This window comes from Arachis hypogaea, chromosome 10 (genome assembly GCF_003086295.3).
Source record: "Arachis hypogaea cultivar Tifrunner chromosome 10, arahy.Tifrunner.gnm2.J5K5, whole genome shotgun sequence".
Taxonomy (NCBI): Eukaryota; Viridiplantae; Streptophyta; class Magnoliopsida; order Fabales; family Fabaceae; genus Arachis; species Arachis hypogaea.
The window spans coordinates 538746-679255 of NC_092045.1; the positions used below are offsets into that span (position 1 = coordinate 538746).

Sequence of the window (140510 nt, forward strand, 5' to 3'; positions counted from 1 at the left end):
GATAATCCTCGAAAGCCTTGCCAAAATGATATACAAGCAGTCCATCAAGTTCGATTTCCCAGTCTCAAACAATCAGACAGAATATGAGGCCCTTATTGGAGGTCTGCTCTTATCAAAGGAAGTCGGGGCATCCAAAGTGGAGGTGAACAGCAACTCCCAAGTCGTCACCCCTTAGATCAATGGGACCTACCAAGCGAGGGATTCTTTGTTACAGAAATACTTGGAATGGGTAAAAAATTTGAGTGAATAATTCGACGAGGTAGTGGTGCAGCACGTTCTGAGAGAAAGGAACACCCGAGCCGACCTCCTGTCAAAGCTGGCAAGCACAAAACCAGGGTCAGGAAACCGATCCATGATCCAAGGATTAGTAAAGGAACCAACGGTCACTTTGCACATAACCCAAGCAGCCGACATCCCCTCATGGATGGACCCAATTACCGAGTTCTTGGAGAAAGGGAAGCTCCCTAAGGATGAAAAGGTTGCGAAGGTGGTAAAGAGGGAAGCGGCCAAGTACGTGATAGTACAGGGTCAACTGTTCGAAAGAGGACTGAACCAATCCCCTCTAAAGTGCCTACACCCCGATCAAACGGACTACGTCTTGAGCGAGGTCCACGAGGGATGTTGCGGCCACCACATTGGTAGAAGGGCCCTAGCCCGGAAGCTAGTTAGGGCCGGTTACTATCGGGCCTCGATGATGGCGGACTCCCAAGAATTTGTGAAAAGATGCAGAAAGTGTCAAGAAAATGCCAACTTCTATAGGACCCCGACAGCAGAATTGAGTTTGCTTTTGGCCCCCCGATCTTTCAGCCAGTGGGGGGTTGACCTTCTGGGACCCTTCCCGGTAGGCCCGAGCAGGTCAAATACTTGATCGTGGCCATTGACTACTACACCAAGTGGGTCGAGGCGCAGGCGTTGGCCGGCATATCGTTAGCAAATTGCCAAAAATTCATGTGAAGGAAAGTGATCTCCAGACTTGGAATCCCAGAGGTCGTGATATCGAATAATGGGACACAATTTGCTGGCAAGAATTTGGTGAGTTCCTTACCGGCCTAGGAATAAATCAAAGGTTCTCATCAGTAGAGCACCCATAGGCCAATGGCCAAGTGGAAGCGGCAAATAAAGTCATCCTCCAAGGCCTTAAGAAATGACTTGACCAGAAGAAGGGAGCATGGGCAAACGAACGCGCATCAGTTTTATGGTCCTACAGGACAACACTGCAATCCTCCATCAGGGAGACACCTTTCCGACTTACCTATGGGGTTGATGCAGTGATTCCTGTGGAAGTGGGAGAACCGAACCCGCGGTTACTCCTCGGTGGAGTCGAGGAAGCTGTGGAGAAAGATCTAATCGAAGGGACTAGGGAAATGACTCACTTGTCAGAAAAGGCATTAAAACAGAGGATAGCCCTGCGGTACAACGCCAGAGTACTAAAGAGGAATTTTGAACCAAACGATCTGGTTTTGCGACACAACGACGTGGGTCTACCGACCCCCGGAGAAGGGAAACTAACAGCTAACTGGGAAGGCCTATACAACATAAAAGAAGTGTTCGGCAGTGGGGCGTACAAGTTGGAAGGACTGAACGGAAGAGAGGTGCCTAGAACGTGGAGTGTGGCAAACTTAAAAAGGTTCTACCCTTAGAAACCTAAACGAACCCGGTGACCAGCCTATCCACCGATCTAGTAATGCCCGCTCCATCCCATGTTTACTTGTTCCTATTTACTTACCCATTTTGTTTATATCGTCACTTAACATGATTTAGTCGCATGTCTAATCTTATGATGGTACCTCTTATTTCTGATCTACCGTGTCTAATGCGTTATTTAGTTGTAAATTGACTAATTTTGACATTACGGCACCTCGGGATTGATCACCCCGGGAGCCATGAAAATCGTGAACACAATCTTAGCGACTAAGAAAATGAAGGCCACAATTCGAACGTTCAAACATAAAATTCTCAAGTCGGCTTGGCTAAGTTTTCACTTGTTGAAAGAAACGGTAAATATTTTACACAAATAACCAAAATACCCAAAGCAATACATTACACAAGGCCAGAACGGCCCAAAAAAGTACAAGGAAATACATCTCACTTCTTCGGAAGATCGACAATCTTACCATCTTTGATGGTCTTGAAGGCGCTGACGGCTGAGACATCAAAGTCGGGAGCCAGCAACTTCACCTACGCTTTAGGGCCATCAAAATGGGCTAAGTCCATCGGGCTCGCCCGTTTACCTATTTAAATGAGCAGGCTTTTGCCTCTAATCCAAGCCCATATAAATTTTGGGCTAAACGGGTTAAGCCCAATTAACCCGAAAAAACTGTGGGTTAAACGGGCTAGCCCGCGGGCTAAATGGGGTCCGCATAAAATTTGTTTTTTTTTTTAACAAAATTTCAGATTTTGGCCAAGCATCATTAGAAAAAAACCGACCTGACCCGTACAAAAAAAACCATATTTAGAAAATAAAAAAATTATTAAGCCAATAAATCATGAATTATAAGCCCAATTAACCAAATACCAATAGTCTAATACTATGCAAGATAAAAAACCCAGCCCAAAAGATAACCCAACTCATATACAATATAAGAGTACAAAAATAAAGAAACTCTCTCTAACACTCACTAAAAATTCAAACGTACAAACTACAAAGGAAAAAGAAATAGCCATAACCCATACGCCCATCAGCCCTTATGCCATAAATGCTAAATCCTTAATTCTTCATTTCTTCTACACAGCAAATATTCAAAGGAAAAAGAGAAAGCACTCTGAAGTAGCATAAATCCCTAATTCTTTGTCGGTGTCATCGATGAACATCCCACCATTAGAGCCTTGCGAGGCTCTCATCACCGTTAGCCCTTTAGTTATCGTTACTTCATCCATTCTTCAGTTTTCACTCAGATTCTACTCTTCTTCAATTTTCGTAACCTTCGCTCATCACACTCATCAATTTTCAGCCAACTATTGTAAGATTAATTTCTTATCTTAATAACAAAATATGCATATTATTTCTTTTCTCATAAATCTTAGGTTCTCAACATTTAGATGAATAGTATGACACTAACATCAATTATTTATCTATTCTGTTTTGTTCAGGGTTATTTTGGGTTATAGTAAGGATTAATCTGATTTTGTGTTTTTATTTTTTGTTAGTGATTTAATTTGGAGTTATGGATGACTATGCAAGAGATATTGTTGATCCAAATGCTGAGGTAGAACAAATTTTCTCGGACTCAGACTCTGATGATGACTTTGATGATCTTGTTGACGACAAAGTCTTGCCAGAAGTAACTCAAGCGACACCTCTTGTAAGTATTCCACCTACTGTTATTGATGGGTCAAATTCTAAAAAAAGAAAACCGTTAACTACATCTAATGTCTGGGATAGCTTTATAAAAATAGTTGGGGAAGATGGAAAAACAAGGTGCAAATGTAAAGGGTGTGAAAAAGAATACAAAGGTGGGGATAGTACTCATGGTACCTCTACATTGAGGCTCATATCCTTGTGTGTCGTGAACTCCCCAAATTTCGTGATTTGGGAAAAATGACGCTTGATAAAGCTGGGAGGTTAAGGGCTAGACAAGTTGATCCTATGATTTTTCGTGAATTAATTGCAATAGCAATCATAGAACATGATTTGCCTTTCTCATTTGTTGAGTATAGAAGAATTAGGGATATTTTTAAGTACTTGAATCCTGATGCTAAGATGTTTTCTCGAAACACTACTATAGCTGATATTTTCAAATTTTATATTGCTGAAAAAGAAAAGTTAAAATTTCAGTTAGGGAAACTTCGAAGTAGGATATGTTTAACTACTGATCTTTGGACTTCATGCACAAAAAGGGTTATATGACTTTGACTGCCCATTATGTTGATTCTAGATGGAAATCAAATTCTAAGATACTCATATTTTCTCACATGTCCCCTCCACATACGAGATATCAATTAGCAAATAAAGTGCTTGAGTTGTTATCTGAATGGGGAATAGAGAAGAAAATATTTTCAATAACCTTAGACAATACTTCATCTAATGATAGCATGCAAACTTTACTCAAGCGAAACCTCCTTTTAAGTGATGGGTAATTGTGTAATGTAGACTTTTTCCACGTGAGGTGTTGTGCTCACATCATAAACTTGATAGTTCAAGATGGGTTGAAAGTTGCTAGTTCTACTTTTTATAATATCAGAGAGAGCATCAAGTATGTGAGAGCATCAGAGGCACGAGCTATCCAATTTAGAGATGTTCTTAAGTCACTTGAAATTCCTGACATTAGAGTGAACTTAGATGTGCCTACTAGATGGAATTCTACTTTCTTGATGTTGGAGAGTGCTTTGAGATGTGAGCGTGGTTTTGTTAGACTCTCTTTGAAAGATAACAATTTCAAAGATTGTCTGTCGGAAGAAGAGTGGAAAAGAGGAAGAGAAATCTGTAAATTTCTGAATCCATTTTATAAAATTACTACCTTGATGTCTGGTCAATCTTATCCTACTTCAAATTTATATTTTATGCAAATTTGGAGGATTGAGTGTTTGCTGAAAGAATACTCCATTAGTGAGGATGAGGTCATAAGAAAAATGGTGCAGCCAATGAAAGCCAAATTTGATAAGTATTGGAGCGATTATTCCATAATTCTCTCTCTAGGAGTTATTATCGATCCTCGAATAAAATTTCATGTTTTGGAATATTGTTTGAATAAAGTGGATCCATGTACTGCTAATGAGAAATTGACCACCATCAAGAAAAAGCTATATTTGTTGTTTGAAGCATATTCAGAAACTTTGTCACATAATGCCTCTTCTAATGCTTCTGGTAGGGATGTGCATGGGCCGGGTGAAACCGGGTTTGATGTGACCCAGAACCGGCCCAAAATATATACCGGGTCTATTTATTAGACTCGAACCCAACCCTAGACCCGATAAAACCTATACACTTTCAGGCCACAATTATACCGGGTAAAAACCGGGTGAAAATCGGATCGTTAACATTACATTACCTTGATACCTTCTTATAAGCTAGCATGTGAAAATATCCAAATTTCTAAGACTCCAACCATTATTTGACATGGTAGCATAACCATAATCAATACTAATATTGTCTAATAACACCAAATATTTAAATCAATACAAATAACACAATATTATGTATTAATTAGTCTAAAATCTTATATATTTTAAACATAAAATATTAACTTATAGTCTTATAATAACTAATAACATAAAATATTAAGGTTTACAATACTTAAATTCCACATAAAAATAGCCATCATCCATCACTAATAATACAAAATATTAATTGTGTATGATGATCGGGCCACCAGGCCAGTTTCGGGTGACCCGAGGCATAGCCTGGACCCGACCCGAAATAATGACCGGGTCTATTTTTGAGACTCTTACCCGACCCTAGATCCGGTGAAATCACACCAAATTAGCCCCTAAAGTGTTCAGGGCCGGGCCGGGCCATGCACACCCCTAGCTTCTGGTGGTCAAATAAGAATTCCAACTTTTAAAGAAGATGATTCACTTTCATTTGATGTGCCTGATGTAAGTTTTATTTCTGTTGTGTATTATGTTAATATAATTTTCTTTTATATGTTTCTGTCAATATGTTACTTTCTTAATTGTTTTGTTATTTTTTTTAATATTGTAGGAGTTGAGAAATATAATTCTTCAAACTAATGCTTCTCAAAGAAAGTCTTCTTTAAAGATCTATTTGGAAGAGTCAACTCTTGATATGAACTCTAAAATAGATGTCTTGCAATATTGGAGGTCTCAAGCCCATCGCTTTTCTGATTTAGCTTCCATGGCTTGTGATGTGCTTAGTATTCCAATAACTACAGTAGCTTCAGAATCGGCCTTTTTCATTGGTGCACATGTCCTAAATACGTATAGAAATTCTATTTTGGATAATAATGTACAAGCTCTTATTTATGCTCGTAATTGGATATATGGATTTGAAGACAATGGTAATTCACTTTTTAAATTTATTTTTTTAACTTCTATTGACAATAAATAATGAATGACTTGCATATTGTATTTATTTAGTTTTCTACTAACTAACTTTAAACTGTAGATGCTAAATTTGAGTGTCAAAATGAAAGTGATAAAGAACATTATAAAGATAAAGTGGATTCAATTAGTATGATGCCTGGTATTTTATTAGTATTGTGTAATTGTTTCAAACCATACATTTTTTAATTCAATTCTATTGAAATTCTTTTTCTGCCACTAAGTCACTAACTTTTATTTGATAATTTATTTTCCTTTCTATTGCAGGTGTTGACTAATTTGGTGGATTGGATAAAAAATTTTGGGAATTACATTGCTTGCTGCTTTTATAAAATATTTGCATGTCATGTAATTTGTTAAATACTTTCTTTTTACTTTTGTGTGGTTTTTTGGTAGAATTATGATGTTGCTATGTTAGTTTATAATACTCTGTTAACTATATGAGGAATTTTCCTTTAATTAGAAATATTAGAATTAGAAATATGGAATCACTAATTGGATGTGAATGTGGTTCTGTTTTGAGTTAAAAGAATAAATTTAGAGCATAATTGTTACTCAAATCAAATGTATTTAGTTGTTTACTAGAACTTTAATTTTACTTGTGCCAAACAGGATTTTTTGGTCCAAATATATACACCAGTTTTTCTCCACAAAATTGGACTTTTTTAGTTTTTTTTTTTTAAAATTAAAAAAAAATTCCAACAAATAAAGGGGCTAGCCCATTTAACCCGTTGAGTAGGGCATAAACGGTTCGGGCTATAAAATTTAGGCCCGCGAACAAAGTGGACTTAAATGGACTAGCCCGTATAACCTGTGGGCTAATCAATCTGGGCTTAAATGGGCTGGGCTGGCCCATTTGATAGCCCTATGCGCTTTGATTGCCTCCTAGGTAGCCCGAATGGCGTTCCGAGCATTCTTCACAGTCTCTTTATTTTTCTTCTTCAGCTCGGCGGCCTCAGCCTTGGCAGCATTTGCCGACGAAACGGCATCGTCACGCTCTTTTTCCAACTCCTTCACCCAACCTTGAGCAACGTTAAGCTAACCCTCTAGAGTAAGCTCTCGCTCAGTAAGCCGGGCGACCGTCGCGTCGGAAGTCTTTACTTTCTCTTCAGAAGTAGCCAGCTGCGTCTGCAGTGACTTCACTTCCAGTTTTAACTTCTCCTCGGAATTGACAACCGATTGAAGCTTACCCTTCAGAGTCCGAGCCCCAGCCAAGACGGGTTCTGCTTTTCTTGCTATGGCGAGAGCCCAGAGCAAAGTGCGATACACCCGCTTGGCTTGGGAGGCCAGATCCCCACCAAGAAAGAAGTCCTCCGTGCCGGATAGCAGTTGTGAATTGATAAAGGTCCTGGCATCGAAGTTCTTCTCCATCACGATGAGAACTCCCTTAGGGCTCGAGGTCGATTTCCTTTTCCTCGGATTATCGACGATGGTAACCTCGGGCACCACCTCCTTTTCCTCAACCTTTGGTCGGGGGGTCGGACCAATGCTTGTACCGATCACCTCCCCTTGAGGAGGTTGGGACTGTCAAGAGAATGCGGTGCCTCGTTGGCATGGGTGGCAGAGCTATCATCGCTGTTCCCTGGAAGGAACATCGAAAACAAGGTATCCAATCCAACTTGTTTGCCATAAGAACTTGTTAAACAAGGAAACACATAAGAACTCGTTAAGCAAGATACTGAATAAATAAATAAGTTGAGCATTAGAAATCAAGAAACTACGACCAGCCGACTACTCACCTATGTAACCCATACCCATCTCACAGTCACCCATAAGAAGGTGAGGGTTTACGTTATTTTTGCCAAAAATAGCCAACAGCACATCGGCAACCTTTTTATTCGGTTGGGTCAGGCCTTTGTAAGTCACTTTTGTGAATACATTGGACTCAGCCCCAAAGCTCCAGTAGGTTGGGAAGCGGCGTTCTCCCTCCAAAGTTAACCAGAAGGGATGCAGACCTTCGGCAGGCTGCACTTTAAAGTACTTATTTTTGAAACCATGAAAAGAGTCTTCGAACAACCTGAAGATTCGTCTACTCTGGGCCGCCAAGAAAGACATGCACCCCTTCTTGGCTTTCCCTTCCTTGGAGGGTTCGTCAAGACAAAAAACCACAAGAAAACCTCCACTGAAACCAACAGTTCGAGATATTCGCAGACCATCTCGAAGCATCGGATAGAGTCCCAACTGTTCGGGTGCAGTTGCGACGGCGCCACGTCACATCGATTCAGTAGCGCCATTTGGAAGGGGGTGAAGGGGATGCAAACCCCAGGCAAGTAAACATCGCCTTGTACACCCAAATCCAATCAGCAACCCGGGGGGTGTTTAGGTTAAGGTGACATATTCGTTCTCGGTCCATGGGAACGAACACGTCGTAGCGATCCTTATCGAGACCTCCCTCGCACAGCTGGTCATTTTGATAGAACTCCATGAGCTCATCTAGAGTTATTTGTGAAGGGGTATCCTTCACATATGATGTCACCCAGGCGTACCAGTCTACAGGAGTTCTCACAACGGGAAGTTGTGCCATATCTATAGTGGGTGCACCACTTAGTTAATGAGTTTGGTAGGTCAGAAAATCGAGAAATCCGGAACTAGCACTATGCGTCACAGTAAGCCTATCAACAGTTAAGCAAAGGATAAAAAACCAAAAACTAGAAATCTAGTGGTAACCCTCCTAAAAAAGCCGAACTAAATAGCAGCGTAATCCAAGTGAAAGAGCATACACAACCTATGAACTACAAAGACGAAGCAGTAGCAATAGTGACAACAGCATCATTCATCCATTTAGGATAAAGAAAGAGATGCTTACCAGGAAGATTGTTGCCATGGAATATTGGAAAAATTCTAAGGGACGCAGTTGAATTGGAAGCGGACCAAGGCAATGAAATCCAGAGAGTTTGATAGGAAAAATGAGAAGGAGCAGCATAGGAGTGACTCAGAAATGGGAAGATGGAATGCAAAAGTATGAGAAAGAAATTGACGAATAACTGCCACAACTCGGAAGCGCGAAAGTCAGGGTTAAAACAGACTTTTTTCCCTAACTTTTCAAATTAGTCATAATGGTATTAAATGTCAGGCGCGAGGAACGAGGCGACGATTGACGTTCCTTTGAAATGGACGAAGCCCACTCGCGCGTAGGGGGCATGCCCCTATCACGAGCGGCCGACTCCACGGGAACCTAACCAGAGAAAGAGTGAAGGAAACGCGCCAACAACAGCGTTCACGACCATAGCTGGCGCGTTGGGGGCACTGTTCCGGCCCAGCCCAGTTGGCCCACTGCTCAAACCCGACGTACCGGCTGACCCGACGGGACAACACGACCCGAACCAAGAGGCGACTCGGATGCCACCTCCCCTCTCGCGAGGTACCTGACAGCTGGGGAGGAAGCTTCCTCGAAGGCGGGCCTGCTCCTGTGGGACCCGCCCTAGTGTAGACTATATAAGGGAAAGGCCATACCCCTCTCCATAGGTACGTCACCTAACCTTTACCCTAACTACCGCCTTTGTACAGACACTGACTAGAGCGACGGAGTCCCTTTGCAAGTGGCATCCCCCCTCTTCACTCCACGTCGTCAATCCGGGAGGATCTCGAGCTTCGACCTTCTCCTCTACACCCTGGTCCTGGAGATCCAGACGCACGAAGGTGATCCGAACCCAATTTCTCCATCATTCCTGGGCATTTAGCACATCCGACCCGTTCGATATCCAAGCAACCGAACAATACCCGAATGTAAAAAAGATAATTAGTGAGAAATTCATGAAAAAGCTAGTTCTTTGCAAATTGAGTTTTGTAGCTAAAAGAAGAACAAGACCAAATTTTTTCCTAATTTAATTGTCATAATTACTTAGTGAGTAACATTTTTTTAGCAAATCGGTCACTTAAGAATTCAATTGAATAAAAATATAGTAGTGACAGATATTGTAATCACTGTTCCGTCACAAGTGTTTGACATAAAATTAGTGAGAAGTTTGTTCCTAATTCATTCTTAGCCAAAATTTAACCTTATTTTGTGACCTACCATTTACTCACTAATAATTTGTTGCTAAATTAATTTAGTGTGAAAAAATATATTAGCAAAGAACAATGTTCCTAGCTAATTTATCATGAAGATTTGAAATGTTCTTTGCGATGAATAATTATCTAGTTAATTTATCACAAAAAATTTATTCTTAACAGCAACTAATTTTTTTTATTTATCGCATAATATTGTAAAAATTGAAGTTAGATTAGTGACGATTTGTCGCAATAAATAATCATTCAACTAGAAAAATGTTTCTTATTAAATAATTGCTAAAGTGAAAATTCGAATATTAAATGACTAAGACCTCACTAGCGAAAAATTTGTGACCCTTAACATTGACAAACAAAGTAAGTAACTACTATACTAATGAGTTTGATTTGTAATTTTTTTGGTTTTGGTAAATGAGATCTAATGGTGGATATCATGGTTGTCTGCTAGCTTATGATATTGTCTACCATCCACAGAATATGGTTAGGGATTATTATCACCAAATTCAATTATTGGTTCCACCTCCTACTCTCATTCTCATACAGTTAGGCACTTTCCTCATGCCACCTATTTTGAGCCTTCTGTTTTTCATCCAATAAATTTTAAATCAATCGAGTAACCTAATATTTTTTTCCATCCAATAAACATGTTTATTTTAAAATTAGCTGGGTAGACGTAAAAAATCAATCTTACAAATGCTTAAAAATGCCAATGTTTTTATAAAATTTTCTAAGTTGTTAATTTCGATCCTACAATATTATGTGTTTGAAGAACATATATTAAGAATACTATTCTTAATAAAAATTTTAAGAGTTCGTTTTTGTTCTTAACGTTTGGGGTAAATTCTATTTGTGTCCCTAATGTTTAAAAATTTGTATTCCTAACGTTTGTAAAAGTTATTCAATGTTATCCTACCGTCAATTACACATTATGAACGCTTTAGTTTGAGTTTTAAAAATCTCTTTTTCAAGTTAGAATACAAATGTATGGGATAGAATCGATGATCCGCTCCGAAAAATAGCTCATCAAAAGTTAAAACTAGATCCTAAAACATTTACATAATTCACTTATCTAGGGACATAATTGAATTTAAATACAAATAGTGGGTATAATATTAAAATCGAACACACCCAAGTGAGACCTAATTGAGAATAAATACATCCAAGTGAAAATAATTGAACAATATAATCTGATTTGTTAGTATAATTGATAGTAGGATAACATTGAATCACTTTTATAAACGTTAGGGATACAAATAGGACGACTTAAACATTAGGGACATAAATAGGACTTACTCCAAACGTTGGGGACAAAAACGATACTTTACTATTTTTATTTTAATAAATATATAACAAATATATTGATGAAAACTTAAATTTTATATATTTATTATAAAAACTTTTTAAATTGATAATATTAACATGTGCATATGTACCTAATAATAATAATATATTTTTTTTGGTACTATAATAATAGTAATCTTATCTCTTTGTGTTTAAGTAATTTTGTTTAAACATGCAAGAAAAGTTGGAAGTAATTAATTGAGGTTGTGCATGGGTGTCTGGTCACGTGTGTAAATAGTAAAAGTTTGGTTCACTTGATAAAAAATAAAAAATGCAAGGTGGTTCAAATATTTGTCATGGACCTCACAAACAAACAAAAGACTCATCAATTTTTCAGTGTTTGGGTTCCCTTTTGTACAAAACCTCATGGCCCCATAGCACCAACAATTCCACTTGGTGCACTTTTTGCTGCTCTTTACCAAAACACCATTCCCCACTCAAAACTATAATGGGTCCCTTCAATTTAGAGTGTGATGTGTGATAGTCTATATATTATTCTAATATGATATTTTTAAACTCTTATTTTTCTTTGATTATTATTTTAAGCTTAGTATTTTGATGATTTTAGCTAATATATGTCCTTTATTTAAAACAGACATATAGTGTCTAAGTTTTTAATATATTTATTTTATATTTATTAAAATAAAAAATTTAAAATTTATATCAATATTAATGTTAACAATTATCTTAAAAATACATATTAATTAAACCCTATTTATAGATTATCAAGTTTGGTTATAACCGGCACCTTTGTTTGTACTAACTTGGTGACCTTAATGTTGAATCAATGAAGAAAAAAATTAGTGAATAAATAAAATGATGGGTCCGAAGGGTGTACATCAATTTCTTCTCAATCTATTTCCAAGAAAAGGATGAGGGTCATGTGTGTCAAATAATTCAAAAATCATGTAGCCTCGTTAGAGAATGGTTGTTTTCCATTGGGGCCCAATCAATTTCTCATCAAGTTATTTTTGGACCCCACATCCCTCTTCTCCAACACTTGTGCTTCCAATTACCATAACATGTCATGCGTGCATTGTTTTTGTTTCGGCCATGTGGATATTTAGTATCAATCTAATCCGTTCCTTTCCATAAACTAAATCGAAATCCAAATATTTAATTTAATCGACATCAGCTTAATTGTCATTTGTTTGTACTCCCAACAACTTGCATCAATGCCATTACAACTCAAATCATTTAATTAATAACTAACTAAGATTACTTCTTTGTTCCATAAATTCTTATTATGAATTCATCTAATTACTTAATTGTCTTCTACTTTAATAATTGATAAGACCTATTGCAAAACAAAAACATCGTTGTTCGCTTGTTACAAGTATGCCCCCTAATTATTAAAGCTACCTAATTCTTCAAGTTTTTGGTAAATCTTAATGTATAATAATGTATTATCATGTTTGTTTTGACTTCTGAACAAAATCACATGTATTTGCCTATCAAATGCAATATTGTTTAAGCCAAATAGAACAGAAAAGCTTCTGCTTTAGTATTTTATTATATTTATTTCTATAACTGTGTATCTATATGTATCCAAGATTTAAAATAAAAAACTTATGGTTATTAATCTAGTACTATAATCTCCTGCTATTGAGCTATACATGCATGTTAATTATATATTGTCTTTAATTTTGTTTTGACATGTATCTTATTATCCTAGTCATTTTTATGTACTAATTATATTCACTACCTAATTAGGGAATTGTTGATTTCGGGCTAATTAAATAGTAAAATTTACTTTTCTACTAAAATAAATTATGAACATATTGAGATACAACAAAAAAATCATTTCGTTAGTACAAGAGATAATTTCAGTAGTAAAACGGCCACGGGATAATAAAACTTAAAGATAATTTCGGAGTACTTAATAACTAAAAAAAGTTTTTAACTATATTAGTATATTAGTGTTTCAATAAATTTTAATTATTGATTTTAATTATATATAGTATATATATTTTTTATAATTAAAATTAACAATTAAAAATTATTAAAATATCAGTGTGTTAGTATATTTAAAAAAAATTTTAATAATTATTTGTTACTTATATCATCCCTAAAAAAGAATTAAAAAAAAAAGAAAATACACAGGACCACAAAATTATTACACACAACTTTTTTCTTTTCAGTGCATTTGTCTAATCCTCCATGAAACATATTTCAGCTACCACAAACTCTCCCATGTTTCTATATGTATGTACATATATAGCTACCTTATTGATTCCTTTTATCTAATGATAGCATATAATGAATGTATGCACTAATAAATGATTGCTAGCTATAAAAACATTGACGCATAAAGGAGGGAAAGAAACCCCCAAGTCCCAAAATAAATTATCAAATTATTTACTTTTCAATATGATAATGGGAAAACATAGAAGGTAACTTTTATGTAGTCAATATTAACTATTTTTTATATACTAAAAATTTTTATTGTTGGATGATTTAAAATTTAAAATTAAAAATTTATGCCTAGAATTTAAGATAATTAAAATATTTTTAAAAAAATTGATTAATATTAATTAAAAAAAATAAAAGGAATTTAAAATTTAATATAAAAATTTTAAATTTATAATTTAAAATTTAATATTTAATATTGAATATTTAAAACTAATAAAAAATTAATTAAAAAATTGATTCTCAATTAAATTATTTATTATATTATCTTTTTTCTTTTGAGAATCCGTTGCAATATTGACTTCCATGGAACACAAGCATGGTTTTTTAAGCATCTTATTGTATTAATATATACATATTTTCAAATGAACTTTTGTATTAATATATACATATTTTCAAATGAACTTTTTAAGTCTTTTAATTATTATACCTGATATGTCTCAATAATGATTTAAATCACATATGATAAGGTATATATGCATATGTTAGTTACATATTTACTCCACACAAATTGCATATTCTCTATTAATCGTTTGCCGACATTGACAATGATAATAAGTTAGACCCAAAATGAATAGTGGAAACATGTAAAAATGGATTCCGATACCTTGCTCTTCCTTTCCACAGATAACACTATTACTATCTCAAAAGAGACAACTAAATAACTTGTTTCGCTTTAAATTATTTATTACATATGTGAAATGTTGAATATATATCTTTTGAAGAAAAGAAAAAGCTTATCTTATATAACTATTTCCTCTGATAATTAAAATTTAAGAGAGTAATATAACAAATCAGTTCCTATAAATTTTAAATTGAATTTTTTTTATTTTTTACAGTATTTTTCAATTTCATAGGTTAAAAATTTATTTATTGCAGATTAGAGTTTTATTTAAAAGTTTGTAGTTGGTCAATAAATTACTGTATATACAAAATAATGTTCGAATCGTCTAACGCTTATTGAAAATTTAAATAGACTAATGAATTAATCAATAGATCAATCCAAATTAAATTTTAAGTAGGATAATTTAATTTTATTATAATCACAAAAAAATCTAATTTAAAAATTAATTGATTTAATAATTAAATTTTGTTAAAAATTAAATTCTCTAACTCAAAATTTGTCAAAAACTAATTTAATATATTGCTAAATTTAAAATTTTTGAATGTCAATGTTCTTTAGCTAAAGTTATCCAAATAATGATTAAGGTAACGTTTCTTTCTAATATATATGTTTTTCTTTAATTAAGTCCATTTTAATTATAAAAAAATATTAAGTCTAAAATAATAATATTTTCACACAATAGAGTACACAGTCTTAGAAATCACAATTATTGGCAGTACTGCTTATATTGTATTACCTAAGAGAAAGATGTCCACATTATTTTTAGTTTTAACATGTGAATTATAATTAAATTAAATTAATATGACGAAATGAGGTGAGGCTTACGAACAATTAAGGCCATGTTTGTTTGTAGGAGCCCGTGAGAAGAGTGCAAACGTGTGTGAGCATCGTGCAAAGTAGAAAATGATTGCTCATTTGGAAATCAATGCATTCTTATTTTTGAAGCAAGTGTGATTCTGCTTTCACTGTACATTTATATAATTAACTTTTAACTAAACTCAATCCTCAGCTCAAATAAATCAATCAATAATAATACTTTAAGCTTTCAACATAAATCATATATCATCGGAGGTTATGTCAACGTTTTCTCATGGTTTGCCATCATCAATTATATGTAATATATAGTAAGGCATATGATGATTAAAAAATATTTATAATTTTTTTATTAAACATTTATGTTTATCTATTTTTTAGGAGACCCACATGGTGTCTTCCACACATGTTCAAAATCAATGTATTCACGTATGAAAGCTATGGATTTTGGTTACGTTGAAACTAAAGAGCTAAACAAAATTTTCCTCAAAGTTTTCTATCTTTTTAAAAAAATTTCATTAATACTATGAAATTGATTAGTTCAAGGGTTTAATTACTAATTTAAGTAACAAAATTATAATTGTTATTATCAACAATCACATAAATTTATATTCTTATCATTTTTCTAAATTCCATCTAATTATATAAAAACTATTTATACTTAATACGAAGATAAATATTCAGTCTCCAAATTCCTAGTAAAATAAAATTAATAAGATTAATTGTATTCTTTCTAATAATATAGTATGGGAGTTTGAGCGTGAATATATGTGTATATATAATAAGATTCCCATGCAGAGGCAATAAGTTGGAAAAGGTTAAAAGTGTCTTGTGAAAGGTCAGGTCACCACTTACGTCGGGGCCTATTACCGTACCATAAAATTGGACCTACGATTGATCTCAATGTTTTCTTATAGGAAATTATTATTATATGGTTACTAATTGGTTAGTACATACATGAGCCCAAAACACAACCTCCACATTTTGCTCCAAGTGGAATATTATATTAAGATGGATAATAAATGTGCAATAACATTATCACTCACTAGTCACTGTTGTCTCTGCATCCAAAGGCATTACATACACTCACTCTCTCTTCCCCTCTCCTTTCATTTTGACATGACCATGGGCGGCCTTGAGCTATCTTGATTCCACACACACAAATTGTGGTTCTTGTTCATCAAATTATTATACTTGCTGTTCATATTCTTTGTATTTTCTGCCTCCCTCTTCGCAAAAATCTCTCATGACACCTTCAATAGGATCTAAATAATTGTTACAAAATATTTTACATACACCACAAACATGTATTGAGACTACAATAATTTTCTATTTGGTTGACGTGCGCAACAAATCACCACTACATAGCGCGTACTTTCCAAGTTTGCTAAAAATGATTATATAACCGTTTGAAAGAAAATTAGCAAGTACAAAGGTTGCCATGAACATGTCAATCTTCATGTGGGGATCTACCATTTTATATATTACATACATCAAACTCTCTTCATGAACCAGAAAATGACTTCTAATATCTTTCATCTTTTTAGATGACATAATAATATTTTCTTTTCAAATTTAGACTACAGATAGGTATGTCATCAAAATATATTACCGTATCAGAAAAGGAATTAATCAATTGCAGGTCTTAGAAAAAATAATTAGACTATTTCATTTTTTTCAATTTTTTAAGATCAAAATTATGCTAACACTCAAGGATAGATTTAAAAATTTTGATATGCGAGACCAAATTTTATATAAATTGTTAATTTTTTTATTATTTATTATATAAAAATAATCTATACATGATATGTAATTAGTGAATTACTCTTTTTTAAAGATTTTATCAATATATACAAAATAAATATGGAATTTTTTTTCAATAATCTTATTTTTTATCCAAGAATTACGTAGTACTCTACAGTACTCTATAAAATTATAAGATATCAATACTTTTATGGTATATTTAGTTAAGAATTTGTTACATCTCTTTATAATTAAGATTCGTTCTTTTAAAAGTTTCAAAAATTTAGAAATAATTTATAGATTATTAATTATTTTAAAGGTATTAGTATTCAGTCACAAAAAAAGTATTAGTATTCTTATAGAATATAAAATACAATTCTCAAAATAAAACTATAGTTAAAATAAGTTATTATGAAAAAATAAGATAAAAATTTTCTTTTAAACAATATAAATTTAAAAGAAAATTAGTAATTTTTTATAAGAAAAAAATGTTTAAAATAGGCAATATATATAATTATTAAAATAAAATAATGTAAATAACTATATTCATAGAAATAAGTATATAAAAATTAATTTAAAAAAATATAAAAATTTGAGTGTATAATATAAAATTAATTAAGTAAAAATATTAATAAAAAAAATTAAAACTTAAACCTATCGCACTAAATATTTTTTATTTTAACAATCACATTTTATATATTATACTTTTTCAAAAAACTTGGGGAGGTCAAAATCACTACTTATCCTTGTATCCGTCTCTACTAGCATTGACTCTCCTCTCTCTTAAAATTCAACACAAAATAATTGATAAAAAACGTAAAAGAAAAGAAAAAATAAAAAATGAACAAAGCTTGCTGATTGTTTTGTTTTTTGTTTTCCTTTTGTTTCCCAATGAACAAATGCTTCACATGGATACATGATGTATGTTCACCGTTACTCTTATATGTAATTCCATGTAGCTTTTCTTATTCTTAAAGTTTTGTATTAAAAGTTGTATTATGCAAAAAAAAAAAATTAAACTATAAAAATAATAAAAAAATACTATTTGTACATTAAAATTTTAATTTATTTTCAATATATAATTATATTTTAATATATATTTTATACTACTAACTGATTTTGATGGCTGATTTTAATTTAGACGTAGCATAACTCAAATAATAATGATGGTGATATCCATAAATTGTGTTTGGTAAAATGGTGAGACAGCAACAAACTTAACCAGTGCAGGTTTTACAGAAATTTTCACACCCCTAATCAGTAAAAGGGTAAAAAAGGCCAAGTGCACAAGCAAAAAGCCTTTTTCACAGTTTCACACAAATTGAACCCTCTTTCTCTCTCTCACTGGCCCAGCCCTCTAAATGAATCCTCTGCTACGCGGCAAACCACTTCGTCATCATCCTTCAAAGTAACCAACGACTAACCAGGACTAAACTAAAGTAATGCAACAACTAGCCTCCGCACGTGCCTAAACCCCTCTCTCACGTGCCCTTTTATTATCCCTTCCGTACTCCTTAACCATAAATACCACACAACTACCCCCTCATCCTTCCACAAACACAACCCACTCTCTTCCACAACGCATTCAAATTCCAAATTAAAATCAAAGCTCTGTCCTACTCTCTCTTCACTCTTCTCTTTTTTTTTTATGATCGATTCATCCCTAACACCCCCATGGTAGATAGTGGTTTTGGTGGTAGTCGTGATTCTGGGATGAGCTTGGAGACTGTGAATTCTGCACAGAGAACGTCCATGAGCAGTGACAGCATCTGTAGCACCAGCTTCAGCCGTCTCTCTTTCGACCTCCTACCTACCTCGCCGGAGAGCCTCTCCATCAAGCCACACCGCTCCTCTGACTTTGCATACTCCGCCATCCGCTCCGCCACTTTCCGCCGCAAGTCTGGTCTCACCTTCCGCGACTTTCACCTCCTCCGCCGTATAGGCGCCGGTGACATCGGCACCGTCTACCTCTGCCGCCTCCGTGACTCAGCCGCCGCCTCCGATGAGTTCCCCTCCGGTGAGTACGACAACTCCAACAGCAACGGCGACGATGAACCCGCCGGGTGCTTCTACGCGATGAAGGTGGTGGACAAAGAGGCGGTGGCGATGAAGAACAAGTCGCAGAGGGCCGAAATGGAGAGGAAGATCCTAAAGATGTTGGACCATCCGTTCCTTCCTACCCTATATGCGGAGTTTGAAGCGTCTCATTTTTCTTGCATTGTGATGGAGTTTTGTCCCGGCGGCGACCTCCACTCCCTCCGCTACAAGCAACCACAAAAACGGTTCCCTCTCTCCTCCGCAAGGTGCTTTAAGTGAAAACATTCCAATATTACTAAATGAGGTTTGTGTGAGAAAATTAGGTGTAACTAATTATTTACTATTCCTCGTTGTTCTTGTTACAGGTTTTACGCTGCGGAGGTACTGGTTGCTTTGGAATACCTGCACATGCTTGGAATCATCTACAGGGATCTAAAGCCCGAAAACGTGTTGGTCAGATCAGACGGTCACATCATGCTCTCCGATTTCGATCTCTCCCTTTGTTCCGATGCAATCCCAGCTGTTGAATCCTCTGACTATTCCCCTGACTCAGAAAATACATTCCCCCTACCATACACAAACACACGCACTTACTCAGCAACGCCACTATTCTCCTGTCTCTCTAACCGCGTCTTCCGATCCAGGAAAGTTCAGACGCTCAACCCCAAGCGCCTCTTCGTGGCAGAGCCCGTCGGAGCACGCTCCTGCTCCTTCGTCGGAACTCACGAGTACGTGTCGCCAGAGGTTGCCTCCGGGAATTCCCACGGAAATGCCGTTGACTGGTGGTCTTTCGGGATATTCGTATACGAGCTCGTGTATGGTCGCACGCCGTTTGCTGGTCCATCCAACGATGTGACACTCCGCAACATCATAAAGAAGCCGTTGACATTTCCCACAGCCACGCCCTGTAGCACGCTTGAGCACCACGCCCGGGACCTCATAAGTAGCTTGCTCCACAAGGACCCCACTCGAAGACTCGGGTCCAGGCGGGGCGCTGCTGACGTCAAAAAACACCCCTTCTTCAGCGGGATCAACCTGGCGCTCATCAGGATGCTCACTCCGCCGGATATTCCCTATCTCAGGAGGCAAAAAACGATGTCGTCTTCGTTGCTCTCTACTACTACTAAAGGTCACAACACCATAATGAGTAATAAGCAGCTGCAAACAACGGCGTCGTTTGATTGCTTTTGAAAGAGGAAAGTGAGAGAAAATATTCCGACGATGGCCGAGTTTTGCGCCACGTGTTAAGTCGGTGACCCCTCAGGTTTTATAGCTGGCGGGGGTGACCTATGTGTATATTCAAGCTGTCTTTCTTTTTTTTTTCCTTTTTGTATCTTGCCTTTATATATATATATATATATATATATATATATAAAAGATAGAATTTATATTTGAAATACTTATTTACCTTATTCTGTTTATGATTTGATCGTATGTACATGCGTAAATATGGATAGCGTGGACGACAAGTAAGCAGTAGGGACGATGTAAAAATTTTGATATATAGGAATCAAATTTTCTATAAATTTTTTTATTATATAAAAATAATTTATTTATCATATATAATTAGTGAATTGTCCTTTTTCAAAAATTTTATTAATATATATAGAAAAAAATATAAATTTTTTTTAATAATTTTATTTTTGATATAAGAATTATATAGTACTCTCTACTACTCTATAAAATCATAAAATACTAATACTTTTATGGTATGTTTATTAGTTAAAAATTTGTTATCTTATTTTTTAATTAAAATTTGTTCTTTTAAAGTTTCAAAAATTTAAAAATAATTTATAAATTATTAATTATCTTAAAATTATTGGTACTCTTACAAAATATAAAATACAACTCTTAAAATAAAACAATAATTGAAATAAGTTATCGTAAAAAAATAAAATAAAAGTTTCTTTTAACAACATAATTTAAAAAAAATTAGTATTTTTTACAAGAAAAGAATATCTAAAATAGATAGATTATTAAAATAAAATAATATAAATAATTATATTTATAGAAATAAATATATAAAAATAATTTTAAAAAATATAAAGATTTGAGTGTATAATATTAAATTGATTAAATAAAAATATCAATAAAAATAATTAAAACTTAAATTTATCACATTATTTAAAATAAGTAAATATAAATCACTAGATATTTTTTTTATTAATCACATATTTTATATATATACTTCTTTAAAAAATGGGAAGCCAAGTCATTACTTGTCCTCTTTGAATATGTTCCTGCGATGAAAAAGTAAAATAACTAAATAAAAATAGGGTTGTTATCACATATTTGTGCCTTTCCTTTCCTGTTATGGAATGCATTCATGGGGAGAGCACAGATTCAATCAAAATATGTCTATATATTTCTAGAAATGATACACAGTGCTAATTGTTAGTTGCACTACTTTGAAACAATGACATTAGAAGAGTGCAAGACTATTAAGTAAATTTGTAATTAATTGAAAAAAAAAACAACTTGTTAAACCTAAATGTCATGGAGCATGCTAGTATATATGCTTCATTTGTTATTCAATTCATAAATTACTGATACTCATGACTCATGAGCTATATATAAGGTGCGAAATGATAATCTTTTTCTTAAGTTAATTATTGATAATGAGTTCTTCCTCTCTTGTTTAATTATATGATTCTTAATCTTAATTTAAAAAAAAAACACCTATGATTCTCAATCTTCAAAATTTGACAAAAATTGTGTACAACTTAATTAAATATAATTTTATTATTACCTTCTTTTACTAGCTTTTGCCTTTTCTTCCAAGAAAGAAGGCAAAATGAAAATTTAAAAGAGAAAAACAGGATGCTGATTTTTTCGCCCTTTACAATTTAATTTAAAAGGTCTACCATGGCAGTAAGCTACAAAGAAGGTTGGATATTTGTCACCAAATACTCCAATTTTAGTTATTGAAGTTGATTATAATTATTGTTACATATATTACATAAATAAAAAATTAATATTTAATTTATTTTTAATATGTATTTTATATTTTAATATATATTTTATATTAATATTTAATTTAATAATTAATTTTAGGTGGTAGATTTTACATTCCTTATAGATATTATGCACAATTACACATTTACACATAACGAATCCTCTTATTGCTGTTTAAACATTGGGCATATTTTCTAGTGAATAATGAACATACATGATCAGGATGCATGGAAGAATAATAAAGTTGCTCTTCTCGTACCATTATATACAAATGAGAAATTTGTTTTTTTCACATACTTAGTACTTGTTTAAACATATTTACAACTTTTTTCTAATTTTATATAGTTTTTAATGTTAGAAAGGTAAAAAAAAAAAGAATAAAAAAATATTTGTATGTATTCGAGTCATATCCAATGATACAATATAAAAGAATATTTATAGATACTAATAGAATCGAAATAACAAAAACGTAATATTCTATAATAAACATTTAAATATGTTAAATAATGCTAATTGATCCTAATTATACTCTAACATCTCTCTTCAAATTCAAGTGACAACTTAAGTTTGAAATTTATTTAAAACAAAAAATATATAAACTGGTAGAACGAGTGCAAACGGAACTGCCGGAGCAGACGCAACTATCGAAAAGAAGCGCAGACGAAATTCTCACAAACAAATGCAGACGAAATTGCTACGAGGAAACGCAAAAAGAACTACCACAAGGAAATACAAATGGAACTGTCACAAGAAAAACGCAGGCGGAATTATGCAGACAGAATTGACGAAAAAATGCAAACAGAATTGTTACAAGAAAATGCAGACGGAATTGCCATAAAAAAAGCAAACGAAAATGGCACAAGGAAATACAGACAAAACTGCCACAAGAAAAGCATAGACGAAATTGCCGCAAGAGTGGCTAACTGCCGAAAAGATGACAAACAATTGGAAAACTGCTGAAAAGTGACGAAGTCCGAAGAGATGGTAAAATGTCGGGAGGATGGCGAACTGTCAAAAGGTGACGACTGGTTTCTCTATGAAAATAGATAAGCAGCAAATGAGAATGATGTTTGATTCATTAAACTCGGAAAAATACAAGACAAGAAAAAATGACATAGAGAACAAGTGTGAAAAATATGGTGATTTCACAAGAAGAAAAACAATCGATCATTTTCAAGGAGAATACCATTACTTTAATACCATTTTAGGAAGGTAAAAGAGAAGAATAGAGAAAAGGTTCTTATGTATTTAAGTTATGTGCAATGATACAATATAAAAAGATATTTATAGGTGTTAAGAGAATTAAAATAATAAAAATATAATATTCTATGATAAATATTGAGATATACTAAATAATGCTAATTGATCTAACTAATCCTAATTATACTCTAACAATTAAAATTATAAATAGAAATAAGTGACTACAAATATTTGTAGATCATATTGAGCATGCAAATATGCTACTAATACATGTTATGATGATTTCCACAACACACTATATTATTGCATAATCGATCTATTTCTTTCACGCTTGATATATATATACACATGCTTGTCACATGTTATCATTCTTAACCATTTAAGCATTGTTGTTGGTATCATTACTTTCATGGTCAATAACCTCTGTATCTATATATACATATATAGATGATTTTCTTTAATAAGCTACTAAGTTATATCAATACCAAGAATGTCGAAAGCAATAAAAATGTGCGTCTCACGTAAAGAATTGCATGTCTTGAATGGGATATGTTTTGACATGTCACAGCATGTAATATAATGTATAAAATATTATATTGTAATAAAACATATATACGAATCATATATATGTATGTTACCTTTTACTACAACTTGTGCTGATGCTTTACGGAAAAAATATAAACAGTATATAATAAGAATCGATACCCCAATCAATTCTAGTTCTATGTATTCTGCTTTGAAACACCACTTTCACCCTTTCATCAGATAAATAGATAGATATGTTCATTGTTCTCATAAAATATACTGTCTCATATAACATATCTCATCTTCATCTATCGATAATGCTTCTAGTGTTTTAATTCCTTCTCTTTTTTTCCCTTTTCCTCTTTGCCTACGCTTTAGAATGTTCCCTACTGTTTTTATCTGCTTTTGTATCAAACTTGTTCTCCATTATTTAACGATCATGTTCCTACAAAGTTTAGGGTAGGGTGGACTTCTCATTAGGCAGGAATCCACTTTTAGCTTCGAATCCGATCGATCTTTCATTTTAAGGGAAATTAGTAGCCTATGTAAGCCTTAATTATAGTTATTCTTCAACATATATACATGCCACTTTGTCTCATGATGATGTGAGTAGTCAATTAACAATACTATTTTCTTTTTTATGAAGGGAATAAATTTATTATTGAATAAATAGTCCTTTTTTTATCATAAGAAATTTGGACGTTGAAAAAAATGACTATAATAAATTAAAAATAAATTTTGTTCGATAAAAATAACCCGTTATTAAAATTTTCAATCAAAATAGAGAATATTTTTTATTAATATTTATGTTTTAAAATTAATAAATAATAAATAAATAATTAATATGTGTATATATTATATCAATTATAAATTAAATCAATTTGATTCGATTTATTACTGTATTATAATATATACACAGTTAATTGAAGTAATTTGATTCGGTTTACATCTAATTAGCATAAGGAAGTCACTCATATAAAGAAGTTTAAAACGTCTGTTTTTAAAGACGCTTTTTAATAATTAAAATTTAACCTATATAATCGATCAAATTGTGTTACTTTTGTCAAATTAGATCAAACAAACTAATTTGACCGAAAAATCGATAAATCAAATTTTGAACTGATCTAAATTAATATTCTTTCTTTATAGAAAATGACTATAATACTCTTATTATAAAAAATGACTAAAATATTTTTATTATAGATATTAATTTTAAAAATCTTAAATTCTAATTCTATAATGACATAGAGAGAAGAAAAAATTTAGAATTTAGAGTTTTAAAATATATAGTAAAAATATTTTAAGTCATTTTCTATAATAGCGGTATTATAGTCATTTTTATAAAAAAATATTAATTTAAATCGATTCAAAATTTGGTTTATCAATTTTTCGGTCAAACTGATTTATTTTATTTAATTTTGACAAAAATAATACAATTTAATCGATTATATAAATTGAATATTAAATATTAAAAAATATATTTAAAAAAATATTTTAAACATCTTTACCTGAGTGATCTTTACCGTACACCATATATATAATATATACATGTATTGTAATTCAGTATAGTGTAATTGGTAGCTCATTTCAATGTAATCTACCAAATGTGGAATATAGTTAGTTCGTTGGTCAAGTAAAGAATTATTATATCTCTACAAATAATTGATACCGTAGAAACGAAAACTCTGAATGATACAGGTGTCTGATAACCAACTGGTTTAACCTTTTCAGAATATATTAATCAACAAATTCAAAGGTTACAGCGTTAAATTAGAATATGAAGTGTAGGTGTTGACCTTCTAATTAAGCACACTTTTGTGTTGGCACAAAAATTTAAGAGAAAAAATCCATTATTATATCCCGTGCTGTCTATGCTAAAATTCGAATAACTCCAAAGTTAATATGCGCCGCGTAGTAGCGAATCATTTGGGAGTTGTGAGGCACGCGCAAAGTGGTGTAAGTGTGGAATGTAATGGAAATTGGTGGAATTGCAATCCCAATCCCCAGAGGGGTGTGAAAAGGAAAAGAGAGAAGAGAGAGAAGAGAAATACAAAGACATGTGATGGGAAATGGCAATGTCCATGTGATTCCCTGCCAACCAGGCAGCCCAGGCCTGCCCACCTCTCTTTAATATCACTGTCCCCCCTATCCTATCTTTCTCTGGGCTCTTTTTTTTTTTATATGGATCAAATGTATGTACTACTTTGTTATTGAAAATTTGAGTGTTTTTTTATATATATACATTTTTTTTAATTGATATTAATTAAATAAGATCATTCATTATCGCAAGTTGAGACAAATGAATGAAATACTTACTGGAAAATAAAAATAAAACTTGCTTGTGTGAAAAAATCGTCCACTTTACTTTTGCAGTATTTGAGAAATTAGTCATTAAACTTTCAGTCTAATGAAGATGAATACTCTGGTATTAACAAAAGGAAAAAGATCATTCAATTTGTTTAAAAAAGAAAAAAGTTACAAATTAGATGATTCAATTTTAATTTTTTATTTTTGAAAATAAAAATAAGAGTGTTCGATTTTAATATTTGTTAATTTTTAAAAACATAAATCAAATCATTTAATTTGTGACATTTTATTAAAAAAGTTAAATAACGTAAAAAATTTCGAAGTACCGATTTTTTAGATCTGCAGCTGGGTAAATCACATATTCTCTCTTTATCTTTTTGTGATACACACTCCTGCAGCATAGAAAAATTAATAAGCCGGCCGTTTTCTTCATATTGAACACAAAAATTAGATATGTTTTTTAGAATTTAGTTAACTTGTGTTCTTAACTTCTTATAACACATTTAATTTTAAACATACAATAACAAAATATTTTTAAAATTTTTAATGTATTCAATACATTGAAAATATATAAAAAAATTATCTTTTAATAATTTTTAAAATATTTTTTATAATATTCTAATTTATGATCTTAGACTACAAATTAGCAAATTTCATTTTTTTATTCTTGATTTTAATATTAAAAATAAAAGTGTAAAAAAAAGATATATACAAATGTTTAATATTTTTTTAAATTTAACTAATTTTTATTTTAAAGACACATTAAAATTATAAACTGAAAATGTTTATTAAAAATATAAAATATTTAAGTTTTAAACGTATTAGCTAGTTTTGTATTTATTAGAAAAAATTTAAAATTTTCACTAATAATAATAATAATAATAATAATAATAATAATAATAATAATAATAATAATAATAATAATAATAATAATAATAATAATAATAATAATAATAATAATCTTATAATATACTTTTAGAATACGTATAAGTTAAATATATTTTTATTAGAGAATATAAAGCATTTATTTGATTTATGTTTTTATTATTAATATTCGTTTTTAAAATCTTGTAAAACGGTTAGTAAAAATAGAAAAAAATTAAAACATTAAAATAAAAATAAAAATAAAAACATTAAAATTAAAAATAAAAATATTTTGACTAAATTGTTAGAATATAATTAGGATTAATGATAATTATTTAGTATATTTGAATATTTATTATAGAATATTACATCTTTATTATTACGATTCTCTTAAGCACCTATAAATACCCTTTTATATTATATCGTTCCACACAACTTGAATACACTTAATAATACACAAATTCTTTATACAGTTTAGTGTCTTATTTTTAACATAAACATTTTTTTTGTTTTTAAGTTTTGCATCAATAGTACATCATCTTTTTTATTTTAATTCACCTAATCATTATCTTTAAAATACTTTTTAAGTGATTTTTTTAAATAATTATAAGAACAACTCTTAAAGATTAACTACCCTGTTTATCCGATTCAATTATGTCTTGCTATTTGTGAATCCTTCATTTTTTTCGTGTTGTTTCTCACCAGTTAGATATAGAGTAAAAAATAAAAATCTAATTCGACTCCTGTCTGAAAAAATAGTACAGTCAATTTTTGTTTCTGTTTATTGTGACTTGTGAGATATATTATCTTTTTCATTATTCTTAACATTAAAAGTTGATGAAAATAATTTAATGAAGTGAATATGATAAAAGGATCGATATGTTTTAAGACAACTAAAAATAGAAGTTGAACTGTATTTTTTTTTAAATAAAAAATGCCTTATTCTTCTTGAGAATGGACATGATCAGGTTAACTCTTTACTTCTATATGTATATGACAATTTCTTTTGTTTAGAAACTCTAGTCATTCAGTTGATTTTAACTACTCTATTACTAATATCAATCATACATTTTTTCCTTGAAAATTCCAAAACAATATATAAATATTTAACATTGATATGACAAACATGTCTGAATTTGAAATTAAAGATTATTTTCAAATTTATTGATCACTTATAAATAACAAATAATTCACTACTAAATACTAATAGCTAGAGAAGGCAAAGTCAAATTAAGTGTGAATGTTTTGTTTTATTTTGCTTTATTTATATTCAGAAGAGGGGAAGAGTAACTTCATTATTATATTGTAAGAACTAAAAACAGAACATACCACATGTGTGATTCGAAAATTGCATGTGAACAAAAATCCTAAACCTTATTTCTCAATGTCAACATCCATCCATATATGATCCTTTCTCTACAAAATTTAGGCCGACTTCACATCACACATTTATATGGCAAGAACAAATCAGTGTATGAAAGAATATTTAAAAACAGAATTATTGCACAAAACTAGAAAAAATAGTATATATGGGTCCAAGTGTATGCCAGTAACTCTGAATTGAAGCAAAGGTTAACAAGACATGGTGGGAAAATGAAATGGCAGTGATGACCTTGGTAACTGGTTTCAAAGTTGAGCCTAATTTGGGAAGCCTAAAATTTGATACATGCATGGATATAAGAGCTTTGATATGACTTTCACTCGACAAATTCTGAATTGAGTATTTTATCATATTAATTATTGTAACCCTTTGCTCAATTTTTAAATTTCTATTTATGACAATTATTTTAAAAGTAGGAGATATTTATGTAGTATGGAAAACATTATGAAATAAATGTTTGTCTCCACTCTCCACTATTTTTTTTTTCTGTACTTGTATCCAAAATCTGCTGCTTTCAAGTTTTTTATCGATGCAACTCTATTTGGAAATTAAACGACTAAATATCTATTTTTGTTTTTAAAATTTATACGATTATTTAATTTATTTTTTAAAATTTAAAATTATTTATATTAATTTTTTAGATTTAAATTTGGACACTAATATAGTGTCTCGACTCTTTACAATGACTAGACAAACGGAATGCTGATATGACACTTTCTTTGTGACATTGGATGCGACGTTCTTTATTTTTGACACATAAACAAGTTAGAAATGAAAAATAGTAGAGATAATAAAGAAAAAAATTTTATTTTGGGTCTTTATTATTTTTTCTCTTTTTATATACAAAATGACATTTCTGACTTGTTTAGATGCAAAAGATAAACGACGTCATTTACTCATCATCCAACGTGTGCCGAAAAAATCGAAGACCACATTGGTGCTTGAATTTAAATTTAAAGGACCAATGTAAATAATTTTAAATTTCAAAAACTAAAATGAGATCCGAATTTAGTCAAATTAAACATCAATTTCTTATTCTTCAGTGAATGGATTCAATTATTTTTCAATGGGACAGCTATATTAATCTAATGATACTGTACTGTACACTAAAAATAAACTAGTCCATATGACTTTGGTAGCAACCGACAAAAACCAAGCTTGTCAACTAAATAAAATGTTAATGGTCTAATAGTAGTAGATTATTATATTATGACGACATGACGTAAACTAGTATGATAGCTTAGGAACAAAACCAAATTTAGTTGACCATTTGCAAGCGAGCATGGGAATTGATAACAAGCTCTAATTCTCTGAGTACTTTAACAAATAGGGTCAAGATGAAATTGGGGTGAATTTCCCAAGGTTGGGATTTGGGTATGTACCATTTAATATTTATCCTTGTTTTATGCATTATATTTCTTTACTAATTTAAATGAGCTAACAAGTTACGAGTTTAACTTTGATAATAAGCAATACCTTACAAACATAAATTAATAATTTAATGATATATTCTAAATTCATGGAATGTACAAATAATAGTAGTAATATAGAGGGGATGGGATGGTAGAGTTGACAATTGGCTATAAATATAGTGTTGGGATCAATGAAGTTTCACAGCTGAACATTATTGACCTTTTTCTTGTTCTGTGTATGGAGAAAATTTGCACAAGCCTAAGGCTAGGTAGGATCAGTCAAATACGGTACACTACCATCACTGCCATTATAAACAAACTGCTACCCCTGCCCCTGCAATCATTATTGTGGTCCAAAATAATATTAACAAATTGGTGGATATTACAATAAAAATTTTATAATTATTTTTATATAAAAATATTTTTTTATTAATAATAAATTATAGACTTTTATTTAATATATTATAAAAATTATGATTAAACAAAAAAATCACACTTTTAATACAAATATTTTGTCCAATAAATTTCTTTCAGACATAGTAGTGAGATGAGACAATATTCTAAATAAAATAGTTGTCATGATTGTAGTAGCATATATAATAAAAATTATGTATAATGTATAATAATTCAGCCGAGTGTAATCATTAAGATCTTAATATGTTTTAAGTTCCGGTTTTGTATTGCCTGTTTTTAAGATTTGTATTTGGATTAATGTCTGTAAATATATGTTGGTGTTAATTACTTTTAGAATATAACGGGTGCAATCTCTACAAGATAAAATTACAATTTTATTAACGAACTCTAAATTTCCTTTTCTTTTTCTCCTATTTTTTGCATTATTAAGAACCATTACTTTGTTAATTTACTATTTCTACAGTATTAGTAGACTTTTTGTTTATTGGGTCACGTCATGACAGCATTTCTCAATAAGTTTTGATCCAGTCATTTTTTTTTGGCATGTTATGTTGGCAAATACATTGTATTCATTGGAAGGAAGTTGGGCTTATACTACAATAGTGAATGGCCTTTGACTACTTGAATCGTAGAAACCATTGCATTTGCATAATATGAAGTCGTTGTTGTCACTACCAAAGAAAATAAAATAAAAAAGGAAGTTTTCGTTGCAAATGCTATTATTTAATGGGCATATATATGTTGGCGTCATTGGTCATCTATATATAATAATGTATGTTTATATCAGAACAACATATATTATATTTTTAAAAGGTGGATTACTACTCTAGACTTGTTTAAGTTGTGCGACAAATTTCTCATATTCAAGTGTGGAATACAAGGAAAATATAGTTCCAAGAATTCAGAGAAAAGCGACTATTTAACTAATGCTTTCTTCAACAAAATTCTTTTAAGATTTGTATGTACTTCTGATTAATGACAACACTTACTTAAACCACCCGTAGGAGTAATTCTATCTGCTAAGAGAAAAATGTTATGTGAATAGTAAAAGAAAAAAGGCTTCATTTCAATAGCAGTTAAAAATTTGCTCGAATACAATGGAACGTGGTTCCACAGAAGTTAATAGCTTAATCATTTAATGCTAGAGCAGAGCACAAGGATGATTTCAATCGGGACGATGGAAACCCCTAGACCTTAGCTACTTGGCTTACATGGAGAATTTATGGCAACCAATGAATTGAAGAACACAATCATATTGAAACAAAAAATAAATGACTTTGTATTAGTTTCCTGCATCTCATAATATAAACAAAGCTTTTCGTCTACGACAGCCTCCTAAACTAATCCACAAGTATGCTTTGACTTTGTAATGACTGATTTTCTTCTCTTCTCTTTCTTTTTGGTGGGTTTGGGAAGAATAAAAGCAGCTACAATGAAGAAATGATATAACCTATTCTGCTGAACATGTATGAATCTATCGGAAAGCTACTCTTCACAAAAGATGGCATCATGGGTGGAACACGAGGTATTGAACAGCAAGTGCTCCCCTGAGACCTCAAAAATGCCTCATGAATTAGCGTGACAACTCAAAATCTGCCAAAATTTGTAGCAAAACAGAGAGTTCGAATCAGAAGTTCAAAAACATGCATCTATCTGTTCAAAGGTTCTAGCTGGACTTCCATTGTTGCAGAGGTTTGTGACTCTTTCTCTGCATGTGCCCTGGATGGGCTCAATAGATCAAGGGAATCATCTTCCTCGGCATTACCAAGCACCCAATTGCTTCTTCCAAATATCCGGCCCCTTACTCGCTGCCTCTCACGGTATTCCAAATAAGCAACAATGAATGCACCAAGTACGAACCAAACCACCATTGCCAAAATGAGTCCATTGGCATTTTCCTCACCATATCTTTCTTCCAAATGCTTCATGCCACTAAAAAGTGCTGCAAGGCCTAAAACAAAAGCAGTTCTGCCAACAATAATGTGAAAGTATTCCCAAATGACCCTTTTCGAAGATGGATGCTCGCCATTATTTGGTTTTGGAGGCCGTAGGCATGCATTCACTGGTTGTATACAGGCAAAAAATATTGCAGCAATTCCAAATTTAACATGTGGTGAGGTGACATAAAAACCCCGAAGCTCAGCAACAGCAAAAAGAAGGGCAAGTAGAACAATTACTAATCCTGAGTATTGCAAGTAAACATGAATCTTGTACCAGCCATCACCCTTAAGATGTTTCAAGTATCTAGCTGCCAATATACCTCCAGGAAGCAACATACCCCATGCCAGAAACATCATAAAGCCATGCACAGCCAAAACTGGAAGTAAATCCTGCTCTGCTTCTGCCGAGCCACGCATCAGCAGTACATTTATAGCCCTACTACTCGTGACTGAATGCATATTCATGTTACTAAGATTTTCATTACTCCATCTAGCTCCCATTGCCCAAACAACTTTAAGTGGAGTTGTGGGATCAATAATATTGCTACATTCTGGCCTAATGCTCCTATCACATGATGGGTCCAGTGGACGTGTAAATTCCAAGGTAATAATACCATTTTCTGTTCTGCATCTCACATATGTCAAATTCTCATGCGTATGATGTATACTTTTAGCATCCTTTCCATCAATCCAGTAAGTGTCAACACGACCTAGACCATTATCATCTATCCAGCCTACATAAGCATAAGTGTTTACCATTCCACTTCCAAATCCTATTGCAAGATAACCACTCTTTTTCTCACCACGAGCAGCAATAAATATGGAATCCTTTGACAATGTCCAGAAGAAAGTAACCTGCTGATCATCAAGAAGAACACTATTATTATACATGTCAGACAGACCCCCATCAACAACCTCAACTCTCCAACCCATTTTCGGCTCAAACAACGAATGATAGTATAACTTGTCGGGAGTGTTCCTGTTAGGTGCCCAAACTAACTCCTTAGGACTGGCTACAACTCCATGAGCCTCAGGACCTCCAGCATAAATTGTCTCGGTTAGATTCCTCACAGTAGCATTTCCACCGATTGGATCAGAAGTAACATAAAATGCAACGTCATGCCCGGCTTGTATGGAAAACGTGACAGGCACCCCTCTTTCCACCCTCAACACAGGAGACTCCTTTTTGTTGATGTAAAGAACCCTCTCCGGATTTGGTGGATTTGGATAATGCAGTGCTGGACCAGTCGAAACAACCAACGGAACCTTACCATCAGCAATGATGACATCTTGATCCTCTTTATCCTCAGCATCCAGGGGACCATGACAATCATTCACATGCTCAGAAACATTCAGAACCAAATGCCCGAAATTCTGAGATGGAAGACCGCCATGATTCTGAGGAAGATAGTGATGCTGAAGGGTATCAGGAGGCCTAATCTTGCCCATTGCCCAGATAACCGTCATGTTAGCCAAAGGATCCACAGGGTGATCATACTTCCCATCAACCTTACTCAACGGCCTCCTATATCTAACAAATGTGACTCCATCTTTCCTCTGCCCAAAAATCAACTCAGTATTATTCACCAAACCAACTCTATCAGGACCAACATAGATCGAATCGGGGCAAACCCCTTCTGAAGATCCATTGCTATCTGTGACACACTCACTATACTTGGTGATGAAGAAATCATCCACAAATGGCAACCCGTCCTCCTTAAACCCTGCAACAGCAACATCAGCACCAACCATGAGCTCAGACCCAGTGTTATTAGGGTTTGCCCAGCCAAAAGCCATGTAATTCATGATCCCAGTTGCAGCTTCGAGACCAATCTCAATGGAATCCTCCCCCACATTCAAACTCCACCTTAGCCTAAAATTATCAGACAAAACCTTGCAATTCTCAAACATTGTCGGCTCAGTGTGAATACGAACCTCACCTTTTCCTTTCCCATCCCCGCCGGCCGGAGCGGGTGCGGGAGATGCCTCCGTGACATTGGCTAAATCTTCGAGGACGATGTGGCCAAAATCGGAGCCGGTGGGGCGATCCCAAACTGCAAGGACCTGGATCATGCTCCAGGTAACGTTGTTGAGCAAGCGCACAACGAAGGTGGAATTGGCGAAAGTTTGGTTCAAGCGGTGATCGGAAATGACGAATCCGTTGGTGAGGTTATCAAGATCAGGGGCGAGGGCGCCCCACCAATGAACGTCGGAGCCGGAGAGCATGTCAAATTGTGAAACCCTAAAGGAGCAATCGTCGAGGACCTTGATGCGGCCTCTGAGCTGGTGCTGAACCATCTTGAAGTCGAACTCCAAATCGACGAGCGGGCTGACCCGCGTGCACTCCGGATCCGCATGACAGCATAAGAAGAAGAAGAGGAAGAGGGAGATGGTGGATTCGCGAAGCATGAGGATTTGTGAGATCCGAATGCGAATTCGGAATCCTTAGTGGGATCCGAATCGTCGGTTTTAATCGGTGAGGGACGGCGGACGTACCTGCTAGTGGTGGAGATGATAGGTGAGACGCCGCGATCGCCGTCGTTGATGATGGCGGAACACCGAAAGCAGCGAGCGAAGGTGGCTTCCACGGCGGGGTAAGTTTGTAATTTTCGTTTTTATGTTTTCAATTGAGAGAGAAGAAAAGAGATGCTTTGTTGGTGTTTGCGTGTTAGTTAGTGCGGAGTGCGGTGTGGGGAGGTTTTAGTCTTCGGATTTAGGTCTGGAAGCGCGCGGTCACATGCCACACAACTTTGAATGATTCAGTTTTTGGCGAGGCTCACCAAATCAAATCATACTTGGACTCTTTTTTCCTTCTAAACACTCAATTCACCATCACAATCACATTCGTTTTCTCTTTCATTCAAAATTACGATTACCAACAGTATTTAACGTGTGTTTTACTATACACATAACAATAACAAATAGATAAACAGTTGTGAGTAGTAAAACAATACATAAATGGTTGTGGCCATAGTCCATGGGAATGTATTCCATTCGCATGATGTTAACAGCCTAAGAGGATCCTTCATTCTCTCTTTGACCACTTCTCTACGCATGCTCGGCTCACCGACCATAAGCATATTGGAATCTTGGTTCTACTTTATATGATAAAGATATCCTTTATGGCTTTATACAAGTTATTAACACATCATTCATAATCATTTTATTTTATACTTTTATGTCATATAAAATATATAGGTCTATATTTAAAAACGCGATTTTACAACACCTTAGCCCTTGGGCCATTTTGCAACAGCAGGTTACATCTTACATGTATTGGATCATTAACTCATTATTTCTGGGTCAAACTCACTTGTCATATCCAATATTTGAAAGTAAATCATCACTAGAAAAAGGTTACAGAACTTGCAACATAGTGCGGCCCCCAACTTGTGCATTAACAAGAGCTAATGCTGGATGATGCAGCCGAAAAAAGGCAGGGACTCGACGTAAAAAAGGAAAACCACAGACGTAGTCGAAATCATCCGACAAAACTACAATAATAAACATACCCAAAAATCTCCTACCCGTCCAGAATCGTCAATTATAAACATACATTGAGCTAAAGAAATTGCTTCTGACATACATCTAATTAGCTGCACAATGCAAACAGTAATGCTTATCAAAATGGTACTATTATCCTATGGGACATTAAGATCAAAAAAGGATCATGTGGTCTAACCATGCAAATTCATTACAACAGATCATTAACCAGCACCAAAATGAGTCCTCCTTGGAAGGTCGAGGATACTTCAATGATTACATTGTTGATTATTTCCTAGAGAAATATACCTAACATATTCACAACAGCTATCTGTCCTTTAGCTGGAAAGTGTTAAATTTACCAGAGTCTTAATAATCATCATTGTAATCATAATCAGAAAATTCACTCAGACTCCCACCTGAGAATTCATAAAAGTCATACTCATAATCAGACAATATGTCAATGTCTGATATCCCAGATGGATAGTCTTCATCAAATGATCCATAGTCATCTTCCGCTTCAAATGGGTAGTCATCAATGGGATCATATGGACGCCGTAGATCTTTGATCTGTTCAGCACATCTCCTCTCCAAATTTCCTATTAAATTGACATTGAAACACTGGCGTAAGTCAAGAGATTCAAGATTGGGACACCCATCAAGAATGGAAAGCAAGCCATCATTGGTCAACTTGTTCCCAAAAAGCTGTAGATGGCGTAATGCAGGCATTGTTTCCGCAATGGCAAATGCATCCTCATTGCACTCAATGTGTGGACTTTTGTAACCTTCTATATTAAATTTCAATGTTCTTAAGTGAGGGCAACTCCGGCCAATAGTTTCTAGAGGATCCTTGGATAAGTTGCTGATTGATATGTCAAGTTCTTCCAACCGAGATAGCTTTTCTGCAACTACACACAATCCCTCATCTGTTATACTATAGCATCGTATAAGGCATAGACGTCGTAGATGACTTGTACTGTAAATGGAAAGACAAAACAACAGCGGAAGATATAGTTAACGGATATGCTAATGAAAATATGAACTTCAGTATTTATACACATATGATTAGTAGTGAACACTAAATGGAAGTATCGCCATTCAAGGAAGCCATCACTTGACATAACTCAGTCCCAGGAAACAAGAAACATGATTTCAACATAAACATACCATTTGGCTCTCAACAAAGAGATAAATTTTTGAAAATTCCTTATTTTCTGATTACTAAGAGTATTTCATTTCTGAAACCTTTATTGAGGATAAAATCTAAAGTTGACAATTGGCAAAACTCAAAGTAAATCAAGATCATCTTGCTTGTAGGGAAGCTAATAAATACCGGAAATAAAATTAAAGAAACCCTAATCATCACCAAAATTGATATTCAAATTGAAAATTCGAAGCCGGAAACAAAGAAAGCCAAACAAAAATTTAACCCAAAAAAATAAAGAAAGAAAGAAACTTACGAATCGACGATGTACTTGAGAAGAGCGTCAGTGGCGAATTCTTCGATGGTGATGTCGGTTAATTGGCCGGAGCTGTGGTCGATTGCACGGCGGCACATGGCGTCAAGGATGTCATCGGAGTCGGTGAGGTCACCGAGTGCGTGCATGTCGATGGTGCGCCAGATGAGAGGGTCCCTGGAGACATTGCGCCACAGCGAGCAAACTCTCTGAACGTTTCTCAGCACCTCGATCGTACCAACCTTCACGAATATCGCCGACACCACGTCTCGCGGCAGATCTAGCCAGTTCCGATGCTCATCCTCTGGCGAAGACGGCAGTGGTGGTGGTTGGTTCGGGCACGATGATGACGATGCTTCCATTGAAGAACCGGCAGAAGATGCTGATTTTCGGGTTGAATTTGGAATTTTTTCCTTGGAAAGCCAACTCCCGTGTAACACTTGTCTTCTCCTAATTCTTAGTGGGCTTAGTTTTGGGCTTTCATGATAGATGAGTTTATTTTGGGCCACATCAGTTCCAACTTTGGGCTTTTATATTTTGTCCTTTGGTGACAGAATACCTTTCTGACAAAAAGAAGTTTGCACTTTTTACCAAACAAAAAAAAGAAGTTTGCACTCTCGGAAGAAAAAAGAGATTACAATGTACAAATGCTATATGAGTTAAATCTTAAAGTGGTCCTAAACTTGCAATCCAGTCTCACGGTCGTTTCTAAATATACAATGGCCTCAATATTGTCCCTGAATTTAACAAAGGTGACTCACAGTCGTCCCTAAAGCATTTTTCGAGAAATATTCCTTAACGGCGAGATGACGTATACTGAGAAACGCCACGAGGGATAGGTGATGTGACTGTTATTGTTATTTGACTCAATTTAGTCCCTGAAGTGGTTTATAACCCTAGTCCTCAATTTGAGTTCTATCTGTGTCCACCATTAGAAGTCATTCTCTTTCTTTTTCTCTGCTCTCCTTCTTCTTCTTCTCCGCCACATCTCCTTCAACCAAAACAGCATAATCAAATAGGATGAACCCAAATGACATCCATGCAAATTCAATTTAGCCTCCGATGAATCCCACACCATTACCCCTCACACAAGAATCCAGTAACTCTTTAAGTCCGAAAACCGTTTTCACTGTCGATTACCTGCTGACAAGTTGCCATTGTCGATTGAGGAGTTGAATGACATGTCTGAGCTTCTCATCTTCTTAAGCCAGGAAACCATTTCTATATGCTCACCATGACTGCCAAAAGTTGAAAGAACCATATTGGCGCAAACAATATCAATATCAAAGTCACCTCACTTTATTTGATCCACAACTCTCTACAAATTATGGAACAACCCCAGTCTCCCATAACCATACATAATGGACTTCAACTCAAAAGCTGAAGGGTCAATCGCTCCACCATTGCCTCTTAAATCTTCAACCAAATCCTCGACTTCACGAGACCTATCCATTGCACACAAACCACTAACCATATACTCAAAAGCCCTACGTTTTATGTAAACAGAAGAAGAACTACGAAAAAGCTGGTTCATGTAACAACAAGCAACATCAAAACCTTTCGGTGAGCTTCACTTGGAGTGTAACTCAAGCAATTTACAGTAGAAAAGAGCAAGCTCTCTATTTCGAGATTCAAGCTTGGAAGTGGCCTAAAAAACTAGAGCTTCAGCTTCCTCATAACAACCCAATTGATTAAAAAACACTTTAAGGTCAGAAATAATGGTAGGGTTTCAAGTGAATTAGGGAGCTTGGACGATACATGAATAAAATTAAAAAATTTTGGGAAATTAAAAAATGAAAACAGAAGAAAAGGATTTAGGATTTACAGCATTTACAGAGAGAGCAAGAGAAGAAAGGTGAGAAAAGGAGGAGGAAGGAGATAGAAGATGACAAAATAGTGTCTTCTAATAGTGGAAGAAGAAGAAGGAGATGTGGTTGAAGGAGATGTGGCGAAGAAGAAGAAGGAGGAAAGTAAAGAAGAAGAAAGAGTGTAACTTCTAATAGTGGACATAAATAGAACTCAAATTGGGGACTACGGTTATAAACCATTTCAGGGACTAAATTGAGTCAAATAACAATAACAAACACGTCATTTATTCACCGTGGCGTCTCTCAGTATACCTCATCATGCCTTTAAGAAATATTCTCCGAAAAATTTTTCAGGACGATTGTGAGTCACCTTTGATAAATTCAGGGACAATGTTGAACCCATTACAAATTTAGAGATGACAATAAAATTCGATTGTAAGTTTAGTGACCACTTTGAAATTTAACTCTACGTATATTATTCTCTCAATTTTATACGTCAAAAAAATATTTCATCAAATTTTACTTTTTCTCTCAAATGTTATCATCATAACATTAAGCATTCTCATGTCAAGAACATTAACACTCACCCACAACTTTCTCTTTATATTAATATTATTTTATTATTAATATGATTAGTATTATCATTACTTGAACTTAACACATATTGACAGAAATAGGATATAGATTATGAAGGCCGTTCGTAAGGGCGTTTATGGCGGATACACCCACATGCTAGGACGTGAACAAGTGCACACATTCTTTTTTCAATTATTTTGTTTCAAAAAAATAAAATAAAATAAAGAAAAGGGTGCAACTTTTGTCTCTTATGATTGTTTGGTCAAAGGAAATGTGATTGTTATATGATTTGGTAACTTAGGACAGCGAAAGAAGCAAAGCTGTAGAAAGCAAAAGCACGTTCTCTTCTTTTTCAACTTGTATTGGTTATCTGTCATATATGCTGCTTTCTCCTAATATGCCACGTAACCCTCCCATGGCATTTCTGGATTAGATATAGTAGGTAGGTAATCAATAACAATACCACCAAATATATACTAACCAATATATGCTATAAGATATTAAGTTTTCATCTCTATAATTATTAGCTCAACCGGATTGTAAGTGATCCATTGGTATTTTATATATCTTTACATGTGGTATTTTATATATTTTTTTAATGTGTATTTTGTATTTCATATTTTATATAAGTGATCCATTGGTGATTAATTTTTTATTTATATGTAGTATAATTTAATTTTCAATGTGTCTGTTTCGTTAAGAAGTAAAAATAAGATTGAAAAAAATCCATGTTCTTTCGTATATCAAAATTATTTATGAATATGTTCTGATCATTTTTAACCTTATATTTTGGTCTTCTCTAAGTATATAATGTATACCTTGTTTTCACTCTAACTACAACTTCATAGAAAAATTTTATTTGAAAGCGACAACTTATCAATCAGAGTAACTTATAATTATTTGATCATATAATTGTGTTAAATAACGTTTTTCTTAAAGAGATTTGTATAGTTGTCTATCTATCTTGTGTTATAGGTGTCAAATGAGCCAGCTTGCAGTGCAATGTCACATATCAAATTCACAAATTCATTATTCACATTGAGTAAGCGCTGGGTGAACGGATATGTACAAAATCTTGATCAAATCTCTACTAAAATTATCAAATTGGATCGGATTTAATATTTGTAATTTTTAAAGTTGGATCCAATTCAATCTAATCCACACATTATTTGCAGATCGGATTGGATTGGATATCGGATATATCCATGAAACATAAAAAATATTTTTAAAAGTTTATTTTTATTAAAAAAATATTAATAAAATTTATTTTTTTAATATTTTAAATATGTTTATTCTTAAAATAATATTAAACATACTTTTCTTAAATAATAAATTAAAATAATACAACATATATGATCATTATTAGTTGAAATAAAACACACTTATTTGGTTCTTTATTTTTGCGGATACGCAGATATGTGGATACCAACACAAAATCAGCAATCCGATCCGATTAGTGTGCGGATCCGATCCGATTAGTGTGCGGATCCGATCCGATCCGATAGCCTTGCGGATCGGACCTATATTCGCAATTTTCGAATTGAATTTAGATAAACACCGCGAATATGCGAATCGGATCCAATCCATGAACACCTCTAAAGAAGCGGTGATTCACATTAGAAACTAAATGATTAAGTATTCTTCATCAAACTTTGCACAATAACAATTAATTAATTTACGTAAAAAAATGTTTAGTAAGTAAAACAAATTATAATAATCAGAATTTGCCTTATTGAATACTAAATAAGATAAATTATGTATATTTTTAGCTATTTTTTTTATTACCAAACATTTTTTATAAATTAATACTCTAATTATCTTAAATAAGATGCGTTGAACGATCTATCAATTTATCTATATCTATATTATCCAAATAAACTTCATTTAATTTTGCAATAATTATGACAATCTACTATCTTTAAAATGGAATTTTAGGCAAATGCTGATCAAAACATGATGTCTAATATTCTTTTCCAATAATCACCATAAGCCGTGCATTGGATAAAAGTTTCTTAGACAAGGATGAGTAATGAGCATTAATTCCGATGTGATTTGAGGCCATAAGGATAGACAAAACCAATGAAAAGGTCAAACTCAAAGCAATAATTGCGCATCCAACTATTAGCCAACCGTTCCCCAATCCTCGCTCCACATACTACATTAACATTACAAATCAAAGAAAGGAAAACAATGATGCTTTCAAGGGATAGAGAATAGAGACCCGAAAAAAAAAAGCTATATCATATCTTTTCTTTCTTAGAAAGAATTTCACTAACACTTATCCCTTTTGTTCTACTCATCATTACATATCTTTGAACACATTTGTTAAAATTTGTTGGACATTGTGGTTTGTAGCATGGATCGCCCTCGAGCACATTCATCTCCGCATTTAGTTTCTTCACCATCATCAAATAACGCTGAAAGGCCACAACCACAAGAAGATTGCAATTTAGAAGGTAATAACATTCATTTTCATGTTCATGTTTCATCATAGTATATGGTAGAATAATCCTTATTCAATGTTTCTTGTTAGAATATAGTTAGGTTCGAATATTTATTATAGGAGATTACGTCTTTATTATTATAATTCTCGTAGTACCTATAAATATCCTTTTATATTGTATCATTCTAGACAATTTGTATAGATAACTTGAATACACTTAATAATATATCATTCTTTCTCCAGTTTAGCCTCTTGTTCCTAACATGTATCAGACTCATGGTATCATCCTTGAAGAAGATCGATTGTTTTCCTTACGGTGAAATCACCATAGTTTTTGCATTTTTTTCTATGTCATTCTTCTTTTTCTTTTGTCAATAATATAACATCATTTCTCCAGTTTAGTCTCTTGTTTCTAACATTTCTTATTTGCTTTAGGCATTACCACAAATGTTAGATTGCTGCTGAAACTAATTCAAGATCATAATGGAGCAAGCATGAAAGAGAACGAAGAGAGAAAGGTCCACAGGGTGAATGGGATCATGTCCATTTTAGATGAGGTTAGGTCCAGGATTCAAAGAATCCAAACATCTACCAAGAAAAAAGCAGAACTTAGAAGGTGTAACACAGATCTTAGGCCTACAATTCCAACTTCCAATGATAAAAGGCAGCCTGATTTGCCAATAGATGAAAAGGAAAGGCTAAGGAGGGAGCTTAATGCGAGCTTCATGGCGCGACAGAGCCTTCAAGCCATGTGTGCGAGTTTGGGGAAAGAAAAGCAGATCATGGCTTCAGAACTTGCAAGAAAGGCTCAAGAGTTGGCAGAAATGGAAGAGCTCTTGGTTGATCTCAAGACACAAAATAACATGTTGGCAGAGAAGCTGTATGCTTGCAGCTCAGAAAAGAAGAGCAACGATGCAGAAATTGAAGGCAACATAGCATTGCAGGAGCGAAACAGGGCACTTACAGAACAACTCCACAAGTCCCTTGATGCTTATCGATCTTTGAAGCACAAGTACAAAGATGCACGAGAGGAAAACCAAGAAATCCATGCCACATTGGAACAATTGAAGGAGGAAGTTGAAGCAGGCACTCAAAGGATACATGGCTTCAAGGAACAAGTCATAAAGAGTCATGAAAACATATTTGCAGAGGAGATTTCTGCTATAGAGAACATGCTTGAATCTCTTAGCCTCAAAATCTCAAAACATGATCAGAACAAAACTTAATGTGTCTAATAATATGATATTGCTTATTATAAACATAGATGATTAACTGTAAAATTTGTAATGAGGAGGACAAGGGTCAAAGTAGAGAAAGTTGATATTGCACATATTTTTGAACTTCAAATATTATCTATTGAGGCCCAACAAAAGAGGCTGTATATTCTATCTTCTGTAAAATATGAAAATCAAGAGTTATGCTCTTTCTTCTTTTTTTTTTTTAAATTAACTAATCTGCTACCATGTTTCGTATTTTCAGAAAACGAATTCTACTTCTACAATTTAAAAATAATAATAATAATAAGGCATTTTCTACCTCAGGAATATGAATAATTGATAATCAACCAACGACAAGATTACAGATCAAACGCGTAACACTTATATGTCTAGGTATAGTGACTAGGACTGGAAGTGAGTCAAGTTAACTCATGAGTCGGCTTGAGCTCGACTCATTAATAGTTCGATAAGATATAACCTAAATTCGTGAGCTGGTGAGGCAAGCTTGAGCTTGAAATTGAGCTCATAAATTAAATGAATCACGTTTAAGCTTGAATAAGCTCAAGTTATTTGTTTGTGAGCTGGCTCGATTATATATATATTATGTATATACATATGAAATAATAATATATATATTAATGATCTTAATTAATTAAAATTTTATATTTATTTTTTATATATAATTTTGATATAGGACATAAATAAAAAAATATAATTTTTTATAGATAAACAATATATAAAATTGATCTTTTTAAATATTTTTTAAAATATATAAATTATAATTTATTGATATAGTATATATTATGTTCCTATTATTTGAGTCAACTCGTGAGTTTTCAGTGAGTCGAGCTTGAGTTTAAGAAATAAACTCAATTGTTAATGAGTCGAGTCATGAGCCAAACTCAATTTTTGTGAGTCGAACTTAAGCTTGATCTAGCTCGACTTAGCTCGGCTCACTTCCACCCCTAATAATGACATACAAGCCTGAGATAGTGTTGCTATCCAATAAGCAAAGTAGAATTAAAGCTTGATAATATATCAATGGGGTAAACATAATTCTAACTAGAAACTCGATATATATTAACATTTTTATTATATATTTTGCCAAATAAAAACATTTTAAATAGTTCATTATAATTCCTGGATATTTGCTTATATCATAGTTGATAAAACTGAACTATTAAATTACTAATTTACTAGTTTATTAGTTCGATCAGTGAGGTATTGGTTGAATCGGTTAATTCGATCTCATATAAATTAAAAAAATAAAAAACTTAAAATTAAAATTTAAAATATATATTTTACATTAACATTTTAAAAATAATCAAACTATTCTAAAATAATATGAAATAGAAACAATATAAAAATAAGAGCTATTTTGTAAAAAAAAATAATAATTTATGGCCGGTTCGTCGGTATATTAAAATAATAATTATTTTTAAATTTTAATAATTTATTAATTAGTTTATATTTATTATATTATTATATATTACAAATATATATTAAAAAAATAATATTAATAACTATCATATAATAAAAAAAAGTAAATTTATAATTAAAATTAAAATAAATTAAATAAAAATAAATTATACGTATTATAATTTACATACATGTTAATAAGAAGCATGACAGTTTGGTAGCTTTTTATGTACGTTGCATTCTTAGAGGAAAAAAGTTTTTTTTGTACTGATGTATTTATCTGTTCATTTTTGGACTTCATACAAGAAGGTAAAGTGCTTTTTGGAGATAGATTGAGAGAAAGGGCCATCTAAGGGTGTGTTTGGCAAACTCGTTTCAAAGGATAAAAGTGCGTTGAAGTTCCTTGAACGCTGTGTTTTAATGTTTGGCAATTTTTTTTCTTTAAACGCAGAAGTGATTTTGCAGCTTAAAAGCGCGTTTATTAGAAGCGAAAAATTGTTGCTTCTGCGTTCACTTCAGCTTAAAAGCGCGTTTATTAGAAGCGAAAAATTGTTGCTTCTGCGTTCACTTCAACGTGAGTTCACCTTTGATGATCATTATTGGTTTTTTCCAAAAGAATTTTCATATTTGTTTCAAGTCATTTCAAATATTTTAAAAATTTTTTGAATTTTTAGTATTTTTTTATATTTTGGTTTTTTTTTATTAAATTTGTTATTTTAATTCTATTATAATATGAATGATTGATCTTATTAAAAATGATAAAGTAAATAAAAAACTAATCATACATAACAATGGAATCATAAGTAATAAAATTTTACAGTCTAAAATAATATTAAATAAAAGAATACCGAGAGTACTAATAAAATTATAAAATATTTTTTTGTTTGACATTGTGAATATTTATTATTATAATTCTTGTTCATTGTTTATTATTCTATTTGTTATAATATGTATTATTGTTTCTATTGAAAATGATAAATTAAATAAAAAATTAATTATAAATAATAATAAAAACATAATTAGTAAAAAATTAGAAACCAAAATAGTAAACAAATAAGATTATTGAGAGTACTCATAAAAAGTACTAAAATATATTATTTTATATGTTATTTTTAGTTTAATAAATAAATATTAATTTTTATTAAAAAAATTATAACAAACTAAAATAAAATTTTATAAAAAACATTATATAAAAAATATATTAAAAGAAGTATAAAAAAGATTAAATATACTAAAAAATAATATTTTAATTTAATATTATATTTTTTTAGTAATTAACTAATTATCTATCTAAAAGTGATTTTAATTAATATTATCCAAACAATTTCATTTTATCAAAATCACTTTTAGTTTAAAATTGTCAAACATAAATTATGTTGACACAAACTCACTTCTATCCAAAATCAATTTTACAAAAATCACTTTTATTCAAATTCTAGTTTAGCCAACTCTAATCTAAACACACACTAAATGTCCATCCACAAACCCATTATGGCTGCTTTAGTGGGGGAGATTTTGAATCTCTAAATACTCTCAGTTGAATCTTTTTGTGTAGGCTTGGAGAGGCTCATCGACGTCTTGCTTTACTTCCAATAGGCTTGGAGCAAAGGTATACATGGATCGGATAAAATTGTGTTTATTTTGATTCGAATTTGATTTTAAATAATGGTTGGATCTTTTTTTGAAATCTTTACTTGGTTCTAAACTTTGTGAAATCACACTACTTTCAGCTTATACTAGAGCCGGATCTAGACCAGTGAAGTCCAGTCTTGATAAATTTTATGTCAAAAGATTATGATGCACTTATTTATAAAGAAGAAAAAAATGTACTTATTACCGAGAAGTTGATATCTATATTTAAATTTTTTATAAATTCTAATTTTCATGCTTTTTTTATCTATTTTCTAATTCAACAAGTGTGATTAAAAACAAAATAATAAACAAATTAAAAAGATTGAATATATATAAAAAGTCTCAACATCAAATTTTAAATAATCAACAATGACATAACAAGTCTTAACAATATTTTAAAATGCTAACGATAACATAATAATAGAAATAAAATTATAAGTTAGTTAAAATAATAAATAAATAACATTTTGAATATAAAATATTTATTAAATAAAATAATACATAAATAATATAAAAATGTATAACAAGTTGAACATGTTATAAGTATAATTATAAATATAATAATAAAATAATAATATTATAACAGATGGTGTAATTTAAATTAGATTAGATCGATTATAAAAAGTAAATCCAAAATTCCATCCAGCAATATACAAAAAACCGAATCCAATTAAATTTAAATTAATACGATTTTAATTAATTTTTTATTTAAATTAAATTAAATAAACTGTATAATTTCGATAAGGTTGAATTTGAACATCCTATTCTAGAGCCTGGCTTACGTGGGATATGAATCAGATACCTAGTTGAATTTTATAAATAGAACTCCCTTTAAAAACCTAGTGGTGGAGAAAACATAGAAGGAGAAACACAATTACACCTTTGGGCAATAGGATTCAGGTAACTTACTTAGAAGTCCGCAGTCAATGGAAGAATGCCTTGATGTTGTAGTCAATTCAGCGGGCGCTGGGTTCATGATGGGCGTAATCGCCGGATCCCCCTACCACTTCTTCAAGTCCCTTTGCATCTCTCCAACCCATATGGCTACAGCTTGCAACGCCGTTCGCCTCAATGCACCCCGCGTCGGGGGCAAGGTTGCCGCCTGGTGTGCCCTCTGCAAAGTCTCCAAAAACGCCTTGGTTTCTGTTCGTCAGAAGGACGACGCCTGGAACCGCATATTTTCCGGGGCCATCGGCACCGGGCTGCTCTCCGTGTGCCGCCGCAGTCTCAGAGCCTCCGCATGCTTCACCATGTGTGGTGCTCTCTTCGGCACAGTAGTAGAGGTCAGCTCAATCATGTTGGACAAGTCCTCGGCCCCGGCCCCACGCTTTGACTGATTTAGCATGTCGAAATTCACTCTTTTAATTCAAGAACGATTAAATTCTCAATTTCTTGCGAATCTTAATCAATTTAGCTTGCATATTGATTGTTGATAGATAGATACCATAGTATCAGTGCATATCTAGTTCTATAGTTATACACTTATACTCTTGCTGCGCCTATTAGCCAGATTTTTACATAAAGGGGTATGTTCGTTTTTTTTTCCCTTTATTATTCTTTTGGTGTGTGATTAGTGGATGTTATTAATAAATAATAAAGTCTGGACTTGTGTTGGACGACGAAAGGAATAGTTGGAGAAATTTATGAGATGGGTAATGAAGACGAAGGACTATATCTTAAATCATTCAAAGTTTCAATCTATTTTTCACATTTATAGATTGAATATGTTTGTGCATAAAGGAATCGATTTATTTATATATACAATCAACTGTTATGAGTTAGGACCGAGTTATTTGACACAAAATAGTTATTTACTAATCGATTGGTGTTAAATTAAATCGATTGGATTAGCAACGAATATAATATGTGCATACTAACGAGGGGCTTCAAAGACTCATGCAGAGTCGAAGGACGAAGAATCTTTCAAGAAGATATTGAGGGCCTTCAAAGAAGCCTGTGATGCCGATAAAGAAACAATATGCAAGGTATAATGAAGAAAGCTTGTAAAGTGTGTGGTAAAATGGGTAATATGCCTCTGGCTGCTAAGCGTTTTTGCTTTTGCTTGTCAGATCTTGGAAAGAGGTTATTGTGATTAGAGACCTGGGTATAGCTGTCTGAGGTTAGGGGTGTCTGCATAAATTGCATTTTGATTGATTTGTTAACTAGCGGTGGTTGTTTGTCGTATAAGCTGTTGGTTGGTATTGTGCTGATTCAACAAAAGGTGAGTAAGTTCAGGTCACTATTTCCGAAGTATGATTTCAAAATTGCTGATTCATGAACAGTAGTTAAGTGCGTGGTAGAAGTTGTATGTGTTAAATATTACTGTTAGGACTGGTATGAAGCTTAACAAATGTATAGTAACTAGTAAGTTTCATATGTAGAGCTGAAGATGCATATGCAGAGTGTTGTTTGAGTAAGAGTTGGATTGTCCGTTGAAGTATGAGTTCTTTTTTTCCATGGTTATATAATTACATACGATATTGTCATTAAAGCATGCTTTGACAGACAACGATAAAAAGAGCAAGACACTAGTCTAGGATCACGTTAATCTAAATGAGGTCAACAAATACAATTTCATTCAGCAAGGATTTGCAGCTTGCAGGCTGCAATAGAGTTCAGAATCCATGTATTACTTGCTATCTTTGAACCTGTAGAGCTTGCTAGAACCTCCGCATCATGTCGCCGTTGAGTAGAAATGGTATCCCTTTTGGAAGGACTGCATTTATCAGGAAGCTCAAGGTTGTAAATTATGAGTGTCTGGGGTGGATGCATACCAGGTGACGTTGAGTTTGCGTCACCAGACACTGGTTTTCTATTCAAAATTACCCCTCCAGCAGCGGTCACAAGATCTTGCAAATAGCCCTTATATGATGGCATAAAATCTCCCACAAAATAGAACTTGAAGCCATCCAAAAGCTTTGGTTGCTGCATAAAAAAAGAAATTTTGTCAACACAGACCACTAGTTTGCACATAATCCGGAGATTGCACCAAGATACCCAATCTAAAAGCACAGTTAATTTTAATGAAATAGAAGTTAGTTTTAGTCATAGTAGGTATTTGGCCTAAAACATTAAGACGTGAAATCAAACGTCTAGCTGCTTTATTATCATTGCGTGTTCCAGGACATTCATATAAAAGATAAATAAGGTTTATCTAACAAGTATGCCTAAGAAATTAACATGAGAAAGTTTTAATATAAATTAACAATGTTTTGACGCTAAAACACTTAACAATGAAAATTCTAACCTTATTTAAAACTCTTAGTCGTCCAAGATGAGGACCATCATGGATTCCATGGATGTCAAGATTGATTTCATAACTATCCTCATCAACAGGCTTCATTTCCTTCATGCAAGCTTTAATCCCTGTAACCAGACAACATGAGAATAGGAGAGATGTCACCATTATTAATTTTGTGATGACATTTTAGTAGGAAGTAGAAACCAGAGGAATTCTAGTTAAAGTACTGAACTCACATTCAATATTGAGAATCCACTTCCCCTCCAGTATGCCCATCAATACTTTGAGGGTCCTTTTACAAGCCTTATTTTCGTCTGTTGATGCTATAACATGGGTAACACTTGAATCCCATTTTTTCAAAACAGTAACCTTGGTTACTCTTTGAAATTCAGAAACAATATCCTACAGTTTTCAACCATGAAACAAAGTAAATATGGCTTCTGAATCAGGGGGGAAAAGACAATATGCCATATGCGATTATTTACCCTCTCCTGTATTGACAGAGCTGAGCAACAAAGCACAATTTTCTTGTATGATCCAAGAGCAGTCCCTTTCTGATTTGTAGGGCCATGTTTGAAAGCAAGACTTTTACTGTCTCTCGTTCTGCACTTATTGCTCTTACCCTTGGATCCTGAACTCTCACAGGGTAAAATGCACGAAGTATGTAAAGGGCATAACATGACAAAGTTTTCCTGATGCATAAAAATGAAAGGATTTGATTAGATGGGTTCATTTAAAAAGCTGCATGAAACTTTAAATCATCACTGCTTTTTATCGCATACCATATCCCATCGGCAATGCGTAGTCCACTTGGCACAAGGAACATGAAAACTCCTACGACAACTTTTCTCGTAACAACCAAGAGCAGCGCCCTTGAGTCCACAAAAACCACACTTAATTCTCCGGCTCCTACTTATTTCAGCTTCAAGATTAATTGCATTATCATCTTCAAAATATACATTGGGGGCCCTGCACAAGTTTAGAACAAATTAACTTTACATATCAAACTCAGTCACAAGTAAACATTCAAAGTAGAGGTAGTTAGTCGTCAGTAAAAATTAGGAAATTACCATTCTGTGCAGTTCCTGTGAGAATGTATGACTTTGGATCCTCCTTCATAATTTGCAGCAACAGGCTTGGTGCCATAGTAATGCATCATTGGCCCAGAAACCTGAATTTTGAATGGCACACTATCAAATCCTAGTTCGTATATAGTAGATAACATATTAGAGATGACTAGATGCGTGAGCAAACAAATTTACCTCTGATTCTTCTGATGAGTGACAAAAAACACATTGGTACTTTTCAGCTTGACTTTCACAGTTCGTTAAAACTGGTACATGCTTCAAAGTGCTACATTTCTCCTTAGATGTATCATCCAAAACCTTGACACCAGGACTCCTCTGGGTGCTTTCATTAGGTTGGATTTGTTCACCGGCCTTTGTCTGAGAGATCAAATCGGAGGAAAGTTTCAATTTCTTGGTACTCCTCAATTCACTACCACCAGAAATAGACTTTATAGAAACTTTCCCTTTAATTTGCCTTTTATTGGACATCTTTCCATTTTTGTCTGTCTGCTGATTTAACATAGATGATGCAGAACCAGCTAACTCACCATCAGTTTGGTTTTGCATGCAAGATAATTCTTCAGCTTGGTCCTGCACATAATTCAGCTTTTGCTTTCCAGATCTTTCACTCTGGCATTTACCTGGAATCATTTGGCAAGCAAACTTGTTGGTTTCTTTTTGGGAATGTGAAATATATGAATCCTTTGCCATGTTCACTTCACCATTACGAAGAACTACTGATATATTGGAGTCGGTGCAAGTATCAAAACAAACCCTCTTGCACTTTCTACTAGTCTTTCCCAGATTAGAAGCTTGTCGCTTCTCCCATGATTGATCCTCAGTGATTTCTAATGATCTATTTGAATCAACATTGATTCCCACAATTGAATCTTGTTGTTCCACAACCTGTTCTTGAGCGGCTTTTTCCCTCATCTTCCTGCTTCTCTTGTACTTCTTTGTCCCATTTATATCACCAGAACTCCTAAATGGAGAAGTCACACTGGGTTGTAAAACATCAGACAATCTAGTTCCGTTTTGTGAATTCTGAAGTTTAGTATTTTCAGCATAATCACTGGATTTATTTCTTTCAAGCTCTTTTGAGGCTTCCAGCAAATCCTCTTGATTTTCACTGATCACACCAGCACTCAAAGGCTGTAATACAATTGAAAAGAACATCAATGCATAGTCAAGGTACAGTATCCTAAATTTATGTATGATAACCCGTGGCTCCAATTCTCTCCTTACCTGCAATTTGACAGGACTTGAAAATAATTCAGGAGAGCAAGGCCTTTGTGTCCACTCAAACAGCTCACTATCAAAGAGATCAAAAGAGGTTTTATTTTGCACCTCATCCTACATGACAATAGCAAGAAGCCAAGAAATAAAATCAGTAATTTATTACAAGTCTCTTCTAACGTAATCTGATTTTAACCATGAAAACTAAATTTCCGAATTTTGTTCTGAGTGACTTCAACAACGTTTATCACCAACCAAGTAGTTGAATAGTTTAAGAACCATGAGACTGGGAAGTGATTTTCATCAGCCATATAAAACAAACAGTTATTGAAAAAAAAAAAACGGTTTACAATTTCATAGTTTATGACAACATATTCAGTTGCTATAACAACCCATTACTTACTGATAATGTCAGTTTAGTCGGATTTTCATCATCAGAGTCCTTGAGATCACTGAATGAAGGAGGGCTTGGTGTTGGGCTTTCATCTATAAGCTTATCCCCGAAAGTTTGCTGACTTAAATTCTCAACACCTTCCTCCTCTCTTAACCAAAAGAAAGGTGAAAGAACAGGTACATCTCTTTCACTTTGGAGAGGGTTTTCATTTACAGTATCAGTATCCTTTTCTTTTCCCTCTTTTCTAGTTCCACAGAGGTAGTCTCCAGAGCTTGAATTTTTGAATGGAGTTTCAGAAAGAGGATCTTGTGGCACCTGAACCCTTTTCTTAGCTGGAAGAGAAGGTTTTGCAGTGTCAGGAACATTCTTCTTCCCTGACACGCTGTTTTTGAGGGTTTTCCTTTTCTGAGCAGGATTTCGATGACTTCGAGTAGCATCCTCTCTACCACAGTCAGCATCAGCTTGACATTGCGTTTCTTCATCTGCCAGGTAACTAAATGTCAGTAAAGTGTAAAAAGGAGGACATAAATGCATATGCTTGAAAGCACATTCCTATATTTCAAACAAAGCTAGAACTTGAACCTATAAACCCACAGGCAAATTAGCTTGCAACTAAAAGATAGCACAGGCATATGCTTATTACAACACAAGTCATAATCATTTGGAAGCAGGTGAAGTTATACGTGGACAAAAACAGATGGGAAAGCTAACCTGAAAACTTAGATTGGTGCGGATTCTGGGTGAGGAATAAGTTCATACCAGAAGAGCGTTCCATTCTTTTGTAAATGTTGACCAAATTGAGCGAACGAGGACTAGGGCGAACCTCTTCATACAAAATAGCCAAAATTACTAAAAGAACCTTTAAGATAAAGAAGGAGATAAGAGGAGGAGGGGTACCTCGAGGGAAGAAGGGTAGTTTACAGACAGGGCAATCAGAAGACGACTTCATAGACTTGACGATACAAAAGCTGAAACCACCAAAATTGAATTACAAACACATAAGAATGCTTCATTTCGGATTTTGTATAACAAATAACAAGAAGAAGAAGAAGAAGAAGAAGAAGAATACTTACTTGCAGAAGACATGGCTGCATGGGAGACTGGCCGGAGAATTCAGCAAACTTAAACTTCACAGATCATTACAAAACAACGAGAAGAAATTAATTAATTAATTGTACTAGAGGATTATTAACATAAGATTAGAAAGAGAGTGTTTGAATACCAAATGGGGCATTGGAGTTCTCTGCCCATTTCCTCCAGATCCGTACGATTCGCCATTGTTATTCTCGATTGACAGATCAAATAAGAGCGAGAAAGGTTCTGATTCTATTCAGTTTATATCCAACAAGAGTTCGAATATTTGTGCTTCAAATAAGTAGTTTTGCAGCGATTTTTATTATTTGAATTTGAAGCCGCGCCAACTCATTTCCTTCGCGCCTCTGTTTTGCAGTGCAAGCTTTCTAGTTTCTAGTTTCTTCCTCGCCACTCTTTCCCGCTTTCTTTTCATATTATTATTTGTATTTCCTTAATTACGTAAAATTTTAAGAAATATTAAACTAAATTATGTTCTAAGTTACCAAAAAAATAAATAAATTATGTTCGTTGAATTTTTTAAATAATCATTTTTTGTAAAAAGAAATAAGTAACAAAGGTTTTCATAAAAATATAAAAATCTGCAAACTCAAAAGTAAAAATTCTCAATATTATTGATTTTATATAAAAAAAAGACTTTATTAGATAAACAATGATTTTTGTGAACAATGGATTTTAAAATTGGTCCAATAAAATAAAAACACACTACACTCATAAATTACCCACCTAAATTTTGATAATTGATATTAGGATAATCATCCGCACACCTAATAAATTAAACATCCGACATATTCATTATTCACATTGTTTAGTATTTTTATTGTCTACATATACTTTTAAAAAAAAAACAGTATATTGTTGGATATTTTCATGTCTATCAAATCGTATTTTTACCAGTAATTTTTTATATAACACAAAAAATACAAAAAAAATATTGTAGTTTAATGGCTTAAGAGTTCACAAATTTATGGTTTGATTCCATTCTTTAAGTTATCTTACCTAAAATTATCAAATAATATTTAACTTCCATTACATCCCATATTACCAGTAATCTTTACATGAACATGAACCATCTCTAAAATGGTGGAGCCTACTACGATCCCTGATAACAATCTCTCTATCATAAACCTTTGATATGAGTTTTATAGCCATATGACAATCTGCACAAACCCTCAAGTTCTTTATGACCCTAATTGGGGTCCCTGGTGGTGTATTTAGGATCATAAAAGCGATTGCCACCTTTTCACTGTGATAAGACAAAGCTTGCTCCTTCTCCTCTTCCTCTATGTCTGCAAGTACATTTGCAGTGTGAGGAACATAACCTTCTAACTTTAGCAACTCTGTGATTTTCTCTAACAGTGCATATACATCCTTACTCCGAGGATGAGACCTATCGCCCATAGTAAACTCATAAACCCGATTTCCCAACTCCACCATGCTATAGCCAGGTGTTTTCCTAACACCATCCTCTAGCATTGATCTTCTTACTGTTTGTACATCCGACCAACGGCGTTCGGCCGCATAAATATTCGAGAGAAGCACATAGTCGCCGCTGTGTTTAGGCTCTAACTTCAAAAGGTGTGATCTAGCTATCTCCCCTAGGCCTAAATGACCATGGATTGTGCATGCTCCCAATAAGGTCCTCCAAATAACAGAATTTGGCTGCAATGGCATGTTCTGAATATATTCATATGCTTGTTTCACTAAACCTGCCCTACTCAGCAGGTCCACCATGCAGCCATAGTGTTCTATCCTTGGCATGATTCCATATTCATCTTTCATCCTTCTAAAGTAATTAAACCCTTCATTCAACATTCCACAGTGGCTGCAAGCATACAAGACACCAACAAAAGTAATCTCACTAGGCTTAACTCTTTGTTCTTCCATCTCTTTAAAAAATTCAAGTGCTTCCTCCCCAAAGCCATTCACTGCCAAGCCAACAATCAAAGAAGTAAAAGAAACCACATTCCTTTCTCTCATCTCGCCAAAAACTTGTTTCGCCTCCCTGATGCTCCCACACTTGGCATAAAAGTCCAGCAGTGAATTGTTCACATGCATGTTCTCTGTCAATCCTACCTTCAACAAGAACACATGAACCCTACGTCCTAATTCTAGAGCTCCAAGTTCAGCACAAGCAGATAAAAGGCTAACCACAGTGAACCCATCCGGCTCCAGTCCCTCCATGTTCATCTCCCTGAATAGTGTCAAGGCCTCACTAGGCCTGCCATTAAGTGCAAACCCATTAATCACAGAATTCCAAGCCACAAGATCTCTTTCCACCATTGACTCAAACACCTTGTGTGCGCTTTCTGTGTCGCCACAAACAGCATACATGTGAAGCAAACCGTTCTGAACAAACACCAAAGACTCAAACCCTTTTCTCACTGTAACTGAATGTATAGCTTCCCCTTCTCTAACATTCAAAGACTTGGCAACAGCCTTTAGAAGAAAAGGGTAAGTGTGAGTGTCAGGGTCAACACAAGACGCCGACATTTTACGGTAGAAATGAAGTGCAGGACTTGGGTCATCGCTTTCAGCATAACCCCTTATCATGGTGTTCCAAGTGAACACATTTGGGTCATGCAATACAGCAAACACATGGTAGGCATAAGACATGGGTGCAGAGAAAGATACAATAGTAAAAATGAGATGCTTGCCCATGTCAGGGTTGTTAAGTGGGACACCATGCCTAATGGAAAATGCATGGATTTGCCTTAGTTTGGATATGGAAGATGCCCAAAACTGCAATAGAGCAATGCATTTTGTGACAATATGGGGTACTGGGTTCTGTGTGGCAGTTGTTGATGATGATGACAAGAAGGTTGAGGAACATAGGTGGATTTTGGGGTTCAACGGCTGAGATGTGTGCACTAATGAGGAGAGCTTTGAGTATAGTCTCATGTTACATGGTACGATACCACAGCATGCTAAGGATTTGATATGTTAATGTTAATGTTCGCTTAGAACGAATCTATATTGTGCAATGTGTAATGTGAATAAAGTGCTGCATCTTTTTTAAAAAATACAAAATACAAAATACAAAGGTAGTCTTATATGGCATAAAAATAGTAGGGTTTGGATTCTGTTAACAAATACTCAATATATATATGAAAATGAAAATTTCAAACTTGAAGCAAAATGGCATAAGATTATATAATTCGAGTTATTAAGGCATTGAGCATGTGATATATTTTCACACTAATGATCATAAGTTGAATAAGAAATATAAGGCACTGGATTACACTTTCAATAAAAATAAAATAAAAAGAAGAGTTGGAATAAAAATAACAGAGTCAATCAAATATTTCCCACTGAGACTTAGTCGACGAAGGAGGATGATCAAAGGTCTCCCAGTTGGTTGTAACAACAACATGCTTTATTCTTGCATTAGATATCTTAAGTGCATCCAATGTAATGTTTCAACACATTTCTGCACTTTCTTTTCCTGAAAAATGTAACCATCAAATTTAGCATATAACTCATCATTCCTCTTGAACTTGTGTGATAATAAAGAATGGAATTAAATACCTGAACACTTTTTTGTGCAGAAACATCTCCTTCTGTAGAAATGCTTTTTAACTTGATTGCTTGTCTCATAAGCATCTCAATTAGTGTCGAAATCTGAATTTCAGGTACCGTGTCCCCATTCGAAATGGACTTGTCAATTGCAGACACCTATAGATCAGGGAAACAGAAACAAATTGAGTTATATGTGTGTTCATTATGCATTAATGAGAGGGACTTATTATAGGGGGTTGTGCTCTCTATAAATTTTAACATGGCCTAATCAAATCAAAATAGACATACAATGAAGACCATTAAACGTCTTAACCTACGTAATTTGTGAGCATAATTCAACTTCCCTGTGTCCCTCAAATTATGAAAGGTTGCATAGGTATGTACCTGTCGTGCGAGGTGGTTGAGTTGGAGGGTAATATTGTTGATGGCGCGAGTCGCAGTCTGAATCTTAGCGTTCCTACGCATCTTATCCACAAAAACATGAAGGAAACTCAAGTTGCTATTTGAACCCTACTAGTTAAACTAAAATATCTCCATAAGTACGATTAAAAATGATACGACACAATACTATCTATGACGCAAGTGATCAAAATTTTGAGCCAAGATCTATTTGTCGACAGCATCCTTTTTTTTTTTCTACTTTAGGACTTTATCGATTTTTGGAGGCAATGTACCAAGGTCCAAGACAGGGCCACAGAGTAGCAACTAGGGAGGGCCTCCTCGTTTGCAAAGCCTAAAAGAACGTGGAAAAAATAAAAACGCATAAACTCGTGCTTTTATGTGCTTTTACCTGCAAAATCAAGCATATTAAAAAAAATTGTTACAGATTAATATCCTCTCTGAAATTTCTGACAGCAAAATTGAATCCTCTTCATCCTATTTCATCTCCACTTAACAACAACCTATGAGTATATTTGATCAACCCAACAAAGTGGCATCCAAACCCCAATACTACAATCAAGTTATGTAGCTCTATAATCAAGGAAAAGACGTAACTTTTGTATAAGCATCTCACGGGTACCAAAAGCTGCTTTCCCATTGGTGATCCAGTCCTTCTCAAGAAGGCTTGCTTTTGCACCAGCTAACATCTCATCATGGAATGCTGATACTATTTGGTATATTGAAGTCCTTAGAACATCAGCAATAACATAAGCTTTTGAGTTTACTGGGCCACTTCTTCTTTTACCAGATGAAACATCCACCCTTCCACCGTTCATTGTTGCCCATCTGATACCGGCAGGTCCCAATAGCTGGTGCGGGGACTGCAGGTTTGTTTTCTTTCCCATGAAATTTTCAACAGCTAGAAGACATGATATCAACGTTGAAATTACGGCGGCATTACTCCCAGAGAGCTGAGCAACCCCAAACTTATCTTCTTTGCGTGAACAGGCAGTCAGTGAGGCAACAGATCTTGAACACCACGTGTAAAGCTGCATATAAGTAACACAAGATCTTAATATGTCGCGTGCAAATTCACAATGCTGAGTTAAGTGAACATTGTTACAAGCAGTCATGATTAGTGATTACTAGGAATGGTAACTGATGACACTGGTCATTTGAGCACATTTACACACCCAAAACAAAAACATGAAATGGTTGTGCACTCGTGCTATCCACCTTTAACCAATTGCAATTTCCTTATCAATTTTCGCAGAATGGCAGGTAGGTAGCTAGTAGTGATCAGACTTTTGTGGAGCCAGGTCACAAATCCTATTTCTATGTAATTCTAAAGTGGCACATGTCTCTATACACCTCTTTCCAAAATTGTGTATGTTGGCTCCACAACTTCTAAATAAGTTTCAACTTTCAACCATACTAGATAAAAACTTAAGATAAAGTAAAGAGGGCCAACAAACACTGTAACATTGTGAATGCGGCAGGCATATACAATCCAAGATTCCTGACTTTTTGAGTAACATACCAATTTATGAAGTTTATAATAAGCCTTTTAAGGTTTTTGTTAAGTTTAAAAATTCAGTGTAATCACAAGAGCTGCCAAAACTTTCTAGTTAAACAAAGAACAAAATTAAATGAACTAGCAAATCTTTCTAGTAAAAAACATAAATATAGTTAGATATGCCCATACCTGGAGAAGCTGCAATTGTTCTAAGCACTTTGAATCAAGTAGTGAATCAGTTGGAGATGATAGCTGATTCGATAGCTGTGCAGGTTTGTCAACAGAATTTCCCATGCCTTCACTTAATATTGTGGCAAGTTGCTCCAGTGGCTTCAAGCACACAGCGATTACTCTTTTGTAACTCTCACCAGTTTCTTCAAAAAATGCTGCACGCCTCCAAGTGTCAACATTTTTCTCGCATACCATACAGAGATCAAGATACGCAAGATAGCGTAGAAGAGATGTTGGATCACTCTCCTCCAAAGCTAAAAGGAGATGTTCAGTTGGATTTGTTTCTGCTGCTGCTGAACCTTTTGGAGGTGCAAATACGGATCTCTTTGTATGTAAAACCTACATACCAATCAACAGAAACTTCAAACACAAATGAATTACTAACATTTATAAGTAACTTGAAACAGTTAACATATACATAAGAAGCATGTTGCAGAAACCAACCCGGTGCAAGTGATGAGTCAATTCCCAACAGAAGAAGATAGCAAAAGTGGCAATAAAAAAGACGATCTGGTCGGTGACGTATCTCTGCAGTGAAATGCTGTACTTAAATGGATGTGGGAGAAGCTCTAATAAAATAGCTGAGAAGAGGGAAGCCACAATGGAAAGCTTGAGAGCGCGCCTACCAGCCGAAGGAACTCCCATTTTGAAGCTGAAGTAAGTTGACCGCTGCAGAATCAAAAGAAGTTATAGACAGAAACGCATTAAGAAGCATCAAAGTGAGGGAGATAGAGATAGAGATAGAGAAAGTGACCTGAATGATGGGAAACTCCAAAACCCATCGACGCTTCAAAACGTAATGCAAACCAAAAAGTAAACCAACGAAGAAACCCCTCAACCCTACCCTTCCAATCACCCAAAAGCCCTCACCAATGGCTCCAAGCCCGCATAGGGACACCGCCGCCGCCAGACCAGAAGCTGCGGAGGCGGCCGCGAAGAGCACGAATGATAAGGAAACCTTGGCGCGGGCGCGAAAGTGGGCGGAGTCGGAGGGGATGAAGAGGAAGCAGAGGAGACGGGCGGCGAGTTGAAGAGGAGGGGCGGGGCGGCGGGGGTGGGGGAGGCGATGAGGGAGAGAGTGGAGGAGAAAAGGAGGAGGGAGAAGTGGAAGGTGAGGAAGGAGAGGGAGGAAGTGAAAGAAGAAGAAGAAGAGAGGAAGGGTTTGAAGAGGAGGAAGATGAGGGTTGAGGGTATGGATTGCCAGATCAAGAAGCTCATGAAACGATTCTTCAGTAACACCTCCGGAGACGACATTGACATTGACATCTTCTACTCTGCTCTGCTCAAATGATTTTCAAATTAGCGGTATCCAACCGCCCCTTACCCCTCCCCTACCACTCCTCTTTCTTCAGTTTTAAACTTTTAATAATGTTTGATTTCTACTTGTATTAGATATTTAGATTCTCATAGGTTTCAGTCAGCTGAAAATTTAGGTGCAATAAACTTCAGGTGAAGTTAATAGATGAGAGCTGTTAAATAAAAATTTATTCAAATTATCTAACGACTCTCAATTATTATCAATTTCACGTGAAGTCGACTGCATGAGTTTTCACTTTCAGTCATTTCGTGGTCAACTGCATCATAACATCTCTGAACAAAATAACCTAACGACAGAATGAAATAAACACTTTACGAGCCTAATATTGCATCATAGTATCTCTGTACAAAGCCAATCTTACATATATATATATATATATATATATATATATATATTAGCACACAACTAAAAAGTAAAACCAGTGGACATTCATTCGGATAACCGCATCACACAAATTACAGTGATCTCTAAACTTTGAAAAGTCAATCTTCAAAGTTCTCATCATCAATCTTTTCAGAATTTAAACTTGGTGGAATGAAAGATCTGAAAATCAATTCCATGTCAGGAACTTCCCCCATGCTCTTGGCTGCAACGTCAAGTATGGGACGTTCAAAAGCTGGATAAAATTTTTTTGCACAGACAAAACCATAGATGAACGACAATATAGGAAGTGGAATCAACAATGAGGCATAGTAGAACTTCTGCAGCCCAAAGTACACAAGCATGGTAACTTGGTATAGTATCAAAGATGCTAGTATACGGTTATGTATGTGGGGCCACATTCTTCCATTGCTTTCAAATGTTGGAACATAGACATTGAGTGCCTGTCGATACAAAGTTAAAATTTTAATGGTGAAAATTGATAGCCTTGCCTTTGTTGCAGGCCTCTAGTAAACAAAAACTGTTCCAAGAACTTCACCTGATTTCGTAGTATAAGCCATCCTAGGCCGAAATAGAGAACACCAAATGGGATTATTAGAGGAGCAATCACAGAGTAACAGAAGACAATTATGACAATGAGCATGTCCTCAGAAACTCTAGTCTCATAACCAAGATCTCCCGGAGCCCAAGCTTCTTTACACTCAGCTTCGGTCTTGCAAATATACTTTCTCTTAAAATGGTATAGAATAAGAGGAACTAGCCGGGACAGTTCAAGGCCATAGCCAACGAAAAATCTGACGCAATCAAAATAATAAAAATCACTTAAGGTGTATTAGACTTTAGACATGATAAAACAAAGTATGTTAATGGTATCTTACTTGAGAGCCAAATAGGTCAAAAAAAAAGTAGCATTGTCCGGGAGGCTCATAACTAGCCAGGACAGAAGTGATTTGGGATTATCCTCAATTAACTTGAATGTTCTGTACAAAGTTCCACCAAGAGTAACTCCAAGGAACACATTGACCACTGGAAAATAGAAGTATTTAGACAAATAGATGCAGCCCTCACTGCTTGACTTTGTGTGGGAATCCCCTCCAATTTAGACAAATAGAGAAGCAACTTTGGCAACAGGTAAAAGAAAATAATCAATGCAAGTTGAGGTAGATATGCTTCCAGCACTGTCCTCAAAGCCTTTATACGCACTACTGGCTCTATGAATGGGGCAAGTTCCACCAAATTTTGCAGAGTTGTGAAGGCAGATATAAATGAAATTGGAACCATGTAGAAGACTATAGTGAGAGCAACAACAGCATTCACCAAGTACTTACGCAGCTCTCTTTCAAAATACTTGATTGTCAAATTATGCCATATTAGTTGACGGGGTTCGGCAGCAGGTGACACTGACCATGTATCAACCATTTGAGCATGTAAGCTCTGAGCTGCACTTGCTGCAACAACCCTACTTGTGAAGAACACCAAAGCAGCATTTTGCTGCTTTTCACTCTGAGTAATCTTCTGCTCGGCTTCCAACTTTGTAACGGTTTCATTAATTCTGTCGTTGTAATATTGTATAATGTCCACCTTACTACCACAAAGTCCAAGTAAACCAGTCTTGATAGTAGGTCTTGTTCCTTCCGGCTTGGCATTTGTTTTTGACATTTGAAATACGGTTTCAGCACGTGCAAGCTGCTTCTTATATCCTTCTAACTCCTCCCAAATCCTGTTTGCCTATTAATAGAAGTATTAGAATATAATTAGGATCAATTATTATTATTTAGTATATCTGAATATTTATGTCTTTATTATTATGATTCTCTTAGTACCTATAAATATCCTTTTATATTGTATCATTCTAGACAACTTGAATAGACAACTTGAATACAACTGAATAATATACAAACATTTTCTTCGGATTTCTCTCTTGTTTCTAACAAGAAGCACCACCAGCTGAATGATATATGCAATGGAAGGCATTGAATCAGAATGAGGAGTGTACCTTTCTGTTATCTGTTACAATCATACACTTATAATATGTCTCCGGATAGATGGCTTCAAAATAAGAGTGGACATATTCCTCTGTAGTAGTCTCTCCTAGGGGAACAGCAGGTATGTCTCTGACAACTACAGCAAACTGTTCAGGCTTCACATTAGGATCCATAAGAGCCTCAGCTCTCAGCCATGATACATGCTTGCAAGCTTTCCATAAGAGGCCCAATGCAACAAGTGAAAACCAATAGCAGCAAACAAAAAATGCCCACAACCGATTACTCTTCTCCTACACATACATTATAAGATATCTTGTAAAGGAAGCTAACCATATGTGTCATGAAATCACTCATCTCAAAAGCTTAAGCTGATAGGAGAAAGTAAAATTAATGGTTATATCTCTAACACTCCCTCTCAAAGACCCTTCGGACATAGAACTCTGATACCACTCATCTCAAAAGTTTTAAGCTGATAGAACAAGGTAACATTAATGGTTATATCTCTAACAATATGGACATGGCAAAATTCAGCATGCATACCGTGATGTTTCCCATTGTCAACTTTTGAAGTTCATCGACGACTGTCTGATTGTAATGACTTGTTAGTGACTCCTTCACCACACGTTCATCGGTGACAGCAACAGGAAGAAGTACCGGTAGCAGAATCACGGCAGATAAAACCAGGATACTCAGCACTTTGAGAAGAAACACACTAATTACTCAACTTTTAATTTTTGAATATTGAAGATATAGACCAATGTAAAGAAAATAATAAAAGATTTCGTAATTTTATCTGAAGAATGTTCTAAGAACATTCATTATAGATTAGTAGAAATTTTTTGCTCTTTCAATATATAAAAAATAAAAAAAAAATATTTATTTTCTAGCAAGACATTTTAATCATAATATCATTTAACAAGTGTCCTTCAAATAAGGCTACATATCAGCAAAATCTTTAATGATTACGTAAATGTAATTATGATGTTATTATGATTAAAATACAAACTTTCAACTCATCTTTATGTTATAATATATTTTTTTTTAATCACCTGCAAAAACAAAAACAAATAATCTTTATATCATATCTACTCTAGAAAACAATATTATTTGTACACCTAAATAAACTAATTTGTTAATATTTATTTAAATCCAAGAATAATAGTAATAAGAAAAAAGGTAAAGATCACACCGTGACTGATTTCATTACTTCAAAAGGACTCAGAAATCTAAGACTCCTCTTGAAATAATGATAAATTAATTACTGATAAAAGCACAAGTAGTGAAGAGGGTGTGAAAGTAAAATAGAGAGAGAGAAACCAGTGCTGAGAAAAACAAAGTAAACAGCAGTGTCGACCCCAGACAAGGCAATAACCTCCGTCTCAGAGGTAACCAAGGCAACCTTCATCCAAATGAAAGGGTTGCGTGACTTGTTTATCCCTTCCAATGGTTCCAACCCCTTAAGGATCTTGTTGGGGTAGTACACCACATTGTTTCCTGCTCTCCATGAAAGGAACGCATACACTATCATCAGACCCATGAATATCCCAAAATATGTCCCTAGAGATGTTACAAAAGATGTGAGGTCCATGATGTTCCAAAGTCTTGTAACCCCAGCGCTATTATTGCTTACAAATTATGAAGCTATATGATGCATGGTAACTAACAGAGGCAGTATGGAAATAACATAGAAGATCTCTTTAATCTTGACCAACAAAATATATCACCACCGTCTTCTTAATTGTAGCACCCTTTCATCATCTATGATTGAGAAATAAAGTGAACTTGTGGGATCAACTTTTCTTCACATTAGGACAAATAAACTACAAATAATGTCTCAGCCGGGCCTAATAATCTATCAACTTTATTTCTTTCTTGGATGCTTCCTCTATCAATCAATCATTAGGTGAAGACTCAGGTGCAGTCGACTTCACATGAAGTTGATAACTGAGAGCCGTTAGATGATTTGAATGATTTGACTAAATTTTTATCTAATGGCTCTCAACTATCAACTTTGACTACACCTGAGTTTCCACCAAATTCTTAACTCATCTGCTGACAATGGAGTTAAGATATATTGGGCCTCTTTTTAGGAGACTATTGTGCCTCCTCAACATAGTATTGGGTCAGAACTTAGAGATTGGACTAATATTAGAGCAAGTCCTTTATAGGTAGAACATGACAGGCTGTGAATAATAGTAGTTCTCGCTGCAACAACAAAGACAAACTCCAAATTTGTATTCAGAAAAGCTATGCACAAACGTCAATGTTACAAAAGCAGATATGTGAGACCCAAAGAACCTCAAACCTGATTCCTAAAATGTATTATGAACAATATCTAAACATATCAACACTAGAATAGTACAACTAGCAGTGGAAATTCAGACAACTGCCTCAAACGTTAGACCTTGCATCTTCAAAGTTCTCATCATCAATCTTCTCAGAACTCAAGCTTGGTGGAATGAAAGCTCTGAAGATCAAGTCCATGTTGGGAGCATCCTTCAAACCATTGGCTGCAACCTCGAGCGTTGGCCGCTCAAAAGCTGGATAGAATTTCTTTGCGCATACAAACCCAAAGAGTATTGACAGTAATGGAAGAGGTATTAAGAACGGTGCGTAGTAGAACTTCTGCACCCCAAAGTAACCAAGCATGGTAACTTGGTATAGAATCAAAGATGCTAGTATGCGGTTGTGTATGTGCGGCCACATCCTTCCATTGCTTTCATACGATGGAACATACACTTTTAGAGCCTGTTGATAACAAAAAACATTACTTATTCATGAGATTTCAAGTTATTAAAATGTCACAGATCTATTAAGATCCTGGTTGGGTAAATAGAATCATGAGAACTTCACCTGATTTCTTAGTATAAGCCATCCGAGGCCAAAATACAGAGCACCAAATGGGACTATCAGAGGAGCAATCACAGAATAGCAGAAAACGATTGTGACGATGAGCATGTCACCAGGAACTCTAGTCCCATAACCAAGATCTCCAGGAGCCCAAGCCTCTTTCACCTCCGCATCGGTCTTGCAAAGATACTTTTTCTTCAAATGGAATAAAATAAGAGGAACTAACCGGGACAGCTCAAGACCATAGCCAACAAAAAATCTGAGATAAACAGAATAGAAGTCATTTAATTTGGTTGAACATTAAATCATATGCACATCCCAACTTCATAAGAAGATGATAACTAACAAGATCATGGAAACACCATTTGTAAATCAAGTTTGCATTAATGCGCCCTTTAGCATATATAACAAAGCGACTTAATCAGCATTGCCAGAAGAATAATAGTAAATAAATAAATGAAACATGAGATGTTATCTTACTTGAGAGCCACATAGGTCAAGAAGAAAGTAGCATTGCCTGGAAGGCTTGCAGCTAGCAAGGACACAAGTTTGTTTGGGCTATTCTCTATAGTTTTTAGTGTGCCAAACAATGTTCCACCTAGAGTAACTCCAATGAATACATTCAGCACAGTAAAGTAGAAGTATTTTCCAGATGCAGCCCTGATTGCATGACTTTCTGTGGGAATGCCCTCCATTTTAGACAAAATCAGAAGCAGCTTGGGCAACAAAGCCAAGAAAACAATCAACGCTATTTGAGGTAGGTAAGCTTCCAACACTGTCCTCAAAGCCCTTAGACGCACTATTGGCTTTATGAACGGCAGAAGTTTCACCAAATTTTGCAAGGTTGTAAATGCTGATATAAATGCAATTGGAATCATGTAAAAGAGTATAGTCAGTGTGACAACGAAATACACCACATATTGCCGCACCTCTCTTTCAAAATACTTTATTTTCAAATTGGGCCATAATAGTTGGCGGGGTTCAGGAGCAGCAAACACAGACCAATGGTCAACCATTTGAGCATGTAAACTCTGAGCTGCTGATGCTGCAGTAACCCTGTTCGAGAAGAAGATAATAGCAGCATTTTGTTGCTTATCTCTGAGAGTAACCTTTTGCTCGGCTTCCAACTTGGTAATGGTTTCATTAATCTTCTCATTGTAATATTCTATGCTGTCTACCTTACTACCACAAAGTCCAAGTAAACCAGTCCTGTTAGTAGGTCTTGTTCCTTCAGGTTTGGCAGTTGTTTTGGACTTTTCAAATACAGCTTCTGCACGGGCGAGCTTCTTCTTATAACCTTCTAACTCCTCCCAAATCTTGTCTGCCTATTAGCAATAATAAAGACTAGTGATCAAATTCAGACACAATAAAAAATAGACAGAAGCACCAGGACAAATGTGATATATATAATGAAAGGCATTGAATCAGAAATGTAGGTGGTTTAGGACAAGAAAGCAACGAAATGAAATGTGTACCTTTTTGTGGTCTGTTGCAATCATTGACCTGTAAAACGTGTCAGGATAGATGGTTTTGAAATAAGAGTCAACCTGCTCCTTTCGAGTCTGGCCTTCGGGAACAGCAGGTATGTCTCTCACAACGACAGCAAACTGTTCAGGCTTCACATCAGGGGCCTTAAGAGCTTCACCTCTCAGCCACGCCACATGTTTGTAAGCCCTCCATAAGAGGATAAATGAAACAATTGAAACCCAATAGCAGCAAATAAAAAATGCCCACAACCGGTTACTCTTTTGCTGCAGATACAAGAAGCTATTTAGTCTTTGGCATTGCCATCATACTAAGCTATAAAACAAGCTAGTCTTCTTTTTCACTCCGAGAAAGAAGTATGGAAATTAGCATAACACTGTTGTAAAAAAACTGTGATTCAATGCAATTATACCCGGATGTTTGCCATGGATAACTTGTCAAGTTCACTAAAAGTTCCTTTACTAGTTGTTTGATTCCCACCATCATCCGTGACAGCAACAGGCAGAAGCACTGGTAGCAGAATCATGCCAGAGAAAACTAGGATACCCAACACTGCAGGCACATCAACAAGAAGAACAATAGTTAAAAACTGAAAACATTATTCATAAATTATCCAATAAACAAGCTTTCAAATAATTGGAAAATATAGAAGTATACAATTTGAAAGTGTTTGAAAAAGAAAGAGATGCAATTTTCAAATTTCTTTTTAAATCATAAGGCACCACACTTGAGAAATGCCAACAAAAACTTAACAGCCCAAGAGCCTATTCTGAAAGCACTACGCTGGATTAGAAGATTCTTGGGCAAAAGCATACATGTCATAAACATTAGAATACATTTTTCAACAAGATGGTGAAAATTGTGTAGGTATAAGATTATGTGTACGTTTCTGAAACGAGCATCATTCATAAGGATATTTGCTTTATTCACCTGCAAATTAGTCCCTAAATTACCAAAGTAAAAACTTTAGTCCCTAAGTTAATACTAATCTGACATGCTCATGCTGAAACTAAATGCTAATCAGTAGCTTCTAAAATAGGAACATATATATATATTAAAAAAAATAGAAAAAGAAGTGAGGAAATATGAGGAATCCTTCGAACATATCAACATCCAAACAACCTAAAAACTAAAAACAAAAAAGCTCAAAGTCCCTTTTAATTCAAAATTCCAAAGCAAAAGTCAAAGCAGAGAACATGAAAACAAGTCAGAAAATTTTCAAAGAAACAAAAAAAAAAGGAAAATTTAACAGAAAAGGAGGACAAACCAGTGCCAAGGAAGACAAAGTAAACAGCGGTATCAACCCCAGACATGGCAACCACCTCTTTCTCAGAGGAAGTTAAAGCTTCCTTGATCCAAGTGAAAGGGTTGCGAGACTTGGCTCCACCTTCCAAAGGTTCCAAACCTTTGAGGATCCTGTTTGGGTAGTAAATGACATTGTTGCCAGGCCTACTTGCTAAAAGCGCAAACAAAATCATCAGAACCACGAATATGATGAACGACGTCGCTAGAGACGTCAAGAACGAAGAAAAATCCATCTGGGTCTTCCTTCTCTAAACCAAACAACACTGAATTCACCGAAAAGTTTCCAACTTGGTTCACAGAACCGTGGAAAACGGAGGAGAAATATCGGTTACTGGATTACTCTGCATTCATTCAGAAATGAAACCGCCGCTAAATGCTAATGGAGTCAGAAATTAATAATTGGCCATGGAAAACAGTTACATATTAATATCATATTCATATCAGAGATATGGAAAAGGATTAATTGCACAGATAAGATTGAAAATAAAAGGAAGGAGGAAGATCTTTTTACACAGAAGGTGGTAGCTGTTTTGTGGGGTACCTTAGCATTTGGATTTCTTATACACATTTAATGTTACTTTGGATTATATTCTTTCTTTTAACACTTAGTACTGTATTTTTCTGATAATACATTAATTTTTTCTGGTCATTTCAAATTTTCAATTAGATATTTTTTTTATAAGCACGTGAAGATTGCAATTATTGTAAAATATAATAATATGTCAGTTAAACAAAAGAAAGAATAATTAACAGACAAAAAGTGGCATAAAGCTATAAACTATAAAAAATAAATATATGGGGCATTATAATAAGCAGTATTGAATGGTAATAACTAATATTTAAAGACTTCCTGTAAGTAAGTTTTTCTTTTATGTATTTTTATTTATTCGCTTTCATATATACGTTTTGTGTTCGTTAAATCTGACTATTCCACTAATTAACGTCAGATTTTTTTTTTCAATTAAATAACAATATAAAGAGATCAGACATTTTATAGATTCAGTGTCAACCTTTCTCTTGACATGTTACTTTGAGAACTCGGAAGGGTTGGTGGTGACTGGTGAGTTGCCACAGACACGGTTTGGCATTTTATTTATTTATTTATTTATACATAAAGTTAAGATGAATTAACAAAATGAGTTTATCAATACGTTATAATTTAAATGGTATAATTTCTTCGTACTCGTATAAAAGGTGAGGGTTCGAATTTCCCTATTTTTTGTTGAAAAAAAGGGTAAATTATATTTTTTGTTCTTAAAGTTTGACAAAAGTTTCAAAAATATTTTTAAGTTTTATTTTGTTTTAATTTTGTCCTATAAATTTTTGATTTGCATCAAATATACTCCTGACAGTTAATTTTTCAAAAAATTTAAAACTAATTCAACAACAATTTCATAAAAATAATTCTCAACACAAGCAAATCAAATATAATATTTATGCATTATTGTTAGATTGATCTTAAATTTTTTGAAAATTTAGTTGTTGAGGGTATATTTGATACAAATCGAAAACTTTTGAAACAAAATTGAAATAAAATAAAACTTAGAGATATTTTTAAAACTTTTACCAAACTTCAAGGACAAAAAATATACTTTACCCAAAAAAATATAAAAAAGCTAGTTTGTGTTCTTAATAGGTAGGTTATATAATATGAATAATTTAGTAACCATGTGAATTGAACATGAAGAAACAATTGATATCACATGTTCATATACACGGCCAACCTGTCATTGATAGCATCATAATGCAATTAACTTTATTTTATGGCTTAATTTAATTTAAAAAATATACTATTTATGTCTTAAAATTAACTACTAAAATTAATAATTATGTATAATTTAATTTATTTTTAGTGTGTATTTTATAATAAAAAACATTAAAAATTTAACAAAATTTATTAATTTTAATTAACAATTATTGATCAATGTTTAAAGGTGTAATTTATAATTAAGCTTAGCAGTCACTTAACCAAAATGCTTCATAATTACTACTTTCCTTTCCCTACAATTTCTCCTTTTTCTTTTCCTTTTTAGAGGTAATTTTTGCTGTAATTTAGATTCACCGATGAAATCTATACGGGGAAATGTGTGTAGGTACCAAACCACTGTTCCAAACGGAAGCTTTGTCGTATTATCCGAAAGACAAACGTTACTGCGGACGTGTCCATATGACAAGAGAGGATTGAGAATGAACGTGGCAGATGGATATGGTGCCGACAGAGAGGAAACGGGAAATAGATGCAACATAGGACCCCACATATTCAATTTGAATTGATTGGAATTGGAATAAGATGCGCCTTGTTACTTGTTAGTTATATGTCATTTGCATGATCACATGTTATCCTTAACTTAAGGGAAATCCGATCCTTTTAGTAATGTATGGACTTATGGGGTTGTGGGGGCACGTGCCAGCTACAAAAGGTTGCTGAAAATGAAAGGACTCGAGATTAGAGGGTCCCAACTCCCAAACATGTTAGAGTGAATTTGACTCAACACACGCAATACAATGCCTCTCTTGCTCTTTGATATTTTTCCCTTTGTAGGGATAGGCCATGCTCTCTGATTTTAAGGCAAGGCCTATCATTAATGCTCCACCTCAAGTACCCTATCTTGACCAAAAGAGCCCCCATCCATATACTTTTGCTTTTTCTTTTACAATTACAATGAAATTCTGAAGTGTGTGTGTGTATATGCATAATCTAGCTGTTTGGCATTGGATTTGCCATTCCTCACTTTCTTTACTTTGTAGTTTGTACCGTTAATTCAAATTATTCACTTTATAATAAATCCTACTTTACATTTTTTTTAACCATCGATCGAGAATAGTTTCTGCTGGACGCATCAATAGTAGATTACTTGATAGTAAACATCAAAATATTTTCAAATAACAACGGATTCGTAATTGGAGATCGTGTGTTTTAGAATGGAATAGAGTGGGTTGGAAACTTCTAATGGAGGAGGGAACTCCGTCAATAAAAGATTGAATACTTGAATCAACTGCTTGATATCTTGCACGCTGTGAGATTGATAGCAGGAGTAAAAGATAGAGTGGTGTGAAAATTTGACAAAGAAGACATTTATACTACTAACTAATTTGTGCAGGTTTTGCAGGAACAGACTCTGACGGACGATATTCTTATATACAAGTTCACAAATGGAATCTGGAAAGGACTAGTGCCTCCCTCGAGTTGAGCTGTTTACTTGGTTCGTACTAGTAGAGCAAATCAATACAAAGGACCGGTTGAGTAGATTGGGTATCATTGATCGGAATGATAACATTGGTGTTATGTGTAACAAGAAAGTTGAATCTGTACAACATTTGTTTATTACATGTGAGTTTGCTTGGCAGGTATGGTGTGCATGGATTTCTCATGTGGGTCGTGTTTGGAGTATCCCAAGGACTATAAAAGAACACTTTGAGGCTCGGAGGATGATGCCTATGAGAAGAGACCAGCGTAAAATATGGTTAGTGGGATTCTTCTCAGTTATATGGAATGTCTGGTTGTGTAGAAATGAACACATTTTTCATAATAAGGCAACAACTGCACTGGATTGCGTGGTTAGATCGTTTTGTTGTTCAAAAAAATGGTGTGAAAACTAACTCATGTTGTTGATGGTTATGCCGGAGATGACATAGGAGTTGGATAGCATATTATTTTTTATTATGTACGCTCCACTGAGTGTGTTGAGCTTGTCTTTCTTTCAAGAAAAACATCAAAATATTAATGAGATTAAGACTCTTAGGTAGCGTTCGTTTTGAGGTATTGAGATAGAGACTGTAAAACTGAAATTCAATATCATGTTTGTTGACTCAGAGACTGGTACTAAAATTTCTATCTCTGTCTTTAAAATTTCAGTATTTCAATACCTCCAAAAATTAGGGACACAAAAGACTAAAATATTTAGAGATGGAGACTAAAACTTTAATAACATTTTATATCTAAAATATCCTCATTTTAATTAATTAATTCCAATTTTACTTTTTCTACAAATTAAATTAGAATTTTATTCTTGTTTCAATTTATGTCTCCTACTTTGCACCAAACAGAATACTGAAATTTATTTCAATCTCTGTCTCTTAACCTCTGTCTCTCAATCTCAATCTTTTTGTCTCTGTCTCTCTACCAAACGCTATCTAAGCTAAGAACTAGAAGTAAGAAGGAAAGACGAGTACAAGACGTATGAGGAAATTTCTGTCAATTGTTTTGGGGGACAAGTTGGGCCAAGCATTAGAAAACAACTCTGAGAAGGACTATAAAACAAGGCTTTCCGGATCCAAAAAGAAAAAAGGAAAAAGTTCCATAACTGCAACTATACCTTCGTCCTACTTCCAAAAGGAGAAGAAAACATGTTTCTTTGCAGAATCCATGAGCAATAAAATATTTGAATTGATGCACACAAAAAATGGAGGACATGTATTTACACTGAAACCAAGGCCCAAGCCATTCAGCCAGGACTATGAACACCCCTACAAATTCTCTTTTTCTTTCAAATTGAATGACTAATAGATTTTGCATCATTGAGATTTTCTTCAAACATGAACCAGCTAGGTGAACCAAGAGGAGCACAAAGCTAAAGGTACAAGAAGACAAAATGGAAAATGGGATTGTTGCACATTATCTTCAGAAGTTGCAGCATCGAGCATGGCCTCTTGACCATTTGTCCCATAGGCACATCATCTGCCTCGGCGACTGGTAATGCGCCGTGAAGTAGTTCTCCATGCATCCATACTGACAATACTTCCAGTTGTGTGAGTACTGGACTGCTGCCATTGTATTGTTGAATTGCTCGACCCACATCCCCATGCTTACGTCCTCCATTTTAAACAGCTGCAACCACACAACAAATCTCTCGCCAATCAGTAATGCGAATTATCCAGTGATATACTACCCAATCTACTAATAACTGTTACTTTGATGAAACTTGTACATTCACAGATCAATGTTTCTGGATTGATTTATGAATGTACCAGTTTTGTCAAAGTCACGGTTACTAGTTGATGAAGGATGGGGAGGGCGAATGAAATGAATGTAAAATCCAGATAAATTTACGGCAACTAACCCTCAGGTTCCTATTCTTGTGTTGTGATACAATGTAATTAACGATATCTTCGGAAATTACGTATGCAGGGCCATTTGCATAAGGAGGATATACTTCTTCAGGCCACTCCTGCAACAACAGAAACATCATCCTTAAGAGAAGGAAAGAATAAGCCATATAGCACCAAGCTATGCAATTCTCTTGTACTTGTCACCACCTACAACAAGAACGGCTACCGAGGAAAATAGAATCCTGCTCAAACTCTAGTCTAATTTAAGCTCCGTCATGTGCTGAATATGCATTATTTGGATAACCAAAAGGCAATAAATAATTCTCTATGGTCAAAACTGTTCCCCGGAGTTGTCAAAATTTGTTAAGATTCTTGTTCAGTATCTACCATTAGAAATACACATACCATATATATTAACTACTACAACTAAATGTGGCAACTTCCAAACCTCATAAGTAACTGCCCATTTGCCGTGTCTCAGAGGCCGGTGTAAGAGATTGAGATTCCCCATATAAAGCGGCTTTTTACGAGGTACAGCTTCAATTTCTCTCAAGACAGTGTCCACCCTAATAAAAGTGTCATCATCACATTTCATGATATATGCAGCTGTCACATTTTGAATCTGCATGACAAAAATATATAGCCGATGTAACTAGAGTGTATACAACAATTCAGATTTGAGGAAGGTGACCTACACCAGCTGTATAAATGCAAGTCACCGACACCCAGCACCCGTACAAAATAAAAACAGAAGAAACAGAAAAGCTTAGCTGACAAAGTTTAAGAATGTACTAACCCCAAACTCACAGATAGCCAGCGTTTTAAGCACAACAAGCTCATAGCGGTCCATAAAGGGCATAATGACAATATCACCAAAGTAAGCAGCCTCCTTCCTCAGCACTGCATTTACTTCCTTCCTTGGATTCTTCATGAGGATCATTTTATGGTAGCCACAAATACAAAATTTAGCCATATTATAAATAAAAAATAGTAAAAGAACAATAGTGAAGCATGAATCAAAATACACACAAATGCCTTGCAAAATTTCAAGCATCTTATGTATAAATTGGGCAAATAAATTTCTTCACAAACCACATTATAGTTAATACAGACATTTCAATATAAATTATCTGCATTACTGCATATGGGTTCTGAGAATTAACATGCATTTCTTCATGTTGATGTAATGATCAAATCATTGTAGTGTATGCTTCAACGCAATATATATAAGAAAAACAAAAGGAAGAAGTCATACCAATGCAACAAAAAATCGTACTACTACATCTGAAGACTTTATCGCAGCTGCTTGCATCCACGTTTTTCGAACTGCCATACGTTCTGCAAAGTGATTTGAAGCAGAAAGGACTCCAACAAACATTTTAATAGGGTGTTTGGGTAGAGGACTTGCTTTCCATGTTTCAGACATTTCCAGTACTCGTTGAGGTGAGAAACTTGGGTGTGAAGTAGGTAGCGAAGTAGCAAAGACAGAATGAACATCAACATCTCCTTTAACTGCCAATCCTGTAGCATCTTCAAGTGTAAAACCCTGACGATAAAGTTGAAAAGAAAGTCATCAGGAAAAAAGTAAGCTGTATCCCACAGCAGAACCACTATGGATTGCAGCAGATGTCAATTAGTCCCAATTTTTCTTGTTGTTTAAGCCAAACGGACACCCTATGACACAGTAAAGGTGATACTTCCAATCGTTATGAAGGTACCAAAAAAATTCTTTTTATATTAAAACTTGACATAGATATATGTTTTTTAAGTTTTCAAGTTAATAAAAGCAACAACAATGGGAAAGTTATTTCCGTGACAAATGATTAACAAGAATAAGTAAATATACATAATTCCACTCAATCAAGATACTGGGTGCAACCATAAAATAAAGGCAACTGACATGTGTTAATTAATTACCGTTCGGTATGGAAATGAAGTCATATGGCGACCCCCAACATTAATATGGTACCCATCAACACCAGCACGCAGGGTAAGGACAAACATTCTACCCTCTACAAAAGGAAATGGCCAAGTCACTTCTGGCTTCTGCTCACGCCCTATAAACCGCTTGAACCATGATGTTGTCTTGGACTCTTTTGAGTCTACAATGTCACTCCGCATCCATCTTTCACATCGCCTAAACCCATCGACTGCCAAACATAATCAAAAGGTTTATTTGTTCATTGAATTAACACCCAAAAAGTTCATCCAAGAATTTCTGCACAAGTTAGAGACTAAAGGATTACTGCTCTCAGATATCATTTTTCCATATGAAGGGCCATAAAAATTATTAACCATATAACTCTGTCTACAATTTTGGTTAGAGGCTTTTCTAAATACAAGCTAACCCAAACATGCACGACAATATATATTAACCATATAACTTAAAAAATAATAAGCATTACTTCTGCGGTGTCCATAAAGCATCTAACAAACAACCAACACAGTAAACATTCTTCTGTTTCGTTAACAATGTAACAAGTTGCATCTTATTTTGATGGCCATCAGTCATTTTTTCTTATTTCACGAATTCCAAGTTGTCAGACCATTTTACTTTTCTCGCTTTGTTTCATTTAACAATTAACATTATGGACAAGAGGGCACTATTTTGCAGCACAATGTTTCTAGATAAAACAATTGAAAGTGCATATGCAATGTTATACATCATACCAAGCATTCCTTCATCATCCTCAGTTGGCAAGCCATCACATCTTTGTGCTGTTCCCCAGTGCATTCGATAGCAGGTATTATGCTCGATAACTGGTCGTTTGCTCCAGTCCCCTCTTAACCGAGGATTCAGGTGAAGAATCTTCGGAGGATCTTCCCCTTCAACTGACTTTAGTCCTTGTAACTCAACCATGAACTGTGAAACTGCAACCAATCCATCACTTTTCCTCAACTTCCCAAGCTTAGGAACATATTCCTTATGAGCAAAATGGGGTGTCCCCACCACAGTGATTGAAGAACCTGCTGCTAGCCCGCAAGGTAGAAACATCAAGCCATCTCCCTTCTGCAATTCATCCCCAGTCATTGATATCCAAGAAGGACAGGACTCAGGCTTTCCTTCGACGATAGAGTTCTCTCCGGACTCCACGTCATCAGCCGTGTCTAATTCTCCCCAAGCCTTCAGCCCCAATGTCCATGCCTCATCTGTCATTCTCTCAAGCACAGATAAATTGTTTGTCCTATTCATTTGCCGCATGATTCTTCCAGTAATCCTGCCATACTTCTGAGGAACACGCTCCACGGATTCACCACCATGTTCTTCCTCCTTCAGTGAAACTTTGTTGGGTCTCAAGGGAGCATCCTTGTCCGTGCTATCCTCTAGCCTCCGGTGAAGTGAATCTCGATAAACAGAACTAACAAAAGGCTTGCTCAACTCTGAACCTTCTGAGCCACCAACAGCAGCGGCACCATCCAATCCACCATAAATCTCATCCCCACTTATCGTTGACACAATCTTCAGAATTTGAGGAAACTTGCACGAAATGAAAACCAAATATAACACCCCAACAGCAAACAAAAATTGGGACAACCTAAACCTCCTCGAATTGGAAGGTTCAGTTTTCTGCCTCTTCATAATCTTCAAAATCAACAAACCAAAGAAAAAACAATACAATCTACACTACTGCAAGTTATCAACTACAACAATACCCTACACTGCAGATGTTTGATGCGAATAAAACCATAAAGAACTACATCAACGTGAGGAAGCACGCAAACGGCAACAAAGCTGTAATTTTGAAAGCAAACCCCAAGTCCAAAATTTCCGCTAAAAGCGACAGGGCAACGAATTGGGCAGTGAAAGTTGGCCTCTTCTGGCAAAGAACGAAACTTCCATGCAGTGAGGGGAAAAAGGAGTGCGTCGATCAACCAATGCCGCAGTGATTCAACGAATTGGAAAGGAAGTCGTTGCAAGTGGCGGAATGGAACCCCGAATTGTTCAGCATGAGAGCAGCATCTGCGGAAGCAGAACGGAATTAATAGTTGTAGAAAGTGAACCCTAATGGATGGAAAAGGAACAAAGAAAGGTGCCGGATGGTGAGAAGACGAAGATGAAGGTGAATGCTGAATGCAGAAGAATGAGAGTAGCAAAAGGGAAAGGGAACAGTGAATGTGATTGGTTGAATGTTTTGCGAGTAAAAAGTCACCACTATTTTGGCACTTACAATTCAGGTATGACTCTCTACTCTCGTAAGTTTTGTAGAAAGTGTTTCTACTTTTTTTTTAAGTAAAAATTCAGCTAAAATCGACTTCATGTCAAATTGATAAGTAAGACCAGTTAAATAAAAATTTAGTCGACGTCACGTGAAATTATTTAATTACTCTCTATTATCAATTTAACATAAATTGTATCCACCTGAGTTTTCACTTTTTACCTTCCATCATTTTGGATCACCGTAAATTTAAAACTGGATCTTATGCCTTGCTTCAGCTTTAATTAATCAACTTCTTAAGTAGTCCGTTTTTCTCACTTGATTAGTTTTAAGTTAAAGGAAGAACCTACGCATGATTTGATTAGAGGCCTACATATGTTTGTCTAATTGGCTCAGCTACAGGACCATCAATCATGTTCACGATTTCCTTGGCTCCTTGCTACTTTTATCAAGTTTCAAAGCAAACCCTTGAAAATTAGTTGTTATTTTATGATATGATATGATACTGCGTGTATATTAAAGTTGAATTTAAATTTAAAATTTAAATCATTTGGCTTAGAAAAATATTTAATTAGTAATTTGATCATTTAGTTAAATATTTAAATTTATATTTTTTATTTTAATAAATAAAATAAATGTAATATTTATCAAAATAAATAATTTTAAAAATATTTACCGATTTAAATTCTTTTACCTTATGTCATTTACAGTGTAAACGAGATAAGGCACGTTAGCGTGACACGTGTAACCTTTGGTATTCTATACACACATTTTATATCATTTTTCTGTCTTGTTTTCTCACAAAAACAAAGCTCAATAGCCAATAATAGTTCATTCATATTTGTGCTTGTTTATTCCAATTGTCGTATGAGAAATGACGACAATGGGGTGACATTTGAGTGTGAGGATCCGATATTGTTTCACACTCAGCGTGTGGAGATGTTGTCGGATTTGAAGAATTTGATATTGAGCAAGCCCAGTGGTACACAAGCGAGAAAGATATGAAGGGTGGGGTATAGGTTGCTGGCACCCATGAGAAACGAAGTCTTCTGGTTTCGACTATTCTGACTTCAAAGGGACGAGCATGTGCGACTGATGTTCGACATCCATGGAAGGATCATGGTAGAACAGGTAATGGAGCTGTCGGCTGAGGTGGGTCATGGTGGTAGTGGTGGTTCCGTACACGATACCTATGTGCAGGACGACCAACCTCTCGCACCACCACCCATTCATGTCGCCATTCCAGAGCATGAGGCAGAGGAGGGTGAGGAGGAGTCGGACGAAGATTACGTGGCGGATAGTGCGGATAGTGAGTCGTCTGATGCTGGCGATGAGGATGAGTTTGTGCCAGAGACACCTGCCGGGGCTGTGGCACGCCATGTGCTGCCTCCACCTCACTCGATTCCGGCGCTATCGGCAATCCCAAGTCACTATCACAGTCTGCATCTAGACGCGATGCAAGAGAGGACCTCGATTTCTGACACATGTGAAGAGGATTACAACCTAGACGGCAGGGTAGAGTTTCGAGTCGGCCACAGGTTCAGAAGCCGAGAGGCGGTGCTTCAGCCTTCAGGGTGTGAAGAACTACAGTATTCACAAGAGTGCTGAGTACCGGGTGATCGAGTCCGACCGGTTAAAGTACCTTGTGCAGTGCCGTCAAGCCAGCAATGGGTGTCAATAGAGCCTCTGTGTGACCTTTCGTCAGAATCTCGAATACTGATAAGTTCAAATTTAATTGTGATTTTGACTACTTTTGTATGATATGTTATGTAGGTTAGAAATATAGTTGAAGTATAAATGTTTTGTTGTGATTAGGGAGGTTCAGAGGTTTGGTGGACCGCACAATTGTCTAACACCCACCATGTCTCAAAACCATCGTCAGTTAGATAGTAGTCTCATTTGCAGGGTCATATTGCCCTTGATACAGTCCAACCCCTCTATCAGTATCTCGGTCTTACAAAATGCGGTCCAAGCTAAGCTTGTTTAGTTAACAAGATGGGCGTTTTCAATTGGGCCATTATGAAACTTAATTTTCTTTCTTGCATACTAAACCCAATCCATCAAACAAACTATTGGTAATATTTTAATAGGCATTTAATTTAACATTTTAATAATGTTTGATCGTCATTTTAATATTAATTTTCTAAACTCAATATATATTGTTTAATTATTAAATTTATTATCTATTTTATAAATTATTTTATTATTCATCTATTATGACATATGTCTTCTCACTCCTTTTCCTTTCCAATCCCGTTCTCTCTCCTACAGTCAGTTTCTTTTCATCCTCCCTCTACTCCGCTCCTCCATCATAGCCGCTGATAGAACCAACCCTATTACATGTGATTAAAACTTGACAATTTGCCACTAGCCCACTATCAACACCACCATGAACACTTAAAAACAAAAAAAAAAAAGAAGGAAAACGATGAACTGAAACTGAAAATGCATTCTCCTCTCCACTTCTTTCCAAAACAAAAAGAAAGCTGAAGCGTAAAGGCGAGAAATCCTAACCTTTCCCCCACTGCTGCAAGGGCTGTCTAACCATCGTCACATGGACTGTTGTAAGGATTGCCGTCGTGTCATGCGTTGCAACTTCTTTCTCGAGTTTGGTGTCAGTCCTTGGCGTTCATCTGCTCTGTTGCGCTCCTGCCATTGACTTCTTCTGGTCATGGTGGTCGAAGTTCCCAATCCACCAATAGTAGTTTCTTCCTCGAGCTCAACATCTTCGAGCCTGCTCTTTGTTTGATCAGCTACAGGACTGTCGTCGTCCGTTGTACTCGTTGTCTGGCCTTTGTCTCCATCACACTTTTACCCCTCTACTCAAACTGTCAAGAAGTCAGAACAAAAATTTAGGATTATATTATTCAGATTGGTTTTTTCATTTTTTTTATTTTTCATTCTTCATTCTTTTTAACTATGTCTCTGCTATACTTTGTTTTGTTGCCTTTTCTTGTGTTGTGTAGAAAAAAATTATGCTAAACTCTTGATAATTCTTGTTAAAATTATGTTAAAGCATGAGCTTTTATTTGTTCAGTATGTTACTTGATATTAGTATTCTTGTAATTGTTAGGAATTCAAGTGCTTTTATTGTAGTGTTGCTTTCTGAGGCTATGCTCTTTGTGACTATAAGATGTGGATATTAGATTATACTATTTAATAATGTATTCTTTTGGTTAAATTAATATGTTAATCCCTCAAATTTTTAGAAAATTTCAAATAAATTTTCATGCTTCAAAAGTTTGTAATTGTATTCTTAAACAATGCAAAAACTTCGAAAATAAAAAAATAATCAATGCAAATAGAATATTCTCAGATGTGAAAATTCTAACCAATGTCCTACAGGGTGCATGAATTGGGTTTTGAGTCTCCATATAAAAATTTTTCATATTTCTTTTCAGCTAAATCTCTAATTCGAGACCTAAAAAGTAATATAAGCATAATAAACATGCTTTTATTATGATTGAGTCTTTTCTACTTTCATTAAACTGAATTTATTTATTGAATTTTACTAAGTTATATCTTGTTTTAAACTTATTAAGATAAATGATAAAATTTTTATTATTGAATTTTTGTTGTTGTATAATCTTGTTTGGATTAAAAAAAAAACGAAATAAAAGAAAAAGAAAAAAATTAGTGCATAAAGATCTAATAAAGGTTTTTTTTCTTTAGTATGTCTCGCTGCTCACCTCTTTTCTTTTGATTTGGTTTTGGTTTTGCTTTTATCTTAAATTTAATCATTTTATTTTGATTGAATATTGTGTGGGGACTCATTATTTTGAAGCTATCTAAGTTTTTCACCTCCATTTTATGAATTTGATTAGGTTTCAAACATGTTGGCCTTGCTTAAAGGGAATTGGTTTATTCCAATTCTAAAAGAAGTGATTGAGATTTTATTTCAAGAAAGACTAATAAAGGTTGGTAGATTTTCATTTTGTAATTTGCTTAATTTATTTTTTTTTAATATGATTTTATTTGTTTAAATAACTACGATTGTTACATTTACTTGCTGTATGTTGTGCAGTCATTATTTCAAAAATTTAGAATCTGATTATTGTTTTGGTGAACTACTAAGAGGAAAAACAAAAGAGCAGAAAAGAAAAAGAAAAAAAAAATTAGGTTCTTAACAATAAGGGAGGACAAACCACTTCTGGTGGCTGGTGTCAAAGGTGAACCTCATCAGTTCCGCTACCTCTAGATCCCATCTTTGCCAACCGATCTGCCACGACATTAGCTTCTCTCGGGATAAGCTCAAAACGAATATCCCAATCCCTTCTTAACTTCAAGTCAAAGATCAGTTGTATCACTTCTTTTTTAAGATGCCAGAGTAGAACTTGCCAACTAGTCACTAGCTCAAAAGCTGCTGCGCAATCTGTCTCACAAACAACAAGCTTAAGACCCGCCTCCCAAGCCCAAGCCAAACCTTTCCATATACTCCACAACTCCATCTTGATGACACTAGATCCAAAGGAATTTCCTGAGCATCCCATTATCCATTGACTGGAGCTATCGTGAATTACCCACCTAAAACCAGCACAATCATTCCCCAAGTTCACACTCCCATCACAATTTAACTTCCAAGCACCAGGTTCTGGTGGAGACCAAGACAGAGGTTTTAATCCCTGGATGCAACACACTCGATTCTGAGTTGTATATTCAAAATCTACCATGCACCTGCGAGCCTTGTATGCAATTGACCCAGTAGATCCAAAAACTCCCTGAAAATTACCCATATTTCTATCTTGCCAAATTGACCATATTATAGCTGCAAATTTGGAACAACCTTCATTGAGGAGGCCATGCTTGAACCAATCATGCACCTCGTAAGAGTCAAAGAAACACACATCAGAAAAACCTAGAGAAACCCAAACTGATCGCACCACTTCACAATCCCGAAAACAATGAAGAATTGTCTCCGCAAGTTAATTGCAACGTGTACATAAGGATGAGGAGGAGAGATGTCGCCGAAAACGCAGATATTGAGTTGGTACAGCATCATGAAGGCAAAGCCACACTAGGAGCCTCAACTTTTCAGGGATCCGCGCCTTCCAAAGCCAAAGCCAGTTGATATTCCTATCCCAATTCAACTTCTTCTGAATTAACCATAAATATCCTTGTTTAGCAGAGTAAATAGTGTGCTCCCAACTCCAACCCAAATCACGACCAGAAGCCGAAATATGTACTAAACTAAGAATGTCTTCCCTTAAGTCCCTAGGAATAAAAGAGTAAATCCTCTCCAAATGCCAAACTCCATCACGGTAAACATCTTCAATGGTCAAAGCAGCCTCACAGATATCAAGAAATTCAACCCTCGCTCCTACTGGCCCAGAGTGCAACCAAGAGTCAAACCAGAAATTCTTAGAAAGAGCTCCCACTTCCCAAACAAACCCTTCCTTTAATACGGAAACTGAGTGCACAATAGACTTCCATATATACGATGAAGAACCCATTGCTTTAACTGCAAATAGGTTTCTATTCTAGAGGTATTTCTGAAGCATAATCTTAATCCACAGTTTCTCTTGATTCATCAAAATTTACCAAACTAGCTTTCCTAATAAATCTGATTATTGTTTACTTGAATATTTTTTTTTACCAAAGATAAAAAAATTCGAACCCACAGTCCATAAACTTATCCCTTCTTCTATTATTTAGATTTTTTAATTTAATAATCTCATCCAAAACTTTTATTTGGCTCATCTATTATTTTTTATTTATCTATACATGTAAGATTGAGATTGGAAAAAAATGGAGCAAAAATTTTCTTTTAAAATAACTTTTCTTATCAATAATTCATTATAAATATATTTATTACTTTTAAAATTTAAGTTTAAAACTAGTGAAAGGTATTTAAAAATTTAATATTTTAATCCAACTAATGGCGGTCAAGCAAAGCTATAAATACGAAGCCTTCTTTTTCCAAACGGACAAAGTCACACGAAAAGGAAGAAGGAATTGGGGGATTAGGGTTTTGGGTTTCGAGTTTCTGTGAACGGTTAACGAAGAAAAGAAGATGATCGAGGTGGTTCTGAACGATCGATTGGGGAAGAAGGTTCGCGTGAAGTGCAACGATGACGACACCATCGGCGACCTGAAGAAGCTGGTTGCAGCTCAGACGGGAACGAGGGCCGATAAGATTCGCATCCAGAAGTGGTACACCATCTACAAGGATCACATCACCCTCAAAGATTACGAGATCCACGACGGCATGGGCCTCGAGCTCTACTACAACTAAAATCCCTCTTCAAAGGTCTCTTCTTTCCTCTTCCCTATTCTTCTTGATTTTAGGGTTCTCCGTGATTTTGCGTTTAATTAACAATTGGCTTGTTATGTAATCTGTTTCCGTGTTTGAATTTACCTTTCCCGAACATCGTGGATTCATAATTTTGTTCTTGATGTGTTTAAGCCGAGTCTTAATCTAAATTTCCGAATTTGCATTTGTTCCCCCCTTGAGTCTTCAGTCTTCACGTTTGATTATGCGCAAATGGTTTATTAACTCATCACCAGTAAAGGTTATTTATTGAAGGAATCGCACGATTTCTGTGCATGCTGGTTCTCGAGATTGATCTTATTTTGTTGCTTGTTTCAGGTGCTATTAATGGCGTAATATAGTATGTGCTGGGAACTGTATAAATGCGTTGAATGTAACTTTTGACTCGCAAAAAACCCCTTTGATTGGAATAATGTACATACCCGAATGATATTGGGTTTAATTTGCTGTTGGAACAATATGTTACTTTGTTATATATAACATATTTGATGTCTTCCTGGTTTATATGAATATGCACTATTTGTGGAACTATCATTGCCTTCTAAAATTCTATTCAAATCTAGATATTCATACTCTTTACGTTCTTCATTAAAAGAACATATAAATTAATGAGTTATATTTATATAAAATCCGGTCATGTGTAAATTAATGAGTTATTTATGTAGTTGATTTTTAGTGCGTGTGTGTAGTAGCATTTTTGTTGAACGAAATGGTATTTTTACAATGTGCAAAACGAATTGTCATTATGGTAGAGTTCTTCAACGTTAGGGCGATTTTTAAAAAGACGATTTTAATACGGAAAAAAAACGTTAAGGATGATTTTAAATCGAAAATTACGATGAAGATGGTTTCGATTTTGATCCTCAATGGTTTCGATTCTGACCCTCAACGTTATGGACCGAAAATAATATTTATCCTATGTTAAAACGAGTTAGTTTTTTACATCTTTGAATAAATGTTATCACAGATAGGGTGTGAAGTTTCTCCCATGAAGAACTCCCTGTTATCCATTTCTATTAATGTTTGATTATACTCACTAAATAAATCTGTTTATACGAAATCTTGGTTCAATTATCTTAAGGCAGCAAAGCACGTCACATAATAAAGACGAACATGACAAACTAATATAAGAAAAGTTAAGCATCATGATGATTAGATCTAAGCATGACATCTCAGAAGAGCATCTTAAATTCTAAGTATTAATTAACCATTGCAAAATGCTATTAAGTCTCAATGGAAGAGAATCCTTGTCTTTCTTTGATTGAACGGTCATTTTACTTTGTCTAAGGGGTGACTATTGTTTACTCTAGAGTTTCATATCCTAAGAATGAACTGATCTAAGACATTGACTAAAATACCATAATCTAAACCTGTTATTCTAGTGTCAATTTGATTGCAGTTATAAACTCATTCAAATAGAGAAGTAGAACTTGTTGCAGAAAAGAGACAATTTATCTCCACCTACTTGGACATCAATGATGACGATCAACTACTTTCCCGATTTGGTTTTCCATTTACAGTGGACGATTGTGTCTTTGCATTAGTGCTATTTGATTCTTTTGAACTGCTAGAATCTGTTTTTCTCCTAAAGCCAAACCTTCTAGAGAAAATGTTCCAACTTCTCTTTGTCTTTGTCAACTTCTGCAGCTCATTTCGAATTTCTGAGCATTCCTTCTCGATCTGCAAAAGGCGTTCTCTCACGTTGTCTGTTCCCCCTGCAGAGTCCAGTTGATGATTACCATCACTCCTATGGAGGCCGAGATTTCCACTTTGGTCTTGTGAGTTTGCAAGATTGTCAGAAACAAAGAACCAGCCGGATATTGACGTGCGAAGCCGAAGCTGTTCGAAGAACAGGACTTGAACAATTACACGGAGAGGTAATCTTTCATTTTGCGCTGCATGAGTGCTTGCTTCAATTGAGAGTTTTTGGCAGTTCATCAGTCTGCAAAGTTGCTCTCTTTCAGTATCTGTCAGCCATGGATGTGCCTGCAGTTTATTGATGTTTTACATTAGAATTACGAAATTCCAAACACAAAAACATTAAAGACTTGTTATTATTATTTTACCATTTAAGTTTATTATATGTTCTTTCACAATATAGGTTTGGCAAAGGTAGCAAGTTCCAAACAACATTTCATTATTGTCTTCCACAATTTCAGTTGCAAAAACATGTAACATTGGTGTATTGAAATAAATTTATTGGGCAAGCTAGACTATCCAGTGTGATCTAACCTTAAGGTAAATATCTACTGCATGATATATACCATCATCAAGCGGCCTAGAATAATCCGGAACTGCAACAGCAAGTGCCTGGAACTTAGACAAGCTCAAATTAGCATCTGAAGCCACCTCAGCAAGATATCCATCTAACAAGCTTGCCACCATTGTCATCGACGTCAATGGATCATTCGCAGCTATCAATGTTCCCTCTTCGAGTATTAATGGGGAAGCTGTTACAGATGCAGGGAGGTATATAGACATAAAGTGATCAAGAATCCTATGAATGCAATCTACATCATAGAGGGTTTCAACTGAGTATCCCATATTTGGAATGAGAAGATCGACGAGCACAGCCTGGTCTAGTTGAGCTCCTACCCTTTTCTCCAAATTTTCCTTGCAGGATGGACTTGCACGCAATATCATGGCTGTTCTGAGCAACCTAAGCAGATGTTTGGAGGATGTGACCCCCCTCTTGTTTGGAAGCAACTCCACAATTTCTTCCAACAGAGCCCTTTGATCTGCTTCAGAGGTTGTGGGAATGGTTGCATGTGATTTATCCTTGAAACTTGATTGTCTATTCATCAAGGGGAGAAACCTCCTAAGGTAATATATGAGACATCCTGCGACACTTTCAGGTTTCATACCTTTCGATTCAATGGCTAAAATCAGTCGTTTAAACAAGGGCAGGCTTAACAAAGACACATCATAATACCACCAATTATCACCTTGAGGTTGTGGCTTTATCTCAGTGGAAATTCCATTCGCCATTGCATTGTCTTGGCTTTTACGTCCACCCACTGGCCACTTGAATAAGCTTGGATCCGAACAAGCCTTCATTGCCAAGGAATCAATACACCTTGAAACAACATGCAGGTCTTCGGCGAAAGGTAGCACTTCCTCACATGTTTCAAGGGCTTTTATGGAGTCTGGCCAAGTACTAAAAACTTCATTCAGAAAAGCTTCTGTCTGCGAAACAAGATTTCCTTCACCATAATTTTCAGTCATTTCGAGGTATTCTGCTGCACATCTGAGGCTAACTACATTTAATGGCGTGATATCTATTTTTAGACCATAGCAGAACTTGGCTATAAGCTCAAATGTTTTTGCACCACCAGGAATATCATGAAGTTGAAAGGTACAAACATATCCATCGTCGCCTGACAATTCTTCAATGAGTTTCTTCAGCAGCCCACTTCTAGAAAGCAATGGAAACTGCATCAAAATCACAATTATATGAACAAATTGGGGAACAAACTCAGCACATAATTTAGGACTTGACAGAGGCCTACAAAGACATTTTTAAGGTAAAGAGTGGAGATAAAAAAGAAGAATTCAACAAGCACCTTGTGGAGGAAGAAAGAAATCTCGCCAACTTCGACTGTAACATCACTTGGAAGTCCTGTTGAACATACCCTGAAGTAGAACAAAACTAGGATTTAGGAGCAATAATGAAAAATGTAATCATACTCTAACAACATTCCCAACATCAATTATCATTGAAAAGTTGCTAACATAAACAGAGGCATCCACTGTTGTTTGGACAAAAATTGCAAAAAGCTGAGTCTATTTCATAGTTACTTGGATAAGTTGTTCACTCTTGCCTTTTCTTTTTCTTTCTTTTTTTTTCTTTACAATTCTAGTAAATGTAATTAGCCAGTGGAAGTGGAACCAGTTAAGAACCAAATATGAAATTTGAAATAATCCAATCTCATGTTTCCTCTCTACCCAAAAGCTCATAGAATTGCACCACTTTGAATTTCCTGCATGATTGAAAATTGACTAGTATTTTGGAAGCTTGCACCTTTCTATCTTTGGAGGAAAATGGATTTGACAACATTTTGATCCCAAAATCAGGGCAACTCAAATTAGGGATATTTGAAGACAAGATTGAAAACCTCTCACCACCCCACAAATATAATAAATTAAGGGTTCCATTTTGACATGGGGACATTACCAAATAAAAACAATGCTTAATTGCATAAAGGATCTTTATATTTATCTCTTAATGTGAAACCAAAAGAAGACAGAAAAATCTCACCATGTCTGGCCTTCCAAATGAAATGCTTCAGAAGACTTTGATCCCAGCTTCATGAATGACATTATTTGATTTAATCGCAGGTTGTTGCATTGATGATATTAAGAAATTAATAATTAAGACATGGCAGACAAAGTGGAAAAGAAAAGAAGAAGAGGAGAAAGGAGTGATTTCATTGCAATGTCAAATGTGATGAGAAGCTAGCTCCAGAGAGAAAGAGAGAGAAGAAGAAGCGATTCTAATAACTGAAAGAGCGACAAAAACGGTTAACGTAGCTATCTACAAAATCAGCTTATGTTGTATATCTATCTCTCGTTCTCTCTCTCTGCCAATAATTTGAAATAAAAATTGTTAATTTACTTTACTTTTGTTAAATTAAATGCAAATTAACATGTTAATATGTTATTGGTCGACTCAAGTTTATCTTCCGCCACAGGAAATGAAATAAAAGTTAAAAAGTTTTGCTTTATGCATTATTTTAACAAATGCCTTATTTTTTTTAGGGGTGTACTGAATCGGATAGGATATAATATTCGCATTTTTTAGGGTTGGATTCATCCAATCCGATTTGTAATTGTGCAGATTTAATATGTTCGCATAATTGAACTTTCTCTTTTTAATCATATTTTATGTAAAAAATTTAATAATTTTTTTTCACACTTTTAAATTTATTCATTTCTAAAATATTTTTAATTAAATTTTTTAAATAACAAAAATAAAATAATACAATATATGAATAATAATTACTAACTAAAACATACAAACAAATAAATATAATACTAAACATATATATTTATTTAATTTTTAATTATTATTGTGTGAATATGCGGATTAAATATGTAAATGTAGAACAAATATCCGCAATTCGATTCGTAAAGGGTGCGAATCAGATCTTATCCGATCCAATTAGCGGATCGAATCATATCTGCAATTTTAGGATCAAATGTGAATATTTACCGCAGATATGCGGATACGATCAGATCGATGAACACCCTAATTTTTTTTTAATAGGTTATTGTATTTTTTTAAAAAAAAATGAATGTGATATAAATGCCCCATGAATAGAAAATAAATCCTTTGTCATTATCCAATTTTCATAGTCTTAATTGTTTCGTGAATTAGCATTTTTTGAAAGAAAATACGATAAAGGGTGAGAGAGAGAAGAGGAAAATGATAAGGGGGGTGGCAATGCGTCAATGCCACTGCACATTGCATAGTTTTGCAGATTGCATTGAGTGAGGTTTAAGGATTAAAGAGGGAGAAAGTTGAATCATCCTCTCTCATTCTCGCATCTTCTTCTTCTTCTTCTTTCGCAAAACCAACCAACCACCTACTCAGCTCAAAGGATCTTCTTTGAACTCTAAAAACCCGTTTTTTCGTGAGACCTTATGGCTTCCAATTCCATTCATTCCAATCTCCTTCCCAAGTCTCCCTTCAATCACTTCCAGGTTCACTTCCTTTACTTTTTCCCTTTTGGTTACTCTTTCTCTTTAATGGGGTGTTCAAAGTTCAATTTTTTAGCTTCTGGATTGCTTTAGTTTTCCCTATATGTAAGTTTGACATGTATGAGGTATGTGGTTCTTTGTCTTTATTGTTTGAAAAGAATAAAAATCCAATTTTTAGGTGACTGAGCTGCCAAATTATATATCTTTTTTTTCCCTCTCATATTTGTGTTTAAGGTAGTTTATCTTAATTTATTATGTTAATTTTGAATTTGTTATATAATATGAGCTAAGTTATAGTAGTGCAATTCTTTGTAGACATCATCCTACTTGGTTGGTTCATTCCCTGCTGGGATTTTGCAAGTTAGAGTTGGTTTCAGCAATTCAAGGAGGGTTCCTTCATATAGTTGTATAAAATGTGAAAAGAAAGATGATCATAATATTGAGCATGTATCTGTTGAGCGTCCACCTTACTACAGTTACATGGACTCCACCTCTGGCCAGCTTGAGCCGGCCTCCGGTGCTCGAGCAAGTGTTCCAGAGCAAGAGTATTGGCCTGAGGGAACTGCTAGTCAGGTGAGGGCTGCCAGGGCGCCTCTACCAGGTGGCGAATCGTCAAGTTCTCCGTCTTATGGTAGCCAGCCTGGAAGTAGGAGGAAGAATTACAAAACAGCTGCTGCTTCTTCTTCAAGTATTGATGTAGAATCGTCTGACCCTGCACCATCTGATGAGGCTTCTTTGGTTGAATCCACTGAGGATGCCCAAGATTCTTCGTCTGAGTTTGTTGTTTATCAGTCAGAACCGGAGGAAGAAGAAGAGGCAGGATATGACCTTGATAAGAAAATTGGAAATCCTCACCCGTTTATTGATCCAAGAGTTAAAAAGAAAATAGAGGGCACACTTCCCGAGGAAGAACTATGGTGGAACTGGAAGAAGCCAGAGAAAGAACAATGGTCCAGGTGGCAAAGGAGGAAACCAGATGCTGATACGGTTAGTGTGTATGAATATGGTTTATGGGGAGGATACCTATGAATTAATTTTCCTCGCAGCATGAAGCTCAGATACTCCTAGTCCTCAAATTAGATACTACTGTTTGTTAGTCTTCAAAATTATGTTCATTGAGAATAAGTTGTTAGATATATTGAAGCTTGTAAGTTCTATTTTGACTGAACTGAATAATCTTTTCAGGTTTTCCTGAAAGCCATGGCAGAAACTGGGCAAGTAAAGCTTTATGGTGAGCACCCAACATTGACAGAAACGTCTCTTTACCGAGCAAGACGCCATCTTTATAAGGAAGAGAGGTATTGCTGACCATTATTCTCACAACATTGTTCTGATAAGCATAGAAATGAAAGTGATGCATTTCTGTAGTACATGAGAAATGTAAAACTAAGGGTGACATCAATGTATGAAATTAGATTGAATTTTTCATGGTATAATTCATTCATCAAAACTAACTTCACAATTCACATATAATTTGCACATAAATAGACATATGAGAGATCCTTGCTTCATAGTTTCATTTGTGATGACTGCTTTGCAAAATCTGAAGACTTTACTATTGAATCTCCTAAAAGTAAACTCTTCATTATTATAGGCTTCAGGCTGAGGAAGATAGACTGGAAGAGATTGGTCCGATGGCATACTATTCAGAATGGGTAAAAGCATGGAAAGGGGACACATCTCGTGAAGCTATTCAGAAGCATTTTGAAGAGACTGGTGAAGATGAAACTGCTCAACTAATTGAAATGTTCAGCCACCAAACTGATCGGGAGTATCGCGTAATGATGGGAACTGATGTGCGTATTAAAAGGGATCCTTTAGCAATGCGAATGAAGGAGGAACAGATAAAGCAAAGTATGTACTCTTAACAACTAAAGTGTGTTATGTCAGTATCCTGTTTTAGTCTTCTCATATCATCAGGCCAAGCATCCCATACTTTGTGGTTGTAAATATCATTCAGCTTGCACCGAGATCTACCATTCATGTGCTTTTGGTCACATTAGATTCTAGATATACTAAATCCAGAATATCAATTAGTTAAAAAGTTACCTTCATTCTTGCAGTATGGGGTGGAGATCCAGTTTACCCAACCGTGAACTATATTCAAGATCCAAATGAAGTGATCGACTACAGGGGACCGGATTTCCATGAACCAACACCAAATATGCTGGCTTATCTAATGGAGGTAATTTGATCAAAACTCAATTTCCACTTTGTTTCTGCTATTTCTTTATTTATTTCCTGAAAATTTGATTGCTAAATGTGAGTAACCATTGAAGATTAACTGCTTAGTTAAATATGGAAATTTTGGGGATGGAGTGTGCAAACGTTATTTGGCATAAGTTTATCATTCCATGCATGATGTGCTTAAATACTGCAAGAATACTGAAAATTTTTCCTTTATATGGTCAGCATGGACACATTATTACAAGGGAGGAACTCAACACTATTCTGGCAAAGGAGAAGCCTGAACAGCATGTGGTACGGTAGTCAGAAGTAATAAGCATGGAACTTACATTAATACTAATAGAGAATATACAGATTGCATGGATCATTTGTGAAATATGACCCTTGCAATTTTTGTCATCAAGATAAATTAAAAGGAACCTTAAACCTCTGAGGTCAGAAGCTTTTAAAGGAAAGTATTGTATGCTAAGATAGTTTAATACTATTCATTTTAAATTGACAGGTGACAGATGTAGATGAAGCTATGGCCAAAGCCGTTGACATTGGTGAAAATGATGTGAGTTTCGTCCATTATCTCTTGGTCATTTCATTTGCTCCTGTAAACTGTATACAATATTGACCCTCGAATGTGATTGTAACATTTTCTTTTTCTTTTTCCTCCTCTCTTTATTAAACAGGATGAAGAGGATAGTGATGTTGAAGATGAAGAAGAGGGAGAAGAAGAGGAAGAAGAAGAGAAGATTACTCGTAATTGGAGCGTCTTGAAAAGTACTCCTGAGCTTCGCCAGTCAAAGGTATTCTTGTAAATCGGATAGCTACATCCATTTTCGAAGTTAGTAGTGTCAAATCAATCTCCTATTGGCTTTTATCTAATCATACATGTCCATATTTGAGAATTGAGATAGATTTTTATATCACATGTTTCATCTCAATTATAACATTCCTTCTATCCTCAATCCTGTAGCCAAAACCAAAGAAGGACGGTCCTATGTCTCTGGATGAGGCTATAGATGATTCTGAGAACTTGACTGATTTCCTCATGGACTTTGGAGAAGAAGAATGATATGCCTCCTCATGACACATTCCATGTCAAAGGCATATATTGCAGTTGTAGACGCGCAGACGCGCACATGTTGTAGACACAGGCCGAGGGATTTAGTTTGTAAGTATTCCTTCAGTTTCTTGAACTATGAGCAACTTGCTTTAGGCATTGCCACAAAGATAGTGTAACTCTGGCTATAAATGTTGAAATCAGATTTTGAATCAGGAAGCTAGTTCCTTGAATACTCTCAGATACTTGTTCCCACTTTCCAACACCTCCAATATACATGCAAAATTCTGATATCATAGTCCTTCATATGCAAGAGTTCCAATATGATTGCATTGTGATTTTGGTGTAAACTAGAGTCTGATGAATTTTGGGTAGGAAAGTGACCATTGCAGGTGCATCTTTCTCAAGGAGTGTACTGATTTCCACCAAGGCATGTATAAGAAGATGACTTTAGAATATAGATTCTTGTAAACTTTGTAAAACTTTATTATTTGATTTGCATTGTGAATGAGTTCTTGTATTGCAACATTTTATAATGCAATTTATCATATTATTTGTTATTATAGTTTTAATGGTTTTAACAAAAAGTGAAAAACTAAAAGGAACAATATATGACTTTTCATAGTCCTATGTATTGAAGCCGGACAATTGAGACTTTATTAAATTGTTGGCCATAATATTTTACCTAAATCAAGCAAAAATATTAGAAGTTTTTTTTTTTAACCAAACACCATTAAAGATAAATAAAAAAACGTGAAAACTTAGTTGCAGTTGATTTCATGTGAAGTTGATAGTTAAGAGTCGTTAGATGAAAATTTAATCAAATCATCTAATAGTTCTCAGTTATCAACTTTACGTAAAGTCAACTATATCTGAATTTTCACCATAAAAAAATTATTGAAATATTTGTTTGATTTTTTTTGTTCTTTAAAGTTTTTGGGGCTGAGATTAATTAGTGATTAATATGGACCTCTTTTTATTATGGGCCTTGTTTTGGCCCAAATACATTATTGAATAATTAATTGTTTCGTGTATCCTCTTATTGGGCTTAGCTAAGTAGTTAATTATGCTATGTTTTGGATGAATGGGACAACCACATGCATGAGTGGGTGGTGTTCATGAGTTTGTAATGTCTAAGATTGAGAGTTGTTTAATTCATTTGACTAAAAAAAAACATGTAGTTTCACATTGCTGAAAAATATTAAAAAGTTTCACTGGTAATTTAGATTTTTTTTTATAAATTATCATGTCTTGTCTTTTCTTCATTGGCATTAATTAAAATAAAAAAAAAAAGAATTGACTATGATATATCTAAATATGAAAAAGAAGATATGTATGACTACTCTTCTAATTCTAAATATGTTAGCAGTTCCCTTTTCTCAAAGATGGACAATATAAAAATTGCAATTGTAGGTGCCAATGGAACTTGTGCCATTAACAATTTGGACTTATTCTAATAATAACCGTATATACCGCATACTATAACCTTTTAAATAAGAAATTTGATTATATTAATCGCATTATTGTAGTACGTAATCTTCTAATTAAAAAAAAGAAGTCGTAATATTTTATTATTTGTGCTTTTTGCCTTTTAAACACAAGCAACTGTTTGGCCTCTCTTTTTGATAATTTCATGTTTGACCAAACCATGTGATGCTATATTGTCCTTATACGGAGCACTTTTCATCAATAGTGAACCTTCTTTTGTCATTAATATACCATATTATTAGGCCAAGATAACCACTTCTTCATTAATTTTATCAATTAATTTAACACACTCACAAAAAGTGATCCAGCACTAGAGAGAGAGAGAGAGAGCACCTTTCTAAACCTAGCTTCTCTTCAACTCTTTCTTGTAGGATTATATTTAATAAGAATAAATGACTATTTGTATTCATAAAAGATGAAAATACTGATATATGTATTCATACTAGATCGAAACTAAACTTGTACTTACTCAAGATGTCTTTTGTGTGACAGAAGTACCTTACGTGACACTCTAATCCTCCAAAGACGGATACTTTTGTCACACAGAGGGTATCTTGCGTGGATACAAGTTTAGTTTCGATTTAATATGAGTACATATCTCAGCGTTTTTATCTTTTATGGGTACAAATGGTCATTTATTCTATTTAATAATTTTTTTATCATCAAATAACGCAGGTTTTTTTTTGGGATCTTAGTGGCTTCCAAAGCACGTTGGAGATAATCTTTAGTATAATTAAAATCCAAATCCAATTGAAAGCCCAGGTGTGTTTTATCATCATATAAATTTGTTCTCTATGGCCTACACTATCCTAATGATTCCTCTGATAGATCTTAAAAGTGTTCTATACATTAAAAATATAATTCTTTGTGGTAATAGTATACACTATACAGCCATCAAATATTATTATAATGATAAAACTTTTATAACCATGATTCTTTTATAGAATAAATAGCATCATTTTGATATCCTAAAATGTTTTCTAAACCAAGAAATGTGAACCCACTTGCCGTGCTTGGAATTGTGTGGTCCCATCAATAATGCATGGATTCCTAAACTTGGGCTTCACATTTCAAATGTTATATATCTTTGAACTCAATTTCAAAACAAAAAAAGATTGCAAATGTGACTTAAGGTTTACTCCAACAATTTTAAAATTTCTCCTCCTTGCATTGTAGAATACCAATATCCTGAGAGCTAATATTCAAAGGAGAAAATGTTGACCATCCCATCTGAACTCTCAAATAGCGGTGCATAATATTTTTATTTGTTTATTTTTAAGTATTAAGAATCTAAGATGGTATTTGTTTTGAAGTTCTATATAACAAAGATTAAGGTAGCGTTTGTTTTGAGGTACTGAGATAGAAATTAGGAGACTGAAATTCAGTATTATGTTTATTGGTTCAGAAACTGATATTAAAATTTCTGTTTCTATCTCCAAAATTTCAGTATTTCAGTACTTCCAAAAAGTAGAAACATAGGGGATTAAAATTTTTAGAGATGGAGACTGAAACTTTAATAATATTTTATACCTAAAATACTTTCATTTTAATTAATTAATTGTAATTTTACCCTTTGTACAAATTAAATTAGAATTTCATTGTTGTTTCAATTTCTATCTCCCACTTTGCATCAAACAGAATACTGAGATTTATTTCAATCTTTGTCTCTCAGTCTCGGTCTTCAGTCTCTGTCTCTCCACCAAATGCTACCTAAGAAACTGAAATTCAGTATTATATTTGTTGGCCCAAAGATTGATACTAAAATTTCAGTGTTTGTCTCCAAAATTTTTTCCAAAAAGTGAAAATACAGGAAAGTAAAATTTTTTAGTACAGAGACTGAAACTTTAATAACATTTTATATCTAAAATATTTTTATTTTAATTAATTAATTTTAATTTTATTCTTTGTACAAATTAAATTAAAACTGCATTCTTATTACAGTTTTTACCTCCCATTTTATACCAAATACAATACTAAAATTTATTTTAATTTCTATCTCTTTATCTCTGTCTCTCAATTATTGACTTTTTTTTTCAAACGTTATCTCACAAGCGACACAACTTTTTTAGCATTGTCACCGGTCCATATTTATTAGAGCTCGAATATGAGATTATATATTGGTCAAACATATAGAATGATTATATGTCATATATATATATATATATATATATATATATATATATATTGCTTGGTTACAACGTGAATATTTTATTTGTAACCTAAAGTTTAAGCATCCTTCAATATAGGTGCTTCAAACTGCATCTTTCACTATTCAAGAGGATACATTATCATTGTTCTATCTCCTACACCATGGGAAGACTCATTTGTTGCATGTTCATCTACATACAAACTATTGATCCAATACAATTTTGCCACGTGTACTAGTTTTTGTATAAGAGACAAAAAGCATGTATAGGAATATAATTACACCTAAAAAAATTTAAGCTAAATGACATGTAATTAAGAGATTTGACTTGAAAGACACAAATGTTTAGTAGTGTAGAGTGGTTGCTTGTAGGTCCAATTTTTTTTCACTAATGATATATAAATGATTAGGGATGAAGTTTGGTTATTAGCAAACATGCAATCATAGAATTAAAACATAATAAATGATAATGGGATTTAATTTATTATGTTGGAGACACTATATATATGTCACCCAAAACATGTTCAAGAAAAAAAAATCCAAGTTGGTGCTGGTTTGCTTTCTTGCTGTGTTCCCTTGAAGCCAAATTACCTTTGAAGAATGGCAAACAAATAAAAAGAGAGCAAAAACACAAACATTTGGTCAAACATGTTTCATTCTATGTTCGTCTCTCTCCAGCAATGTTTTTATGCCCTCTCATTCTTTTGTTTGGGGAGAGAGATTTAATTTATATATATTTGAAAAGGGACATACTGATTGTTAGCTAAAACCCTTTTTGATGAGTAGTTAGTAATAATATAATACTAATTATGATTATGATTAGTGACATATATACACACTCTTCAAACCTTTCTTTTTCGTTAATTATGGAGATGGGGTCCACAATAATATTATATTATTCTTTATGTTTCGGTTTATCATTGCTTCCCATCCTTTTTGCTGTATTACTGTTCTTAATTAAGCTTGTCTAGCTTAATTCCACTTTCATGTGGTAGTGCTATAATCTACCAGATGAAACACGACACGAGACACGTCCACACGTAAATTTTAAAATTTTGTAAAATATGGTGATATGTATATATATAAAATATAATGTATTTTTAGATAAATTGTAATGATATATTTTAATATTTTATTAATATTAAAATATAAATTAATTCTTTTAATTATTTTTAATGTTTTATTTTAATTATATCAAGTATTTAAAATATTATTTATTTTAATAAATAATAATATACATTATATGATATCTAAATTTATTTTAAAAATATATATTAAGAATAAAACTGGATACATTGACGTGTGATGATATTTAGGCGTGTCCAAATATGTACAATAAAAATTTTTATTTTTTAAGATACAGTTTAGACACAGCAGACGTACGTGTCGAACGAGTGTCGGTGAGTGTCATGTCTAAAATATGTCTGACATGCAGACACGAAAATTCAGCAAACTATCCATAGACTATAATTAATTATAACAACTTAATAATTAACTAGTTGTTTAGTTTTGAAAATTATAGATCTTTTTAACTTATATGTATCTATGTTCATCATGTAAAGTAATTAATTATAATTAAGAACAAAATATAAATATAAATATCATTATTTATATTTCACTGATGAATTTTTAATATGGCAAATAAAAGTTATATACATGACTATTGACCAACTATTGCTCATACACATACACTTTCTTAATGACATGACACAAGCATATTTATTTCCTTAATTAATGTATAAAATTAAGTGCAAGTGGTTATTATTCTTTAGTAATAAAATTTCAAAAGGAAATTAAAGTTGTATGCAGATTATTGGAATTAGAAATATACGTATCCGCTACTATATAATAGTTGATAATAATGGCCAAAGCCCAAAAAGTGTTGATTTCTAAACATAGGCTATTTAATTAGAGTCCTCTCATCAACATCCGAGAGCATTTTTTTAATGGAAAATGTCATATCGAGCCTTTATAATGAGAATTTGATACTTGACGATTTATTAATTTTCGGTGGTAGGATATATATGATGTTTTTAAAATCAATAATAATCGGGAAAAGTTTGAAAATTATTTGACTGTTTATTATTCTTTTGAGAAGTTTTTATGTTTTGAAATATTCTTCTAATTTTATTCCTTGAATATTCACGTAACTTTTTATCTGGTTGGAATAGTTTGTTTTGCGATCAAGATAATTTATAGATTAAAAACATTGAATTTTTCTTGAGATAGTAGAAAGAAAGCCAATTGTAATTTTAAGAAAACAAAATATGTATTATTTTATTATTATTTGTTTCACAAGGTATTCCTCTCTCTATTATTTAATTACTAGTAATTGAATAAGGTGACTAATTTCGTTCTAGCTTAGTTTATCATGGGAATAAAACTTGGGTTTTCTTTGGAATCATAGAGAGAATTACACTAATAATATATATGATAACACTCGTTTATTTTCTATTTTTATATTTATTCTTATTACAAAGAAGTTTTTATTTTCAATAAAAAAATAATATTTAAAATATGTATTCTCTAATTAATTATTATTAGAAAATACCTAAATTCTGACATCGTATTAAAATTAAGAAAAAGTATTTGAAAATGAAAATTGTAAATTTTAATGTGAAAAATATGATAAAAAAAATACATCTTATTCATAAGTGAAAAATAAATCATAGAATAATAAAAAAATAAATAGTTTATATTTTTATTAACAATATATCATATAATATCTATTTATTTTAATATTATACGATAAAAAGTCTGGGTTTATTCTTCTCAAACATTACATTATGTCTAGAAAAAAATGATTTCGAGGAATCAGATTTAATTTTTTTAAAAAAATTGATAAAATAAGAATCTAATTATTCTTAAATCGAAATAATAAATTTACACATAATATATAGAAGTTATAAATTTAATAATAATTAATTATTTACTTCAATAATTACAATTTTGTCCCTTTAATTAACATATCTTTCTCCTATCCAAACAATAATTCACACATTTATTTTGTACTAAGGTAAAAGAAATGCTGAAAGTAAAAAGAGAAGAATGTAAAAACTCATGTGCAGTCGACTTCACGTGAAGTTAATAGATGAAAATTATTAGATGATTTGACTGATTTGACTAAATTTTCATCTAACGATTCTCACCTATCAACTTCACGTGAAGTCGTGAGTTTCTACCGGAGAAGAAACTAAATAGGTAATTAATAAATGAAAGATGTTGGGTAGGTGCATCTGAAGTAAGAGGGGGAAATTAATTGTACATATAAATAGGAGTAGTGTTGAATTGATGTACATGTTTGCTACCTGACAAGAACTCACGAGTGGAAAAGAAACTATCTGAGTGGACACATTGGAGTCACAAATTCCGCAAGATCCTCCAAATTATTGCATGTAGAAAGCTACCTTCAATTATAACATGTCCTTTTTCGTCATCTACACTTCCAAAACTAACATTATTGCCACTACCTCAACCTTATTATCTACTTTCCTTACGTGCTTTGTCTCTTTTCTATGTACCTATATATATCTTCATCACTTGTGTTATCTGTTATTCTTCCTAAAATCTTGTTACCTTAGGTTGTATACCTTCGTATTTTTTGCTTCATTTATATGTCGTAAATCATATCCTAATTATTTATAAGGGTAAAGTAATTATATCCTAAATATTTTTAATTTATATCAAAATTATTTTTAGATGTTAATTCTATCTAAGGTTGTTAAAATAGGTTAAATTCATTAGACCAGCTCGTTTATTCATTTAAATAGGCGAGTTTTACTTCTAAAATTAAACCTGTTTAAATTTCGGACTAAACGGGTTGAGTCCGATTAACTCGAAAAAATGACGAGTTAAACAGGCTAGTTCGTAGGTTAAACGGGTGGCCCGTTTATTTTTTTTTTACATTTTTTCCAAAAAAAAAACTTTTAGCTGACATTTCTTCTGATTCAACTCGAAAATCTGACTCATCAACTAAAAAATATTATTTTTAAAAAGTTTTTGATTTAAAAGTAGTATTTTTTGTCAAAATATTTTTTAAAAAGTAAAATAAAATAACAAACAGGCTGACCCGTTTAACCCGAGCTGACCATAAATAATTTGGGCTAGAAAATTCTGACCCACGAATAAAGCGAGTTTAAATGGGCATGGACTTAACGGGCCGGGTCTAAATGGGTCAGACTAGCCCGTTTGATATTTCTACTTTCTATCTAAACTGTTGGAGATAAAATTATTGAAAATATTTAAAAATAATTTTAAAACAAATAAAAATATTAAAAACAAGATTGATCATAAATTAAAAATATTAGAATTAAAATTGAATAAAATTAAACTTACGACTACTTTTTAAAAAAGTTATAAATCTTAGAGACAAAAAATATGTTTTACTCAAATAATTATAATAACATCTTTACTTTTTAATATTCGTCGCTCTATTAAAATTTCAATACATTCACAGCTTAATAATTAACAATTTTAGATGATGACTATATGAACCTACAATAGGGACTTAATTTGATGACTTAGTTTAATTTCTCCTGGTGAGAGATAGGTTTGAATGAGATATTTGATTAAGATTTGTGAGCAGCCTTTGTTGGTTTTTAATTGATGATTGATTAAGTTACGTTGAATATATATGAGAAACCATGATGGGGCCTTTGTAAGAGGTAGGTATTGATTCTAAAAGCAGCATAAATATAAGTTTAAAATGGAGTTAATATATGCATTGCTGAAAATATTATTACCGAAAATTGCAAAATAATACTTTTAAAATATTTCATATGGTTAAAATTATAAAAAAATATTATTATTTTTCACACGCATCACAACACTTTAAGTCCATATATAGCGACAGTTTTTTTTTAAAATATTTGGATAATTATTTATAAAATTTTAACTAAAAATTGGAGCAAAATTCAATCTTTATACTTTTTTCATTTTTAAAAAATATTGTCGATCATTTCTTAAAAAATTACTCATTATAAAGCTATCAAAATTTAAAGATAAAAAATCTTATTTTTTAGTTTTATTTAATTTTATAAAAATCACATCAAATATAAGTTTTGAAATTAAAAAAATATATATCTAATACGTGATATATATTTTTGTGTGTTTTTAAATTTTTCAAAAAAATATTTGTTATTTATATTTTTCAAAATCATTTTGAGTGATATGAAGTTTCAAGTATGAACTACTTTTTTATAGGTTTAAGTGAGTAATATTATATCTTTATAATATTAACATGATATGCTATTTTTTTATATACTTACAATTAAAAACGTAGTTGGTATATATATATATATATATACTGAAAAAAGGATTTGTGTATTATTGAGTGTATTTAAGTTATTTATTCAAGTTATCTAAAATAATACAATATTAAAGGGCATTTATAGATACTAAAAAAAATCATAATAATAAATACGTCATATCCTATAATAAATATTCAGATATACTAAATAATACTAATTGATTATAATTATATTCTAATAATAATGATGACATGTAATTTAGAATAAATAATCATTTGTACCCATGATAGATGAAAATGCTGACATTTGTACTCATAATAGTCTGAAACTAAAGTTATACCCATGATAGATACCCTTTGTGTGACAAAAGTGCCCTGACTTGGATCTGAGCTTGGTTCGTGTGAATCCGATCCTAGGTGGCACTCCAAACCCCCAAATCCATATCTTAGTTGTCCATCTTAGGGTATTCCAAACCCCGTGGCCGCCAGATCCAGAAGACCTCCAACATCAAGATCACCATCCTCTACGGTTTCGTCACCATCCTTGTCCTTCGCGGCATCATAGGCGTCAACCTCTCCTCCTCCGACGCTGATGCCGTCAACTAGAGCCTCATCGAGGAGACCAACCGCATTCTCGCTGAGATCCGCTCTGACTCTGACCCCGACGGCAACGACACCCCTTTCAATCCCAACGCCACTGCCGCCTTCTCCCTAGGCCCCAAGATCTCCGATTGGGATCGACAACGCTAACAATGGCTCCAGCAAAACCATGAATACCCTAATTTCATGAGAGGTAAAGCTTGAATCTTGCTCCTCACTGGTTCACCTCCAAAACCATGTGACAACCATCTTTGGATTCTCCATTCTGTCGTAAGGGAAACTCGACAACAGCACCAAAAGATCAAACATTTTCTAGTCGTATTTTCTGAAGAGCTTCTCTTATTCCCCAATCATATCCTCTCTTCTCTCGAACTCTTTCGCCGTTGAGTCCAGCACCGTCGAACCCTCCTCCGCATAAACCCTAGTCTAGGTCTCAACCGCGAAGGCAAAGAGATAATGAGGCACCGGTTGCTCCATCACAAACTCCTCCATCACGCGGTCTTGGCTGCACGAATTCAAGTTTAATGAGGCGAAGGAAGCGGCGTTGTCGTCACGCGGAGGGTGTTTTCATCACGCAGTTTGCAGCCATGATTGCGAAAAGGTCAGAAGGGATGCTGAAGATGGTAGAGTAACAAATTGTTCGGACAGAAATGTTGTGGAAGGGAAAGATAGAATGCGCATAGATGGCTTGGCACTGAGTGTAGAGTGTAGACGTAAGGGTGGATTTTGTTATAGATTTGTGGAGGAAAGAGCCGTTGGAGTGCGGAAGAGGAAGGGGAGGTGAAAAAGGTGAGGATGAAGGAAGAGTGGTTGAAAAGTATGAAAGTGAGGAGGGTGTCCTTGATGGAGTCAGAGGTGGTGGGGAGGGAGAAGAGGATGGCTTCGTCGGCGTGAAGGGCGGAGTGGATGGTGAAGGAGCAAATGTTGAGGAAGAAGGGGCTAGCGTGGGATTTGGAGAGCGAAGAGAGAGAGGGGTTGAGTGAAGAGAGAGAGGGGTTGAAGATAAGAGAGGGAGTACCACCTAAAATCGGATTCCCACGAACCAAGCTCAGATCTAAATCAAGGCACTTTTGTCACACGGAAAGCATCTATCATGAGTATAACTTTAATTTCAGGTTATCATAAGTATAAATATCAACGTTTTTATCTATCATAAATACAAATGGTCATTTATTCTTTAAAAAAATGAAAACAAGAATTTGGGTAGCTTAAAGAAAAAGAAGAAAGAAATGAAGGTGTATGATCATGTTGATGTGTGTTAAGAAGAGGAGGAGAAGGTGGGAAATTGGGCGGTGAGTGAGTGGTGTGACGGTGGAATTGGAAGGAAGCGTCAAAAAAAAGAAGAAAGAGAGAATTTGATGCATGGGACCCTCAAATCTAAGGGGGTACCCATGAGCATGAAAATGAGCTGTTGCTTTTTTGACATTTTCCTCCCTTTTCTTTTCCACACCCATCACTATCATCACTCACTCACTCAAACTAGGGTTTTATGACTTAATTATATTGCTTTCCTATGCATGCTAGCTGTTCTTCATTCATCAAATCTCACCTTATCCTCCTCACCTCACACCCACCTTTTTCTCTTTAATTTCTTCATATCTTTTTTTTTTTTACAACATGCACGTACAAATGTTATTAACTCTGTAAATATATAATTAATTATATAAACAAAAATAAAATAAATATATAAGGTAAAAATTTAGGTACAGTTACCTTCACGTAAAGTTGACAGTTGAAAGTCGTTAATTATATGAAAATTCAGTCAAATCATCTAACAGCTCTCAGTTATTAACTTCACGTAAAGTTGACTGCACCTGAATTTTCACTAATATATAATTTAAGTTTAATTTGTATGTTATACTGATGATGATGAGTTTGTACATAATTAATTAATTAATTAATTATTGCAATAATAAGCTAAGATGATAAGTAAGAAAGAAATATACACGAGTTTAACATTTACTTTTTTTTTTCACTTTTGATATGAGTGAGTGGTGGTGAGTGGGGGCAAATAACAGAGCACTTGGAAGAAAATTCTAAGCACATGAGTGATGGGAGATGGAGGCAAATATAATGAAGATACTAGTTTAGTGTAGTTGGTCGCAGTCTCTTCAACCTTAATTATCAAGGTCCCACCACTTGTTCACTTTTCAAATAAAACTCTCATCTCATCCTTTAATTTCTTTCATTTTCTAAATTTAATTAATTATTTTTTTATTTAAACTTTTGGCCCATAAAACCAAGAAATGAGGTTGTCTAAATTCAACACAAGTACATACACAACGGACCTACGCCAAAAACACGCATTAGTCTAAATACATGGGGTCACATAAACAACTCATTTTAACAACTATGTATAATAAATTAATAAGTACACACAAAAAAACAAATATATGTTATAAATTGTATATAATAAACTCAATATATATTATCAGAATCTGTCTAGTAATTTCTTAGCACGTGTGTGTCGTCACTGCTTCAAAATTGCTTTAGGTTTTATTATGCGATAACAACTCACCATGTGTGGACAAAATTATTTTGCATGAATAAACTTAGGTGGAAATTTAGTTGAAGTCGACTTCACGTGAAGTTAATACCTAAAAGTTGTTGGATGAAAATTTAGTCAAATCAATCAAATCATCTAACGGCTCTCAGGTATCAACTTCACGTGAAGTCGACTTCACCAGAGTTTTTACCATAAACTTATTTAGTGGAAATTCAGGTGCAATCAATTTCGCATAAAGTTGATAATTAAAAGCTGTTAGATGAAAATTTAATCAAATCATTCAAATTATTTAACGACTTTCAGCTATCAATTTCACGTAAAGTTGATTGTAACCGAATTTTCTTCAACTTATTTAGGGTTAGTTAGCCCACTAGCGTTATCATTGTTGGATGTTGCCATTATCGTACGTATAGCAAGTGATGTGATTTTTCTTTTCCTTGATGTTTATTATGAGAGAAAATTTTAGTATTTTTTAAAAGAACAAATTTAGTATTCATATAATAGTATTAAATAATAAATAATTAATTAATTAAGTGGTTGCAAGTGACCCTACAGTTAAGGGTACATGATAAACGTACCCTTGTAGTACAGGTACAACTTTGGTAACCCTATGGCAATGAAGATTTTGTTTATAACTGAATGGGAGATGAGAGGAATGGAAGAACACTCATCATTCATCAACCATATCTATCTGCAGAGAAGAATGGTTTCCACTTTCCATTCAATTCATCACAAGATTTTTTATAATTATTTTTTTAAAAGTTATAGTACATCTAGTCTAAAATCAGTTACTAGTATAAACTATATATTAAAATATAAATATAAATTAAAAATAAATTAAATTATACATATATTTATATACAAATATATTAATAAGTGATTTTAATATATGAATATCGTCTTTTTTTTTTTTAATTATGATTTCATGCAGGAAGACAGGGACTTAAAGGTTGTCTGGTAGCATGGCCACTTACTTTGGCACTACGTTACAAGTGTCACAATCAACTACTATCAATGGATCCATGCCCAAATTTCTTGATCTTAGTGAAGGCCTCTTCATCATCATTTTCTGTGCTTCCACCAGCTCTTCCATTTTTATGGGAGAGTCCATTCATTTATCATTTTAAATTATTTTATTAGGTAATAAACTTATTTAAAGATATATTTAATTTTTTTAGAAGATGATTATTTAGAGCATTGTTTTTTTTCTAACCAAAGATAAGGAGATTTGAACTTGCAATCTCTTAGATAAGTATAAAAAAATTATACCATTTGAATTATAATTTATTTGGAGAATATTGTGTCTGTTAATAATAAAAATATTGTGTGTATATATATATAGTTTAAGACTTAGGAATAAAAAACTTGACCATGCAATTTAATTTAGTTATCAATTTGGCAATTAATCTTTTGCTTTTTTATTTTAGCAGTCCAATTAATCTTGTGTGTACCATAATTTCTTCTAATGTTGTCTAAATCATATCAAATACAAACTTTTTTTTCCAAATGATTTATTTATTTTATATTTTGATTATTAAAAAAGTAGATATATTAAACACACTTTATTTAATTTAAATACATAATTAAATTTTCAATAAATAAAAAATGACAAAGACAGTTAAATTTAACTAAGACCGTTATGTCGTTTTATGACATGCTTCCAGATTCGGTGTATAAACACTGCTGAAATTCTCTAAACAGTAATTAAACAGATTAATCTTGTCTTATTAAATCACTTTCCCCAATTTAATGCTTAAATTCTGTATAAGATTCTATAAAGATATTCATTTTAATTGATTTGTCTACTCTTAGTTTTCTATTTAATTAAGATTGGTAGGTATTTAACCTACACTCCTTATCGAATATGAGGCTTTTTGACTATTGGAAAGGAAATTATGATGCTTTTAACCCAAGCCATATCTTTCAGCATAAAAGAGATATAGTTTTCTATTGTTTTAAAAAAGGAAAGTAAATATTCCTTGCTACTATATTATTTCATTCAATATTGAAGATAACATATCATCATATATCATATTCTTTATTCTAAGATGGAGCCTGTTGAGAGAATAATAACGATATATAATCACCTGAACCTGAAGAATTAGCTACTAGTCTATTCTAAGCCTTTTAATATTATACATGTTAATATTTTATGTTAGAGATATAATTATTCACATATTTTTTTTTATCATCTTAAATTTTTGAGAGAAGCTGTTTCTTGACATAATATTAAAACTTTTATAACTAAAAGTTTAGAATTTGATTTTTATTGAGTCCAAAAGAACAAAAATCAGCATAAAATCAAACAAATAAAAAAATATATACAAAATTCATACAAATTCAAAAAATTCTCTCACATAAAAAATGCGTTAAAAATATTACTTTAATTATATATTGACTTATATCAAGTCAATAATAACTTTAGAAACTAGCTTTAATTTTCAGTACAATCTCATGATTTAGAAGGATTTTTCAATGAAGGATATTGCTTTTTTTTTTTGTCATAGTACCATTTATCTTAAAAGTTTAAATGGATAGAAAGAGATAACATAAATAATTATATTTTTAACATTCTTTTTTAGATGAAAATTTTTTTGGGTTTGTTTAATTTTTTGCATAAATTTTTTTATTTGTTATATGCTATTTTTTAATTTTGAGATTTACCAACGATCGAATCCTAGATCTTTTAAATATAAAATTTTAATATTATATTACAATACTACTTTTTTAAAAAATTTAAACTGATAAAAAAGACAATATAAATGAATAGATTTCTGATATTTTATTCACTTAAGGATGGCTTTGAACACATAGTTAAGTTAGTTTGGCGTTTCGTTTTGGGTTGCATATGTGGTTTGAAGGCGAATGACATAAAAAGCATACATATTTTTTCTTAGCTTGTGTGTGTCTGAAGAAAATAAAAACCCCTTTGCATGTGACCTATGTTGTGTATGTACTTGTGTGAAGAAAAAAAAAATTGACATTGATATTTCAACAAATAATGGTTGTATTATATATATGAGCGGGGTTTCTAGTGAACGTGGAAACTTGTTCCAATTATTGATGATATCATGATGAAGGTGACTCCACAGGCCACAATGCATGATTTTGTTGCCATCTAATAACTCAGTAAATTTTTGTAATACATGTAAATATATATATGATTGCATGCAATGAGTGAAGTTATTATTAATTAAGATCGAATTGACTTTGTACGTTTAGGAAACTAATATGTAAAAATAAAGTAAACTCAGTTGCAGTCGACTTCACGTGAAGTTAATAATTGAGAGTCATTAAATTATTTGACTAATTTGATTAAATTTTTATCTAACAACTCTCAACTATCAACTTCACGTAAAATCGACTGTGATCAAATTTTCACCAAAAATAAATCATATATGCTTGAGAATCGTCGGCTTGGTGGCAAATTAAATTACATGTTTAATTTCTTGTTGAGAAGATGAAATTGTTATGAATATCGCTCTAATCCAACAAAAACAAGGTTTATATATACTAGAGTGTTAATGTTGCAAGTGTGAGAAGTATTGAAGTTAGTCCCACATTAAAGAAAACAAGAAAGAGTGAAGAGTTTATAAGATAAAGACACATTAACTTATTATCTTAAAATTTTAAATTAGATATAATATCTTCTAATTTTATGTTCTCTTACTTGATTTCTCTTCAAAATTTCTCCACAGAAACGAGTTCAGGCTACTTAATTAATGTGATTTATTAACTTAGTTTATAATTTGTATGTTATTTCTATTTCGATTTATGTAGTAAATCTCCCACTAGAATCCTACAATACTACTAAAATTTACATGTAAATAATTAACTCATATTGAATTGCTAAAATTAGAAACATCAATAAAATCAATATATAAATATTATTTTTTGAAATTAAGAGACATAAAATATTTTTATTTCAACTAAGACACCTGGCCTAAATAATTAATATTCATCAAAAGCTAGAGGCTAGAATATCTAGGTTAGGCAAGGCAACACAATAGAATAGCCTCATAGAGTAGTACTAATTAATAAATCAAAGAAATATAGCTAACAAACATAAATTAGTATGGAACAATATTGTAGGTACCATTTTTTATATGTGTATTTTATGCATATATTTTTTATTTTATTATTAAAAATAAATAATAAAAAATAAAATACAAATACAAATAAATCATATCAAATATATTAAAATAAATCATTAAAATTAATTACTAATATAAATATAAAATATATATTGAAATTAAGTTAAATTATATATATTTATAACTTAATATTTTTCATAAAACATTTTGATTGGGGAGGTTGAATAATAAAAAGCGTGGAGTAATGGTGTGTTAGTACAAAATGGAGAAGAAAAAGAATGGTAGTGTGGGGTGCAAAATTTAGAGAGTGAGTGAATGATGTGATGTCCCATCATCAAATCTTTTTGTGGCGGTGGTCCCATTCATTTCCTCAACCAATGGATGGGATTTATCCTCTTACTCTTTCGTTCTCCGTACAACCTTCAATGCCAAACTCTATTTACCATTTTACCCCCTACCTATCTTGTAACAACTACCAACTTTGTTAGGTACCTTATTAGCTCTTTTAGACTCATATAGTTCATCTTTAGTTATATTATGTTTTTTTAATGTAAAATACTAAAAAATTAAGAGAATTTATTATTTTTAATATATTATTAAATTATTATACTAAAAAAATTAGATTGATTTCTAAAAGTATTGACTGGAAATAACAAATTTATTAGTTCTTAAATTTTTTTCATTTTTTATTTAATAAAATTTATATTCAGATAAAAAAAATTTTCATTATAGATGAATTAAAAATATAATTACCCTTTCTTAATAGGACTTTTGCATAATATTCAAATAATATCAATTTTCCTAATTTTTATAAAAATAAACTAAATATAAAAATGGTCAATTAAAAAAATCAAAATTTGCAGCCCTCAATGTTGACTACCAAATAACAATTACCAAACATAGCTTCATCCTCTCATCATTATATGGAATTCAGTGAATAATGTGGACATGGACATACATACTGTTTAGTCTCTTGTTTCTTCTACTACTTTCTGTAGTTGAAGCGGGTCATTATTAACAAATTAATAAATTAATATAATTAAAATGCATAAAAGATATATTAATGTTGTAAGTGTGAGGAGTGCATAAAGTTAGTCCTACATCAAAAAAAAAAATAAAAAAGAATGAGGAGTTTATAAGATGAGAGACTCATTAACTTGATATTTAAAGGTCTTAGATTGGATGTAATGTCTTTTTATCTGATGTTTTTTTGCTTGATTTTTTTTAAATTAATATAATTAAAATGCATGAAAGATGATTGATAGAACAAACTTTTTTTTAGACCCATTAACCTGATCATGGCAAATAATTAGAAAGCTATGAATTTTGTCAAGAAGCTTAGCTTGGAATCTGGAAACAGCTCAAAGGTAGGCTTAGCTTGTTCATTAATAATGGATGTGGATCGGTCTGTCTTTTTCGTTTAACATTTAAAGCTTACAATGATATCTTCATAGACATGTCACTCTAACCGGAAATATTGCTGGATGCTTTTTAAGACTAAGAAACCAATTAGCTTAACTTAACACATGCAATGATAAATTTGTGGACCTCTCTTTCATCAAATTATTATTCATCACTTAACAGGTATATATGTTGCTAATTATTGGATAGGATAATTGGCACAATTGGTAAAAAATAAACTCAAATTTTATAAAAAGACAAGTTCGGTTTTTGCTGTTGATATGAAACTAATTTAAGGGGTTTAATTTGTAAATATTATCCCATAAATGCATTGTGGTGTCAGAGCTGGAACTAGATTAAATTTTGGGGAAGGGTCAAAAATTAATTTTATAATGAAAAAATATTAAAATAAAACTTTTAAAAGAGATTAAACTAAAAATTATATCTAATTATTTATTAAAAAAAAAAGTTTGTTACATGAAGTTTCGCCTCCTGATTGTGGTGTATGTTTTGAACGAAATGAAGATAAAAAATGTAGGAGTCAAATTAGAAAGATAGAATACATAAATAAAAATGTTCGGAATTAACTTTTTTTTTTTCAGATAATATTAGTTAATTTATTGAAAAATATTTTATTTATTTTAATTTATAAATTTTTTTATTTAAATTATAAATTTACATTTTAAAATTAGTTAATATTAAATAACTAAAATTTAATTTTCTATAATTTTTATATAAATATAAAAAAATGCATAATTAATTTTTAGTTAGTTAACATTAGTCAACTTTATAATTTAGAGTTTATAATTTATCGTACAAAATTAAAAGTTTATACCATAAGATCTAAAATTTAAAATAAGTAAAATAATTTGACTAAAAAAATTAATTTCCTAATATTATTCTAAATATATTAGTTATATGTATAATAATTGAAATTGAAATGTAAAATTATATTCAAGGGACAAATCATTATTCACAATTTAAAAAAGAGAGACATAATTAATTAGGGGTATTGTTATTATTAGGAAAGAGTAATGTCTATCTAGGTCTATGATGTCTAATAATTCGGCTGTTAACCCTACCTAGCTACTCTAAGTTGGGTTGTACGAATTTAATTTTGACCTTAGCTTGTTATATTTTGTCTCGTAGTTGTAGTGTTATATTTGGATTAGTGAGATTCAACTCAAATATTGTTCTCTTTGAAAAGGATAATTATAAAATTGTGTGACCTTATTAACAGTATATGAAAAATTTCGAATGTACCGGAAAGACCGCTGTTCTAATTATTTTAATCGTTGATTTAATTAATATATATATATATTTAATTTAAATTAACAGTTAAAACAATTGAAATATAATATTTTTGATATACTTAAATCTTTTCTAACAGTATATTGTAATTATGACTTAAAGTAAAATAGGAATAATATTAAGTCCTTTCATTTTAAATTAATTGTATATTTTTTATAATTTTATATTTGTTTCAAATTAATCATTATATATTTTTAGATTTCAATAACTCATTAATTAATTTATATCTAATATGTTCTTTAAACAATTATTATGGAAAGAAAATACTAGCAAAAATTATAATCATATAAAGAAAAAAGGTGTAATAATTAATAATAAGGATATTTTTATTTTTAAAATTTATATCAATAAAATTTAATATTATCTTAATAATTATACACAATTAAAAGAGATAATTAATTTAAAATGGAGGAGTAATAATCCATAAGAATCCAGGTTTATTTGATACTATATATACACGTAGATACGTAATTAAAAACTTTTTTTTTAATATTGTATTATTAGGGATGAAATCTTTTGTGATAAACTAAATTGTGTGTTAAATATTACTATGACCATCTATAAAACGTTAATAACGTTTCGTGTTTCTTTAATTAAAATAATATTTTTTTAATAAAACATTAATGACATTTTGTATTTTAATAATTAAAATAATATTTTTTATTACAAAACATCAGTAATATTTTATTCTTTTATGATTAAATTTTTTTTATTATTGTAAAACGTCAACAACGTTTTGTACTACCACTACAACGGTATAAAACACTAAAATAATCAGATATTTTTATATTTATATTAAAATTATTTATATATAAAAATTTTAGCCACATAATTAATAATTTTTTTCTATTTACATAAACACTGCAAGACTTGTCAGTGTTGGGTGAACTGGCCCGGATATGGTAGGGCTTTGTTATAAATTTGGATTTAACTTTGCATATTATTTGTATAAACTTGAATTAATACTTTTCTACCCCCCTCCTTTCTCAAAAGAATTCCAGTTATTTTATTATAATTAGTTGTATTAAAATATGTAATAATAGAGTGGCAAACCATTTTGCTAATTAATAAGATATAAATTCCATGATTTCAACTGAAAAATGGAAAATAGTTGATTAGGTATTATATATATGAGACGCTGAATAATCTTCTCTATCCTATTATGGATAGATGGTTGAACTCCAAGTTGGATATTGCATTGTCAAAATCAATGCACCTGCACTTAAGTAGATTTTTCAATTGGTCCAATCTTCCCTACTCTTCTTTAATGGCCCTTCCTACCAAAACCTCCCCATCATATTCTCTTTCACTATACAACTCTACGTAGCCGTATCCGTACAGATACATGCATGCATGTAAATACATATCTATGTATTATACTACTCCCCTCACCTTCCCATGCAAAAAAAAAGCCGATTATTTTAGTAATGATCAATATTTTTAGACATTATTGTGCACTTGTTGAAGAATATAAATAGAAAATTTTAACTTTTTGATGTATTTAATTTAGAGGAATACTAGGGGGCCAGCAATTTTGGTATTTTCTAATCATTAATTGGTCATCAATAATGTTTTTAATGGTGTGAGATTACATCTAATAGTAGGAGATCACTCAATTTTGTTTTGATAGTTAAGTGCTGAACAGAAAATACAAAAATTGCTGGCCCTAGACTTTTCTTTTAATTTATTTTCAATTTAATATTCTTGATAAGTTAAGCATTTTAAGACAGAAATATAAAAATAAAAATATGTAGATATAAATTTATTTAAATACAAAGAAAAGAAGGTATATATTTTCAATTTTTTTATAATTATTATTTACTCACTTAATAAAAGTTGGACATAGACTGATATATATAATAAAATAAGTATGTATTTACATAATTCTTTGTCCTATCTATATTTTTTGTCACCTGATTTGTATTTTGTTTAACATAACATGTGCATATATTTTAATCATACTCACATAAAAATACAAAAATGTATGTAATCGTAATAGTAGAAACTTAGTTGCAGTTGACTTCACGGGAAGTTGATAACTAAGAACTGTTAGATAATTTGACTGATTTGACTAAATTTTTATTTAATGGTTCTCAACTATCAACTTCATGTGAAGTTAACTGTACCTGAATTTTACCAATCGTAATAGGTGAAGGAACGAATGAATTTAGTTTACTATATGATTGAGAGAATAAGAACACTAACACTATCGTCCAAAGTTAGAATGTTGAGGGCGATGTAAAATTTTAAATTTCCGAACAAATGATGATAAACTTAGTAGTAAGTAGTAACAACTAAGAAGACATAAGAGGTTAGTTAATAATAATAAACTGTAAAAGTAGAAAATATACAAGTAAATGAAAAATAGAATAAATAAGAAAAGAAAAAGGAAAACAGTGAAACGTTCTCTCATACTAGAAAAAATCTGACAGCAGTACATAGTGTGTTTCTCCCTCTTAAAATGACACCAAAAAATAATGACGGTTGTGTTCTCACTTCTCATAGTCATTTGCATTGATTGATTGAAGCTGAGAGAGAGAGAGAGAGAGAGAGAGAGAGAGAGAAAAGAGGGGAAAGAAATAGTAGTAAGTATAGTAAGTAGCAACAAGCATGGACACAGCAACAAGGTGCAACTAGTACTATTACTATTACAGTATTACTATTACTACTACTGCCACCATCACCATAAACCATAAACCATAATCACAGCCATGCTTTTTTTCTAACTCATTATTTTGTTTTTCTTCTTTGCCATTACAGGAAAATAAAATGAGCCAAACGCTATAAACCTGACCCCTGGATTCTATTTGGTACTCCTGAATATATAATACACAAACACACACTTGTTTATTTTTTTTCGTGCCATCAAAAACCTCCCCACCGCTATTCACTTTCCAAGTTTATCACTTTATCTCTTTCCTTCTTCTGGGTTTTGCTTCTTTTCTTGAGATCTGTTCTCTTCTGAGATCTGTTTGGTTTTGCAAGTTTGTTCTGTTATTCAGCTTCTTGGGGCTATTTCCTTTGAACTAAGTTGGTTGCTTTATTTTGGTGGTATGAGGTATTTGGTTGAAGATTGGAACCTGGGGTGGTGGGGGTTGAGGAGGAGTATTAGCGAATGAGGCATAAAGCTATAGTCTTTTGCAGTGATACTGGTTTTGGTTGAAGGGTGGGAATCTTGTAGGAGGTGTGTACAAGGTTCTGTTTCTAAGAGATTTTGAGATTGGTTTTGGTTTTTGTTGTTGAAGGGGAACAAGAGGATAACAAGAATGATATTCTGTAGGGGGAAAGAAGGGACTAAAAGCTTGGTTTTGTGGTGTGGGTGTCATTTTCCCAAGACTTTGTTGCTCAATTGGTCTACTTAATAAGAAGGTGCTTTTATTTGGAATCATTGATTGTGTGTTGGGACAGCTCAATTTTATTTTAAGGTTACAACAACTTGTTGAATTCCCTTTCTTTTTCTGCTGAAAGAGAAAATATGAGACTTTCTTCAGCTGGTTTTAGTCCTCCACCACAAGAAGGTATGTTTAACTCTTTGCTTTTTGCAGGTTTTTCTTCACCTCATTCATCTCTTCTTGTTTCCTAGTTGCTTTTTGTGTTAAAAAGTTTTGGAATTTTTTTATGGGCGCTTATTGAAGTTTTTAATTTAATGTCCACTGTCCAACATATGGTTTTGTTCATACAAAATGTATTTGAAATTTTTGAGGTGGGGATTAGGAAAATCAAAGCCTTTTTTTTTTAGCTGCAGTTTTTTCAAGCTTCATTTTCACCAAAAAAAATGTGTAGCAGCCACTTCTTCTGGTGCTTGCTCTAGTGTTTCGAGATCTTGGTTTTCTTTACATCAATTTGTTGTTTGAGCAAGTTATGATGAAATTTTGGTGGTGTTTTGCAGGGGAAAAGCGAGTTCTGGACTCAGAACTTTGGCATGCATGTGCTGGTCCCCTTGTTTCTTTACCCGCAGTTGGGAGCCGTGTGGTGTACTTTCCACAAGGTCACAGTGAACAGGTATGTTGAAAATATGATATTAGATTATTATTATCATTATTATTAAGCATAATAAAGTGATGATCATTTTCTGGGCTTGAAGATTGTTTCTTGTCTCTTGTCTCTCTATCTTTTATTCTTGTTACCACTGTTAATTTGGAGGATGGGGTTTAATTAACAACACTTAACCCATGATAGAAACCAACCAGTACATGACCTTCATGTAATTTTTGATCTGATTTTGTTCTTTTGATCTCAGGTGGCAGTGTCAACTAATAAGGAAGTGGATGCTCATATCCCCAACTACCCAAGCTTGCCACCCCAACTCATTTGTCAACTCCATAATCTTACTATGCATGTATGGGATTATTCACCTAACTTTTTATATTTGAGTTTGCTAGCTCTTGTTTTGATTTGATTAATTATTTTGGGGATTCAGGCTGATGCTGAGACCGATGAAGTGTATGCACAGATGACCTTACAACCTTTGAATCCTGTATGGTATCTTGTCTTACCTGATAACTGATTATTACAGTTTGTATAAGTTATATCTTTGTTTTTACTGTGATGATGTTTGCAGCAAGAGCAAAAGGAGGCGTATCTTCCAGCAGAGTTGGGAAGTCCAAGCAAACAGCCAACAAACTACTTCTGCAAGACTTTGACAGCCAGTGACACAAGCACCCATGGAGGATTCTCTGTTCCTCGCCGAGCAGCAGAGAAAGTGTTTCCTCCATTGGTAAACTTACTCCAGAGACATGCTACAAACCTTGCACTTAGCTCATCAAATCTGTTAACTTTGTGATTTTATGATTTTGATGTACAGGATTTCTCTCAACAGCCTCCTGCTCAAGAGTTGATTGCAAGGGATTTGCATGGCAATGAATGGAAATTCAGACATATCTTTCGAGGTGAGTTGTAAAGTGGACATTGATTCAGTGTTGGGGGATGAAGAATGAAGATGAGATCAGTTTGAAATTCTTTCAATTTATGCAGGCCAGCCTAAAAGGCATCTACTCACAACTGGATGGAGTGTTTTTGTTAGTGCTAAAAGGCTTGTTGCTGGTGATTCTGTGCTCTTTATCTGGCAAGTAATTTAATTCTTTCCGGCTCATTAATTATGTTTTTGAGCTTTGAGAATATTCATGTTTTTAACTTGAGGGCCTGTTTTCTTTCATAGGAATGACAAGAACCAGTTGCTTCTTGGCATCCGACGCGCGAATCGACCACAAACTGTGATGCCTTCCTCAGTGTTGTCAAGTGATAGCATGCATTTGGGGCTTCTTGCTGCTGCAGCTCATGCAGCTGCAACCAATAGTCGTTTCACTATTTTCTATAATCCACGGTACAAAAAGTAGTGCATGCATACTTGTTAAAATCTCTGTTCCAAGGTTAATTTGCCTGGGATTGACATGATCTTCTTAAATTCAGTGCTAGTCCATCAGAATTCGTCATACCTCTGGCAAAGTATGTTAAGGCTGTGTATCATACTCGAGTTTCAGTTGGTATGCGCTTCAGGATGTTGTTTGAAACTGAGGAGTCCAGTGTGCGACGGTATGTTTCCAAATCTTTTCTTAATGGTGAAAAGTCAGGTGCAGTCGATTTCACCTAAAGTTGATAACTGAGAGCCGTTAGATGATTTGACTGATTTGACTAAATCTTCATCTAACGGCTCTCAACTATCAACTTCACGTGAATACCATGTAAATGCCTGCATTTGCTGAATCATAGCTTGTTGTTTTGGCAGATATATGGGCACAATAACTGGCATTAGTGACTTGGATGCTGCCAGGTGGCCAAATTCACATTGGCGCTCAGTGAAGGTTTGTAAGGAGCATTATATTATTGTTATTTTGTAGCATGTTCAAGTGTTATCATTGATTGAGTTGGATTGCAGGTTGGTTGGGATGAATCCACTGCAGGAGAGAGGCAACCTAGAGTGTCTCTTTGGGAGATTGAGCCATTAACAACATTTCCTATGTATCCATCTCCATTTCCTCTACGCCTTAAACGACCTTGGCCTCCAGGACTACCATCATTCCATGGTAAACCTTGCCTCCTCCTATAGACCATTTCATTTCAACATTGCAAAACAATTAAGAAATTCTCATTGTGCTCCCCATGAAATGCTAGCAGGATTGAAGGACGAAGATTTTGGTATGAGTTCTCCACTGATGTGGCTGCGAGACGCCGACAGGGGTGGTCTTCAGTCTCTAAATTTTCAGGGGATTGGAGTTAGTCCTTGGATGCAGCCGAGGTTTGATCCATCCATGCTGAATATGCAAACAGACATGTATCAAGCTGTGGCTGCGGCTGCACTTCAGGATCCTTCTAAACAGCATCCTTCTTCCTTACTTCAATTTCAGCAGCCACAGAACTTCCCAAACAGGACTGCTGCTTTAATGCATTCACAGATATTGCAGCAATCACCACCTCAGCAAGCTTTCCAAATTGATCAAGAGAATCAGTCACAAACTCCAACACATGTTCAACTGCGTCCACAGCACCAGAACTCATTCAATAACCAGCTTCACCATCACAACAACCAGCAACAGCAACCACAGCAGATTTCCAATGCAGTGTCTACAATGTCTCAGTTTGTTTCAAGTTCAGCAACTCAGCCTCTCTCACCACCTGTGCAAGCTATCTCTTCCTTGTGCCAACAGCAAAGCTTTTCAGATTCAAATGGAAACCCTGTCACCACTGCTAATGTTTCTCCTCTGCATAGTATCTTGGGGTCCTTTCCCCAGGACGAAGCATCTCAGCTTTTGAACCTCCCTAGAAGTAGCTCTTGGATTCCTGTTCAAACATCATCAGCAGCATGGCCGTCGAAGCGAGTTGCAGTGGATCCTCTCCTTTCTTCCGGTGCATCTCAGTGCATTCTGCCTCAGGTGGAGCTGCAGAGTAGTATTTCTCAAAATGCAGTTACATTACCACCCTTTCCTGGGAGGGAGTGCTCAATAGACCAAGAAGGAAGCACTGATCCACACAACCATCTTTTATTTGGTGTTAACATAGAGCCTTTAACACTTCTTGTGCATAGCCATGGTGACTCTCCCACCATTCCATTTCAAACTTCTAACTACATGAGTACTGCAGGTGCCGATTCTTCAGGCTTCCTGCATCCCTCAGAAAATATGCCCAACAAAACCTTCGTGAAGGTTAGTTTTCCTCTGCTTAATCAATGGTAGAAATTCAGGTGTAGTCAACTTTACATGAAGTTGATAACTGAGAGTCGTTAGATGATCTGACTCATTTGACTAACTTTTCATCTAGTAACTCTCAATTACTAACTTCACGTGAAGTCGACTGTACCTGAGTTTTCACCTTAATCAATTCATCTCCTTATTCAATATCTGATTCATTTTTGCTTACAGGTTTATAAGTCAGGGTCCTTCGGAAGATCACTGGATATCACTAAATTCAGCAGCTACCATGAGCTGCGCAGTGAACTAGCTCGCATGTTCGGCCTAGAAGGCGAGCTGGAGGACCCTTTGAGATCAGGCTGGCAGCTTGTATTTGTAGACCGCGAGAACGACGTTCTTCTCCTCGGCGATGGCCCGTGGCCGTAAGTACTAATTAGTAACGAAAATGTTTGATAACCAAAGAAAATTAGCTAAAAACATCCATAACTTACTATATTTAGCGTTCATTAAGGTAATGTTTGTTTTGAGGTACTGACACATAGACTGAGAGGTTGAGACTTAGCATCATCTTTGTTGGTTCAGAGATTGGGACTAAAATTTCAGTATTTCAGTACCTCCAAAAAGTAGCGATAGAGATTGAAATTTTAATAACATTTTATACTTAAAATACTCTTATTTCAATTAATTAATTTCAATTTTATCTTTTGTGCAAATTAAATTAGAATTTTATTTTTGTTTCAATTTCTATCTCACACTTTGTACTAAACAGAATACTCAGATTTATTTCAATTCTCTTAATCTCGGTCTCTTAGTCTTAGTCTTTTCATCTCTGTCTCTTCACCAAACACTATCTAATTGTTGCGACAATTAATAAATGCTAAATAAGACAAGTTGTGACTGTTTGTTTTGTGTCCCTAGCATTACCGATTGGTAATTACTAATTACCCCATGCTTCTTTCTCTTGTTTATCACACATTTATGATCATGTTTGTTTCACAGGGAATTCGTAAATAGTGTATGGTGCATCAAGATACTATCACCGCAAGAAGTGCAGCAAATGGGAAACTCCGGCCTCGAGCTCTTGAACTCAGTTCCGGTCCAAAGGCTCTCTAACAGTATCTGTGATGACTATGGGAGCCGAGACTCCAGAAGTTTAAGCACCGGGATAACCACGGTGGGATCATTAGACTACTGAATCAAATTAAAGTTACTAGGCATTTCTTCCATATTTTGTAATATTATAGTCTCTACTCTTAAGCCTTCTGTTTTTTTGGTTCTTTTGTTTTCATGTTCTTCAGACAATACTGTAACTATATGGCATATAGTCATTGTCCTAGCTACAATATTACAACACCTAATTCCTCAAAGATACTTCTCTCCCTAAGTTTCATTTTTAGTTACCATATATTTTATGATTTTAAGTTACATGAGATAATTTTGGATGTTTAAATAAAGTCAACCTTAGAAAAAGAAGGGTGACTTAGTCTCTTATAATTGCAAAGCCATGTGAAGTAGTGTCCCTATGATCGTTCCATTAATGTGAAAGTGGCGTTATTTGTCGTCTTCTTTGGTTCTGGCCATGCACCCTTTTTACCTTGTTATTGCTTTTGTTTCATGAGTCGCAAAGTGAAATTAATAAAGCTAGCTGTGCATTATTTTGTCCATTTCGAAGTTGTTTAATTATGCTTTCTCCAATTTTGCCTAAGCTGCCATTTATTGGAAGGGAAATTAAATTACTTAGAAATTAAATTAATGGAATTTATTTATTTTATGGATTTAATTGGACACATTAAAGTTATTAATTAAACATTTTTTATAGAAAAGATATAAATTAAAGTTAAGTTTTCAATTTAAAAACTTCTACTCATAATAACTTTAATTTAACACGTGTCTTTATTACATCACGTATTAACCATGATAACCCCTTTATTATGAGTTAGGTACGTACGTAGATTGAAGTTGATAGCGACGAGAACTTCATTGATTCTCATAACGTGAAGTGTTAGATACATTTAATCATAGCTAGTTCCTAGTTTTTTGTTTTCTTCCCCTTGAAAGGTGTTTCACGTTTCAACGAATGCAAGGAGAGCCTAATTTGAGGTTTACTTTTTTAGTTGGCACCATTAGGTACCTTTAGCCAAATTAGGGCACTAGGAACATGTAGGATAAAGCTAATAAGCTTAGAGTTGAGTGTAGGATTGTGTTGTGTAATTGCATTGTCTTCGATAATAGCTATTTGCATATAAACAAAATAATAAATATTTGGGAAAAGGACAAATAAGTGGTTTACCTTTTGATCTTAGATCCTCGAAAATTTGAAAATACATTTAAATTCTTAACCTTTTTTAAAATTTGAATTTATTGATCTCTTATGTTCATTTAAGTTCTTGATCTTTTTAAAATTTAGACTTATCGATCCCTCATGTTTACTTGCATTGGATCTGTCAGACTTAACAGAAAAATCTGATCTGGTTGATACAAATACACACGTGAGAGAGTTTTTAAAATTAGACAAATTAAACTCATAGATCGATATGTCCAAATTTTGAAGAGATCGGGGACTTAAATATATTTTTAAATTTTCAAGAACTTAAATATATTTTTAAATCTTCAAGGACTTAAACGTCTACAGACCAAAAAATCAGGAATCGATTTGTCCTTTTCTCTAAATATTTAAAATATCGAACACAAATTTTTAAATAAAAAATAAAAAGTAAGTATATATTATTATGATATATAATGTTGATAGGAAAGTTATATCTAAAATGATAAAAGAATAAATATTTACAGAATACACAAATGTACAAATTAAGTAATTTCTGTATTATTGTTTTGATGCCCAATACCATGTTGTGGGAGCTTTTTTCTTGGTATGGAATGGTGACCAGGTAGGGCACTATCTATACCAATAATATAAATACTAATAAAATATAGGGTTGGCAAACCAACAAACCTTACCCCCACCTTATTTTACTTGTATTTATAGTTGGGGATGATATATTCATTCTTAGCTTGTCAATCATATGATATTGTTTTACCACCTTATAATATTAATATTAATAAAATCGTTTTTACTACTGAAATAAACACGATTGTTATTATTTTTGTTTCTTGGGGACTCAGTCAGTCACAGCATGAGTAATAAAAGAAGGTTGTAATAATTATAATAACCTTTGTTTGAACAATTATACATGCAAATTTAATTTACGATGAGAAATTTGGCAATGCAATATTGGAAAGACTTGCATTATGACTATGACTTATTTAGCTTTAACCTTATATATGTATGTACGAGTTGTATTATATTAATTCTCACAAAATTATCATTCTTACGTTAATTTGTTGTCTGGCCAATAGTCACAATAACTAGTGTTTTTATTTGTAATAATATTACGAAAATATATATTTTTTTAAAATAATAATTCACTTTATTTTGACGGTATAGATTATATATGGTACAAAATATTTATAAAATTAAACTATTTTTACACAAAATTTGTAAATTGACAAAATTTTTTGACTAAAAAAGACTAAAGTATCTATAGATAAAAAATCAAATAATAACATTTTTAATTATTATTTTTATATGAAAAATTCTAATTTTTTATTAATAATTAATTTTAACATTCGTTATCTAAAATTTAAAATAATTTAACGTGTATAATTTTACATTTAATTATGTGTTAAGTCTGTTGCACAAATAGAAATAATTAATTTTTATACTTGTTATTTAAAAATAATATTTTTTCTCTCTCTATGTATATAAAAATATAATTAGATATTAGCATAAAAAATTATACTGATAGTTATAAAATTAACTCAAAATTAATTTTTTTAAAACAATTGAATCTTGATTCTAACTTTTAATTATAACATTAGTATTCTCTCCAAATTATATGTAATAAATATTTAAAAAAAGAAAAATAAAAATATAGATTAGAAAGATAAGGATAAAAATTTAAAACTAAATAAAAATTAAAAAATTATGTATATCATAATAATATTTTTTATTTGAATTATATTATTTTGTTAATTTTATTTTTTATAGAACAGAAAGATAGAAAAAATAGAGAATGAGAGAAAAAAGAGACAAATATAAAAATAAAAAATGAGAGTAAAAGTGAGAATTTGTTAATTTTGGAAGAAAAAATTTTATTTTAATTATAAAAAAATATCGGATGACATATTTTGATTTGTCAAATTACTAATACAAAATGTAAATTATATATAGAATAAAAATAGTTGAGTGAAATAGAAAAATAGAAAGAGGTATATGAGAGAATTTAGGAAGGGAGTTTATAAATTTAAAAAAAAAATTTCTCTTAATTTTAATAAGAGAGTGTCATGTGAAACATTTGATTATTAAATTAGATAATAATATATGATACATAATATAAGTATATTTCAATGTCAATTTTAATTTTAATACAATTAAAGAATATTATGTTGCATATTTTGATTGTCAAATTAGTAATTAGTCATTGATATTGATAATGATATATAAAATAGATAGAGTGGTTGAAGAAATGAGAAAAATAGAGAAAGGAAGAGGGAGGAAGGGAGAACTTTTTAATTTTGGAGAGAAATATTTAATTTCAATTGCAATGAGGGAGTGACATGTGGCACATTTTAATTGTAAAATTGTGAATGCAACCTCACAATTAGGTGGAAATTCGTCAATATCATTAGAAAACACCTCTGAAAACTTACAAACAACCGGAATTTGCTCAAGACTCTGGTCATCCCCCGAAACACCCCCGTTAACAGCATGATACCCTGGCACTAATAACCAGAACAGTTCACTGTCATGGAATTCAAATAGTAGCTATTCGCCACAACCAGCCCTTCCGTGTCCTCCCGACATAATAAAGTATACTGATTTCTCAGAACAGTCGAGCAAAACATGGTTTTTAGATAATCAGTCCAGTACGAGAATGAGATCCAGACCAGTTATCAGTAAACATATCAAGTCATGAACGAAATCACGTTGTTGTACTCGAAACGGAACTTGTGGACATCTTAACCTAGTCACCATAGATTCATGGGTAGCATTATACACCTTTAAATCATAACCCAAGACTACTATTTTCAACCCTAATTCATCAGTCTTCTCAAACGCAATGAATGAATGTGTTGCTCCAGATTCAAACAAAGCACTTAAAACTTTACTGGCTATCTCACAGTTACCTCTAATCAGTGTCTCTGATCCCTCAGCACCTGCTGTAGAAGTAGTGTAAACTCTCTCCGACTGCTGTACTCTAACGGTCTCATACTTCTTCTTCTCTTGATAATTCCTAGCCAAGTGCCCAGGCTGTCAGCAAACGTAGCATACCCCCGTTCCAAATCTGCATGTGACTCCAGGATGATACTTCCCGCACCTCTGACAGCTTAAATTCTTTTGTGGCTGCTTTCTAAACCTCCTTCCTTGATTGGCATTGTTATTCGGTCTCCTAAAACTGCCTTTACCCTGATTAGGTTGCTGAATAAATCTCCCAACGCTTAAAGTTTCTTCTTATTGGTGCAAGATTTCTTCCTAAAGTTCTCTGAAAAGGCATCCTCATGCTTCCCTTTTTCACTGCGGCTTTTTTCACACATTCTTCCGCCACTCAGTTCTTATTTACGAGTTCGAAAAAGACACTGATTTCCATTGGTACAACGAAACTCAAAATATCGCTTCGAAGGCCTCCCTCATACTTGATATATTTCCATTCAACAAAATCCTCAGGAGCTCCTTGACAAATTAGCGGCACATTTCCTCAAACCTATTCGTATACTCCGCGATGGTCATCTGACCTTGTTTCAATTGCAGCAATTCAAGTTTTTTGGCGTTTCTGACAGAACTGGAAAAATACTTCTTGTAGAACTCTATTCGGAACAATTCCCAAAAAATCATGACACCATCTGGCAGCAGGATATGTCGTGTTTCCTACCACCAATACTGAGCCTCGACTTGCAGCTGATAAGTTCCAAATTCAACCCACTATTCTTCAAAAATCTGCTGAGCCTGCAGTGTCCTCTTCATAGCCTGAATCCAATTGTTTGTTTCAATGGGGTTTGATGTTTCCCTAAAAATCGAAAGATGAACTTTTAAAAATGCGGCAAGTGTCATAGGGCCTTCTTTACTATGATTATTCCCATGATTACCATTGTTTATTTGATTACCCAGTGTCTCGGCTGTCGCCTGCATAATCACAGCCATATTTTTCAGGACAATCATAAAGTCTACAAGGTCATTTTCTATCAGTCAAGAATTAGCATTGTCTATTCTATCTCTGTTTCGCCCGTCACCGCGTTCATGAGTCGACATCTGGTTCTATACACACTAAATTCAAAATTAATTTTAATAGATTAATTTTCAGTTTCATTAAATAATAGATTGAAGATTAATTTTAATAATGCAGCATGCACGTGCAATGTAAAGTGTTTTATTCACAGTGTATATTAACTGCCAACAGTTTGTACCGAGAGGTTCTAGTTTGAGGAAAGTCTCATTTCAATTTCAATTTAGGACATGCATATGCATTTGAGTTTATCCTAACTTTATATTGATAGTGTATAAATAGAAGATTGATTAAAGTAATTTTTGTTGGTAAAATTCGCGTGCAGTGTGTCTATATAAAATTAATATTTAAGAATTTTTAAATAATTTAATAATTTTAACTAAATTATTATTTAATAATTATTAACTATTAATTTTATATAAAATAACTGTCTGTAAATTTTTATTTTTTAATTTTTATTGTAAACCACCAAAACCTACAAAATAAAAAAATATCTTATAATTTAAAAAATTTAGGAACTAATAACTAATAAATAAAAGAATTTAACCTAACACATGTTCTAAATCTTCAGGCCACATGTTAAATTTATAAATTAAAAAAATTTATTAAAAATATAAAAAATTTAAATTTTTGATATATTTATTTTATATTTATTAAATAAACATATTTAAATTTTTTTACTAATAATAAACTTAGAGCACATTTTAGTTAAATTCTAAATAAAAATAAAATATTAAAGTGAGCACTAAGCCTAATGTAGTTGGTAAACGCAAGTCTACAATATGGGCTTTGACGATTATTAGGGAAGGTTTATGGGCTGGCATTGGTTTGGGCTTTAGGGTCCAATTTCAGAGGGGTTGGATTAGGGTTTACGAGGGGGAAGAACGAAGACATATACATAATACATTGCATTCATTTTGGTTCCCTTTGCGGCTTCTCCTCTTTCTCACTGCACCCGTTGTTGCTTTGAAGTTGGAACCATGGTATGCCAATTTCACTTTCTCGAATGATCCCGTTTAATGAATTGTTAGGTTTTTGCAAATTAGCTACTCAGAGTTGTTTAAACACTATTGCATCGTTGATTGGTTATGGTTTATAGTCACTAATCATGTGTATATAAAGTTGTGTTCTTGAATGTTAATTTTGCAATGGTGTGTGATTGAGCTTATTTGTGTGTAAAAAGCCGAAGCAAATACATGAGATAAAGGATTTCCTTCTAACAGCAAGAAGGAAGGACGCAAGGTCAGTGAAGATAAAGAGGAGCAGAGATGTTGTTAAGTTCAAGGTCAGGTGCTCCAAGTACCTCTACACTCTCTGTGTCTTTGATCCTGAAAAAGCTGATAAATTGAAGCAATCTCTCCCTCCTGGTAAGAGAGATGATTATAATACTCGGTTAAAATGAATGTTTTTTTTTTTATTTAATGACATTTTGTCTTATAAAGTTGTTGGTATTTTCAGGTTTGAGTGTGCAAGACCTGTAAAGGTGTTGAACAAGTGTTTGTTTGAGAGGCTTTTGATGTTTGTTTTCATTATATTCTGATAAACATTGGGATATTTGTGAGTTAGTTGGTCTTCCTATTTAGATAGTCGTCCTATATAAGAATAGAACATGGTTGTTTACTTTTTTTTGTTTCATTTGTTATGAATGCATATTGTTTTCTGTCTAATGGAAGATGTCTACTCTGTCAAACTAAATATGGAGGAATTCATCGCCTTTTTCTGAATTTTTGGCTGATGTTCTTTTCTCAGTATAGTTACAAGTTACAACTTACAGGTATCAAGTTACTATGCTCAAGAGTGCAATCATATAAATCTTCTAAGCAATAGCGCAAAAATTGAAGTTCACTAATTGTTGATTCTCATTCATTTAACGTTGCTCTCTTATTTCTGTGATGTCAACTTCTTTAGTTCTCGGTAGACAAACATATGAACCAATAGATACAAAATTCAAGAAATTTAGAGAGCCCAAATATTAAGTAATTCAAAATATTGCATGGTTTGGTGAAAGCAAATGTTTCATTTTGAAAAGAACAATAAATTTTCTGCTTGTAAACTCGAGAAAATGGTGCCCTCTATCAATAGTCTAGCCATTCATGAATGTGGCCGAAAAATACATACAGAAACTGAACCAATTTTGGCGAGTAGTGTTGTAATTTCATTTTCATCCTCAGAATGTCACAACAAACCACAGCAAATGTAATTGGAGGAGGGTATTCTTCCAGATTGGCGTATGTATTCTCCTTTTGCTGCGATTCTTGCTGCTTCTCGATTCTTTCTAGCTTCAGCTGCTGCGAGTTTTTCCTCTGTTCTTTGTCTCAGCATAGCAATCTTTTTCACCGCCTTTGCCCGAGCTTGAGCTTTCATTTGCTCAACTTTGGCCTATAATATGTTAAGAACTCAGTCAGTGGTAAATTTGCTACACAAATCAATTGAATGTCATTAGTCTTGGATCAAATCTATGATCTGTGCTAAGTAGTTTTAGTACCTCGATTCTTCTCATTTCTGCTTCTAATTTTGCCTTTTGTTGACTTTCCCATGCTTGAATTTTTATGTCCTCGCGCTTGTATCTGCAAATTGAAACATGTTAACATCAAAAGGAAGAGCATGGTTTATTTTATTTAAAAGAAAAATGTTGTTTTTACTTTAGTCCATAGACAATGTGAATAATGAAGAAACCTTGCAGTATATCTAGATTTCTCAGCTTGCTCCCATGAAGCTGCGCGTTTTTGGAATTCGATTCTGCTGCGATCTTCTTTATTCAAGTCCCAAGAAGATGTTTTCTTCTTAACCTTTTCATCATGGCTTGCCCATGCAGCAATGTTCATCTTACCAAGCTGCACACCAAGGGCTTCAATCTCTTTCCTTGTCTTAAGCTTCATTTCTTCTTCAGACAGCTTTTTTTCAGTGCTTTCAACTGGAGACGGAGGATTCGCGCCCCTCCTAGGAGTTGAAGGCATTGATGGTGCTGGACTAAGTACCGGAGTTATTGAACCAATTGGAGTAGAAGTTCGCGAAGGTCCCTGACTTGTCGTGGGGGTCATTTCAGTTCCCATGTCTCTCATTGCAACAGATCTTATCCCAGGAACGGCTTCATCATAATTTATAAGGATATAGTTAGTTAATGTTCCTAACTAATCATTGAGCATTGTAAAAAAATCAATCCTATTTATGTTCTTCTATGATCAATCATATCCTAATTCCATGAAAATAGTCAAGTATGCTGACAAATTTTGATGTAACAATTCATGACATTGGGTGCAATGAGATCTTCTACATACCTGTCTTATCATCTGCTTCCTTTAAACCTTTGGTTTCTGGAAAAGATTCCATTACTGGAACATGAACTCGTTCTGTTTCTGCCACTTTGGCTTTTGGTAGCTTATTATCAAAATAATCAGAATCTGGTGCAACCTTGATCATACTAGTTGTGAAGCGATTCACTTGGTTCTGTAAAGCATTCTTTTTTGTGTAACCAGCTTGAATATTTTGCCTATTCATTATCCATTTCTCTGCATCATTCCACTTGGATGGAATAGGCCTTAATAGGAACCTTGTTGCAGGATTGTTCACTGGTCTCTCTTTATGGAACTCGAAACTTGATGAACTAGCACTACTATCGCACTCAATGTTTTCATCGTCTGTTGTTTTCGCTAGGGGAATTATTGTACCTGACTTACCATTATCAGCATTTTGAGAATGCTGCATTTTTATGAGGTCCAGGTTACCATAACAAGTCTGGCTATTCTGGTGCACCATTGCATCACTTGACAGCTTTAACGGTAGAACCTCTAAGCTTGAAGATGTAACTGAGAAACATGATTTAATTAGTTCCAAATATGTAAATCCTAATATTCTAGACATATGACTTATCTTTGTCCCAAAAAACTCATAATTCAAAGCATAAAAATGTAAAAGAACTACTATATTAGGATAAGCATGAAAAACTCAGCTCCTACAATCATAAACTAGAAATGTGGACCAACCATTGGGATAAATTCTGCAAAATTGCATATTTGAAATGAAAATGTAATGTTGAGAGAGTAAGAAGAGAGAAATGCAACTGTAGACCTTCATCAAGAAGGTTGTTAGTCTCTGAGGCAAGTAAGCTGTTCTTCACAAACTCAGCATCATCATGCTTTGAAGGGGAAGTTCTGGTTGAGTTACAGTTGGATCCATCTTTCTTCTTAAGATGATGAGGCCCTGTAAGCTTCATCCTTAGTTTACTAGGAGAAATCATTCCACTCTGCATTTATGCAAAGCAATGAACCCTCATTAAACACCTATAACTCCAATGAAAAGTTTTCAAAGCACAATCCAACTTCAACAAAGAAAACCAGTACTAGTTGTTCAGTCTCTTCTCACCACAATGTCCACCTCCACATATTTCAATTCAGAATTACATTTTCCACAGAAGAAAAAACAAGTGTAATTGAGATTGAACTAAGCACTATTCTTTCTGCCCCACACAGCCAACAACTAGTTTGGACAATGCATGGCTTCAAGTTACTTTTACTGTTAAAAGTAGAGAAAAAAAAATAAAACCAAAAGCAGAATTTTCAAACCATGTTAACAACTTTACTTGGAGGGAATCAGTGTAACTATTAACAAAGTCTTGTAAGCAAACAGAAGCAATGACTGTTCTGAAATTCACCCTGATAAAACCACACACACACACGTAGACACACACAAATATAGACAATATCACCACAAAAACAAACAAAAAAAAGTTTCAAATTTTATGAACAAAACCAACAAGCTTGAATAATACCCCACAAGATCAACCACTGCATTAAATACAAAAAGTTCAACAGTTGAAGGGAACATTAACATTGGCTTATTGAACATATCACATCAGAGGTAGCAACAAAATAGCATTTACCTGAACTTTGCCAATCCTCTCATACTCCATTGTATATAGTATTCTTTCAATTTCAAGTCTCAGTCCAACTTGCAAAGCTAGTTCAGCAAGAAAAACAAGTGTGTATCAATGCAGCATGTGAGTGAGTGACAACACAAAAATGTAACAGGATAGCAATGTGTGTGTGAATTTTGAGGTTGCTTGCTGTGGATGTTATGTTTTGTATCTGATCCAAGTATGTTCTTCCACCACGTGGGGGCCCACTTAATGTGTTGAAAGATCTGTCATGTGTGTGGGGACACACACTGTTGTTTTGAATGCTCTTCTTGTTGGGTTGTGTGTCCCTATCTATAGTCCCATTCCAACCCAGAAATTCATTAACATGAAATAAAGTTAATATGATTAACTTATGGATTTAATAGACAGAAAAATGCAATTATGTTCAGTTTTTCTCAGCTATTACTTAGAGTCGTTTACATTCTTTAAGTTTCATTAACTGATTATAGTATTGCACATTATTACATGTTATGTTTCTGACTCCTTTAACATCTCATATTCAATGAAGGGAAAGAAACAAAAATGAGATCATTGAGATTTGAAGCAATAGATAAGGAAATGATTTTGGTCAGAGTGTTTGGAACAGTGTCAGTGGGTAATGGCAATGATGAAAAGTTTGATTTTCAATTTCCTCTGCTAGTAACTGCATGAGCAGCTTGGTCATAATCCTTGATCAAACACAAAAACTTGCTACAAAAAGAAGTGGCAATAAATTTGCAAAGAAAAATACTTTATGAACCGAAACTTCAACTTACATTTTGGAGCAGCAACTCTACTAGCATTAATGTTATTATTATAGCATTTTTAAAGTTCCAGTCATAGCAATAATTACTCTAGCAGATGAAACTTTTATGCACTTTAATTAAAAAAATATGGTAAGTTGTTATTATAATGGATAGTTTAATAGTTATCACTAAAGTTCGTTTTAAACAAAAAAGAAAAAGAAAAAAATTGAGACCCTTTTAGTAAAAGTAATTAAAGATTTTCTTCTACCCTATGATGCACAGACACGGAACACGACACGACATGAGACACGCCGATACGCGTATTTTAAAATCTGACATGACACAGGGACATATATACATATAAAATATAAAGTATTTGTTATATAAATTGTAATAATATTTTGATATTTTATTGATATTAAAATTTTTAATTTTTTTTAATGTCTTATTTGAGTTATATCAAGTATTTAAAATATTATTTGTTTTAATAAATAATAATATATACTATATATAAATTTATTTTTAAAATATATATTAAGAATAAGACTGAATACGATGATACGTGATGGTATTTAGGTGTGTCCAGGTGTGTCTGAACAATAATTTTTTATTTTTCAATAAGACACGGATGACTCCAGCAGACACGCGTGTCAGACAAGTGTCGATGAGTGTCGTGTCCGACACGTCCGTGCTTCATAGCTTCTACCATAAACATGTTAAAAAGCCTCTCTTATTTTCTTGGGATAGTTTAAAACAAACCTTTAAACCTGAAAATATACTGAAAAAGTTGCAACTTTAAAAAGAGATTTGTGTGAGTGTAATGACCTTGATGCAAGAAATTGCACAGGACAGAATAAAAGATCTTTTTTTTTTTTCAAATTAAAACTACATGTTTGACTGGAAGAACACGCAGCAGTTGTTGCTTTCTGATATTATCACCCTTTGCATGCTTCTCCTTTTTTCAAATCTTTGAAAAAATTAAGTTGTTTTGGTGTGGAATTTTGTTTCCATGTGTTATTTTTCCCCCTACTCCCCTTTGGTCAGGCAATAAGGTTTAATTAGATTTGTTTTTGAAGTCAATGATGGTTTTGTCACGCTTATTGATACCAATTTTTAAAAGTCACATTATTACAATCACATTCAAGAGATGGCACAACTATTCAATACAAATAATGTAAGTAATAAAGTATGTAACCAATGCTTCAAATTTAAATATGGTTGAGATTGGTTAAGCATTGGCGGTTTTAGAAGCTTCAATTACAATTACAAACTGAAATAATGCTCCATTTTTATAATATTATTTATTGCTTTTTTGTTTTGGAAATAAATATAAAACTAGAGTGAGACCCGTGCAATGTGCAGAGAGATAGATTATTTATACTATATAGTATATTTTAATAAATGTTATATTAAAAATATTTTACAGAACATATTATAAATAAATTTTGAATTTATTTATTTTTAAAAAAGACATAGGTTATTTATATTAGAGTTATACAAAACTGCATTTTTCTTTTTTTTTTTCATTTTTGGATTTGCATTAATGGCTACACTTTGTCTTTTTTTGTTTGTAAATAATAATAAAAAATGAATGAGAATGAAAAACATAAAAAAATATTTTATATTAATTTTAAGAAATTTTTGACAATTAGTATGAGAGATTAAGAAATGAAGAGTAGTAAACGTGTATAAGTTGTAGAATTTAAATACTTATAACTGAAATTTTTTATAATTATTATTATTATGACACTTTTAATGTATGTTTATTGCATTTAATTAGTACTTGATGTTTCAATTGAATAATAATAGATAAGAGTTTTTTGTTTTAATTTTTTTAAAACATTTTACTAAATAGTGATCGGTTGATTTTTATCTTTTACCAAGTCATTAAAATTGCTGATGTAGTATCATTAACAAAGAAAAAATGGCTTAAATTTATTGTGGAGAGAATTAGTATCAACTTTTATATATTATAAATAGATAAATAGATAGATATTGATTAGTTGACTTAGATTCAATATTTCGAATTTCTTTGGGCCCCGTGTATAGTTGTTGGGTTGTATTTTGATTTTTTGGTCATGAAAGACTAACAATGAAAGTAGTACTAGGCTTTGAAAATCCAGATAAGGACAATTGAAGTTGGCAAAGTACAATTCATAACTCATTATAACTTAGAAAAGTACACAGAAGACAACACACCCCATTAAGGAAGCAACAAACTTCATTGTTGTGTTGCATATATAATTACAATGAATTTCAAGAGAAAATATGAATATTTTCAAAATGAAAAATGAAGTATCCAGTTGTTCTTCTTACAGGTCAAGGTATTTATTTAGGTTTATCTCAAAATTTATGCAAAAATATTATAAAATTATTATTTTCTTAAAAAAAAATTATCATCTGAAATGATGTGATAATATAAGATTTTGTAGCATCGCTAATTTACAAGATATATGTATTAAAATTGCAATTGAAGGTCTTAAATCGCTACTTAGGTAGCACTCCGTTCACATGCATAGTTTATTTATACGTTAATGTTAAAGAGATAAAAAAAAATAATAAGAACTTGTCTCATTAGCATTCATTAATTGTTGCAGTAATGAATAAATGTTAAATAAAACAAGTTCGACTAATTTTGGCTAAATTTTTTGTTACCAAACATGTCCGTTATGAAAAATTGAAAATTGAAAATCATAACTAAATGCTTAATAGTATCATTATTAGTCCGCAAAAGACTATATAGTAGCTATCTCTAATCTGAAATTTGATTTTGCTAAATCAATGTACAACATTTACAAAACAATAAATGGAAAAGAAAGAAAAAAAAAGAAAAACAAAATAATGTTGGCAGAGGAGGATGGTTCAAATCTTTTACACCACTCTCAATTCTACAGAACCTGCTTTTGCATGTTTTCTTTACCATTCTGAAACATTTGATGGGGTGAAACATAGGAATGTTTAACCAAGTTGTCAGCATCACTAACATACACTACTCTAAAGATATCATACTTCATCTCTAAAGAGAAACGTTCAAGATATGGCATCATCCAATTTCTATGGTCAGAATTGAGAATATATGAGTAACAAAAATGGAGAGACTTCCACACATGCATGCACACCACTCCTGGCCTGCTCTGTGCTTTCAAGCAAAGGCCTGCTGTCGCGCCTTCTATCTTGTCGAATCGAGACCTGAAAATTGCAAGGACAGCATAGCAAAGATCATTGAGGTCACCACTAGTGGTGGCTGCTGAATGAATGGAAATTATGTCCCCATTGGAGAATTTAGCAGTTGAAGATCCATCTCTTGATTCTCCGGCGTATGCTTCAAGAAAGGTGTATTCAATTAATGTAGTCATGCTTGATATGTTGTTTATCATTGATTTCTGTTAAACAAAAAGATAATTTGAACTTGAGTGAAGAGGAAAATTTTCAGCCTACATTCTTTGATGAATGTAATATGATAATAGTAAGGGTAGTGTACTCTTTTCCAAACAATAGATAAAGAAAGAAAAGGAGTATTAAGGGCTTGTTTGGGTGAGCTTTTAAGAAAAGATCTTTTTTCGAATTATCTTTTTTTAAAAGATCTTATAGAGAAGTAAAAGTAATTTTATATTTGGATATCTCATGTAAAAAGGTCTTTTTATTTATCAATTATGTTTGGGTATAACAATATAAAAGTACTTTTTTGTTTATTTATTACATGAAAAATATTTTTTTTAAGAAAAACAGATCTTTTAAAAAAATGTAAATTACAGTTTCTCAAAAAAGATTTTTTTTTATTTTACTAGTACTTTTACTTTTACTACTAAAAATTTGCCAAACACGTTAAAAAATAAAAAAAGATCTTTTTTCATTGAAAAAATATCTTTTTTAATAAAATAATGGCGCCCAAACATGCACTAAGAAGAAATTTGATTTTCCATAGTTATATTTTCCATAGAGCTCAATGAATAACAAGGTTGGATATATTAAAACATTTCAGGGTTCTGTTTAGATGTTTATTTTCTAAGAGTTTGTTGTGTTCATTTTAAATGTTCTGTTTTTAGTCCCTTAAAAGGCTTCTCTGATCTTGATAATTAAAACAAAATAAAATCTTTCCATACACCTCTCACCAAGTAAACTCTTCTCATACAAATTCAGATGTTAACTAATTTTAGTTCACATAAAATTCTTATCCGAATTTAATTATTGAGGGGCTAAACTTACAAGGGTTGTGATAAGCTGTTCTTTTTCCTTGTTGGACCTCTTCTGCCATGCACCATACCATATGATCTGATCATAAGCCACAAAATATTCAGCAAAATTCAGCTTATTGCATACAAAAATAAAATAAGAAAGACATGTGAATGCATCAAATGATCAGTGAAATGAACATCAACATATAAGATATTTGCATTAACACTGCACAGAGAAACTTTTATTGTGGGACTGAAGATATGAAACTGATACATTGATAGAAAACAATGACAGCAGTGTTTCTGCTGAACTTAACTAAATTACAAGATCAAATTGGCTCCAATAAAACTCTTATTCTTAGGGATTAGAATAGGATGTACCAAATTTTCAAAATCAGAGTTATTATGGAAAGAAGGGAATAACAAATAAGATAAATCATATTGTTTTAGAAATATTTGTGGAACTCAGGTACAGTCAACTTCACGTGAAGTTGAATGTACTGAGTTTTCACCTTATTAAAAATGAATGAACTAAACAGATTCGAAGGTTTGAAAAGCCATATGTGTGTGTGTGTGTGAATTGTTGGCAGATTCAACCATTACAGATGGTAGAGTACCATGGAGCAATGGAACTTGAAGCTGTCATTCACTGAAAAAAACAAAAACAGCTCCAAAGTAAAATCTTCATGTTGTGTCCAAAACCTACGTGGAAAACAAAACTGATAATAAGAAAAACACTATAACATCATTTTGAGATATATATGGAGCACAATCCAATAGAAGAATTTAATGGGGTTTCCATAAACTAACTAGTCAGCAGAGTTTTTACTTTTTACACACACAAAATAAAGAAAAATTGAAGATTGATTGATAAAGGAGAGTTACTAGTATGGATGAAGTTAGTTACCATGTTTCCATGGATGCTCCTAAAGATAGAGGTTTGAAGACAACCAAGGGTGTGAGTACTCAAGGAGAAGTGTTTGAGGACATGAACAACAGCTTCATCATCAACCACCACAAAGGTTGGCTTGAAAACAAAGAAGCTAACATCCAAGTTGTTCTTATTGTTGTTCAAAGGCACACAACAACATGCCATGATGCTCTTTACTCTCTTAGTCTCTCTACTTTGTTTTTCTTGTATTCTGATTAATTTTCTTGATCTTCCAAGTTCCAAATAAATCCCTTCTTCTCAAGCAAACTCGAAGCTTCCATCAACAATGAATGAATAGCAATAAGGTCTAAGGTTGGTTTCTAGAATGGTTCCAAATTTTGACTTTGGTTCTGGAGGAATTCAACTCAGCTGCTTGTTTCCTTCTAATTGGTCTTCTGTTGTTCCTTCTAAATGGACTAACATTAAAGTAATAAAGAGGAATCACAATGCAACTACAAGATTAACTACTTCAACTTGTTCACACCTATTCCACTGTAAAATAATAGTAAGCCTTTACATCAACGAAATTTCTAAGATATTTGTTATATCTAATCTGATTTAATCATGTTAAGTGTATACCAAAATCAACGGCTAGTATAAAATATATATTGTAATACAAATACACAATATATTAGTAGACGATTTTAGTCTACAAATAACACTTTTGAATCTAATTATATATAATGGAGATTTACAAAAGTTTTGGTATACAATTCTTTTTTCTAGAATACTCTTTGTTCAATAATTTTTAAGATTTGAATTTAAAACGAAAAATTTACCATATTGACTAACTTTATATTTATTGTTTTGTATATATTTAATAAATAAAAAAGTGAATTACTAAATATTTTGATACGCACGTAGACAATGATTTTTGTAAATAATGTGAACAATGAATTTTAGAATTGACCCAACAAAGTAAAAAAAATACTTCACTCCCAAATTACCTCATAAATCCTAACATTAGGATAATAATCCGTACATAGTAAATTAAACATCCAACCAATGTTAACTGTGTATGAGTAAATCGAATCAAAAGAAATAACCATCTAATTAAAAATAGTCAACATAATCATCTGCATACTTATTAAATTGAACATCCAGCATTTCGATTATTCACATTATTTAGTATTCTCATTATTTTTCTGAACTTTTCCTAATAATATTTGATGCTATTTAGTATTCTCATTATTTTTCTGAACTTTTCCTAATAATATTTGATGCTTTGACCGATTCAACCGCTGTCGCCTTTATATAGTGTCCTTGTGAAAATATAGACAGAAGAAGTGATGAACCAATTAAATAGTAGCAGGTCAAATCAATTTGCATGTTTTAATTGGACTATATGACATGAATTCTAGCCGTGCAAACTACGTCCTTCCTCAATTTATCATTAACTTGGCAATGCTAAGGACAAGATATCTACAGGAATCGCAAAAACAAAGTTCCATTTTATGTCTCATCCCATAGTGGAAAGCTGATTTTGATATTTCAAAGTTTGTGAAAACTGAAAAGCAATTTGGCATCTTTACGCGTATCTACAGTGTGTAACTTTGCAAGACGATTAAATAACAACAAATCGATACACGCGTTAAAAATTTTATTCTTTTCAGAAATGAAGCTTCCTTTTTAGTCTTTACTCGTTACTCTCTTTCAACTAAATGTTACTACTAAAGGAAGTAAAAAAATAAATATAATTTATGTTTTAGAGTCTTTAAAAGAAAACACACAATGTAATACAAGTAATTCCAATAGATAAGACGAAATGCTTCAGCAACAGCCTTCAGATTAGTAGCTTTGTACTAGTAACAGCAAAAAGAACACTACAATACGGATGGTTCCCAATGCACTTGATTCAAGGAGTTGATTACAAAATTGTTACTAATTCTGCTCAGGATTTTAATTATATCAATAAGTTATCCTCAGCAAGTCCGGAAATGGCATCTCTAGTAATGATGTCGATTCCTTAGGGACTTGTACAAACTCGGGATACTCTTAAAAAATATTAAGTTGAAATTGAATCTAATTCTGATTTAACAGTATGCTGTATGCCTGTATCTGTATATGTTGTCTCATGCTTTACCCTGCAAGAATATGGTAGCATATAATATTAGAGCACTGCTATTTATTTAAAGTCAATATGGCTACAGATAAAGGAATTCAAGAGGATAGGGAATTGCATTACATGTTTGTTTGTAGTAGTCATACATTATCGGTTCCTAAACGTGTAATAGAGCTATTGTTCAAATAAGGATTTCCTTGTTTTTCATCGAAAATTACTTAGGAACAACAAAATGTAGGACCAGTGAACGAAATGGAATGCATGCATTTACTACACCTTACCTCATGAATGTATTTGCGTTTAAAGGATGGAAGTGATTCCAAGTGACTTTTGATTAACCAATCTAAAGAGTTCTTCACATTTTCTACCTACTCCGGTACTCCCTTTCTATCTTCTTCAACAGACACAACCTGGATGTCATCTACTCTCCACAATTTATAAGGGGAAGTTTTAGAAACTTAAAAGGCAATTATACCCCCAGGAATGAAATCATTTTGGCAGGCACATACATCCCAAGAAAGGTGACATATCAGAGACAGATGCATGGCACTGATCATAGTGAACATCTCATATCCTAGTTCGACATGTACTGATCTAGATGAGCAAAACGGAGATTCAGATTCACAAGCATTATTACCTCATAAATTTATGGGGACTTTCAAGCCATCATGAGCAAGCTGCACTGGAATTCCCTCCCTAATCACAAAAATAGAGGATTCAACTATATTAATTGCTAAAATTCACAACATACCTTATAGTACAAAGATATATAGTTGAACTGCATTTACTTGGTCCTGTTACTGTCAGACTGTCCGGTAATATTACTTGTATACATTGCATTTGAAACATTTATGATTTAATATTCAACTTCATAAATGGATAAGACATGTACCTTCTGGACCAATCTTTCAAAAACTCATTGTCCTTGTGGTGATCAAATTCGTGAGTCATTCCAATCAACAGGGTTTGCTTTGGACATAACCTCTTGACAGTTTCAAGAGTCTATAAAATTCCACCAATTAATAAGCATTTCACCACAGGGAGATACAATGTGTAACTGTAAACATCATTTCGTAAAATGCAAAACAAACCTGTGGAAAACAAAGGTGAACATTGTGTGATCCAGTCTGCAAAAACAGAGATTAACATAAGAAGGGAGATGTCTACGACCGAGAAAATAATATATACCTAAAATTAAGTGTGGGATTGACAAACATGCATGAAAAAAAAAATTCTGAATTAGAAAAGTATCAGAGAAGGCATTATTCCAAATAACCAATCATGCAACTCGATGCTAATGATAAAAAAAAATCCAATAAGCAGATCTTGCTCGCCTATACAATTGAAAATAGAAGTACTGACCCTATACAAACAATCCAATATAAGAAGATCCAACTGCCCAGCTCCACTTTTTGATATGACTGTAAAAAGAAGATTCATTGCTTGAAGTTAGGTGTCAAAAAGCAGAACATACTACAGGATCTTATTTTGAATTGAAAAACTTTTTCACAATCTAAGTAACAACATTGATAAAACAGAAACGATCTCTCCGCATACATATATAGTCTTATAGTCCAACTTTGTGAGATAGTACAGAAGATAATTCAAAACGCACCATGCTCTGTACTAGCTGGAAACCGTGAAACATCTGATATATAAGCCACCTTGTTTTTCTCACCAAAAAGAAAGCCCAAACAGATGTAATCCTCTCCATGCATAACCTAAACCCACAGACAAAATAGCTAAGTGGTAAAATAAAAGTATTTTTTCTTGTTCTTACCTTTAAAGACAAAGATTGCAGCCACTTACTGGCAAAGGAGTGAATTTAAGTCCTGATACATAAAAGGGTTTATTGATATCATCAGCGATAATGTTCCAGGCAAGCTGGGCTACTCTACGTATTTCTTGTCCTTCCTTTGGTTTCTTCGGAATCAAATATGGAAACTTCTCTGCTATGCTATTGAAGATGTAAAACAGTGGATAGTTAGCCCCTCAATTTCTAATTTACAAGAATACTGACTTTAGAGGATCTAGAATAGAGGGGAAGTCCTAGTAATTTAAACTAGATCAGGGATGAAGTGCAAATTAATTGCATGACAGCATGATAAGTTATTATAACTGAAGGTACCTATCCATTGAATGCTGACTCAGGTATATGGGGGTGGGATCAATATCATTTGTGGGACTAAAAGGCTGCACAGCACGTATATCATCCAATCCAAGGACTGCATCAGCATGTTCATGAGTCAAAATGATCTGCAGCTCAAGCAAGAACTGAATTTCATTCTGAGACTATGAAATTGAGGCCAATAAAAATTTCAAAGATATAATACAAATTTCACATACTAACTCTGATTCATATTGATTTCACATAAAAACAATAGTAAATCCATAGACTTGAAATAAATGGCAGGACCATTAACTCACAGAATCTATTCTCGGTATCCGATGGGAAACAAACCATCTAAGTACTGCCTCCCTAAATGTCTTCCCAACATCAATCAATATATATTTGTGATTATCATTGCTTTCACAATAATCAATTAGAAGGGATGTATTGCACCTGTAAGAGCCACAAAATACTAAAATGTTATTCTTTCCACAAATGTCATGGCATAAAATCCTAGGAGCAAGAACCCTGATTATCATAGCAATGCGATTCTCAATTTCGGTTTCAATTCGTTTTCCTATAGTTCAAACACTAATGTTTTAACCGTTAATCCGTTCCTGCTAGCTTTCTAACCGTGGTTGCTTAAAAAGCTCGAAAATTGAGAGAGAGAAATGAGAGGAAAAGTAACCTGTAATTAGGGTTACGCTCGGGAGGGATAGATAATGACTGAACACAGACGGAGCAGGGAGGATCTGAAGGGCGGATCAGGCACATTACGTTGGGAACCATGCTGGAACAGCCGGTTCCCATGAAGATCAATGCAGATTCCGACGGAGCGGCGGTTGCGTGAGTGTTCTCGGAGGCGGAGCAATTGGAAGTAGCCATTGCGTGACGGCAGATCGAGAAGGTTGAAGAGAGAGAGAGAGAGTTGGCGCGTGGTTGGTAAGAACAATAGAAAGAGGGAAGATTCC

General features: G+C 33.4%; 18 protein-coding genes, 1 long non-coding RNA gene and 1 pseudogene across 31 annotated transcripts in view; 8 read left to right on the forward strand and 12 right to left on the reverse strand.

Moving 5' to 3' along the window:
- Positions 1-18475: 18475 nt before the first annotated feature.
- Positions 18476-20397, forward strand: LOC112714345 (protein kinase PINOID). The gene is made up of 2 exons (XM_025765929.3): positions 18476-19242; positions 19342-20397. The coding sequence occupies exons 1-2, from the start codon at positions 18614-18616 to the stop codon at positions 20165-20167; spliced, it is 1455 nt and encodes a 484-aa protein (XP_025621714.1). The 5' UTR covers positions 18476-18613; the 3' UTR covers positions 20168-20397.
- A 10670-nt stretch (positions 20398-31067) lies between these two features.
- Positions 31068-35077, reverse strand: LOC112714346 (cytochrome b561, DM13 and DOMON domain-containing protein At5g54830). Its single transcript, XM_025765930.3, has one exon. It carries the CDS (start codon positions 34381-34383, stop codon positions 31684-31686), a length of 2700 nt encoding a protein of 899 aa, XP_025621715.1. The 5' UTR covers positions 34384-35077; the 3' UTR covers positions 31068-31683.
- A 513-nt stretch (positions 35078-35590) lies between these two features.
- Positions 35591-37340, reverse strand: LOC112714347 (F-box protein SKIP19). The gene is made up of 2 exons (XM_025765931.2): positions 36918-37340; positions 35591-36433 (listed from the first exon to the last, which is right to left on the reverse strand). The coding sequence occupies exons 1-2, from the start codon at positions 37274-37276 to the stop codon at positions 35827-35829; spliced, it is 966 nt and encodes a 321-aa protein (XP_025621716.1). The 5' UTR covers positions 37277-37340; the 3' UTR covers positions 35591-35826.
- Positions 37341-41450: 4110 nt separating this feature from the next.
- Positions 41451-43186, forward strand: LOC112714348 (uncharacterized). Its single transcript, XM_025765932.3, has 2 exons — positions 41451-41754; positions 42177-43186. Exons 1-2 carry the CDS (start codon positions 41655-41657, stop codon positions 42965-42967), a joined length of 891 nt encoding a protein of 296 aa, XP_025621717.1. The 5' UTR covers positions 41451-41654; the 3' UTR covers positions 42968-43186.
- Positions 43187-46935: 3749 nt separating this feature from the next.
- Positions 46936-47346, forward strand: LOC140175941 (mitochondrial import inner membrane translocase subunit TIM17-1-like). Its single transcript, XM_072205708.1, has one exon. It carries the CDS (start codon positions 46936-46938, stop codon positions 47344-47346), a length of 411 nt encoding a protein of 136 aa, XP_072061809.1.
- Positions 47347-48434: 1088 nt separating this feature from the next.
- LOC112714349 (protein BREAST CANCER SUSCEPTIBILITY 1 homolog) lies at positions 48435-53351 on the reverse strand. The gene is made up of 13 exons (XM_025765933.3): positions 53170-53351; positions 53021-53074; positions 52845-52915; positions 52659-52772; positions 51957-52429; positions 51563-51670; positions 50513-51469; positions 50321-50421; positions 50033-50219; positions 49736-49942; positions 49487-49652; positions 49257-49375; positions 48435-48934 (listed from the first exon to the last, which is right to left on the reverse strand). Exons 1-13 carry the CDS (start codon positions 53223-53225, stop codon positions 48584-48586), a joined length of 2964 nt encoding a protein of 987 aa, XP_025621718.1. The 5' UTR covers positions 53226-53351; the 3' UTR covers positions 48435-48583.
- A 644-nt stretch (positions 53352-53995) lies between these two features.
- LOC140172892 (pentatricopeptide repeat-containing protein At4g21065-like) lies at positions 53996-56070 on the reverse strand. The gene has a single exon (XM_072205623.1). The coding sequence runs from the start codon at positions 55938-55940 to the stop codon at positions 54081-54083; it is 1860 nt and encodes a 619-aa protein (XP_072061724.1). The 5' UTR covers positions 55941-56070; the 3' UTR covers positions 53996-54080.
- Positions 56071-56159: 89 nt separating this feature from the next.
- On the reverse strand, positions 56160-60341 carry LOC112714353 (uncharacterized). Of its 2 annotated transcripts, XM_072205625.1 has the most exons (7): positions 59441-60123; positions 59131-59355; positions 58645-59025; positions 57117-57988; positions 56943-57023; positions 56568-56714; positions 56160-56484 (listed from the first exon to the last, which is right to left on the reverse strand). In XM_072205625.1, the coding sequence occupies exons 2-4, from the start codon at positions 59329-59331 to the stop codon at positions 57521-57523; spliced, it is 1050 nt and encodes a 349-aa protein (XP_072061726.1). In that variant the 5' UTR covers positions 59332-59355; positions 59441-60123; the 3' UTR covers positions 56160-56484; positions 56568-56714; positions 56943-57023; positions 57117-57520. The 2 variants fall into 2 exon arrangements, with proteins under 2 accessions (XP_072061726.1, XP_072061725.1); XM_072205624.1 differs by having other exon boundaries at positions 56943-57988; positions 59441-60341.
- A 75-nt stretch (positions 60342-60416) lies between these two features.
- LOC112714351 (CSC1-like protein ERD4) lies at positions 60417-64104 on the reverse strand (annotated as a pseudogene).
- Positions 64105-64586: 482 nt separating this feature from the next.
- On the reverse strand, positions 64587-69011 carry LOC112714352 (CSC1-like protein ERD4). Its single transcript, XM_025765934.3, has 6 exons — positions 67973-69011; positions 67118-67257; positions 66696-66971; positions 65701-66545; positions 65224-65479; positions 64587-65118 (listed from the first exon to the last, which is right to left on the reverse strand). The coding sequence occupies exons 1-6, from the start codon at positions 68241-68243 to the stop codon at positions 64762-64764; spliced, it is 2145 nt and encodes a 714-aa protein (XP_025621719.1). The 5' UTR covers positions 68244-69011; the 3' UTR covers positions 64587-64761.
- Positions 69012-72360: 3349 nt separating this feature from the next.
- LOC112714354 (hydroxyproline O-galactosyltransferase GALT2) lies at positions 72361-77255 on the reverse strand. The gene is made up of 7 exons (XM_025765936.3): positions 75730-77255; positions 74977-75209; positions 74315-74605; positions 73856-73984; positions 73508-73681; positions 73071-73178; positions 72361-72838 (listed from the first exon to the last, which is right to left on the reverse strand). Exons 1-7 carry the CDS (start codon positions 76637-76639, stop codon positions 72632-72634), a joined length of 2052 nt encoding a protein of 683 aa, XP_025621721.1. The 5' UTR covers positions 76640-77255; the 3' UTR covers positions 72361-72631.
- Positions 77256-83123: 5868 nt separating this feature from the next.
- Positions 83124-84012, forward strand: LOC112714356 (ubiquitin-like protein 5). The gene is made up of 2 exons (XM_025765938.3): positions 83124-83463; positions 83803-84012. The coding sequence occupies exon 1, from the start codon at positions 83227-83229 to the stop codon at positions 83446-83448; it is 222 nt and encodes a 73-aa protein (XP_025621723.1). The 5' UTR covers positions 83124-83226; the 3' UTR covers positions 83449-83463; positions 83803-84012.
- A 446-nt stretch (positions 84013-84458) lies between these two features.
- Positions 84459-87860, reverse strand: LOC112714355 (BTB/POZ domain-containing protein At5g03250-like). The gene is made up of 4 exons (XM_025765937.3): positions 87743-87860; positions 87048-87117; positions 85717-86916; positions 84459-85470 (listed from the first exon to the last, which is right to left on the reverse strand). The coding sequence occupies exons 1-4, from the start codon at positions 87802-87804 to the stop codon at positions 84970-84972; spliced, it is 1833 nt and encodes a 610-aa protein (XP_025621722.1). The 5' UTR covers positions 87805-87860; the 3' UTR covers positions 84459-84969.
- On the forward strand, positions 85218-87435 carry LOC112714357 (uncharacterized). The gene is made up of 4 exons (XR_011867029.1): positions 85218-85361; positions 85586-86307; positions 86392-86715; positions 86820-87435. It is a non-coding gene; the product is annotated as an uncharacterized lncRNA (long non-coding RNA).
- A 128-nt stretch (positions 87861-87988) lies between the features above and the next one.
- On the forward strand, positions 87989-92987 carry LOC112714360 (protein PLASTID TRANSCRIPTIONALLY ACTIVE 12, chloroplastic). Its single transcript, XM_025765939.3, has 9 exons — positions 87989-89187; positions 89500-90171; positions 90370-90482; positions 90779-91038; positions 91248-91369; positions 91597-91665; positions 91874-91927; positions 92049-92165; positions 92336-92987. Exons 1-9 carry the CDS (start codon positions 89128-89130, stop codon positions 92432-92434), a joined length of 1566 nt encoding a protein of 521 aa, XP_025621724.1. The 5' UTR covers positions 87989-89127; the 3' UTR covers positions 92435-92987.
- A 20672-nt stretch (positions 92988-113659) lies between these two features.
- Positions 113660-119724, forward strand: LOC112714361 (auxin response factor 6). Of its 8 annotated transcripts, none has more exons than XM_072205627.1 (16): positions 113660-113843; positions 113977-114734; positions 115106-115218; positions 115457-115555; positions 115637-115693; positions 115778-115933; positions 116021-116105; positions 116191-116281; positions 116375-116539; positions 116626-116748; positions 116942-117017; positions 117092-117239; positions 117328-118200; positions 118294-118355; positions 118572-118762; positions 119340-119724. In XM_072205627.1, the coding sequence occupies exons 2-16, from the start codon at positions 114692-114694 to the stop codon at positions 119533-119535; spliced, it is 2478 nt and encodes an 825-aa protein (XP_072061728.1). In that variant the 5' UTR covers positions 113660-113843; positions 113977-114691; the 3' UTR covers positions 119536-119724. The 8 variants fall into 8 exon arrangements, with proteins under 8 accessions (XP_072061728.1, XP_072061730.1, XP_025621726.1 ...); XM_072205629.1 differs by having other exon boundaries at positions 117331-118200; XM_025765941.3 differs by having other exon boundaries at positions 117328-118355.
- A 5736-nt stretch (positions 119725-125460) lies between these two features.
- Positions 125461-126345, forward strand: LOC112714364 (large ribosomal subunit protein eL38z/eL38y). Its single transcript, XM_025765947.3, has 3 exons — positions 125461-125604; positions 125805-125988; positions 126080-126345. Exons 1-3 carry the CDS (start codon positions 125602-125604, stop codon positions 126100-126102), a joined length of 210 nt encoding a protein of 69 aa, XP_025621732.1. The 5' UTR covers positions 125461-125601; the 3' UTR covers positions 126103-126345.
- A 222-nt stretch (positions 126346-126567) lies between these two features.
- On the reverse strand, positions 126568-129802 carry LOC112714362 (uncharacterized). The gene is made up of 6 exons (XM_025765945.3): positions 129501-129802; positions 128690-128864; positions 127900-128427; positions 127298-127709; positions 127107-127188; positions 126568-127000 (listed from the first exon to the last, which is right to left on the reverse strand). The coding sequence occupies exons 1-6, from the start codon at positions 129528-129530 to the stop codon at positions 126797-126799; spliced, it is 1431 nt and encodes a 476-aa protein (XP_025621730.1). The 5' UTR covers positions 129531-129802; the 3' UTR covers positions 126568-126796.
- Positions 129803-133004: 3202 nt separating this feature from the next.
- LOC112714365 (uncharacterized) lies at positions 133005-136103 on the reverse strand. Of its 2 annotated transcripts, XM_025765949.3 has the most exons (4): positions 135344-136018; positions 135054-135138; positions 134468-134533; positions 133005-133644 (listed from the first exon to the last, which is right to left on the reverse strand). In XM_025765949.3, exons 1-4 carry the CDS (start codon positions 135352-135354, stop codon positions 133150-133152), a joined length of 657 nt encoding a protein of 218 aa, XP_025621734.1. In that variant the 5' UTR covers positions 135355-136018; the 3' UTR covers positions 133005-133149. The 2 variants fall into 2 exon arrangements, with proteins under 2 accessions (XP_025621734.1, XP_025621733.1); XM_025765948.3 differs by lacking the exon at positions 135054-135138 and having other exon boundaries at positions 135344-136103.
- Positions 136104-137101: 998 nt separating this feature from the next.
- LOC112714366 (putative hydrolase C777.06c) overlaps positions 137102-140510 on the reverse strand; it is a 3466-nt gene continuing 57 nt past the window's right edge. The window contains exons 1-11 of one of the 4 annotated variants that reach the window (XR_003159221.3): positions 140228-140510; positions 139857-139992; positions 139558-139685; positions 139239-139386; positions 139045-139150; positions 138792-138850; positions 138521-138556; positions 138322-138431; positions 138067-138125; positions 137711-137850; positions 137102-137451 (exon numbers count right to left, since the gene is read on the reverse strand). The exon at positions 140228-140510 is cut by the window's right edge and continues 57 nt beyond it. Coding sequence is in view for 1 of the 4 variants with exons in the window: in XM_025765950.3 (XP_025621735.1) it covers positions 138068-138125; positions 138322-138431; positions 138521-138556; positions 138792-138850; positions 139045-139150; positions 139239-139386; positions 139558-139685; positions 139857-139992; positions 140228-140510 (1064 nt within the window). In the remaining 3 variants the exon portion in view is untranslated. Of the gene's footprint in view, positions 137452-137710; positions 137851-138066; positions 138126-138321; positions 138557-138791; positions 138851-139044; positions 139151-139238; positions 139387-139557; positions 139686-139856; positions 139993-140227 lie in introns of all 4 variants that reach the window. The other 3 variants (XR_011866374.1, XM_025765950.3, XR_011866373.1) reach the window with 3 other exon arrangements.

What these genes read in the sequence shown, in the direction of transcription:
- LOC112714361 (XM_025765940.3), top strand. Translation starts at nt 114,692, where the DNA reads ATGAGACTTTCTTCAGCTGGTTTTAGTCCTCCACCACAAGAAG. An exon ending in GATTCTGTGCTCTTTATCTG is followed by an intron (nt 116,282 to 116,374) that starts GCAAGTAATTTA and finishes TTTCTTTCATAG; the next exon opens with GAATGACAAGAACCAGTTGC. An exon ending in AGGACTACCATCATTCCATG is followed by an intron (nt 117,240 to 117,327) that starts GTAAACCTTGCC and finishes ATGAAATGCTAG; the next exon opens with CAGGATTGAAGGACGAAGAT.
- LOC112714347 (XM_025765931.2), bottom strand. Translation starts at nt 37,276, where the DNA reads ATGGAAGCATCGTCATCATCGTGCCCGAACCAACCACCACCACTGCCG. An exon ending in CTCAAGTACATCGTCGATTC is followed by an intron (nt 36,434 to 36,917) that starts GTAAGTTTCTTT and finishes TTCCATTTACAG; the next exon opens with TACAAGTCATCTACGACGTC.
- LOC112714362 (XM_025765945.3), bottom strand. Translation starts at nt 129,530, where the DNA reads ATGGAGTATGAGAGGATTGGCAAAGTTCAG. An exon ending in TAACAACCTTCTTGATGAAG is followed by an intron (nt 128,428 to 128,689) that starts GTCTACAGTTGC and finishes CATGTTTCTCAG; the next exon opens with TTACATCTTCAAGCTTAGAG. An exon ending in GGAAGCAGATGATAAGACAG is followed by an intron (nt 127,710 to 127,899) that starts GTATGTAGAAGA and finishes ATTATGATGAAG; the next exon opens with CCGTTCCTGGGATAAGATCT.
- LOC112714356 (XM_025765938.3), top strand. Translation starts at nt 83,227, where the DNA reads ATGATCGAGGTGGTTCTGAACGATCGATTGGGGAAGAAGGTTCGCGTG.
- LOC112714345 (XM_025765929.3), top strand. Translation starts at nt 18,614, where the DNA reads ATGGTAGATAGTGGTTTTGGTGGTAGTCGTGATTCTGGGATGAGCTTG. An exon ending in TTCCCTCTCTCCTCCGCAAG is followed by an intron (nt 19,243 to 19,341) that starts GTGCTTTAAGTG and finishes TTCTTGTTACAG; the next exon opens with GTTTTACGCTGCGGAGGTAC.
- LOC112714364 (XM_025765947.3), top strand. An exon ending in GAAGCAATCTCTCCCTCCTG is followed by an intron (nt 125,989 to 126,079) that starts GTAAGAGAGATG and finishes TGGTATTTTCAG; the next exon opens with GTTTGAGTGTGCAAGACCTG.
- LOC112714346 (XM_025765930.3), bottom strand. Translation starts at nt 34,383, where the DNA reads ATGCTTCGCGAATCCACCATCTCCCTCTTCCTCTTCTTCTTCTTATGC.
- LOC112714365 (XM_025765948.3), bottom strand. Translation starts at nt 135,532, where the DNA reads ATGGCATGTTGTTGTGTGCCTTTGAACAACAATAAGAACAACTTGGAT. An exon ending in GGAGCATCCATGGAAACATG is followed by an intron (nt 134,534 to 135,343) that starts GTAACTAACTTC and finishes GCTTATGATCAG; the next exon opens with ATCATATGGTATGGTGCATG. An exon ending in AACAGCTTATCACAACCCTT is followed by an intron (nt 133,645 to 134,467) that starts GTAAGTTTAGCC and finishes TTTGTTTAACAG; the next exon opens with AAATCAATGATAAACAACAT.
- LOC112714355 (XM_025765937.3), bottom strand. Translation starts at nt 87,804, where the DNA reads ATGTCATTCATGAAGCTGGGATCAAAGTCTTCTGAAGCATTTCATTTG. An exon ending in CATTTGGAAGGCCAGACATG is followed by an intron (nt 87,118 to 87,742) that starts GTGAGATTTTTC and finishes GTTCTACTTCAG; the next exon opens with GGTATGTTCAACAGGACTTC. An exon ending in TTTCTTTCTTCCTCCACAAG is followed by an intron (nt 86,917 to 87,047) that starts GTGCTTGTTGAA and finishes ATTTTGATGCAG; the next exon opens with TTTCCATTGCTTTCTAGAAG.
- LOC112714360 (XM_025765939.3), top strand. Translation starts at nt 89,128, where the DNA reads ATGGCTTCCAATTCCATTCATTCCAATCTCCTTCCCAAGTCTCCCTTC. An exon ending in GGAGGAACAGATAAAGCAAA is followed by an intron (nt 91,039 to 91,247) that starts GTATGTACTCTT and finishes TCATTCTTGCAG; the next exon opens with TATGGGGTGGAGATCCAGTT. An exon ending in CTGAGCTTCGCCAGTCAAAG is followed by an intron (nt 92,166 to 92,335) that starts GTATTCTTGTAA and finishes TCAATCCTGTAG; the next exon opens with CCAAAACCAAAGAAGGACGG.
- LOC140175941 (XM_072205708.1), top strand. Translation starts at nt 46,936, where the DNA reads ATGGAAGAATGCCTTGATGTTGTAGTCAATTCAGCGGGCGCTGGGTTC.
- LOC112714353 (XM_072205624.1), bottom strand. Translation starts at nt 59,331, where the DNA reads ATGGGAGTTCCTTCGGCTGGTAGGCGCGCTCTCAAGCTTTCCATTGTG. An exon ending in TGACTCATCACTTGCACCGG is followed by an intron (nt 59,026 to 59,130) that starts GTTGGTTTCTGC and finishes ATTGGTATGTAG; the next exon opens with GTTTTACATACAAAGAGATC. An exon ending in AACAATTGCAGCTTCTCCAG is followed by an intron (nt 57,989 to 58,644) that starts GTATGGGCATAT and finishes ACTTATATGCAG; the next exon opens with CTTTACACGTGGTGTTCAAG.
- LOC112714349 (XM_025765933.3), bottom strand. Translation starts at nt 53,225, where the DNA reads ATGGCGAATCGTACGGATCTGGAGGAAATGGGCAGAGAACTCCAATGC. An exon ending in ACTCATCAGAAGAATCAGAG is followed by an intron (nt 50,422 to 50,512) that starts GTAAATTTGTTT and finishes TTCAAAATTCAG; the next exon opens with GTTTCTGGGCCAATGATGCA. An exon ending in CTCTGTCAATACAGGAGAGG is followed by an intron (nt 49,653 to 49,735) that starts GTAAATAATCGC and finishes TGAAAACTGTAG; the next exon opens with GATATTGTTTCTGAATTTCA.
- LOC112714348 (XM_025765932.3), top strand. Translation starts at nt 41,655, where the DNA reads ATGGATCGCCCTCGAGCACATTCATCTCCGCATTTAGTTTCTTCACCA. An exon ending in AGAAGATTGCAATTTAGAAG is followed by an intron (nt 41,755 to 42,176) that starts GTAATAACATTC and finishes TATTTGCTTTAG; the next exon opens with GCATTACCACAAATGTTAGA.
- LOC140172892 (XM_072205623.1), bottom strand. Translation starts at nt 55,940, where the DNA reads ATGAGACTATACTCAAAGCTCTCCTCATTAGTGCACACATCTCAGCCG.
- LOC112714352 (XM_025765934.3), bottom strand. Translation starts at nt 68,243, where the DNA reads ATGGATTTTTCTTCGTTCTTGACGTCTCTAGCGACGTCGTTCATCATA. An exon ending in TATCCATGGCAAACATCCGG is followed by an intron (nt 66,972 to 67,117) that starts GTATAATTGCAT and finishes TTGTATCTGCAG; the next exon opens with CAAAAGAGTAACCGGTTGTG. An exon ending in TTGCAACAGACCACAAAAAG is followed by an intron (nt 66,546 to 66,695) that starts GTACACATTTCA and finishes TATTGCTAATAG; the next exon opens with GCAGACAAGATTTGGGAGGA.
- LOC112714354 (XM_025765936.3), bottom strand. Translation starts at nt 76,639, where the DNA reads ATGAAGAGGCAGAAAACTGAACCTTCCAATTCGAGGAGGTTTAGGTTG. An exon ending in AATGGGCAGTTACTTATGAG is followed by an intron (nt 73,179 to 73,507) that starts GTTTGGAAGTTG and finishes CTGTTGTTGCAG; the next exon opens with GAGTGGCCTGAAGAAGTATA. An exon ending in ACAAGAATAGGAACCTGAGG is followed by an intron (nt 72,839 to 73,070) that starts GTTAGTTGCCGT and finishes GTGTGGTTGCAG; the next exon opens with CTGTTTAAAATGGAGGACGT.